General features: G+C 42.4%; 1 protein-coding gene across 7 annotated transcripts; it reads left to right on the forward strand.

Annotated features, from left to right (window-relative positions):
• The first annotated feature begins 35,131 nt into the window (after window positions 1–35,131).
• Window positions 35,132–114,069, forward strand: mafa (MAF bZIP transcription factor a). Of its 7 annotated transcripts, none has more exons than XR_011240805.1 (4): window positions 35,132–36,920; window positions 44,489–44,554; window positions 46,236–46,332; window positions 105,044–114,069. XR_011240805.1 is itself a non-coding variant. In XM_069522974.1 (3 exons), exons 1-2 carry the CDS (start codon window positions 35,953–35,955, stop codon window positions 44,514–44,516), a joined length of 996 nt encoding a protein of 331 aa, XP_069379075.1. In that variant the 5' UTR covers window positions 35,134–35,952; the 3' UTR covers window positions 44,517–44,554; window positions 55,757–57,230. The 7 variants fall into 7 exon arrangements, 2 of the variants coding, with proteins under 2 accessions (XP_069379075.1, XP_019954495.1); XR_011240806.1 differs by lacking the exon at window positions 105,044–114,069 and adding an exon at window positions 55,757–57,230; XR_011240803.1 differs by having other exon boundaries at window positions 35,133–36,920; window positions 46,232–46,332.
• The last annotated feature ends 30,110 nt before the right edge of the window (window positions 114,070–144,179 follow it).

Below are 144,179 nucleotides of genomic sequence, written 5' to 3' on the forward strand. Positions count from 1 at the left end.
ACAGATGCATATATGGTAAAATATCCAATAGAAAACTCCTTTATAAAGTTTTATCAGAGCAGAATTAAGGGGATAGTTCACTGAAAAATGAATATTCACCCATTATCTACTCACCACTATGCGATGGAGGGGTGGGTTAAGTGTTTGAGTGTCAGCCAAAGTGAGCTCTTCTTCAAACGTAATAAAACATAACATGCTTCCATAATGCTCTTGTGGTGTCATCCAACTGTCTGCAAGCCCCGACAATCATATTCGACTCAAAACGGAGTCATTTAAACCAAGTTTTAAGCCTAAAAGACCACTACAGGAAATGGCGATGCTAGCAGACATAGCCACCCTCCATAGGCATAGAGTTGAGAAGATGATGAGTGAATTTTAATTTTTTGGTGAACTATCCCTTTCAGTTCTTGCAGGAGTAAATAGCAGCTGGTTTTTACTCGCTGCAGCTCAATTACAGCAGGTCCCCTTTTACACTTTCAGAAAGACAGATGCAACCAGCATCACGACAGGCCAAGCAAACAGCCCATTTCAAACAGGCACTAGTTAAGCACAGTTGAAAATTTGGCCTTAGATTTAGTTTTTTTTTAACAAACACAAGATTTAAAGATTGTCTACAATCCTTTAGATACACAACAAATATGAAGCATCTGAATTTCTTAAGTATTTGCATCTTTGTTTCGCTGAATTTCCCATGGGTTGGCCACCTTTGTGGGATATATCAAAATAAAAAAGATTACAGATAAACAGAGACCATCTGAAGGAGACAGACAAAGAAACCTCAAACCTTAAAGGACACACATTGTTTACGTCTGCATGTACGTGTATTTTTTTGAGTATGGGAGGAGGAGGAGCTGTCAATAGCTTGTCTCATCTACAGGCGGGCCTTCCATCCGTCAGGGCTTAAGTAGTTTTCCAACAGTACATTGACCTTGAGTGCCTGGTATCGATTTCCTGTGGTGTCGCACTGAGAGGGGTCGTTACCACATGGCCCCTGCTGTGGGGTGTGATCAGGAACAGATTCCTGAAATCCCGATGCGATGGTGATGGATAGCCGGCCTCTGCGGACCATCAATCCTCACCTACCGTAACCAGGGTGACACCTGCACTGAATTTATCATCATACAAGCCACAGACATGGAGAGTACAGTGTGATGCAGTGTTACGGCATGAGATAAACTTCCACACGGGTACAAACAAACACATACACGTACATGTGTACTGTCTGACCTTAGCAGAGAGGCATATCAATGCATTACCTCCCCCAACTCATCCCTTGCGGTCCTGGTGCTATCTACAGGGGGACTTGCGATTTGAGCAAGGATAACATTTAGATTGCTGATGTGACAAGATGATGAATGAGTAGATAAGAGCGTGTCCAGATATGTTTTTTTTAAAGAACATTTAAAAGCAATCTACACTGTAGTAGCTTACAATCGGATGCACGCAGGAGAAAGTGAGTGAGGACTAAAAGGTTTAGCATTTGGAACAAAAATTAAAAAATAAAGAACATGACCTTACGTGAACTGGCCTTTGTTCTGGCTTTTAAAGCAAATAATTAAAAAAAACAGAATAAAAGCCACAATGAGAGAAAATGGATTTTCACAAGTTAAACACACTCCACCCTTTTTCGTACATATGTGAAGTCTTTTCCTATCTTTTGTGTCTTTTGTATCATATTTGTATCACATATTTTCTTTGTCCATCTTCTCACTGGGCAACAAGCACGGATATTAAGGCTATTGTCTCAGAGGGAGCAGTCTCTGGTGCTTTCCAGACCACAGCTCAGAGCTCCGGCTGCAGGCCCCATGTGGAGGAGAGGGGCTTACAAGCTTTACCCACCAGGAGAACACTCCCTCTGCACAATGCTCCTTTTCACTGAGTTCCTTCACAGGCGTCACACAAACCCACCATGAGAGTGAGCCAGAGGTTTGAGGGAGCACGCACACACACACACACACAAGCAGAAGGATTGAGCAGGCACAGTACACATACACAACTATTTCCGCAATCTCGCAACTATCTATCGCCTTATTTCATCAACTCTGACAGCAAAAGAGATGAATACAAAGCATCGCTAATAGAAAAAAGCAGCACCCTGAGCCCAAAACTTCTCGATATGCAGATGCTTAGCTCCCAACATCCTCACACTAAGACATGGATTAGGTTGCATCAAAGGATAAAGGCTCTGAACAATAGATTTTTTTTTTCTTCCATCAAAAGTAAAACTTCAAATTATTCTTGCTTTCTTATTACAATAAACTAGGAAGTAACTATAATGTATTTTATAATAGCTATATATTTAGAAATATATAACTTGTATGAATCATAATATACTTGAAACTGTTCCTTTCATCATTGCAAGCATCCAACAGTTCACCAGAGAAAACAGAGAAAATACATGTTGCTGTGATTATTGTAAAAGCCAAGTGTCTTTTTATCTGCTAATCCTCTCAGTTTTTCTTTCCATCGTTGTTCTTTAAAAAGACACTTTGAAATGTTTCCCTTTGATCCACTCCGTCTGACACTGGACCGGCTCCATCTCACCAGTGTGATTGAGAGCTGAAGAAGACAGGACTAATCTATGCACACGCAGGCTTTCAGCAAGTTCACGGTGCACCGTGCTCCAGAATGCCACGCTTTGATAAGAATGGCTTTGAGTGATTCCTTAAACTATTGATTGGCTCTGGGATGACATTCGACAGCAGGAGACAAAAAAGAGAAAGATCAAATCAGAGGATTTCCACTAATGTATAATACTTTAAAGGGAAGGTTTAAGGTTGGAGGTTTCCCTTTTGCTTCCTCATTTGAATATCACTATTTGCTTTAATTTCATCTGTTTAAATTACACAATGAAGTTTTTTTGTTTGTGTATATGCAAAAATAATTAAGCCCTAGGATAAAATTATTAAATTAAATGCAGAGGAAAAAGTGCTGAAAATATGGAGATGTGAATAAATTTGAGCTCAACACTAATGGCAAAGGAGAGCACTTAAAAATAGACCTATACTGGCATCAAGTTTGCATATTTTCCTACATATTTGTGGTTTTAGTGTGGCACAGTAAATACATAAATAAAAGCATGGGGTTGCAGTGTTTCTTCCTGTTTCCACTTGTGGTGTCCTTGTCCGTGGTCTGCTTCTGGCTGCTCTGGCTGTTGTATGAACAGCCTCCTTCAGCCAGTTATTCACTCTGTGCACCACATAATTCATCCAGGGAGGTGCAGATCACCCTCGTAAAGCAAACTAGTGACAAGACTTTACTTATTTCATCCACTCTTCCACTACTCGTCTTTCTCTCTGTCTTAATTTTTTGATGTAGAAGAGTTAGGGGTGTGATGTTCTGATTTGTAACATATAAAACCTGTAAGAAATTGACACATTTTCATTGACACCAGCAGAATAATAGCAGCAACACAGGCGATCTTCAGGACCCTAAAATCCCTACACACCCTTCTAGATACCCTGGTGCTCTCATTCTCTTTCTTTCTTTCTCCTCTCTCCACATTGACAACAGTGTAATTTGAACTGTGTTTCCCAGGGGTCTAATCGTTGACTTCCTGCTCACAGAATATGCAGCTATTGATTAGTTATCAGACCCTAACTGGGGTGCGGGCTCCCTCACCCCAAGATGTTCAAATTTATGATGAAAATGGCAGAAAATAAATGAGCTAATAATACTTGTAAATAGTTTTGGCAACTTGCCCTGCCAGCTGAAACAATGCTCTATGATTCCTATTCCTCTATGTTTAAGAGGAGCAAGCAAGAATAGAAATAGACTGCGAATAGATGATGAATGCATCAAGATCCTAGTTTAAAACTACTCGAGCAGAGGGGAACATTGGCTGGGATACACCATCTGTTTATTAGATCCATGCAAGTGCCGGGTCTCCCACTTTCTCTCTGTGCATTGTGTGCAAAAGGACTGACCTACATGTCTTAGAGCACCAGGAAGCCTGCACAGCTTTCCACACTTCTCAGCCTCCCTCAGCTCACAACTCGGCCTGGCCTCCCTGGAATACCGTGGGCGGTTCCGGCCGCAGCTCCCACTGTGCCGGAGCACTGTGCAGAGCGCGGCTGGAATGGGAATAGACAGTTAATGGGCACTTAGACGATGGTGAAAACATTTTCCCCTGGAGACGCAGCGGTTTGGAGATTTCTCAGCGGGGCAAGGCCTAGCCAGCGCCATGTCGCTCTCTTTTTCTCCAGCATGTCTACGGTCTCAATGTGTCTATGTCTATTTTTCAGCTCACTCACCCACTTTGCCTTTCTTCATTTCACTCTGATTGCCCAAGGGTTGTCATGTCTCATGTTCTGCTTATTCCAACCCAGCAATTACCTCTCCTTTATTTATTTATGGTAGAATACTGATTAACTGTTGGCATACCTGGGAGGCAAGTGGCCAGCCATAACAACAACAGACTGTATGCAACTACTGGTTCCATACTGTGGTTTGTCAACTGATGTTATACTGTTTTCTCAAACCTACAGCAGCCCTGTAAACAAACACCTCCGTTTTTCCTTAATCCATTCCATGCCGCTCCTTTCACTGGACAGGCTACGTCGGCACACATCAAAATTAGTCCGCTTTTACTTAAAGTGAGTTCAGAGTGAAGCCTCCAGCTTCAGACCCAGCAGCAGTGTCTGGTGATGGGTACTGGCAGGGCCCCAAGTCTCACGTCCAGTCCAGACATATGAGAATGCCTGTTGAGTCGGATGTCACCTCAGGATAAGCTGAAGTCAGCTGCACATTTTTCGCTTTGCTATTGACTACATTTTTACATGGCCATCTTGTTTCCATTTAACTCACACCTCATATAAGTTATGACATTTATTTACAGCAGATTTTTCCTATGTTTTCATTGTGTACGTTTTAGAAGTGTTTTCTGACTTATTTTTGTGCATTTTCTTACTCTGAAGTCATACAGGAAAAATTCTCAGACAGGTGAGGAGTTGATGAACTTAATTTCTTCTTTTAAAAGAAATGACATTTAAGGGGGCTTTCACACCTTCCTTGTTTGATCTAGATCTTTTTGGTCTTTTCAGTTCAGTCCGAACAAAAACAACCGGTGTGAACGGTTCCTCAGGCCAAAGTCTGGACATTTTAGTGTCAACCAAAAAAAAAAGAGGTGGTCTCAGTTCGGATCAAACTGAACCATGGTTCAATTCATTTGCAGCGTGAAAACATTTTTGGGTATAGCTCAGACTTTTGTGGACTCTTCCATAGTTTTTCCAGAAATGAGTTGCCCAGGCTTTTCAGGACTGACCAATCAATGTCAAGTATGGGTAAACGCAGCCCACGTAGGAGATGACGACAGGATGTATTCGTCATACACAATTCTTTAGTCCGCTCCCTAAATTGCAATGTGATACCAAAACAAACTGGATCAAATATGAAGAATGCAACAAAGACATCAATCTTAGTTCAGCCCTTTAGGTGTGAAATCAACTAAAAAAATGTTAGTCTTTTATGGGTTATTCAGGCCACTGTGTCAAAAATGACAACGTATACTATTCTGAAGGAGATTTTTTTCGTTCACTTTTTCACACTGAATTCCACTTTCTGTTTTCCCTGGAAAACCAGTTCATGCGATTTTTCAGTTGGACCAGTGCAATCAAACATTACAGGAACATACATGTGTCAAAGCCAACTAATGACACTTGACTTCTCTGACCGGTGCACTGGGTGTTTTCTGCCACAGCAGAGAATGTGCCACAGAGGGTTGTTGAAATGTAGGTGCTTATGCTCTGAGAGTGAAGGATATGTGCTTGTGGATGGAGGGAAATCTGCAATGGAAGACAGAAGTGTCCAAATGTGACCCCCTCAGCAGAACCATCCAACTCTAAAGGCTATCTAATTGACTGGCTGGTGCTCTCCTGCCTCCCTCGATCCTCCCCCGTCCCTGAGGATAGCCATCAGATGGATTGTGTGAACTTGCCCCTAATCAAGACCCATTCACCACTAATGAGAATACGCTTAATGACCAGATAATGTGTGTGTGTGTGTGTGTGTGTGTGTGTGTGTGTGTGTGTGTGTGTGTGTGTGTGTGTAGGTCAGTGTGTCACAGTAAGGTGCGGGACATATAAAGTGTGAGATGGACATGAAGTCTGGGAAAATAAATTAAACTAGAGTAAATCAAGTAACAGGCACAAAGCAGCTTTTGAAAAAGGCACAAGTGAAGTTTTGATTAATGACACGTCTGAAAAACTTAATTGTTAGCATGAACAACATTAAACAATGTGACTGAACAGAAAAAGTACAGTAGCCACAAAATGTCTTTGTTAGCTTATCTATCACATCTAGTCCGTTGATTGAAACCTTTGTTCAGCGACTGAATGGGAATAAATAAGTCAGGAGGAATGGCAAAAGTGATAAAAATTTTTATAATTGTGATCATTTAAGAATGATGCAACGTGGACATTTTTTTTTTCATTTTTTAAATATAATTTTGAAAATATGATTAGAGCTTTGATTTTAGTGCCAGGGGTGCTAGCTATTTGTAGACTCTTTGAGGTCGCTAGCAATTAGAACTTGATGAAAGAAATCAGTCACACCAGAGAAACGAAGATAGAAGTAGCTTCATGTTGCTATACTTATTATTTTGGGTGCTGGCTTGGGTCAACAAAGAGTGTTGATTTTCAAGTTTGGTAGTTTTGCTTTTGCTTTTGCTTTTACTTTTACGTCATTTTTCGAGCATGTGAGTTTTTTTTGTGGAAGAAACTGAAATGTATTAAATTTGTTGTTAGGTGTTATGAGTTGTTAGGGTATAATTAGGGCTTCTTGCTGTTTATATCAAAGTCTGTATTCATGCAGTTCAACAACTTAAAAACTTAAACCATTGTGACAGTAATTTTATTATTTTCATTCCAAACAGAAACATTGGTGGATTTTAATAGAGTTTACAAAGGGGTGGAATAATTCTTCCATAACGCATCCCTGCCACCCAAACAGAACATACCACAGCAGCCTGCTTAGTATTTGTATGTGGGGCTTTCACTTAGCTGAGTGAAAAGCTGAGTATCCACAACTTTAGTATTAGCTACAGAACAGTAATGAATTTACAGTCTCTGCTGTCAGGAAACAAGGACACTGATAATTATAATTTTGTCTGTTGAAAATTATTTTTAGAACATTGGAGAGCATCTAGCTTGGGAAAAGGTGCTGCCAAAATGGGAAAAAAAAGAGTTATGCTTGAAATATGTGTATTTTGGCTGGCAGTAGCAAGACGCATTGACCAAAGGAGAAAACATCTTTGCACAAATAATTAAGACAAATTTAAAACATCAATGATAATGAGGAATGAAAGGAAGTGTGAGGAAGAGAAGGGTTACTGGGGTGTAGGATATTACTCTCTGATCTCAGTCTGCCTCTTTATCACCCCACAATCTTTATCTCATCCCAAGAGGATCTCTTTTGACCTGTTTAAAATTGGAAACATGGAAGTCGGTCTTTTGACCAGAGCTTAAACAGACCCCCAGGAATCTCCTTCTACCACTCTTTAGTGTGTTCGGTGTCCCCATGAGAGCATAGAACTATACACCCATTAAAAAGGCCCTGGAAGGCCATTTGCTAGTCTGCGATATCATTTTAAGAGCACAGGATAGGGCTTTAAATGGGCTCTTTCTGAGCTGATTGCGTGTCATCTCTGGAGCAGATTAGACAGCAGGCAGCAGGGTCTTTGGTGAAGCAGCATGCTCCCCTCTGCCACAGGAGAGGCGACTGAGAGGAGTCATCCATCACTGCTTTTGTGAAGCCCCCTCGCAAGGGGATGAGCAGCTAATGACTGCTTTGCTGGGGCTGAGGATGGAGCACTGGGGTATATCTGGGGCCCTCTCTTAGGGTGCTGACTGAGATTTGGGGACTGGACTTGATTTTCGGCTAAATGCAGCAAATTTTGAAACAGAGGGGACCAGAAGTACATTTGTGAAAACGGGTAAGATCTAGAAGTTTTAGTGACTTGTTAGTTTCTTGGTGAGCAGTACACTGCAGGGTTAAGCAGAGAGCTGCTCCGGCTGGATTGTATTCTCTTCCTCCACACTGAGCGGGGGCCGCGGAGGGGGGAAGGGAAACAGGAGATTTATGTCCTTCTGTGACACACGCTGCTCTAGGTCTCATGTTAATGGAAAATGAGATGTTTAAGAGTCTGGCAGAGAAATACAGCTCTCTTTAAATCCTTTGCTTGTCAGCCAGTGTGACGGCATTATAACTGTAGTCCAGCATGATAATGACAGTAATATGTCACTTTTTCAGAAGAGTTTCTTTTTCTCCGCGTCCCTATGCAGTCTTCAGCTCCTTCAAATGCAGCTCACTCGACTCTGCACTGATGGCTATGTCAGGCCAAAGGCTTAGCATGAAATAATTTGATATGGCCTGAAGAAGCCCCAAACATAAAAGAGAAAGTGTGTTTTGACTGTGAGCTGCATTACTATTCAAACAGCAAGTTCATTCACAATGGACGCCCAGTTTATCAACATGTCTTCCCACTCTTGGCATGTATACTCATGTGAAATGGGCTCACAATGCTTTACCTAAGGTCTGTGGGAAATGACTCGGGTCATCATGGTGTAATCTTTTCCAAACAAGGAGGGACAATTCCATACTTTCCAGCCACCACAGTTGGCCTTTGTCCATCCAAACTGACATTCCCATAATGCCCACATGTTTCAGATGCCTCCTAATTCTATCTTTCTTCAATTCTGTGTCTGTTTACTTTCTGATGGGCTCTCGTTCTGTTCTCAGCCTTGCTGCTAGTTGTTCTGCAGGAGAGGAATGGAGACTGGAGTGGCTGCTGAAATTCACAAATAAACCTATGGTATAAGATTTACTGAGGAAGCACAGAGGTCCATCTGTCTATTATGGCACTGATTTAGCCAAAAAATACATGTAAATATACTTAGCTGCGTCACTATTCATTTTTTCAAATATATTACTTTAACTTTCTTTTTTACTGTTGTTAGCTCATATCATCAGCAAGTAATTACCTCCCCAATAGAGGTTATGTTTTCACCCTTGTACGTTTGTTTGTCAGCAAGATTACGCAAAAAATGACTGATCAGATTTTCCAGGAAACTTGGTGAAAGAACTTGGACTTGCATTTTGGGTCAGATCAAGACTTTCTTTAACATTGTGAGATAAGGCTTTGATTCACATTTTCACCAATTTCCTAGGGAATAATTCATGGATCTTGATTAAAGGCATATTTAGGGGACTAGTGTCTTTGTATGAGCAATTTGGTGCAGATCCAAATAAAAGTGTGGATCTTAAGGTGGTTTTATAAGGGGACTATTGGAACTTGGCATAGGTATACACTCTACTGAGTGTCATCCTGGTTTAGCGAAGATTTCACATGTTGAAAGAAAATATATTTGCGCAAGTTTGTGTTTAAAGTTTTACATAATACAGTATATCTGTGTAAGCCTCCATGCCCAATGTAGTTTGATTGTTTGAATCCTTAAATTTGCTTTAGATCTTAAAGGCCTATCGTTACAAAAATTACGAAAGATGAGTTACCGCAACTGTAATGGCCTCAATACTATCATCAAACTTGGCTGGAGATGGTTATCACTGCTAGACATCCCTGTTCAACACTCCATCCACAGCTCACCCTCATCAACCAACCCCTAAAACAACAATATGGCAGATAAAAGTAGTGCTGTGTAAACCACAGCAGCTTCTCTTCCTCTTGAGAACAAAACCCATGGCCACTGTTTCCCATGTCACAGTCTGCAGCAGGATTTTATCCAGGAAAGGATGAGTATTCTCTTAGCTAATCCAACTTCTGTGGTTTTGGTGGGACAAGCCTGGTTGCGTACGAAAGGATTGCCAAGGTATTGTCGTGAAAAGACCTGAAATGAACAGCAGCTGAAATGACAACATGAATACCTATTAATTCAAATTGATCATTTTCATGTTTTGTATCATAAGTGTAATTTTGTGCACAATTATCAGAGCTTTCTTTTCGGTTACTTGATCCCAGAAGTGGAAAAACAGTTGAATAATTCCCTTCAGATGGCACTTAGCAAGTGATTTGTAACAGTATAGCTTACAGATTATGCTGTTTGTACACCACAAGGCCACCTATTAAATCTCATCAAACATAACAGCCCATATCGTGTCTTCTCTGCCTGGCACTCCTCAGAGATACACACTGCCTCGTCTATCTGGTCTGGACTGGCTCCAAAATCCTCCAGTAAAAACTCTAAATTTGTGTAACACGATCTGGACCTTGAGACGCACGCCTGCCACAACAAATTGGCCTCATGTAGAGAGAGAGGGAGAAAAAGCGGGTAGGGGGAGGGCTGCAAAGCTAGTGAAGATGTAAAGCTAGCAGAGGGAGGTAATCTTAGAGCCTCATGGCCTGAAGGGGCCCTGCCCCCTGATGCTCAGCATTTGGCCCTGGCCCAAATTGTGAGGACAAACACCATGTCTTTTTCAATTAGATACACTTCTCTGTGGTGCTTCACGGTGCAGTGGTTTGGAAATGAGCAAACCAAGACTTTAACTGTTCTTTCTGTGAATTCTGAATCTGACTACGTTAATTTAGTTGTTCACATATATGGTTGTGAGTGTGGTGTTTATGACTGCTATTGTTCTGTGTTTTGGTTTCTAAAAGAACATTTTCAAGCTCAATTTAAAATGGATGAATGTGTTCTGCCAACTCATGAATTTTCAAACGGACTGCTTGAAAATCAAATATCCTCTCACATGCACAGTCTCTGCAATATTTCTATCCTCCCTGTTCCTCTGTTCTGTTTCTGCCTGGGCGCAGGTGTGGGTACAGGATGAATGTGCCCCAGCGGTGTGTAGCATGGCTGGTTGCAAATTTAATGCATATCCTTGTAAATCAGAACTTTCTCTTGTATAACGTCCAAGTCACATCCACTGCCTGTGTATAATGTTTTCATTTCCCTGACCATGTTTTGCTTGCAATGAAGGTGCAAATGAAATCACTTGTCCACCAGCCAAAAGAATTACAGCTGCATAAAGAGCCATACAGCATTGATTTTCTTTATATACTTCTGGACTGTTTTTGTTTTACTTCAGAGCTATTTGTTCAATAGTTATGGGGTGTTGATTAGCACCAGCTACCTCTTAATTTGAAATAACGGAAGGGGAATTTCTGGAGAAAAAAAAATTAAGACTCCAACACCTCAGTCAAATGTCCCAAATTGTCCCAAACATCCCATGGCGTCCCTGCACTTTCAATCTAGCCAAAGTGATGTCCACAAATCAATCAGTGCAGTTAATATTAAACTAACAGCACACTGAGACCTGTCCATCCATTCATGATTTGTTTTCTCACTACTGCATCTTTACTGTTGCATCTCTGGATGAGTCAACCAATCAGAGGATTTATGGGTGTCTTCCACCCTCGTTTATAGCAGAAATCAATGCCAGCAATAACAGTAAATGTACAACAGGCCACGTCATAGTAAGTTAAAAAGTTACAGTTCGAGCTCCACTGCAGCTTTTGTTAAATGTGGAATTTTCCTTTTACTTGGAAGCTATGAAAGTCAGTGGCCAGAACACAATTGTACCCTGTTTGGTGAAAACTGGAGGCTGTAAAGCAGCAGAGGTAGAACATGCAGGCCTGATTGATTTCAGAATTAGCAAAGAGGTGTCTTATGTCCAGAGAGACCCCCACTGTATTCAATAAGAAAGTATAAACTACCTAAACAGGCGTGGCTGGGTAACTAAGCAACCTTGTCCACCATGTTACCACAGAAAACCTGAATTGATGGGACCAATCAGAAGAAATGGAATATAATACGCTATTCATGATTACGTTTTCATAACTGTATCCTCACCTGAAATAACCACCCCTCATGTTTTAACTTTCAAATGATCCCTTTATATCAACATCCATTAATCCCATTATGTTTCTACAGAAGCCCAGAGCAGTCAAACCACACTGGACTCTGCTGAGGGCCTTTCACGTTTTTACCAGACAGCCACACTAGGTTTCATTAGTCCAAGATGGTACAAAATCCTTCACACTGAACATTTTTTTGCAACAATTATCAAGAGTTAAACTTAACACATCAAGCTGTTATAGGATTTAACTTACATGTGAGCCCATGTGAGAATACAGAAGGATTCCTGGAAGAATTTGAGGTGAGTGAGTGGGTCTGCTGATTACGTTTCTAACACGTGAGACTGGAGGAACACAAACATCTCAGTGTTGATGGGCTACAAACAAAAACACCTAATATCCTTAGCAGAATTTATGTATGCTATAAGAATGCAGGGGCCACCCCTCGCCTAAATGTTCCTGAGATTTTCCTGATATTGTGAAAGCATCTGACACAGTGAATCTCCTGCTGCTTTAATTGTTTGTGAAAGGCGAAGTTCGGAGAAGGCCCAGACCCAGTCTCACAATGCTACTTTTATTGTAACACTTTAAGTTAATATTATTAGGATTTCTTACATTTCCAGGCCATCATATCCATTGTATAATTTATGTGCAACATGGGCGAAGCCCTCATTGTCTCAGAGAGTTGGGGCAGGTCCTTGGCAAAGAAATATCAGCTCAGTCGATGCAGCAGTTACTGTCAAATTAACCCTTTCCATTTCCACTTGAAATATCTTTCTTTTGACCCTTCCGAGTAGAAGACTGACTGGATGTATGTCTCCTCTTTGTGAACACAAGGGGTTAAAACTGAGACTTCCTGTCTTGGCAGCGATCCCAGACTAAGACAGGCCTCTACATGTAGATGTGCAGACTGCAAAACATCTGTGTAGGAGTATTTTAACACACAAACACACACACATACACACAACTTTGCAATACTGAAAGTGAAAAAAACACTCCCTCTTTCTTGCCTTCTCTCATATTTCAAGATGCTAAGATAACAATGTCAGTGTGACTTATCAAGTACTATTAAATCTGATGCACAGACACTCTTCTTTCTTTCTACAAACTGCAAAGTCAAAGTAATGCTGAATTAGAGACTAGATGTGCTTCTCTAAATGTCAAGAAACTGATCAAAATGACGTAGTATTTGACAAAGTAGGAAGTCGGGTCAAATTCCTATTCGTATTTAATGTATACCTTTAAATGGTTATTTTATTGATTCTACATCCAAAAGCAGTTTTCTTTTCTCTGCCATGTCAGCATACGTCCACAATGATCAGAAAATAATCAATTTGCATAACTGCCAAGGTTAACGGCTGATCTAATCATGTGAGATAAAGTGGAGAAAAAAAATCCCTGGATCTGCCCATTAACTCTGAAATTTGATGGGTTCATTCTTGGGTCATGTCCCACCCCTCCACAAAATTTCAGTATAAAATAATCAGTTTAGTAGTTTTTGAGTTATGGCAATGCAACATAACCTCTTTGGCAGAGATAATTACATCACTTTAGTAATTGTGCAATAAAAAAGATCTTGAGTAACATTACGACTTTCCTTTAAAACAAATCCCAAGTTGCCGGACCATCACATCTTTACTGTTTAAAAGATAGGAGACTTCATGAGTCTGATTTTATTTATTTACTTTGTGCACTTTCTGAAATAACTAGTGAACAGGCTTTGTTTGGTTCTATCAAAGTCCTGGTGATGTCACAAAGCTTGTATGAAGTTCTGTCCTCACCCATATCTGCTACTGCCTAACTCAGTCCCCCAGGTCTCTTGCATCCACTATCTCACCAGCCACTAATTTTGTCGACAGATTGATTTCTTCCCCCCTCCTCTCGCACTCTTCCACTTTCTAAATGTGAACCATGTCTTGTATGGTGTATAACCGGGCCCTTTTATTTATTTAAGGCCTGTTATGCCAGACACGGGGTATGCCACCCTAGAGGTGCAGTGCCCTGAAGCAATGGAGTAAATTAAAATCACAACAGTTGAAAGTAACAGAGAAACAGCTGTTGTACATACGCCTTGCTGGAGGGAAAATGAAAACTGGAAGGGGGTCGTTCTCTGGCCTACAACGCAGTTCATGTCAGAATATCATCATGAATGGCTATGATCTTGATTATAGTTTTCTGCCTGTGAAATCTCTCATTCCACCTACGTTATACAAATGTAGTTTTTATATCTCAGACTCATTGCGTTTCCCATCTGAAGGCTATCGGTCTCCATTTGTGCCCCCAGGGGGTAGAGTACAGGCGGAATTACACCTCTGACCATGCCATTTGACTCGCTCATCTCCTGCTACAGGTGTGGTTTCTGATCTGGTTGTCTGAGGGAGTCAATTCTCTCTTTGTTCTCTTCCCCCATTATTTTGAAACTCCTCCAGGAAAGCTACGCATCGCACTGCCAGTAAAGCACCGTGTACAGATGTCACACCCCCATCCGTTGACCCAGCTCATGTCACTCACTAAGACAGAGGTAATGGGCTCAGTTAGCTACAGAAAAAACTTCCCAGAAAGTCTTTATCTTAGATCAGCATGAATAGAAAAGATACAGCACACACGCCAAAGAAGAGAAACAAGATAAACACAAAGGAAACATTAGCTGTCGAGAAGACATGAGGTGATTTATGTTTTTTGGATATAGATCTTTTTATTTCCCCTCTTTGCTACTCCCTGTAGCCTTCGAGCTACAGTGCGGTTCAGTGTTGCTCATGGGCACTTTTGAAGAAACAGTGCTGTACCATCAAAGGCAACCCAACTTCTGCTCACAAAAGGTTAGGTTATAGTTACACGACCACAGGAAGTACTGCAGAGTATATGATTTTGCATGGGCGAGAGACAACAGTGGGGTTCCCCAACATCACACAGGATGTAATATATGAACATGTGTCATCACATCCTGCCTTCCTCTTACTGCCTCACCACATGTCACTGAAGAAAATGCATACACACACTAGGCACACACACACAAAGTGATCAGAAACACATACTTTCCCACACAAAGGATGAATCGAGTTTCGCTGCCACTGTACTTCACCTACTTTCTAGGCTTTTTTCTTTGCCGTCTGTTTGCTGCTTAACCTCCTTCTGATCATCTGAAATATAATGTGTATAATGTAGACTATAACCTCTATTCAGGGATTTTCTTCATTGGCCTATATTGTAATATTAAAAAAATGATGACAGAACTTGTGAATAAAATTAAACTTTCTCTTTTAAGGACTTTGCAGGATTTGGAGAAAAAAAATGGAGCTCTTAATCCAGCAAGAGTCTGAGAGATCCGTTTTGCTTTGTGTGTATCTGACTCAATGCCCAGTGTGCAATAATGACAGAAGTAAAGCACACAGCAGTGATCAGTGGGATAAGCTCTCAGACCTTCCATACGCCCCTCTTCACTCTAATTGACGAGTGTAATTTGATGGCACTCGTAACAGAGTTAGAAAGCAATTAGCGTCAAGGCCCATCGGCACAAACAGTGCAGAGAGCCCACCTGTGGGTCACTTTTTAATTTGGTGAAGTGCTCAGTGCTTAGCACAGGACTCTGCCTTTGATATACTCAGTAGATAGTAAATCCTGTTAGCGCAAACTCTACAAACTAACCCACCGACCAATATCCATCTAATCCACTGGTTAGGAGCTCACCAAGCCGCACAACAAATTATTAGGTGTCATCTGGCCTAGGATTAAAATCCAGACTCCTTCATATAAGAAGAGGGGAGAAAAAGTAGAGATGAAAGAGAGGGGAGGGAAGGAGAGGGAAGAGGGATGAGGCAATGATGGGGGAGGGTGTTTAATTAAAGCGACTGATCCATGCTGTTTGTTGAAGGACTAATTGTCTTTCCCCCTGAGGAGGCTGTTTCCTCAAGGAGCCTCTCCAAATTACACTCCAGACGGTAAATCCTCGTTGGTGGTGAAGACTACTGCACTAACTGGAAAGAATAATTCACGAAAATAAGTTTATTTCAAAACAATAACAACACACAAGGAGATTCTCTTTGTTCCTTTTGTTCGTCTGAGATACTGTTGGTCCCCGGTGTGTGTGTTTGTTCTAATTAGGCCAACACTGTTGATCTTGTCAGATTCTGTGTTGTCCCTCCTTTTCCCCTGGGGAGTGTGTTTAACATGTAGTCCCCAGGCAGGCTACTTGACCCAGAATGACCTTTGACCTCTCATTAAACCAGCTTTGGTTTCCTTCCCTCTGCTCTTCTGGCCCAAATTTCAGACTTTCTTGCCTTTGACTGTAACCCTGCCCTTGAGCAAATCTCCACATGGCTCCACATGACACAGGGATACACAGTGCATGTCAGTCACTACAATGTGTCCTTATGTACTTGTGACATTCATAACATTTTAATATGAGTGGTCAACTATGCACATTGTCAAATCAGTCAAGGCAAAGTATATTTGCCGTTTTCAGCCATGAACCCTAGAGAATGAGAACTTAATTTTGTACAGACATTTTCGAGAGTTTGTCTTTCACATATGAAGAACACAGCAGGAGATCGTCCAAATCAGGTTCTAAAAACAAGAGGAAAATCTCCAGAGCCCTAAGGTGAAGGGGGGGCGCCGGAGTAAAGCATGCATGAGGCAGGACATGATGTACAAATTCCACTGTGGAAAGCACGTGTGTTTGTGTACAGCACATCAACACTGGTGTCGGTCCTAATCCCCAAGAGCTCTTGTACATAAATGGCACCGATTTTTCATCCTGAGATATTTGTATTCTTATGGTTTTATCAGTTCCACCTGTCATGTGAAATGTTTTCAAAGGAACCACATGTATCACTGGACATAAACCTGTTGGATTCTCACATGGGCTCACTCTGAAAGTATCCAGAGGTGTTACTAGGGGACTGGCAGGAAAAACTGCAACTGACAGACATTTATGTTCTCACATGCAGCTTTTGTCTAATCAGGTCAAATAAAGGGTCCTAGTTGACTGTTAGATTTGTTGTGAGTCCCAGGTCTGAGTATCCATACCTGAATGGATCCAGACATGCTATCAGCTCTGATCAATCCTGTACTATTACCATCACATATTATTCTAAGGTGAGACAGGTCATGTGACGTAAAGGAAAATACAAAATGTATTGTGGTTGTAAATAGTTGGTTGGACATCAAGCTTCTGCCAATGACCGATTCATCCGGTTAAACACATTTTGTCTCAGGTCTAATCACTGTCCTCAGTTCCCGTTTGCATTCTTGCATGTCTGGTTTAGGTGGGGTTTTCTACAGATCCATTTCAGATTTTTTTGAAAGTCCAACATCGCTTCTCTTTCAGTGCCTGCAACTCCTCCTTCTGTAAATTCTGATTGACACAGCAATGGTTAACTAAGCTCATCTCCCTCAGGCTGAGTAATGAAGAGGAATTATGGGAAATTAAAAGGATTTTTAAGTAATGAGAAGGGAAACTTCTTTGCCTTTAACTGAGGCAACTCAAGCACCTTTTCCTAGGTTCCAATTTGCATTCAGTCCAGGGTCAAACCCATGACTCTGCAGTAGACATGGGTTTTAATCTGCTTCAGCTCTGATCACCAGTGATGGAAACATGACACAATTTGAAACAATTTCTTCTTCTTCTTCTTCATTTTGGCACCTACTTGACTTGAAATTTAAGGTGTTGCCGCATAAATAGCGATGAACCTTTTTATAATTATTTTCTTAGGTTTTGCTTTCATTTTATGCAAATTTCAAAGCTGGTAAGACAGTGAGATAAGAGAGCTTCTCAGTTTCCGGCGTGTTATTGACGTCCAACATGACTCACTTTGGGGTAAAAAGCCACAGAAAGGCAAACTCCTCACTGGCAATGGGAAAGGAGTCTGCTGCCTATTTCAAGTGTGTTTACGCACATTAAAAAAAACCTGTGCATACCTGCTTATTTTGGTGTAAAAGACATGCCAGATGTTTGGACAGGGATTTTCAGGGTTTTTTCAGATTGGCAGACAATTACAGATTCACACAAATAAGTTTTCAACTATACCACTGAAGAATGTTTTTTCTTTCCCCTGAAAAACAATGTTGACTTAACTCACATAATCAAATAATCAATATATTGCTGAACTTTGCTTGTTTGCTTTACTAATTCGGTTATCAGTATGCTTGATTATTATCGGACTTGTTTTGTAGTTTAAAGTAAAAACTAGTTCTTGCACAATCAATTGGACAAAACTTCAAAACTTATTCCCCACTTGACACTGCAATAGTGGGGCCCTGGCATTCTATCATGTTGGCAGAGTCAGTATTAGACTTTCTAGCATACTGTATATGTCCCACAGGCATATAAGTCATGTGATGAGTCCAAGCACGGCCTCTGATTGGGTGCACAGCAAACTGTCACCAGGCAGTTCAAACCAGTCAGATTTCTCAAAACTCCACCTACACAGACAAAGGCGAACCTCTGGCCCCCGCTTAACCAAACAAAAGAGGAAAGACAGAAATGAGCGGAGAGATTCCACTGCGCCGGACAATGACACAGTGTGGATTGGACATGTGTGTGAATGTGAGTGTGCTGAAAGACAGAACACTAACAGAGAGCAGGCATGTCTGTATTAACCCTCTGTGTTGATGGTACTGCAACGTCATGCAAGTCCAGTTTTCACTATTCACACCAATAACACACCAGCTTTTCTTTTATAACAACTTGGCTTGATAGTAACTTTATACTGTAATATATTTTTACATCAGTGCTGGTAAAATGGTGAAAGGGCAGGGTTTTTTAATTGAAAAGTATTTTGCTAATGTTTTAAAATATAATAACTATAAATTAAAACTTACTCTGTACTGTTGTCCATAATGTTTTAAAAACAATATTGTCCTATTGGGCTCTATCATATACAACTGTAATGCTTTCTCGTGGATCCATTTTCCTGTCATTCTGTAGCTGGGCTTTGTCTGTGCTCTTAATGTGGACGTGTGTGTCTGCCTGGAAACCTTTCAATATACATCCAGCCTGGACTAATGCCTTTAACAGCCAGCTGCGGCCTGAATGGGCCAAATCAGGAAACACAAAGCTGTCATCAAAACATACTCTACTGGCCAGGGGTCTTAGTGATAATAAAAGGGGAGTTTCATTTATGCAGTGATTATGTTTTCATGAAGGGTGGTGATTCACTGTCATTGACAGGGTTTATTTAGAGTTTACATTCTATATTTTCTTGTAGGAGGGAGACAGTTAGAAAATCCAAAGGCAACATGTTTTCAAGTTTTGGAAGAAAGTGAGCGTTGCTGCGTCTGTGCTCCCGCTCTGCATGGAGTGAGTGGGAGCAGCAGTCACAGATGGTGAACAAATGTTCTTTTGAGGGAGCGTTGCACAAGACTTGGTTCTTGCACGGCCCAGCAGTGAGCTATAGCTTTGCTGCAGATGGTTTGAAATCAGCCACCGACAAACGTGTTGGCGGCAAACATGACATTTCCCATCAATTTGTGATGCAATGCAACTTATAGTGGGACACGTGTCTGCGTTATTGCATTTTTCTTTTTGTTTGGCCGAGCACTTGCCAAATCATTTGACTCAGTGATATGTATTGATCAATGCAGCTTAAACATTGCCCAGTTATAGTGAACTAATCAGTGGCATTCTTTCAATGTCATCTAGACTCATTTGCAGGAGCTGCTTTATTCTCTGATGACTAAAAATGTATATTAACAAATATACACCCGGTGAAATTAGTGGCTATAAGAAATGGCTGCTTGAGGCATTGTCTGATCAATACGCACTGTTTTCGCAGAAAAGGTGTAAAAACATTTCTAAAGACTTCAGTGGAACTAGCGCTATTTCCATTACATCTGGGATATTTCATCTTACACTAAATTACAAACCAGATTTTGCTCACAAAATTGCAGCGCAGGCCATTAACACATAATTATGTGGTGTGAATAATGGCCGTGTGTATGAAATACAAGCATTTGGACAGCACTGACATTTTTAGTTTTATGTGTCTTAAAGAAACAGAGAAAATGAACGTAAAATGTCTGGAAAATGTTGGGAAAGTTAGACATTGTCCAAGCACATATGTGACTGGAAGAATTGTTTTGTTTTGACAAAAACGTCCCCTGTGTCATTTAATATTTGACACATTGCCACAGACGTAGTTTATTAGATAGGACCTCTGACAAATGCTCCCATGACGAGACAGATGTGCCTGCTTCTGTTATCTCTGTTGGGACTTGGAAAACTGAAAGCAAACAAAACCAATCATGCAAATGTGATGGAGCTGTAGTCAAATCATCTTAGAGTAACTTTCTCCATTTAACAGATTTCCATTCCTTCCAATCAAGTCTTCTCTGACTGCAAATGCCCTGCGAGGACCTGACCTGTTGTCATGGCCATTACATTAATGTGAGAACATGCAATGACTGAGAATGTTTCTAATGAATGAGTTAAGATTAATAACAAGATTGGGTCCAGAGCAGAGGGGGGAGGGGACAGAGGAATGAAGTGGGTCCAAAGAGGGTTGCCCTTGTGTGCGAACAGTGATGCCCATTGTTTTTGTAAGTAGGTGTTTTGGTCTGGATCGGTGGGCCCGGTGCTGTAATTGCCGTTTGGAATGTCAAGCCTGGTTAGAGGATGTGCTCCGACTACTGGGTGTCATTGTCCATGTGAGCTCCAACACCAGAACTCTGGAGTCACGAACCACAATTTAGATTATGAGCTTTTATTAGCTAATTTAGTCTCTGTCTCCATGGGAAGTGCATCCAGCACAGAGAGTCATTTAAATGTGTAGTCTGAGTGTACGACAGCCATGTGATGTCTATCGTGAGAATTAAGCTAATTCTTAAAGTATAATGCATAGTATACTTGTGTCTAAGTATGCACCCATTTATGCATATGTGTGTGTGTACGGTCAAAATATGGAAGTGTGTGTGTGCTGAGGAGAACTTGAATATGGAGCATGAACTGGTACACCCTCACAATAAATCCAGACCTGCCACATGTGATGTAGCCTGTTCAATTTTTTAGTTTCTACTACAAAAGAGCAGCTGGCTTTAGACACACATAGTGCAGAAATAATGCTGAGAGGTTTTCTCCCAGTTAACCTCAAACGAACATTAATCGGTGGTTGGCCTCAGAGAATTCAAGTGACTTGTATCAGTATTTAACAATGGTCATGTTTTATCTATGCACACCTCTGCTCAATAGCTTCAGGTGCTTGACCCGGTTCACCGTGCTTCCCTGAGGTGTCATTACCAACTGTACAGCTCTGAGAGTTATACTCTTGGGTAGGATTGGTACACCTTTATATATAAATATATATAAGGCACCTCTGTGCTTGCAACATGCAGAAAAGTACACTAAGATGGATTCAGAATTTTGTATCCATAATACTCATTGGAGAGGGGGCTTTTCTGTTTGCTGCACCTGCAGCACAGACTATTCTTCAGAAAGAATGAAGCTCAGTGATTAATCCCATTAAATGCTGTGTTTATCTATAGTGGGAGGCCACAGCACATCAGTAGGTATTAGATGTTCAGTGTAGTCTGTTTGGGTTATTGTGTGTCAAGTTCACTCAGATCTGTGTCTGAGCCTGTGAACAGATGTTGTGGCTGCATTCAAGTTCAAGAAAGATCTTAACAATACTGACAGCCTTCTCTTTATGACTTTATGACTTCACTCTGAACTAACGTTTACATGCTCAGAGTGTGTAAATCTCAGTTCAGGGTGAAGTGAGATTGTACAGTGTGTACTTACAGCTGTGCAGGCAGGATGCAGAGGGTGTCAAGATGTTCTGAAATAATCACCACATTGACCCCAAATGAACGTCATGTATCATGTTTGCAATTATCAAGCTAGTTGTCAGACAGTAGATACAAATGCACATGTGCGATGACGATCTCTCTCTCTCTTTCTGTTTTCTCTCTCCCTCATTCACTCTCTCCCCATATCTCCCTCTGTGTCTCTTTCTCTGTCAGACAAGCCTGGAGACTCATTGTTCTCCAGGAAATGCTCTCACCATACAGACTGCAGGCTTGTATACTCTAGATTTAACCTCATAATAGTTTCACCAGCATTTAACCAACCAGCTTCCGTTTGCTTTATGTTGCAGCCTTGTTACAAATACAAAATGGACATTGACAAACGAAGGCGAGCTCGGAAGAGTTCAACACAGACAGAGAGGAAGTGAGCAGGCAACTGGACATAAAATAAGTCCATCTGTATCTTTGTTTTGACAGTTTGCATCAGGCTTACAAGAAGCTTATAGGTGGATTTGTTTGGCACTTTCTGCCTCGAGGCCTTTAGGCTTCCCGACACCGAGAAGGCCACGTGGAGGGCAACTCCTGTTGCTACCACTCGTAAAGACTGACACATGTTTACCTGCACACACGAGGAGGCACTCACTGTCTCTCTCTTCCTGTCAAGCACAAGTATACACTTAGAGAGCAGTGGGAGAACGAGATTCCCTGTAATAGTTGGTGCAGGTGTGAGGATGTCACGAAGTGGGAATTTCCAAAGGCCATGAAATATGCATGCTACAACAGCAGGGGCCAACAGCCGTGGCTTAACAACAAGTGTCCAGAGGAAGGGGCTTTTACTGGCCAAGCAGTGCACCTGCCCTGTAAATACACTCTCTCACTCCTCACTCAGCTCTTCTGCTACACTGTGTGACTCAGCCGCAAACCACCTCCACACTAACACCTCCGTTAAACAGCTACTTCTATTTTTGTCGTTCTCTTCACACGGTATTGTGGATTACTATTGTAGTGAATCTGTAGTGAAGCTTTTTTAAATCCATTTGGAGGATCATTTAGCAGTGATGGATTTATTTGTGCAGCAGATGCTTCTCTGATCTTTTTATCAGTCCTGTAAGCTGAGAATAGGCCTGAGTATCGGCTCCTGAGCTCGGCCTCATCAGTGTCTCCCCTAGTCTTTCTCATTTCATTAGGAATCACTCAGCACTTCAGAGAAACATTCAATTATACTCCAATGGTAATTAAATGTTCCTCAAATGACTTCATTTAAATCATCTTCATTTGGGCTTCTGCCGGGTTTTTAATGCCGCGTGCCGAACGCAGGGCTCACATAAACATTAAGCGCCTCACCCACTGGGAGTGTTTGAAGGGCCACGCTTGCAATCACAGTCAGATGACATTTTAACCAGCTTAGCAGTGGAACAATTGAGAAGATATTGTTATTAGGAACAGATCAAGACTGCAGGATTCAAACACACAAAGGCACTGATGATATTGTGACCAGTATTGGTTGTATAGTGACGCATGTGATGCAGGTTTTCACGTTAGAAACGGCTCTGATCAAGACAATGTCATGATCTTGCAATTCAAATGTGGTGATTGGTCTTTTTGCCTTAAGAACAAATGTGACATTCTGTCTGACTTGACATAATAGGAACAATCTGAGAGGGGACAAAATTCACCCTCTCTCATTTCTGGCGGTTCACCTGGACAGGTCACCACCACTCTATCACAGGGCCAACACAAAGATTCAAACAAGCATTTACACCCATAATTTAGAGTCATCAATCAAACTAAACCCAATCTAGATGTCTTTGGACTGTGGTTGGAAACTGGAGTACCCAGAGAAAATGTGTGTAGAACATTTTAACTCCACCCAGAAAGACTCAAGCTGAAGTGGAATTCGAACCGAGACCCTTTCCGCAGGATACTATAAGAAAGTTACATGTTGCAAACAATATTAAAACTTTCTGCTCTCTTCTTTTCCTCTGCTATTTAAAATGTGATATCGTCAGAAAATGCAATGCTACAGGTTTTGTTTTAATGCACCACTCTGAAAGTTGTAAACTCTTTTCTTGTGATGTTATGTTCAGCGTGGAACATTAGCAAAGTGGAGTCACAAAAAAAAACTTTTAATTGCCTCTATTGTGTGTTAAAAGGTCCACCTTCTACCACAATGGCCCAACCATGTACAGTCCAACATAATAAATGCAATAATTATGTGTTGGTGAAATAACTGTAAATCATTTAATGACCCTACAAGGCGAGAGTTATTTTTAAAAGGGGATTCATCAATATTCTCCAGGGGTACATGAAGAAAGGTCAGAAAATCTCTCATTAGACTATGAGCATGCGCATGCGTGTCCCGCTTTGTGAATTTGTGTAAGCACGTATTTCTGAATTGGTTTGTGTCACTGTGTTTTGTTGTGTGTCTCTGTTATTGTGGGGGTTATGTGCATGTTGACTGTGATTGGAGATATCCATGATCAGATGATCATGGGACATAGAGGGGGAGACAACATCTTGATCATTCATACACATTTATCCATTTTCCGTCAATTAGACACCATCTGTCTGCGAAATAAAAACATTTAGCAATTAAAACATTTCTGAAAATGATTCTACATGTCTTTGTTCTCTGATGAATGAGAGAAGGAATAAGACTTCAGTCTCCGTGACAGATTGTGTTTACCCCTCTTGAAATTCTTTGGCTCTTATCAAAGTGGTTTGGTGAAGCAGACAGTCATTGCTCCTGCATATCTTCACTGAGTCAATAGTCTTGTATTGGCATATTTGACAAACACTGTGTGGAACACAATGGGATGATGGTCTCATTAAGTTCAGTGTAATGACGATGTAACAGATGATGAAGGAATGAGAAAGAAACACAGATGAAGTTTGTATTAATGAGTTAAAAAGCCACAAAACAAACGATTACACCAATTTGATTGTGTGTTTATTTACATGGGGATAAGGTGATGCTTTATTTTCTGCCAATACCACCATTATCTTATCAACAATAGATACCAGAGCAAAGACATTTCAGAGGTCTTGTTTTCTTGTTTTATTTCTGCTGGACCTTTGCTCTAATCAGCCTGCAAATGCTCTGTAATTGTGAAAATTACACTTTATTGTTAGTGTCAGTTCCAGGCTACAGTAGCTCAAGGGCAAATGAGCAGCTGAGGGTGGAGGCTACAGAGCCTGTGCAGGAGGTGATGACTCGCACTGCAAGTCGTACTGGCCCTGTATAAATAAGTTAGAGGAAGCTGATGCAATACTATATGTATATACAACCTCATGTGGCCCATCTATCTATACAAACAAGTGGTACTTTGTTAAAATGATTGTTTAGCCCGTAAACATATTTAGTGATATTTGCATTGAATTGCATTTTTGCATCACATATTGTCACAGTCAGTCACCCATCCTCCCACTTCTCAGTCAGTCTCCCATCCTTCCACCTCTCAGTACTTTTCCATGGACTCCGCCTCTGCCTCATCTGCCAGCCAAGCCACACCCTCTCACAATCCAACACTGCTGCTCCTCATCACCTGCAATCAAGCCCAGTATATATTCACCAGCTCCACTCTCAGTCAGTGCCAGATTGTTCTACGCCTTCATGCCAGACTTTCCAGCGTTTATCCCCGGACTGATTCTTCGTTGCCGACCCTGCCTGTTCCTGACTATCCTGCCTCGTCCGAAACCTGGTAATCACCTCTGCCTTCCGTATCTGACCAAGTCTTCTGCCTGTTGCTGTCCGACCAAGTCGTCGGCCTGTTGCTGTCTGTATTGCCTGCCACCTGATCTGCTAAGAGCCGACAATAAAGACTGTTACCAACTGTCCATGCTTGTTGTGCTGCATTTGGGTTCCAAAACCATACCCGTTACAGTACAATCTGGCCACAAAATGGACCCAGCGCACACAGCGTCACCACAGTCACGCCTGGAGAGTGTGGAAAACATTCTTCAGCAGCATGAGGCTCTGCTCAACTCCACTGCAGCAGGAATACATCAAGCTGTTGCCACCCAGAAGCAAGCAGCTGCTAGCCAGGAGCAGGCGCTAGCTTTGTTAGCCTCACAAGTACAGCAACTCACCGCTATCCTCTCACAGATGACAACTCCAGCCCCCACTGCAGCGTCCTCCTCTGCTACACCTCCGCCAGCGTCCCCTGGGCCATTCTCTGAGCCACGGGTGGGGGCCCCGGAACGCTATGCGGGGGATCCTGAGAACTGTAATCCTTTCCTCACAAACTGTTCGATCCTGTTTGCCCTGCAGCCGCACACCTTTGCTTCTGAGGAGGCCAGGGTGGCTTTCACCATCAACCACCTCACTGGGAGGGCTCGTCTGTGGGGAACCGCCGAGTGGGAGCGTCGGACTCCAGCCTGCATCTCCTTCCAAGCCTTCGCCGCCGAGCTACGCAAGGTATTTGGGAAGGTCTCCCGGGGTCCGGATTCCACTGGGGGCCTGCTGAGTCTACACCAGGGGGTTAAGACCGTGGCCGATTACTCCATAGACTTTCGCACTCAGGCCCGTCTGAGCAGTTGGAATAATGAAGCCCAGTGTGATGCTTACCTTCTGGGTCTGGAGAGTTACATCAAGGATGAGCTGGTCTCCTATGATCTCCCCACTTCTCTGGATGGGCTCATCGAACTGACGACACGGCTGGATCGACGTATCCAGGTCCGACGTGGGGAGAGACAACGAGGACGAGTCAACCAATGCTTTCCAGACCAGCCTTGTTCTTTTCGAAAGAGGCCAACTCCCATGACTGGGCCACAGAGCGGGGAGCCTGAAGCCATGCAGGTCGGCAGAACCAGCCTCTCATCGGAGGAACGCCAGCGCCGCCGCCAGCGGAACCTCTGCCTGTACTGTGGCCAAGGCGGTCACTTCATCTCCTGTTGTCCAGTAAAAGCCCGGACTCACCAGTAGCGGGGAAAATACTGGTGAGTCCAACCTCTGAACTATTCCCCAAAAGGCGTCCTCTCTGCCATGCCCGCTTACTGCTGGCAGGGGGCACACACACCCTGTCTTTATTCATTGACTCTGGGTCAGACGTCTCCCTCATTGATGACGATCTGGCTCAACAACTCAACATCGACAGGGTTCCACTGCCCCAGCCAGCCCCTGCCAGTGCCCTGGACGGTCATGTTCTGGGGACCGTCACCCACCAGACTAGACCCGTGCGGATGCTCCTGTCCGGGAACCATTATGAGACTATCAGTTTCCACATCCTGAAGTCGCCTCACATCCCTCTCATTCTGGGGTACCCCTGGCTCCGCCGCCATAACCCCCACATCAACTGGACGACGGGGTCCATCCTAGGGTGGAGTCCCGGGTGCCATCAAGTCTGCCTGAAACAAGCCTCTGCTCCGCAGCCCCGGTCCAGTACCTTCCCATCTCCTGACCTCTCCAGGGTTCCACCAGAGTACCATGACTTCCGAGAGGTTTTCAGTAAGGCCAAGGCCACCTCTCTGCCCCCTCATCGTCCCTATGACTGTGCCATTGACCTACAGCCTGGTACCAGTCCACCTCGAGGTCGTCTGTTCTCCCTGTCTGCACCTGAAAGAAAGGCCATGGAGGCTTACATTAATGACTCCCTGGCAGCAGGCATCATTCGCCCGTCCTCGTCCCCTGCTGGTGCAGGGTTTTTCTTCATCGAGAAAAAGGACAAGACCTTGAGGCCCTGCATCGACTATCGGGGCCTGAACGACATCACGGTGAAGAACCGATACCCTCTCCCTCTCATGGCATCAGCCTTCGAGCTCCTGGAGGGGGCCTCCATCTTCACCAAACTAGACCTCCGCAATGCCTACTACCTGGTCCGCATCCGTGAGGGGGACGAGTGGAAGACGGCCTTCAACACTCCTACCGGGCATTATGAATATCTGGTCATGCCCTTTGGCCTAACCAACGCCCCTGCCGTCTTCCAGGCCCTAGTAAATGACGTGCTCCGTGACATGCTCAACAAACATGTCTTCGTCTACCTGGATGACATTCTCATCTTCTCAAGAACCAAGGAGGATCACGTCCACCATGTCCAGGCAGTCCTCCAACGACTTTTGCAGAACTCCCTCTTCGTAAAGGCTGAGAAGTGCGAGTTCCATGCCTCCTCGGTCACCTTCTTGGGGTCCGTCATCAGCCAGGGGAGCATCCAGATGGATCCCAGCAAGGTCTCTGCTGTCGCCGCCTGGCCCATCCCTGAGTCCAGGAAGCAGTTACAGAGGTTCCTGGGCTTTGCTAATTTTTACCGCCGCTTCATCCGTGGGTACAGCACGATGGCCGCCCCGCTCACGGCCCTTACCTCCTCCAAGATCCCCTTCAGTTGGTCTCCTCCTGCCGCTGCAGCCTTCAAAGCCCTCAAAGCCCGCTTCACCTCTGCCCCCATCCTTTGCATGCCAGACCCTGACAGACAATTTGTGGTGGAGGTGGATGCCTCTGACATTGGGGTAGGGGGGGTCCTCTCACAGCGGACAGCCTACGACCAGAAGCTCCATCCCTGCGCCTTCTTCTCTCGGCGACTCTCTCCAGCCGAAATGAATTATGATATTGGCAACCGCGAGCTACTAGCGGTTAAGCTGGCGCTGGAGGAATGGCGCCATTGGTTGGAGGGGGCCAAACAGCCATTCCTGGTCTGGACCGACCACAAGAACCTGGAGTACATTCGGTCGGCCAGGAGGCTAAATTCCAGACAGGCTAGGTGGTCCTTGTTCTTCACACGGTTCAACTTTACTCTCTCATACCGCCCAGGATCCCGCAATGTTAAGCCTGATGCCCTGTCTCGCCAATTCCTCAAGGAAGAAGAGGAATCAGCTTCTAGTGATAACACCATCCTTCCGTCCAATCGCCTGGTTGCTGCCCTCACCTGGGGGGTCGAGGAGAGAGTCAAGACAGCCTTGGAGAATCAACCGGGGCCCAGCACCTGCCCTCCCGACCGGCTCTTCGTCCCGACTGCTCTACGTTCCGAGGTTCTGCAGTGGGCCCACAGCACTCACCTAACCTGCCACCCTGGGATCCGTCGGACCAAGGAGGTACTGCAGCGGAGGTTCTGGTGGGCCTCTCTGGACAAGGACACACAGGAATTTGTCAAGGCTTGCCCAGTCTGCAGCCAACACAAACCCTCCCATCAGGCCCCTGCTGGTCTCCTGCAACCTCTTCCTGTGCCCCATCGCCCCTGGTCGCACATCTCTCTAGACTTTGTCACAGGTCTACCACCTTCTCAGGGCCATACCACCATCCTGACTGTGGTGGACCGGTTCAGCAAGATGGCTCACTTCATTCCCCTGCCCAAGCTCCCCTCGGCCAAGGAAACGGCTGAACTGATTCTCCAGCATGTCTTTCGCCTCCACGGCCTTCCTGTCGACGTGGTGTCTGATCGAGGACCCCAGTTCTCATCTGTGTTCTGGAGAGAATTCTGCACCCTCATTGGGGCCTCGGCTAGCCTGTCCTCCGGATTCCACCCTCAGTCGAATGGGCAAACCGAGAGGAAGAACCAGGAGTTGGAGGTGGCACTCCGCTGCATGGTCTCCAGTCGCCCCTCGTCCTGGTCACAGCAGCTGCTATGGGTGGAGTATGCCCACAACACCCTGACCAGTTCCTCTACCGGCCTTTCACCCTTCCAGTGTGCTTATGGGTACCAGCCTCCACTGTTTCCTGCCCTGGAGAAGGACACGTCCTGCCCCTCCGTCCAGAGCTTCATTCGCCAGTGTCGCCGCACCTGGGCCAGAGCCAGAACCACCCTCCTACGGTCTGTGGGTCGCTACACGAGGACCGCCAATTGTCGACGCACCAAGGCTCCCACCTACCAGGTCGGCCAAAAGGTTTGGTTATCAACCAGGGATCTTCCACTTCGGGTCGACTCTAAAAAACTGGCGCCCAAGTTTATTGGTCCCTTCAAAATCCTAAAGATCATCAACCCAGCTGCGGTTCGGCTCCAGCTCCCGCGCTCCATGAGGGTCCATCCCACATTCCACATCTCCAGAGTCAAGCCTGTTCTAGAGAGTCCACTGGTTCCCGCTACTCCTCCTCCTCCGCCTCCTCGCTTGGTTGATGGAGGTCCTGTCTACACTGTGCGACGTCTGATCCGTTCCCGACGACGTGGGAGGGGCATCCAGTATCTGGTCGACTGGGAGGGGTATGGGCCAGAAGAGAGGCAATGGGTTCCTGCTCGTCACATCCTGGGACCCAATCTCATTGCTGACTTTCATCGGCAACACCCAGACCAGCCCGCTAAGGCGGCTGTCTCGTCCAGGGTGCCTCGCCACAGTGCTCCCACTGAATCCACGCCCTCTGCTCCAGACATGGAAGACTCCCTCTCCTCTTCAGGGGATTCCTCATCCGACGATGAGGGGTTCCCCCCGCAGGCCCCCCCCACCCGCCCTGCTGAGGGTATGGACTGGTCCGGCTCGGAGGAATTCTAAGTGCACCTTCAGGCCCTCCCTCCCTCCCTTCCTCCCTGCATTCCGGCCTTTTGGGACGTCAGGAGCCGTCCCTTGATGGGGGGGCTCTGTCACAGTCAGTCACCCATCCTCCCACTTCTCAGTCAGTCTCCCATCCTTCCACCTCTCAGTACTTTTCCATGGACTCCGCCTCTGCCTCATCTGCCAGCCAAGCCACACCCTCTCACAATCCAACACTGCTGCTCCTCATCACCTGCAATCAAGCCCAGTATATATTCACCAGCTCCACTCTCAGTCAGTGCCAGATTGTTCTACGCCTTCATGCCAGACTTTCCAGCGTTTATCCCCGGACTGATTCTTCGTTGCCGACCCTGCCTGTTCCTGACTATCCTGCCTCGTCCGAAACCTGGTAATCACCTCTGCCTTCCGTATCTGACCAAGTCTTCTGCCTGTTGCTGTCCGACCAAGTCGTCGGCCTGTTGCTGTCTGTATTGCCTGCCACCTGATCTGCTAAGAGCCGACAATAAAGACTGTTACCAACTGTCCATGCTTGTTGTGCTGCATTTGGGTTCCAAAACCATACCCGTTACACATATGTCCTCAATGTAAAATAAAATACTGTCTACTTACTTCCAAAAACAACAAACGCAGTCAATGATAAAAGTAAATATATATTTTTAACGTGTCCTACTATAAAATATATCTCATGAAATTCTTACATTTATTATGATGTAAAGAAAACTTCAGCTCGTCTAGTAGAAAACTGTTTCATTGTAATGGAAGTAATTGTTTCAACAGTTAGCCGTATCATTACTCAAACAACACACACACATAGAAATGCATGCCGCACCAACACACACCAGTATAGACACACAGGTAGAGGTACACACACAATTAGAGATGAAATTGCAAGTCGTGTGAAAGCATCGTTGATGTCCAAACCCTGGAAAGCTATCCAACAATTAATATATCAATAAATTGCTTTACACATTAACTGTACACATGACAGCAAACCAATATATTATGTTCATGTGAATGTAATTATGGGTAATCTGCAAGCCGCTTCGCCAACTCTTCTACAATATTGACCAGTCCTCTTCGATTACCCCACATGTGGTGAATAGACTAGCCCACATTTATAAGCCACACAGTATTAATTAGCAACCGTGTTATTTATCTTGACAAATATTCAGCTGGAAGGAGACGGGGATCAAATACGAGAGATCCGACCTCAAAACTCTGCGTCACCCTGAAGCCACGTGACGCTGAGGCGGTCTAGGAAACATGTGTGACTCTGCTGTTCACACATTCACTGGTTTACTGCTGGTCCGTCGCCATCAACCCACAGAACTAGCTCAGAGTCATGTGCCAGAGCTCTCTGTGCACACACATAGCTCGCTATAGCTGTAGGCTCCCAAATACTTTCCACCGGTGTCAGAGAGGCCATCCAAGATCCACCTCAGACTTGAGATCTGCTCTCCTCCTGACCTTGTTTTGTCTGCTCTGTCCTCTGTCGCACCCTTCTCAGCCTCACCCTCCTTCTGACTAATGGATTAAGGTAATTATGACACGGCTGTGCCCACATTCTGCTGGTGGGGTGAAAATTGATATTCCAGCTTTGTTGTTCTCACTAAACTGTTGATGAAATTGCGTTGCCCCAGAGCGATATCAGCTCTTCACGTTCAAGTCTTCATTTTAAATTTAAAAGCTGCTCCGACAATGAGTTTTTTTGTCATGTTTTAAAGCTTTGAGACTTCATCCTTTCAGCTACATTGCCTGTGTGTTTGCAGGTGATATCAGCTTTCAGGTATTCACCAATCCTGACATGGATACAATAATAGGCTCAGGTTAGGGGCGACTTACAAAAGTGTTGGAATGCAAAGAGGCTGATTAGATGGCCTTATCAAGCCCTGTCTGGAACTGAGCAACACATACACACACACACACACACACACACACACACACACACATACATACACACACACACACACACACGCACACACACACAGACTCACTGACCTCTGCTCTTTCCATTGAATCACCTCTATTGCTCTCAAGAAAGGGGGCGTTCAGACTGATACCAGCTCTAATACTGTGAGAAGATTACTGACAGATGTTTTGAATATCTCTACACACTTAAAAGTGAAATGTCACTATAGACAAGCAGTCAGTGCAAAGTTGTGTGTGGACTTGTTGCCATGCCATTATGTTATGCGTTGTGGGTTTTTCCTTCAGCAAAGTCTGCAGAGTTGCAGACTTATGGAAACTGTTCATATATGGCCCAGAAAAATCAATCGGAGAGCCGTCAGACACTTTCCAATTTTCCAAACAGAATGACCACACTGAACTCTCACAGACTTATCAGGAGTACACGTCAGAGTGTGTACTGTTACGGGACCTGATCACACCTAAAGACAGATCTTACCTCTGCCTTCTGTAAACTGAGTATGTCAATAAATCAACCAGAGGCTGTCAAAAAAAGAGGTTTCAATCCATTTTAAAACATTTTAGACAGACCATAGATGTAAAAACAAAGTTTTTTAATAATAATATGATGCTCCACACTAACTCTTGAGGATGTTTTATGACATTTTGGATGTCTAAATTCAGTCAGTGACAGATTTGTCATTTCAAATATAACACAGTGGTTTTGATACAATGAAAATGCACTTGTATCATTTTGTAAAATCTAAGTTTTGACTGAGTAATTCTGAATTTTGCGGAGGTTAGGGCACCGAACCTTATCAGCAATTGTGACGAGAACTCCAGAATCCTACAGTGCTCAAACAACACACCTCTGTATAATGTGACTGCTTCTGTTTAACAAACCTTTCTATTTTTTTACCAATTCTAAAATAAACATGATTGGCCCTTTTAATAAGATCGCAATCTTTCACGTCACCTCATCACGTGAACTTCCTGCTTCCTGTTTCGATAGGTTCTCTTCGCTGCAGCCCATTCTCTCTCTCTCTCTCTGTCTCTCCCTCTCTCCCTTTCTTTCTCTTTATGTAGATCTCCCTCCGCTCTGCATCATCAATAACTTCAAAAGCACAAAAGCAGCTAAATTAGGTCCGCCACTTTCTTCTGTCATGACTAATGAGCTCTCCCTTCGTTTGTGTATTAGTCTCGCTCGGCTGTGGCCATACCCCAGGGGACAGGCCACTGCTGTGCCTTCCAGTGAACAGGTAAGCCCAAACAGATGATACGGCCACAAAATGGAAATAGAAACAATAGGCTTCTGTCTGAATTTGTTTCAACCACATGCAAAGTGTTGTGTTAACACACTAACAGATGCATGTAGTTATCCCTTTTACAAACATTAAGTCACTGCCAACAATATTTTTGTGTTGGGTTTAATTTAATTTAATTTTGTGTTTTTACAAGCAAAGAAAAATAATTTAAACCATTAAATTCCATATTTCACATTTGTAGCTTCATTGTGATCTGTATTCCTCAGTTAAAATTCTGAAATATAGTATTGGTCAGTGTGTCTGCGCATTTGCTTTAGCAATTGGGACACCAGACAGAGACAGACAGAAAAGACAGTGTTTCCACTCAATTTCGAAGAGGGAAAACTTAAAAGCCACAAACTGAGCTACAGTTTTTGGACAAGTGCTGAACTCCGTATGGTTATGAAAATATCTGGCTGATAGTCTGGATCGTCTTCCATCGCTCCTGGCAGCACTGATGTGACTGATTTGGTCTATCATTAAATACTGTGCATCCAGGAATCTAAAAATACACATTGTTGAAACGATGAGATCATACACTTGGAGAGAGAGTTAGAGAGAGAGAGAGGGGAGAGAGATATAGACTATCATTATAGGCTTTTGTCAAAGGAAAGAAATGGTTATTTGTCAGCAACATGTCAAGAGAAGCCACAAAAAATCATCACTCCGACTGGCCGGCATGTCCAGGCCTTATAGGATAGCTTACATCACTCTTTCCCCAAATTGCATTATAATTGAATGAGTAAACTACCATGTGTCGTCACTTAATTGCATTTTGCTACTAATGCTGGTACAATGGGGAAGTCAAAGTTAAGAGCATAAATCCCATGCTAATGTCATCCTCGTGGATGAATTCAGGTTGGGATAAAGCTGAGTGAATTAACATTACATACTTCTGGTTGAGGAATTTGATCATAGTTGTACTCACAGGCCAGATTGTTGAGACTGTGTAAGTATCAAACAAATATGTCTGTTCTGTTAATGTCAAATAAAAATAATTTTAAAAATATCACAAAGCTCTCTGTGACCCCCTTACAAATAAAATATTCTGTTGAACACATCTACTTCCTGACAGAAAACCTGCCTGATCTATATGGATAAACCCATTATGACCACTTAACTAGACAGGACACACAGTACTAAGAGAAAGCAGGAATACCCAGACTGCCTTATGTTATTGTTGTACATGGATCAATTAAAAGTAGCAGACCTCTGAACTGAGAGAAAGTGCAAAGTACGAGAGTGCTTTATACGACTCCACTGCAACGCCTGGGCCGCTGCTTATAGATAAAGTGATTTTTATGGCTGTGCAACATAATATCAGTTTGGATGGAACACTGGGTTCACTGGCATTCACTTCCACCAACATGATTTCTTCCACACAGCCAAGGTTTGACTTTCTTACGTAACCAGTGAAAGTCACAAGGAGCATTTCCCTCATAATAAAAATAACGAAAATAAGGACACACTTCATTTTATATGTTTGAGTTGCAAACAGCAGGTTTTTTCCATCCCTTTATAAGAACTTTGTATTGTTTGTGTGGAATTTGTTCTCTATCCCAGTGACTGAGGGGGGAATCCCATGCACGAGCATGACCAAAAGGTGGCAGTGTTGAGTTTTACAATGGTGCGCTAAAGCATGACAGATTTCCTCATTCCACCTGTCATATTGTTGTTCACTCGTCTTTTTGGTTACTACTGAACACAGTCAACGCATGTCACTAATGTTTCATATTGTTGTTTCAATAGAAAATACCAGCAATGTAAAAATCTGTCATTTATAAATTGAAGTGATTTTTCTAGAAAATAATCTAAATTTGATATTTTGCATTATAAAAATATTAAATTAAAAAATATTTAAAAAAATACACAATTAAGTACCAATTTAATGTTCTGATCAAAATAAGAAGTCAGGACTATGTCTTTTATATAGAAATTACAAGAAAAAGGAGGTATTTGTTTATCTATGTATCCATTTATCTATCTATCTATCTATATCCATCTATCTATCTCTTTCATTCTTTCCTTCATTCTTTCTTTCTTATATGTTTTGTTTTTTCTTTATTTTCCTCGATGCTTCACATTGGGACATCGTGTCCAGGTATCTACATCGTGCACGCTCCACTTCATTCCACTAAAATAAAAGATAACCCGGTGCATTAAATGGTCGCTGGGTTTAGGAAGTCAGGTTAGAGAGCAGCAGTCAGAGAGGCTGGCAGTCAGCTGATGGCCTCTGACAGTTGAGGAAAGTTTGGTTTCTGCAGGTTACTAATATGTTAATTAGCTCTCGCAGTGTGCGACCCTATTGGCTCTTCGTCCGAGTCAATTTCCCATTTGCAGCCTGACGTCAGGGCCGCTCCAAAGCTCTTAAACTCATCTGCTGTGTGATCCCTCTAAAAAATCGCCCCACCAGTCAGCGGCTTCCAACGTGCGCGGCTGCCTCTCCCTCTCTCTCTCTCGCCGCTTGCGCAATGTCTCCCTGAAGAAAAGCGTAAAGTGTTAAATGTTTGAAACACAAAACCGCCGAGTTTCACATGCTGAAAAAGGACTCCGCTGCTCGTGCGCGCGGCACCGCTGTGTCCGTGCGTTAGACTTCGCACAGAAAAACTCCTGCGCTCTGACGCCCGCGAATCCGCGGCTGCACCCGGGGACGAAGAAAAGCTCGTTTTTCACTCTCCAGACAAACGCGTAAAAATCAAACTGGCTCACGTTGTTCCCAACCAGCCCAGTTTGACAGCTGCTCTTCACCCCGCTTGGAGGACTGTCAGCAGCAGCAGCAAGAGGATGGCATCAGAGCTGGCAATGAGCAACTCCGACCTGCCCACCAGTCCCCTGGCCATGGAATATGTTAATGACTTCGATCTGATGAAGTTTGAAGTGAAAAAGGAGCCGGTGGAGCCCGATCGCAACATCAGCCAGTGCAGTCGCCTTATCGCCGGGGGATCCTTGTCTTCCACCCCGATGAGCACGCCTTGCAGCTCGGTGCCCCCTTCCCCAAGCTTCTCGGCGCCCAGTCCGGGCTCGGGGAGCGAGCAGAAGACACACATAGAGGATTTCTACTGGATGTCCGGTTACCAACAGCAGTTGAATCCAGAGGCGCTGGGCTTCAGCCCCGAAGACGCAGTCGAGGCGCTGATCAACAGCAGTCACCAGCTCCAGTCGTTCGATGGCTATGCCAGGAGCCAGCAGTTCGCTGGCGCTGCCGGAGCAGGAGGCACCATGGCCGGGGAAGAGATGGGGTCCGCCGCGGCGGTGGTGTCGGCGGTCATCGCTGCGGCGGCGGCTCAGAACGGAGGGCAACACCACCACCATCACCACCACCACCACCACAGTGGCGGCCACCAGGGGCCCGGCGTCCAGAGCAACGGCATTTCTGGCACAAATCACCCACACTTGCGCCCGGAGGACCGGTTCTCGGACGAGCAGCTGGTGACCATGTCGGTGCGGGAACTCAACCGGCAGCTACGGGGGGTCAGCAAGGAAGAGGTGATCAGATTGAAACAGAAGAGGAGGACCCTAAAGAACAGAGGCTACGCGCAGTCCTGCCGCTTCAAGCGGGTCCAGCAGCGGCACGTCCTGGAGGGAGAGAAGACGCAACTCATCCAGCAGGTCGAGCACCTAAAGCAGGAGATCTCCAGGCTGGTCCGGGAGAGGGACGCGTACAAAGAAAAGTATGAGAAGCTCATCAGCACCGGCTTCAGAGAAAATGGATCCAGCAGCGACAACAACCCTTCATCCCCGGAGTTTTTCATGTGAGTCTCGGCATTATCGTGAAAAAAAAAGAATATCAGTTGAGTTACTCACCCCCGCTTAAAAAGTTTTCATTATGAAACTTTTTTTTTCATTTGACCCAAAGCCCATAGACCAAGAACTAATGTGTCGACTTTTTTTATTTTATACATTTTTTTGAAAACAAGACTTTGGAAAGCTCTATTAATTTTGAAGAGGCATATTCAGAAAACTTTCATCTACTTTTTTTTTTTTTGCTGTCATACTTAGTATTTTAGCTCATAGCCTGTCTGTCAAGATGTTTTCATCGTTGTTCATTAGATTTGCGGTGTTTATGATTTCTTCAAAGTTGATCCATGAACTTTACGCAGCAGTATACGAAGTGTGCATGCAGGCGCTCGGTTCATCAACGTGTTTTTCTCCATCATCTCACTTTGAACTCAGTGTACAGATCCCTGTCTAAACTGCATCCATCGACAGAATGCTGTTTTATTTTTTTTTTAGGGGGGGTGGTCTTTTTTACCTTTTCTTTTTTTGTCTGCCAAACTTGGAGGATTGCGAGCCTGCAGCCGTATTGACGCCACCTCATCTCATGCTTGTTATTGTGTTGAGCAACAAAAGACTGTACTCATGACAAACTGTTCGTTGTTTTTTTAAGAGATGTTGTTATTGAACTGAACCTGCATGCTGGACATGTATGGTTTTTCTTTTTTTTGTTCTTTCTGTGCTTGAAGATGTCCTTTTTTGTCGGGTGACTCCAGCATGGCATTCATTCATTTATGGCCTCCTCACTTTTTTGGGACTTGCAACAAAAAAGTGACAGGACACCCCCCACCCCCCACCACACACCACACAGACACACGCACACACACGCACACAAGCACACACACACAGAGCCCTTGCAACCTATACAAGTGCATTTCAGCTGTGTTGAAGCGCACCACCATCGGCTGTCATTATACAGGCTGCAGTGAATGCGCAATATGCGTCCACTGCTGGAAGTGGATCAGCGGGGATCCTGCATGGTGCGAGTGAGGGGGAAAAGGAGGAAAGACTTCACTGATAAAGGAAAACCACCGATCCCTTTCTGTTGCTTAAAGCCTATATGTTATTTAAACATATTCCATTGTGCATTTGTCAACCGTTTTGAATCATTTTTTAAAGCGTAATTTAAGTGCAAAAGTTTTACAATCTGAGTCGCAGGAGATGGCATGTGTTACAGGTTGATGCGTAAAGGCCATTAAAGAGGAGCCGGACGCACATGAAGTATTTTTTAACATTGAGAGATTGGCTCGTCTCCATATTGTGACAGTGCGTGAACAGCGATTTTGCATGTGCTTCAAACACAAGTGATCTCCGCCACACGTATTTAAAAGAAATCAACTCTCGATGGAGAGGGTCACTCTCACAGATGAAATCCAAGTAAATCGCTTTTTCTTTTTTTGGGATTTGTGTTTCTCCAACGAACCGACACATTTGGGACTGAAATAAATTTAGAGAGAGAGAGAAAAGAAAATGTCGCCTGTATGTAGAAGTTAAGGAAACGATATTAAAGTGCACATGTCAAGGAGAGAAGAGGCATCTGTTACGACCTACAATCGTAACATTTTGATACTTTTATTATTATTATTATTATTTTTATCGGTTCAGGAGAAGGTTGTTTTGTCTTCAGCGAACTCAAAGCAATAACAATTATTATAATCGATAATGTCTGGACATTGTTAGATGGTCAGGGATTGACACCCTGCATGTATAAAAAATGAGGAGGTTTACCATCCGCCAACAAATCTTGAGAATATGTTAATTAATCTTTCATCTTATATATAGTATATATATATAAAAAATATATATATTTTGCTGTGCAAAATTATTTCACTCACTAACCATATGTGATGTTCATATGTGCTCGTTTTTTCATTTCATACAATTAAATGATATGCAATAAATGTATGTAATTGTCTTCAATAAGTTTCTCACTTTTTCTTTTCACTTGTCCTGAGATTTTGCTTTTTCATGCTTTTGTGACTGAGAGAACCCGAGCTGAGTGGAGATGACTGCACCACATTTAATCTTTATATCGCTCCTTTTCCTGACTTTTCTCACAACACTCATTTCATATTTCGCAGAACCAGAAACATGTTTTTTTATTCTTCATAAAGTTTTCCACACATTTACGCAGAACCATTACGTAAAAATAACGATTGGAAAGCAATTGCGGTTGAGACTGTTCAGTTCGACGCATGAGTGAAAACGAGTCCGGTGTCACAGATAAGTTGATGAAACCACAAGAGTCAGACGCGCAGTGGCCTACATATGAACTGTCCTGACACTGTCTCATACAAGTCTCACATTTATTTTTCTATTAAAAAATCCTCAAATGAATGAATGAATGAAAAACTATTTTCATGATCCTTAAACGTTTCGTCATTTTCACACCATCCCCATTCAAAATCATCTTTATACTCAAGTTATTGTGTGCAATGAAATATTGTCTTTGTATTTTCTATTTAACAGATTTAGATCCATGAATTCCATCCTCATGTGTGCTTGTGGTTTAACATATTACAGCTGTTAATTTATTGTCAAATGTGACCTGTGATTTGTGTGTGTGTGTGTGTGTGTGTGAGAGAGAGAGAGAGAGAGAGTCCACCCCCCTCTCTGCATGCTTGTGTGTGTGTGCATTTGTGAGTGTGTGTTTTTCCACCAATAACAGTATGGAAGGATAATTTCTCTACCTGTGCCTCTCTTCTGACTGCATGTTTTCATATTTGCACCTTCCATTTGCCTTTTTTCATATCGCTTGCTTCCTGATGTGTGTGTGTGTGTGTGTGTGTGTGTGTGTGTGTGTGTGTGTGTGTGTGTGTGTGTCTCTGTGTTTCTCAGTCACTGTGTGCTCACTGTCATTACCATGCCATCATTTGGCTTTCCCAATTTCACCTCGCTTTATCCCGTTTGTCAGTGGGCCTGGATGTTGGCCTGGAGCAGACATGCTCTCGGAGAGAGGGGTGAGGTTGGGGGTGTAGCGAGGGCACAGTCATGTCAGGCATGTGAGGGGGAGCTGGAGAAGGTGCCAATACAAGTCAGCTGCTGCGGTGAGCAGAAGAGCCTCAGCACTGCTGTGCCCGACCTTGCATCTCAGCGAGCGTTGGGACATCTCATTTTGACGTCTTTCAACATAACTTTTTCACTGCGCTGCTGCACCAACTGAGGAAAAAAGGCCACTTCTCAAAAGCAAATGAGGGAAAATTCTTTTGTAACTTCTGGGACAAGGAATACAGCCTCGTGGGCATCTTGTTTCACTGTCCCAGAACAATTTGTTTGTTGAAACAGGAAGACCAACGTGCCAAAATACACTTTGAAAAAAGGTTTCTGAGGACAGATTCTGTCTGGATTCGTCAGCTTTTTGCAACTTAGCCCCAGTTAGGGTCGTGCAAGGATGTGAGCAGAGGACATACACAAAGGCACCTTTCATAGAAAATGACCACACTGTCACTGCGTTAACAAAGCACGGAGTGATCAAGTGTTTTTACACTAACAGAAGACTTTGCAGTTTTAAATTTTACACTTGTTAAATGTACAGAAAAGCCACTTTCCGCACCATCTGCCAGTGATGATTTGCTAAATGGCCTGTCAGAAAAAAAGAGACAGTTTGAACCCAACACTTGTATCCCACTCTGTTTGGTGTGATCTCCTCTGAGGTGCATGCTGCTGCTGTGGTGGATGATTTGCCCAGAGTGAGGGGAGAAGCTGAGACAATAGGCGGGCTCGGGCTGAATTAAATGATTTTGCTGATGATTAATAGTGGTGTGGGCCACTGGCTCCTGCGATGTTGAGATGATAAATCGTGAGTGCAGCTCCATGCAGCTGTGCCAGTGTTGGGTCTTTGCATGCACACACCATGCAATTTACAGCCAAGCCGCTCTCCTTCTTCCTCAATTTATCTAATTACATCTATTTGATCTGAGCTATAGTGCTGCTCTGTTTTGATATTTCATATTAACTACAACAATGTAATAAACAACTTCAAGTGGGATAACTGTTTCCTTTTCCCCTCTTTAAAGAATACATTTCTTTACTTGCCATATTAAATGGAAGATCATTTTCTTCTTTATTTGGGAATCGGGCTGTGCTTCTCTAAAGGCAGTGCATTTGTGTGATGTGTTTTTATTTCATGTGTTTTGAGTGGAATGTGTAAAATGAAATTAGGGTTTCTGTTTAAAGCCGCCTTGTCTGACTCTTTAGCTTGTTTATTTTGATTGTTTCCTCATTGGGAGTGATCAGTTTAACTGAAAACACGCAAACCACATAGACACTAGAAGTGAAAACACACTTGCCGGCCTACACACACCAGCACAAACACAAACACACACAAACAATAAATGTTCCTGTGCAGATTTACCCTCACAGCATGACATTCCTCGCATTTCTGGCATTTATACGACTCAAATACTTAGGTCTACGAGCTAAGTGACATTTTGCAGATGTAATTTGCAAAAGATGTTTCCCCTCTTATATCTGTGGCACCGATGCGCTATGGTTACGTAAGTGATAAATCTATCGATCTTGCAATGATGCACTCATATGGAACGTTGGCCCTATGCAGGCTGACAGCATAAGACACAGCACGGCACTCACTCAAGTAGCAGTACACCAGTTGACAGAACCAAAAATAAGGGCTGGCTGGGGGCAGGAATTCGAGTTATGATGGTGCCAGAGGAAGAGATGGAGAGAATCCATTGTGTTGCTGTTTTGTGTGTGATTGTGCATCTCTTAAACTCATGAGGTCGATTGGTGGCTATGTAGAAAAAAACGTGTGCTCGAATGTGCGAGTGTGTCCGTGCATGCATGTGTGCCTCTCTTGTTGTCTTTTGAGGAAGAGGATGAGCAGAGGTCAAAAGTTACAGCGCACAAGGCTGCTCTCAAAGTCATTAGAGTAATCCCTGCCCTGGGGAGCCCATGCTCATTTCCTCTGCCCAGAGCCCACTGAATGAGATGTACATTCACATCCGACATGCTACAGCACACATTAAATTTAAGACTACTCACTGCCAATTTTTTTTTTTTTTTTTTACCCATTTCCTGTATTTCACCACTGTCTTAGAGTTACACTCGCAGCATACTTGTTTTTGTTACGCAAGTTTGTTTCTGAGGAAACTAAATCTAATTATTTTAAGGCAAAACAACTTTCAGTGTAAGTGCTTTTTTTGAGTATGTAAAAACTATAATATTAGTAGAAATGTTTACATGGATATATTTAGGTTAAAATACACAGAAAGTGTTTATGTACACAGCTCAACTTCTACCTTAAAGAGTGTAGAACGGGGCAGGCGTGGCACTTGGCCGATGCCTGGCAGCTTTAGTTTCATGCTGCCAAACATTTAGCTTTTTTTTTTTTCAGCCCACATAGCTGAAAAGAACGTGGAAACAAGGCTGGTAAAAAATAAGGCAGCATTTGTACAAGTTTAACATTCACAGCAGTGTAATGGAGATTGTCCGGTAATGTTCGTGGCGAATGGGATGATCACAGAGGGCACTTAGTTATTTTCAAAGCCACATTGTGCGAGGGTTACATTGTGGGTGTTGCAAAGACACAACAAAACAAGTCGTGAATCAAAGTGGGTGTGTTAAACTGGGTGTCAGTCCTGAGTTTACACTTTAATTATGGTTCGAAAAAAAACAGATCTATTATAGAGAAAAGTCGAAGCAGTTTAAATGTTTGTTTAATGTTTTAATGTTGTTCTATTTGCTAGTTACTTTATTTAAACAAAGAAGTCTGACAAAAACAGAACAATTACTTCAACTGCCTCACAACCATTTACGATAAACAAGTTATTTTATGATATCGTGGAAATAAAGTGTTAACAGTATAGTCAGGTGTCTCCACACAACCAGGTGGCAGCCACATCTGCAAACAGTCTGTCGAGATTCTCAGCAGGCACAGGGTCAAAAAGACTCCTCTCACTTTACAGCGTGGATCAGAAGTAGAGCACAGACACTGGCTTGTTCAGAATGAAACGGACATCAGGGATCAATTTAGATGCTTATTTTATCAGAGTGGGTTTCGCTCTTTCTATACATTCTTTTCTTTCTCTGTGGCAGAAAGTCACTGCGTGCTTCAAACAGACATTAGGCGAGCGCGTGTGGTGTCATTAGAGAGTTGTCCTTGAAAGACTGGCTGCAGGTTATGTTGGTAATGAGGTGGTCGGGACTTGCTAGGGTAATTTTATATGTCTGTAAATGGACCCAAACCATGAGCCTGTGACTTAAATAAATGCAACACCATCCTCAGCAGTCCCATTGCACACAAGGTGACAGAGATGAAGGAATGGGGATTAGTCTTTCAAAATGTTTTCACATTTCTTACAATAATAATAATCCACGAAGAACATACAGTAAAGAAGTTAAATAGTTTCCACCTTTGTAACTTTTCAAGCATTCTTTTCATTAAAAAATGAGCTGCAGCAGATACATTAAGGATTTAGTGAGAATACGAATAAATATTCATATTTTTTCTTTTTTGCATGAACCTAAGAACCCACAATGTCCTCAACCCCCAAATGTGACATGAATGAAAATTATTATTAAAGATATTTTCATACTTTTCTAACAAGTGATGTGCACGAACATGTCTGCTGTTGAGTATCTTTTATTCTGGAGCCAACTTTCTCTTTTTTTTTGACACAAACCCGCTTTTTCACTGCAGCTTTCTCATCAAAACCAACATATATCACCCTGATGAAAGCTTAAACTCTGTGATTCAGATGCTGAGACTTTTTTTCCTGCTGCAGTACTAATATCATCGTGCTGCATCACCTCTGTTTTCCTGCACGTCTATATACTCTGTGCAACTGAGTTATGTGGCATTTATTTTAAAATCCAGTGATTTAAAATTTCCTTCACTGCAGTGCACGGCCAAAGTATTTCTGAAACAGATTTTTTTCCTGTAGCGTTTTAAAGGAACCCTGCTTCCCATTTGAGCACTTTTTTTCACTTGTGTGGCAACATTTACAGGCAATATGAAAAGGTCTGTGTGGACCTGCCCAGAACAACATAAGGACTTGTGAGTGTTCTGAAGGGGGTTCTTAGGAAAATGTCCCTTATGAGGTGGTATCAGGCAAATAGTGTTTCTCTGCTCAAAAATAACAATTAATTATGTACTTCAATGAAATAAGCCGGAATAAAGGGCCGGGCACGACACTATTTTGCTTTTTCTTGAATCGGCAAACCATACGCTTAGATATTTTATTTTTTGTCTCTTGTGGGTACAATGTTTTGATGCATGGGTTCTGCCTGTGGAATCTATTTGCATGCAAATTTTTACATTTCCTTCCGCATCAAACGCTTACTATGATACATGTACTGTATTTCAGCAGACAGACAAGGTGAGAGTGAATCTCAGTCAGAATGGATCTACTTGTTTCTCTGTGATTGTTTGCGTGTGTGTGTGTGTGTGTGTGTGTGCGTCTGACAGGATGAGAGTGGCACAATAGAAGAAACAGAAAAGCAAAAAGAAGAAAGTTCCATGTGTATTTAATTTCATACTCATTTATCCATCCTGATGTGCTTTGTCTGATCTCATTTGCTCTTTTAGGTCATCGAGAAAATTCCTCCATCTGTGATTTCAAGCCCCACTCCTCTGTGCCCTTGGCTTCCTGAGGTAAAACACTTCTTACTTGATCTCTTTAAGCTTTTTTTGTTTTGTTTCTCCCTGTAATTTCTACTTCATAGCAGCGGGTGAAGTTAGATTTGTAAAACAAAGCTGTACATATAAAATCAAGTACAGTTATTATATATACAGTATGGCATTATTATTACATTACAGGCATACACAATGATATAATATTAGTCATTCATTAATTATTCATTAGAATTTCATATTTAATAGGATTTTGCCCATCTTCTATAATAGACATATAATGTACTATAGTGTCATTTCCTATTCATATGCTAAAGAGCTACACCTTCTTTATGTTGACAATATCTCTCTCCATCACGTCTCTCTCCATCTGCCATAACTTTATTGAGTGCAGTATGCATTCTGCTACCTCATTTAAATCCATGAACACACACACACAACACACACACACACACACACACGAAACACAGAAGTTTTCAGTCGTCGTGGATCAACAGCGCAACCAGCCGATTATAGCCGCCCATTCAAATGTAAATCACAAGTTCAGATTTTGTGTGAAAAAGGCAGAGAGAAAAAGAAGAGTGTCTCGGACAACGGGAGAGAGACAGAGTGAAGAATAAGCTCCTCTTCCTGAAATCAATTCACGGAGACAGAGAGGAACCACGGGCAAATGTATATTGCAAACCCAATAGTTCCTCTAATGTTTTCACTGATTGTTCCACAGCACGTTCCCCATGATGTGATTAGTCATGATACATAAGAATGAGTCGCTATTCATGACGTTCCACTGTGGCACGGTAGAATACGTGTGTGTGTGTGTGTGTGTGTGTGTGTGTGTGTGTGTGTGTGTGTTTGTGCATGCATGTATTTGTATCTAGTGTTATTTACTTGATTGTGTTTAAGTGGGGTGTGGGATCAGTGGCTGGCCTTTCTCCAACTCCACTTTACTTCCAGAGGGGAAGAAGGACAAAAGCCATCAGAGAAGACAAGGACAAATCATCTTTAGATGAAGTGTTTTAAGTGCTCTGATTCTCCTCCCACGTCATCACCGTGAATTAGGTGCCCTCTGCTTACTGCTAAGGGGTGAAGAATATAAACAATGCCAAGGAAACGGATGTTAAGCAAATGAAAGTGGAAAACCATGAGGGTGTCTATCTTAGTCATCCTCGTAAATCTCAGGTCCCTTGCCATGCCGCTTCCATATAGTGATGTCTGACGACCTGCCAGCCGAGCTCGCAGGGGTTGCGTGCGGTGTGGTCTGGTCGATCCTGCTCTTAGCGGTTTCAACCATGGCAGACGTTGTAGGCAGAGCTTTGTCTTTGTTTTATGCAAATCCATGCTTATGAGCAGGGTGAGGGGGTTGTGTGTGTGTGTTTGTGTGTTTGGTGGGGGGGCGATGAGCAGTCTGGCCACGTAGCTCCAGGAGGACAGACTGAGTGATGGAGACGGAGAGCCAGGTCTCGGCGTCCTTGCCTGGGGAAAGAGTGTCCCGTCTCTGGCCTGGACAGCCTAGACGCCACCAGGACACGGTGCTCATGTGCCTCTATCCCACCATCACAAAGAAAGAGATTACTCTCACACATGTATTTACTCTGTGAAATGTGGAGCTGGTGAGGGCATAAAGAGAGGTTAACGTTGTATGAGACTTCCAGCGTGTCTCACCTGGGACTGGTGTGTGTGTGTGTGTGTCTTGTGAAGGCAGGCACACCTCAGGGGTTCGCCACGCAAAGAGACACTGAAGTTCAGAGCCAGCCGGGAGCTGGAGCACCCAGAATATGCTGATGAAGAAAAAAGGCCAGGTGTGTTTATGTGCGCCGTAAGTGTGTGAAAGAGGCCGTGAGAAAGTAAAGAGAGTGCAAATTTTGGGGAAGCGAATGTGTGTCTATCTTTGAGTGTATGTGCGTGATCACATAAGCATAAAGTAACAGGTACAGAAGGCCACTGACCACGTGACACGTGCGCAGCTTGGTGGTTTAGGTGAGACCTGCTGAAACAGTGTCACCCATACTGTAAATAGTCGTAACCATCCAGGGTTTGTTCCTCCTCTATATCAGTGTTGTCCTTCCGTGCAGCAAATTGCATGTTTTCAAAATAGTTTTGTTCTCCCATCCTCTCTCTCCCTCTCAGAGCTGCGTGCTAACAGTAACGGTTAGTCGGAGGCTCCTCTATCACACAGAGCTCTATTTCTGGGTGCGAGGATGAGTCGTTGAGGGCAGATGAAATCGATCCAAATTGACCTGTCATGTGGAGGAGAAAATGAATGAGATAGAGGAGGGGTACAGAGGTCAGCGAGAGAAGAGGAGTGGGGCGGGGTGGCAGTGCAGAAGTACAAAAACAACCTCCTGCTCCATATGGGTCAAAAGTGGAGAGATGATTTATTCAAGACTGGGTCTTATCCCTCCTTCCCCTCCCCACCCCCGCTCCGCTCCACCTGCCTCTCGGAAAGGAGTGAGAAACTGGAGACTGCTCAGGAGGAGCGCACTATATTTAGCCCCGGTGGCCAAAGACACTGTGGTCTAACTTTAAACTTAAAATCACAGATATCCATGTACAGTGAGATGGGTACGGTTTGCGTCACTACAAGGCATCCGTCACATGGTGCCCGCCGTGTGCCGACTCAGACAGAGGGAAGCAGACTATAGCTTTTACTCTGGGTTTCTGCATCACAGAGGATTGTACAAACTTACTAGTAGCCACAGTTACCCTACATTTATTAGTACAACAAACAAATGTGTTCAAATGTGTGAGCATGATCAAAGATCTAAACAACAAAAGCAAATTCTACTCCTGATTGTGAGACTTTCAATGAAAGGAAGAAAGGCAGGCAGGAAGAAAAGGAGGAAAGAAAGAAAGAAAGGGGATTTATGGCTGCGTTTGTATTTGAAGTGGTACTAGATTTAGCTCAGTGTATTTGGGCAGAGCTCCACTTTGCTAATTATTTTCCCGTGGCAGAGTTCTCAGCGTGGCACTCCTCTCTCGCTCCGAGAAAAGAGGCTCAGCCGTAAGTGCTTAGTCAGCCCCGCTCTGGGTGTGAGATACTGTTGGGTCTCTGGTGGACTGTCAGGGAGGCGGAGCAGCGTGGGTCCAAGTCATCGGAGGGGCGAAGGCTTTCGTGAGAGGGCAGGCCTATCATCGGCCATCAGTGGAATGAAGGGAGGTAAAATCTCGGACAGTGAACAAGAGATCTGTCTTGTATACCGGCTTCAGTCCTCATCGTCTTGATAGTTTGCAGATTGTAGAAACCAGATGACACTTGTGTAACCTCCTCATTGTGGACATTATTTTTGAAGTCTAAAATGTAGCAATTAGCAAGGACACAGACTGTGTACTGTTTCTACACGGCCTTGTTTTTCTGTGCCTCGGTCAGCCACTCCAGAGGAAGCTGTCTGTTTCTCTCTTTCCCATCTATTTATACTCCAATGTCAAACTTGTCTTTCTTTCTGTCTCTTCCCCTCATTTCAGAATGACGTATGGCTCCTCCTCCTCTGTCTGCCCCGCTATCCTCAAAATGACTCTCCTCCTCCTCCTCACAAACAAACTTAGCTTCCTTCCCCTCACCTCTGTTCCCAACGTCACTTTCCCTCCCTCCCTGCCTCACCCTCCCTCAGCCCCACACTGCACCTGCTTCCCTCCCTACCGCTCTCTCTGCTCCCTCTCCAAACGTCACTTTCCCTCCCTCCGCACCTCCTCCACTCCTATTCTCCCCCTCGTTAGCTTGATGAATGGCTTCACTGCAGGGAAAGTGCTGATTTTCATCCCTCTGTCTGATTTCTGCTGGCTGTTATTAATTTCAAACACTCAGAGAAAAGCAAGTGAGTCAATAAATAAGGAAATGAACACACTTCATCCTGCCATACAGCAACTCTCACAGTCATTCACCCAGGGTGCAGGTCCTCTGCGGAGGCTGGGCCTGCATTTATACTGATAGAGTTCAGCACCGCTCTGGAATCACAACATATTTTAGTGTTTCATAAAGCAAGAGTAAAAGTCGCCTAGTGCCACTGCATCATATCAAATGTTTCCGGAGTATTTTCAGTTTCTCGCTTCACTCAGACAAACAGGACCAGTGGGAGGCAGAGCGGCACAAAGCAAATAGCTCTGAAGAGTCCTACAGCGTCCTCTCTCATCTTTCATCTTTCATCTTTCACACTCGTGCCACATTAAAGAAATGTATACAGAGGGTGACAATGGGGCGAGAGATCAGAGAAGATACAGGGTGAAAGAGAGGCAATGAGAGCGGCAGCCTAACAGAGTTATGGCTGCACGTTAAACGATGCTGTCCGCACGGCACATCTAAGTGCACATTACTTACATTCCAGGCTTAATGCATTGTGCCTGCGCGTTAACATCAAACACAAATAGCCTTTGAGACAATGCGACTCCCTCAGTGTTTTGTTGTCGGACACAAACGCTCGCACCATAAGTTGTTGTTCTCTATTTTATGTGTTTAATTAATTTGAGTTGGGATATTTAATCAATCTGTGATCACCATAATGCATGCACGGACACAGAAACTAAAGCCTGAGATATCATCGTGCTGTTTACAAAGTGTTAGGACAAACAGTCTTGTGAAGCATCCTATTAATGCACGTTTCAGACACACACACAAATACACAGAGGCTAGAAGTTATGTTAGTTGTTGTTATATTGTTTTCCATGCCACTGACAATTAAAATATATCTGCGATCATATTTATAAACTGCTTTATAGGACTGTTCCAATGAATACATTTCCAAATTGTTACTGTGAGAATTTCTGTTTAGGCGATTTCCATGTAGAGTATGACAAGTATTTTGTCCCCCACACTTGATGTTGTGTGAAAATAAAAGACATTTGACCTTTAAGTTTAAAATATATTCAAGTTTAAGTTCATGCAGAGAGGGGGTTTAATCATTTCGACCAGACTTTGGTGTTAAACTGTGTTTTAGTTCTCTATTTCAAGTATTTTGGGGCCAACTGTTATGATGTCTGACAACTTTGACAGTTAATGGATTCCCTGAGGGTCACTGAAGACTAAATATACAGCATGTGAGAATATATCGATAGGGAAAAAGACATAAACATGGTTATAGTTGTTTTAGTACTTTTACAGAAGTTTTGAAAGACATTGTGTTCAGTTACAGAGCAAATGAAATACAACCCTGCAGTAAATATCTCACTGAGTTTCTGTCATTCCTCATTTAATCTGTGAATTACAAAGATATTGTGACATCTTGTTGTAAAGACATCAAAACATATACTTAAAGGAGGAAAGGAGAGGAAGAGGAGAGGAAGAGGAGAGGAGAGGAGGGGGAGAGGAGAGCAGAGGAGAGGATAGGAAAGGACAGGAAGAGGAGGAGAGGACAGCAGCCTGTATAAGAAGTAGCTGCTGGGGTATAGTGGAGCCTGTATGTCTGCTTCATGGCTCCGTGAGCGCAGACATAACTATTGTGTTTACAAGGCTGAGTTGGTCTTACTGTTAAATTATTGGGGTGGGGGTGCGTTAAAAGAGGAGGAACAGAGGGAAGGGGTGGTGGGTGTGGGGGGTAAATATTTGTCCCTCTCTCTCTCATAGTTCTGGTTAACCAGGCTGAAGAATGCTCTTTGCGTTCTATAATTACAGAGTTTGGGTAGTGTCACCCTTGGAGAGCAAATGGACTCTCTGCGGTGACCGGGCCTTAAAGTGTGGAGGCGGAGGAACGGCACACGTCTGCACGTTACCTCAGTGCACCGGAGAGGCATGTTTTGTTAACGGCCTTGTGTCGAGAGGTTACTCTCTTAAGTGCAACACAGGCACGCCGGGCCAGATCACGCTCTGAACTCAGACCCCAGACAAAAACAGAAATCAAGAGAGACCCACATTTCGGTTTGGCTCATCCAAACTTTTTTTTTCTCCCCTCACAGACACTTGTGCAGCTCTCTGTTGAATCATATGCAAATTTTGCAATGCTATAAGTTTTGTCTTCTTTTTTGTGATTGTAAAAAAAAAGTGTGCAGTATTCATAATATAGTGTATGTGCTCACAAAGGCCGAAAATGGCGTATGCAAAAAATTTTTTTTATTTATAAACCTGTGCGCATGCACACCTGAATGCAATGTTCCCTTTATAAATCACAGTCCACCTGAAAACGTTCATATGCAAATCTGCATCATATTCCACCCTCTACACGCCCACATTCAACCATAAATAGTCAATACAAAGCAACTAATGACATTTAAATGAACATGCTGACCAATGGGCTTCTATTGTGAATCATGACATCAAGCGACGAGAAGAAGAAATGAAATTCTGAGACTGACATCGAGGTGACTGTGAGGTGGAGGTGAAGAAAGACAGATTGTTTGGTGGCCACAGCAGTGGTACCACTAATAAAAGAAAATGTAGTAACGTGCTGCTGTGGTTAATGCAGTGAGTGAGAGTGAGTCAGACAGAGAGGACAGTGCTAGAAATAAAAAAGTGGTCAGATTTAAAGGTGGCGGTAAAAAAGAATTGTTTCTCATCTTCAGAATCTTATCGTCGCCTTTACGTATTTTAATCATCCAAAACTGCAGGATTATTAAATTCAGGGACAGCTGCAATATCCCCAATCTATAAAACTGAACAGAATTATATTATTCCCAAAAGGGGTTTCAAGAAGAAAGGTAAAAATTATACAGTGTTAATCATATACCACACCGACCTGTCAGCGAATTAACCCAGAGTGGTGAGTACTTGTGTTTGTACTGGGAAGGGTCGAATCTGTCGGGGCTGTCTGTGTAATACTGAACCCAGTTCAGCACAGAGATCCAAGACCACAGCTCTATAGAATCTTTATTAGATGATGACTCATCATCATGGGCCAGGAAATGCTCAACTTCACTAAACTAAACGTTTCCTACTAATCCTTTTTTCTGCAGACTTCTCTACCAGTGCCAGTGCATCCATCACACAGCATTACGCACAAGTGTCACCACAGTATTTATGTTTACAGCAATCTGACCGACTACTTCACACATCAGTTGCATCTTAACCTTCATTCTGTGACATAATTTAAATATTAAAGTAAGTAAGCTGTCTCCCTACACACGTTCACTGCAGCAATTTTACACACACACACACTCACATTATATGAAAACCTAAGTTGTACCTGGTAATACAGGCACAGTGTTATTGAGGATTTTATATATTAATCCCATGGTTCTGTATCTGTTATTTTATGCTATGTTACCTAATTTACTTTAAGTTGTTTTATATCTTTTTCAATTGAAGGTTTATATGGAACAGTTATGTCGCATGAGCACAAATAACGCTGTTGGTTTTAATGTTAATGATGAAGTGGATCAATAATCCGGCTTCAATTCATCTCCTCACGTCTGCCTTGTCACCTACCTATCTCCAGAAAGTTTGAGCCCATTCTCCCATCGAGTTAGTTTTTATAGATCCCAACCTTTGCGTGGGAAGTGGCATAAGCACAAAATGAGGTTTGAAAGATGCGTACGCATTGGTTATAAATGAGGCCCCTGGCCATTAAAGGAGAGCGATGAGTTCACAGCTGATGGTCTCTGGTTGCGAGGAGCGGAGAGCAGTGTAGGATGACATTATCGGAAGTTGCTGGATATAGACATTTAAAAACACACACACACACGCGCACACACACGCACAGAAAGAGAATACTATGGTGCACTTTTCTCAGTATAAACTTCTGTCCGCTTGGATTACACTAATGACCCCTGACAAACCATAATAAGACACATGCATCTCTATGGATACAATCCACAACCAAAGGAATGGCTTTTTGACAGTCTGCTGCATGACACTCTTGTTAGTAAAAAACTAAACCATCACTAAGTTTTCTGTTGTGTCCTTAATCCAATAGGTCATGGTTTAAAAAAAAGCAAAGTAAGATACACACAAATGCATTGTCAATATACAACCTGGTGCGCCACAGCTGCCATTAGTGAGAGGGATGTGAAAGGAGGGTGATGGAGAGGGACAAAGCTTTCTCTCCATCCCTGTGGCTGAAGTGGAATAGTTGTGGTGACGGGTTTTGACAGCTGAGGGAGCGAGGGAGCAGGAGGGGAGTATCACTCCAAAATCCTCTGGAAACGGAGAGGAGGAGGAGTAATTTAGGACGAGCTGCCTGCTGCACACACACTCTCAGGCTGCCTGTTTTTGTTGTCTTTCTCACTTCTGGATATACACACAGAATGTGCTTTTTTTTTTTCTCACTCACACTTTGGTTAATGGATTTTTATTGTGGGAAATCTCTAGTCGCTGCATTATCATAACGATTCAGCCAATAAGTATTAATACTGACTCCTTCCCCGTATCCCCTGGGTCAAAATGAGACATTCGTCAAACACGGATGTCAAACCAGAATTAGATGCACACACAGACCAGCACACTGACACTCATTTCCTTCCCCCGTCTCTTGATAGTGTCCCTAATAGACCTCTCTCCCAGTGGCACACGGCTGTTGCAACATTCACCTACTATTGCTTTAATGAGACGTCTGTGCTGTATGTGTGTGTGTCTGGATGAGAGTGTGTGTGCGTGCGTCTGTGTGTGCCTGAGAAAGAAAGATGTTAGCGATCCTTGTGGCCCTGTTTATCTCCACCCTTGTGTTGGAGTAGAGGGAGGTCAGAGGCAGGGCTGCGTGTATCCATCTCCATTCCCACGGCTGCTGTCTCACAGGCACACTGGTCACAGGAGAATGGAAAGACTATAGATTTTTTTTCCTCCTCCTCCTTCCTACACTCACCAGAGCAGGAAGATTAGACAGAAGATGAGCACAGCCTGGCCCATTCAAAGCAGCTTTAAGCCCCAACACTGGAGGCATCTGACCCAAGCGCTCTGGTTCATGGAGCACAAGACTCACACGCACACACGCACGCACACATACATACACGCACAATTCAACTAAGACAAGATTCCTTGGTTCAGTTTTCTGGTTCAAAGCTTGGTCACATCGTGCCTGGGTGTTAAACACGCTATGAGCACAGGTACACACACATAACACTGTCAAAAGGAGATTGACAGTTGCAAGCATTTAAAAAACATTTTCCTGAGAACATGACAACACATACAACACAACAAGGAGGCAAGAGTGAGGAGGGAAGAGAGATCATGTGGAGAGGGAGAGTGAGAGACAACGAAAATGGATGAAGGCAAAGAGGAACAGGGAGATAAAATTCAAAGCTCTGCTGCTCTCACTGGCAATTAAAATAATTTCAGTATAATTTGAGTAAGGCCTGAGCCGTCTTATCAGCTTCAGATAAGTCTCCTCCTCCTTCTTCTCCTCCTTCTACTCCTCAAACAGAGCGAATGACAGACCCCCATCGGAAAACTGACACAGTGTGCACAGATAGCTGCTACAGCCTCCTCCTCTCCACTCACTTCCCTTCCCCTTTGTACAAGCAAAGATGCATACTCACACACACACACACACGCACAGACACACAGAGGAAAATGTGTGCATGCAATACTTTTGGTTTTCTGATGTCCTCTGTGTCTATTTCCTATTTCTCACCTCACCGTCAAGAGTTTTGCTTTGTATTTGAAACTATAGGGGTGGAAATTTCGATTAAAACACATTGCGAAAAAGAAAACAGAGAGGAGAGCGAGTGCACTCTCTCGGCGTGGGCGTTCCTCAAAGCAAAACTAACCAAGGACTGAAACTTAATGTTATGTTTTCTCCATTTACTGGGGTTAACTGCTCAACAAAAAAATGCACGGGTTGTCTATAGCATTCAAGGACAAGCACTGCGAAATTTTAAATGGTCTGAGTGACGGTGAAGCTTCCTGGAAATATTTTAACAACTTTTGACATGGACAGGAGTTGATCACGTCATGGTTGCGTTGCTTGGGAACAGCGGGGGCGGATAAAGCAGACTAACGGCTGTGTGAAAACTGCATCCTGACGATTTGACGTGAAACTGACTTGAGTCACTCTTGTTTGTAAATGGAAGCATCCCTTGAGAACGAAGGCCTTTGGTTAGCGAGAAGCTAAGGACATTATCGTGATGGTTTAACACAGACAGATAAACTGAGGACTTCCCTTGAGATTCATGAATCTCACTTGAGATAATTGCTCAGTTCCTTCTGTAGTAGGACTGTGGTCAAACTGTTGACACTGTTCCTGGTAACTGATGTAATGTGACAACTGACTAAAGACTTTCTGCTACGTTACATAAACAACTGTGGTCCGACATGGTCAGTGGCAGTTTGTGTGCGTGTGTGTGTGTGTGTGTGTGTGTGTGTGTGTGTGTGTGTGTGTGTGGTAGATAGGGTCATTTGTGAACCAGTGATCTGTTGCTGTGATTCACACTTGGTACCAAACTGCCAGCGACATCAGCATGTTTCCATCTGTGAAAGCGAGGGAACAAAAGAAAGAAAGAAAGAAAGAAACAGGAGAACTAAACTATTTGAATTCGATTATATTTTCTGTGCACGATGAGGTGTGATCAAGTGATAGAAAAAGTATAAGGAATAACCTGCTCCTAAGGGATGTAGATAATATTAATAAGTGTGAGTGTGTGTGTCATGTCATTTGGGATATGTGTTTGTTGTCATGGACACACAGAGAGCAATGTTACAGTGAACAGGAGGTGGGTGCAGTGGCATAAGCAGGGCACAGTGCCCTTACCATACACAATACTCTCACAACACCTACATATGGAAGGTTCAAGGGCATGCACACACACACACACACACACATACACACACACATATATATATAAACACATGCACACGCACACAGGCATTTTACCGTGAAGCAAAAAACCTTCCACAGAGGAATATTAACTGTCGATGTCATCCATTTTAAGACAAATTTCTTTGCCTCGTCAGATTGTATGTTATTTTAAGTGAGCACAGTTTCTTCACCCAGTCTGTGAACAGATACAGTACAACACAGAGTGCGTCTGGTTCCATACACTTGGCAGCATCCTGTGCACACACTGTGTGAGTGCTGTAAATAGCCAGAGTGTGTCGTGCATCTCTGCTGTGTTTGGACCTATTTTAGAGCTGACACAGGAAACAGGGCCATTCTGACAGCCACCCTGCCAGCCGGTACTGCACACAGCAGCCCCGGAACCTTCTGTCTCACACACACACACACACACACACACACATATGCACGGAGAGACTAGATTTTTCCATGTTAACAACCTACCAGTGCTTCATCCACCTCATAGACTTCCATGGATCATTTAATTTCCTTTTTAAGTCAACACGCCTTCTTTCATCTCTCTGCTCTCTTCCAGTTTTCCACAAACTCTGTCTGGAAAGACCTTTAACAAAAGACCCCATGCTGTGGCACTTGGCGGCCCCCGTGTCCTCCACGCGTCCCCCATCTTGTCTTTCATTGTTGCACATTTCAAACTTCGCAGAAAAGGGACGGCCTCACTTCTCAGCCGACTAAACCGAGTCTCGCTGCTATGCTGTGATACATATCGCTGCATAATAAGCAAAATGATACCTCTGGCAGAGTGGAGCTCAATTACCCAAGACACAGGTTTCTGCTTTCAGCTACACAAGACAGCTGGAGACCTGGCACAGTACACAAAGTTAATTTGGAGTTAATTCATGTTGAATCTTTTTGTTATTCTGGTTTGTTTCTGTATTGTATTGTCTTTTTATTTAATGTGTCCACCTGGGTTATGTAATTTAATTCAGCATTTTTGTAATTTATTTACTTGCTAAATATTTTTGAGGGAGTTAGAAATACTGAAGATCCGACCCTTTAAGTAAAAAGCTAAATGAAGCCGCATCTCAGTAATGTGACAGTGCTTGCTCATTTACAGACCGTTAGCACACACACACATACACGCCTCTTCAAAGGCTGAGCAGAGAGCCACTCACCAGCCTCTCATATTTGGGCTGGAAGATAAATTCTGCAGGCTGCTCCTGCCTTCCTATGTAATTATGTGTATGGTGATGTGCTTTTACAGCCTGCCTAACAGTCGGAAATTATCTCCCGGAAATGAAGTCCAATTAATTGTGGCACTTTGCAGGCGTGCGTGTGTGCAGAAACACTGTAATGACACTTAACGGGAAATTGGCTCCTGTTGAAATATTTAATATATAAGTTGCGAGTTCAAACAACCTTGTATGATACTGACAAGAATGGGTTGCTCTTGTTTTTTGTTTTTTTTAATACACAGACAGATACAGACACACACAAATACAGACAGAAGACACACACACACACACACACACACACACACGATCTGCCCTCATGAACAACTTGGATAAAAGGATAAAAGTGATAAAAGCCCGGCACCTTTGGACCTTTGTTGCAGATCAACTCCTCATACAGTGTTTCCTGTCAGTCTCAGGTACTAGGATGCCAGAATATGTTTGGAAAAGAAGGTAGTGAGGTAAATGTATTTTGAATCAGGTGTATGTGCGCTCACTGTTGATCTCACCTAAAACAGGGAACTCTGTAAAAGGAAACAGCAGTCTTTTAGGGTCAGTGACACACTGTTTCACACCAGAGTAGCTCTCTATTGTAGCGACGCACTGTGATGAGTCTGCACTTTTGCAGAATAGCACATTTTGTTTTTGTTCCAGGGAGTGTGAGTGTGAGTGAGTGTGAGTGAGTGTGTGTGTGTGTGTGTGTGTCCAGACATAAAACCATTCATGAATTAAAGGTTTCTTTAAAAATGTTTTATTTATTACTCGATCAATATTTTGACTCATTTTCCTATACCTATTTTGAATAAATGGACAAATTGAGATTACTGTTCCCTTGACTTCTTTTTCTTTGAATTAATTAATCAATAAACTAAAAGATAAACACTTTAAAAATGCATTTGTTCTCCAGTTTTTTCACTTAAGAAACTTCACTTACACATGAATTCAATGTTGGGACTTATACAATATGCAGTGGATTTGGCTGATTTATTTAAGGACTCCGCAGGAGCATTAATCAAAGGATTGATAACTCACTAAGTTTTCAGAGGATGTGAAGATTAAAACATACAACTGCCTGATCACATGACTAATTGTCTAATGATGAATTGCCTCTGCTCCCATAAAAAAGCCCCAAAGTGGCAAGAGTCATGTTGATATGTATTAATCTAGAATTTGTCATTTCAAATTAAATGTTGTGTCATACATCACTTTTGAAATAATGTGCAAAATGAAAATCACTGTCAAACATCTCATTCTGCTAGACAGGTTTTCTCATATATATTTGTGTGTGTGTCTGTGTGTTTACGTTCACCTTCACATGTATGCTAATTCCTTTACGTTTAGAACACTCACATGTTCATTACCTTAGGTCATTTTGTTGTGCTTGACTACACACAACAGCTCGCTGGTCTCAGTGTGTGTGTGTGTGTGTGTGTGCATGTGTCTCACGGTGTTAGGGCCTACTATAGAGCCATTCGGCTCGGCAGCACGGCATGTAAATGGCAGCGGAGTGGCGTGAGTGTCAGCCGGAACGTGTGCTTGGCAGGCAGCAGCCATGCTATTAGCGAGCGCTAACAGTTTTATTATTAGAAAATAAACGGTGCGCTGCAAAACTCTGAATGTTATTAGCAACTAACCATCTGGGTCTGACAGCTGTGTTCAGCCACCAACATGGCTGAACTGCTAACGGCTACATCCAAAATCTGCAGTGTTTATCTACGATTCTTCTCAGATTGTCTGTCAGTGTCTCGTCCTCTCTTTCTCCCCCTCGCCACCTCTCATCCTCTCTGGGTTTCTTGTGGATGTAAAGATAAGTGAGTGGATAAGAATCAAACATTAATTCCATGGCTCCACACACTAAAATCAACAAGCAGCAGAAGCTTTGATGTGTTTTTTTTTCCAACTTATGAAATGAGCATTTTGTCTTACTGTGTTTCATTTGTAATGGAAACCCCAGGCCTACTTATCTCATTTAGCTGTAAAAATAAAAAACATGAATTCAAAATATATAAATATATAAATTATTCCAAATACAAACCCACAAGAACAAAATCTGGTGCAGCCTGTGTCTGCTCTGACCGAAACCCGATCATTTACCATTGTTCAACAACAAAACAGTTTTACATACAAACAGAATACACTGTACCTCTAAAGGGTGGAAACAATAAGTCATAACACTTCCAGAAAAAAAGGCACGCTGTTTGTGTTTACTTGCATTTGACCTCTTGCATGGTAACTTCCACAATACGTTAAGCATGAGAGTGTGTCGGCACAGATTCCTTTTAGTTTTTTTCTTTGCATGTGTGTTTTTCCTCTGAGATCACAAAGCTTCGCAGGGCTTTATTTAAACAGATAACCTGCTACTAGAGGCCCCCAGCATCCCCCCAAAACCTCCTACCTCCTCCTCGTGCCTCAGCGCCTTTCATAACAAACCCCATCGAAAGGAGACACCTCCAGAAATTAACGCAGTTATTGCAGACATTGCAGAAAAAGGCAACCCTGCAGTGTTTCTCTTTCTCCAGCAGAAAACACTTTTCCTTACAGTAAAACAGGCCAACTCCTTCTAGGGGGAGCGTCTCCCGTGCTTGACCTAATCTACATGCATACTTACCTTCCTTATATTTAGGGACGTTGCTACCAGGCAGCGTGAAGGACTCTGGATGGCAAAAGAATCTATTTCACATATAGATGCACAGGACTAGCGTACAAGAATAGGATATAGAGCAGGGAAATAGTGTGTTTTCAATTTCACTGACCCTCTTTTGTATTTTTCCATGGTTATCCACTGTCTAATTCTATTTATCTGAGTGTTTCTTCACTGTCTGCTAAGCAGCTTTTTTAAAGGCAATTCTATTCTGTTAACTTTTGATTACTTTAGATGACTTTGTGTGTTTATAAAGGTTGAACATTTATATATATATATATATATATATATATATAGTGTGTGTGTGTGTGTGTGTGTGTGTGTGTGTATATACATACTCATGAATATGATTCAAAATAACGGGAGGGCTGTACAGATAGTGGCACAGTACTATCAGCCCAGTACTTGTGTGCAGGGATATCACTGAATTAAACGTACAATATGTAACATCTTGAAGCAGCGTGACATGATGGGAGTTGTTGTTCAATCTTAATTCATAATCTTCTTGGGTCCACTGGTTCTACTGTGTGTCTGTGCTTTACTGGGAGAGCCTCTGTGAGAGAAGCAAACGGTAATGAATAATCAAATCCAAAAAACGAGAGGCTAATAAAAACCCTGGAAGGATAAAACAGCCGACCGGCTAACTGCTAAGTGGCTATCAGTGTGTTTTTACCTGTAGTTTGCTAGCAGAGGTAAAGCTGATATGACGCAAATAAAAGGCGACTAATATGAAACGTCCTATTTCATTAAAGTAAGTGTGGATTTCTCTGAGTTTGAACATTGCTGGATACATTTTAGATCATGTAAGTACACAGGTCAACAAAATATATGTTTAGTTGTTTTGAGACATTTTAATGAAGAACTGTTACATACTATATATTAAATAAAGCACAAACATGAAAGAAACAAAACCATCTGTCCACTGCATCGTTAAAGGAGCGACTCTTAATCATTGTTTTTGATGCTCAGATTACAGCTTCTGTTGTCTGTTTGGGCCAAAGTGATTCATTCTTTAAATCTTCAAGAATCGTTAAAGGAGTTGTGAATCATTCTGCTTTAGTGGAGAACTTTGCTATAATTTGGAATAATTATGGGTTTGGACATCTGGATGCAAGAGAGGGAGCAATTTACAGATTTGTCTGCAAGTGAATACTGAGCAAATGAGTCACTCTGGCAGAGAAAAAAAATCTATTGGGTCTTGGACCTGCTGAAATAAGCAGCACAGCGCCAACTGTATTTTTCCTGCAGTACATGAAAAGAGCACGGCACTCAGTCGAGCACATACCTCCACCAAGGCCAAACAATCCTACACACGTCTGTTTATTTTGCACATCTAGATCCATATCGTACTAAGTTGATGAAAATATGCCTCAACATGTTAAACTGGATCCACACCAATATCTATCGGGTTCTCCCAGGCCTCATGCCTCCACCAAGTTTGGTGCAAATCCATTCAGTACTTTTTACATAATCCTGCTGACAAATAAACAAACAGACACAGGTGAAAACATAACCTCCTCAGCGGAGCTAACAAACAGCTTCTGAAACGCTATCCAACACCCTGCAAGCGAGCACATTCATTTTACTCTGCCTGAGGTTTGCAAAGGGACCATTTCTTTTTGATGGTGAATGTATTTGTGTGTGTGCGTCTGCCTGTGTGCGTGTGCTTATGCAGCTAAAAGTGCACATCTGTGTGTTAGGTGGTTAATGCACTTGACTTGAGCCTGACCACAAATCAAAGTGATGGCTGGTGAGTACCACATAAGAGAACAGAAATGAAGCAGATAAGTGTTGAGATCAAAAAGACTTTCCCCCATCCAAAAGCTCCCTGAGAGGGGAGGGAGGGCTGCAGAGCACTACTCTGTGTACGTCTCACTCAGCGGAGGCAGCACGGCGACCACTAACGAGGTGATAACACGGACAGATGATAAGTTATAAGAAAAATAAGATCAATCATGTCCGTTAACATTGCTCGTTTTAGTGTTACTCTGTGTGTCACTGTGTAAATACAGAAAATGATTTCAGTGCCTCAGTGGATATGTTATATGTGCATCTTAACTGGGATCAGACATGAAGTTGTCCACACAGCAGACGATGGGACTCTGAGGACAGATGAGGAATGATGTTGATGAGAGGTTTGTGTCACTGGGCTGGCTGGGAGCCAGAGCCTAATGCAGACTGTGGAGTGTTAGAGTTTGACAAGACTGAATGCTGTTTGTCTGACAGCCAGATTACTGCTCTGTGTCTGAATCCAGATCATATCCAGACCCCTTCTGCTTCTTTTTTTTTTTTTAATTTTTTTTTCTGGATGCAGTTTGAGTTCCCTGCTCTCCTCTCCCTGCCTTTTCCTTTTCTTGTCTATGCAAGGTGTTACAGCTGTCTTGAGTTGATGATGACAAACCGAGGCTTTCGTGTGCAGTCAGCCTGGCTTAGCTGGACAATAAATATAGAAAAGAGCAGAATCGCACTGGTTTGTTATTTTATTTTTGGACATACTCAGTTATCTGGTAAAGATTGTTGGGCAATAGCATATTTTTCATAATGAAAAGACATTTGAATTTAGAATTTCTTCAAATGTTAATGCAATATTATATTTATTGAACATTAAACACACACACACACAAAATGTGTTATTAGAAGTTGTAAGATTCCAGAGCTGAGAGTTACTCTGACTCTTCAAACCTTGTGGTAACAACCACGAGCTCCTCTAAGTCATTGACTGAGGATCTGAAAATGAAGCTAACTGATTTCTATGAGGCAGACGCTATAAAAAGGTATCACAGTGAATTTTCCACTGCCTGAGATGTCAGAAATCACCATTGGGGGAACTATGGAAGTAAAGACATGCTCTGGATGACTGAAACGAAAACTGAACGTCTGCTGGGCAGAAAAGCAAAGGCCCCCATGACTGCAGAGGAGTCGCAGGGAGGACCTGGAGTGGTGGTGCATTGTTCCACTGTGCAGCATTGGATGCTATATGGAAGAGTCATTAGAAGGAAACTTTACCAGCACCCTCATCACAAAAGTCAAAATTTGGCATATGCAAATAAAAACAACATCTGGATGAGCCAGAGTAGTTTTGGAAACAAGAGTTGTGGACAGATGAAGTTCAAATGTAGCTCTTTGGCTACAATCACAGAATGTGTTAGGTGAAAAAAAAGAGGAGCAGCCAACTGTCAAGCCTAGAAGTGGAAATATTCTGCTTCGGGGCTGTGTGGCAGCCAGGGAGTCAGGAAACAATGCTCAGATAGACAATAGATCCCACTAAATATCAGACAAGTCTGGATGCAAATCCCCTGCAGTCAGTGGAGAAAAACTGAAAAGATGCTGGCTTCTAAGACAGGACAATGATCCAAAGCAGACCTCAAAATACTTCAAGAAAGAAAAGTTAAGCTTTTGGAACAGTCCTCCCAGTTCCCTGACCTAAACATCCCTGGAAATCTGTGGGCAGATTTTAAACACAGATGTTGCTTGTGTGAAACATCCTAAAAATATCTCAGAAGTTGCAGTGATCTGCAGATAGAGTGGGTGAACATTCCTGAATCAAGAACAGAAAGACCATTAACCGCTAAAAAAAGTGTTTACAAGCTGTGATATCTGCCAGAGGGGTGATAATAAGTACTGAGTTAGAAGGGTGCCAATGCTGCTGTACATGCCACAATTACTGTATTTATCTTTAATTCTGTTTACTCCTAATCACTTCCAAAATGAACACAAGATGTCATTTGTACAGTGCTGCACAAATGTTTCCAGGTTATAAAGACAATTAAAAACTGGTGGATTCTTTGGTATAAAACTAAGGGATACTAAAGCTCATCTGATGGAGCTGTGGAATTACACAGAGTGCACAGTGCACAGTATTTACACTAACATCCCGTTGTTCAACAGACTCTTCTCCTATCAGTCTCAATCCTTCATTGCCTAATTCATCTCAGGTATAGTCAGCGTCCATACAGGAACTGTGTTTTAACCGACTCTATTCACGACAGGGTGGGAGAATCAAAGACAGCTTTACAACAGCACTTCCTCCGTACAGACAGCCAAATTGTTCTGTGGGAGAAATATGGACTTTCCTCGTCCATTGTCTCTGTGGTGCAAATTCAAACACAGAGCAACGAATGCAATGGTGTGATCCCGCATTCGAAATAAAGCTTGTATCCAGACGCCTCTCCTTTTTGTGTTTTCTCAGAATAATACGCTAAAGTTGTTGAGAGATTTCGAAGAGGATTGATTTGGTAAGTTATGTCTCTGCTGGAAGAAACGTGTGGAGTGTGTGTGTGAATGTTGAGAGTACTGCACGGAGAAGAGGTTATTACACAAATGGACCACGCGAGACAAAGACTTTGATATTATCATAATTAAAAGTGTGCAGCACCATATGGTGAAGGAGAGGAGCAGCACATAAACAATCAAATTGAAAGCCTATCAGCGCACAGAAATACACAAAATGCTCATTTTTCAGCAAAAGGAACTGACAAAGTCTCAACACACACTTCTTCATAACCTTCTCCTCTCCTCGCCCTGTATGAGTGTGTGCCTGGTCAGTGCCCTGGGCCTGCTAGGGGTCTACAGTATACTCCAGGAATAGTCCAGTCACGTGGCCGCTCTGTGGGATCTGTTCCCCTGGCAGGAAGCTGTTATATGGTTACAGTTATTTTTGTTGTCTGTCTGGGGATAGTTTTTACTGCGCTCCAGAGGATCAATAATTGTCATAAAAAGACTGCGTCACCCGGTGCCCTCTTTGAGCAGGACAGTGAGGTGGTGTGTGGAGGTTAGGGAGGTGTGTGTGTGCGTGCATGTGCAGGAGTCCGTTTTTGGCTGTATTTAGTCGTTTGGGTGTAAAAAATGTGTGAATATTTGGGTCTTTGTATGCAAATGTTTATTACACCCATCAGACATGTGTGTGTCTGTTATCAGTACATGTTAACGTCTGTTTCCATAGCAGAATGATATAGTATTTCTATTTTAGCTTATGAGACGATGTGGAAACTGTAAAATATGTGCAAGGAAAAGAGCTGCAGACGATGTGGTATATACGGATCTAAGTTTGAGGTAAAATGGCTTCACCACTGTGTTGCTGAATTGAACTCTTGCTTGCTGCACTTGTTTACATCCATGTTATAACTCCTCCTCTGCACGTAGTCATTTACCTCTTTGACCTGCTGCACTCGTCTGCTCCCCTGTCCGTCCCTTTTCCGTCTGGAAGGCCACATCCCTGTCCAAAGCGTGTCTGCCTGGTATCTGTGTTTCTCCTATAGCTTGTCTACAGTATACAGTATATGTGTCACCATAGCCCTGAAGCTGCAGTCAGCCCTGGGGACTCAGAGAGGACGTCCTATAACAGCGCAGGCAACGGAAGCTGGCTCCCAGCTAATTGGTTCCTGTGTTAACGGCACACAGAGACAGTGTCAGAGTCAGCACTTTCTCTCCCTCTTCCCTCGTTCCCTCTCCTTTTTCCCTTTCTCTATCCCTCCCTCCCTCCCTGCCAACCACAGATGCCGCAGGTTTGACATCCCTTCAGGACACATGCCTGAGCTAATATGTACATTGCTGGATGTTTGTGTGTTGACAGAGAACTCAGGTGACTTGCTGCCGCTGCCAGTTTGACAAATAAATGATTTTATATATATGTGTAGTAAAAAACTAAAATCATGTTTTTCAAATCCAGCTTATTTCTCACCCTGTGAAATCTGCACCTTACCAGTGCATTTCACTGTCTATTCTCTTATCTGTACCTGCGTCTGTCTCAACTCACAGCCACAGACTTCACTGTGGGCACAGCAGATCAAGGTCACTATGTAGCTGTGGTTATGTGGCCCCGCCCCCCAAAAAACAAACCGCCCCTCCCTCGGCTGACGGCCCCAATGACAGAGAAGGTAGACTCCAGCCCAGGTAATCACAGCTTGTAGGTGTCTGTGCTCTGAAACCATGAGTGTGAGAGTGAGTGTGAGAGTGTGTGTGTGTGTGTGTGTGTGTGTGTGTATCCCACTGAGTTGGAGTGGACCTGAAAGCTGGACCCTTTTTCCTGCACTAATCACAGAGTAGGTGTGTCACTGGCTACAGGCTGTTGCCATGTGTTTATCATCACAGGATGTCCTCTCACAAACAGGCTCAAACTTTGTTAGCCTCTCGCTAACTCACACTCACATCAAGTAGCCTATTATCCTCAACATTCTCCTGCTCACCCTGGCAGACAAGTCCTCTACAACTGTCCATGTAATCACATATGAGTTTGCATCAGTTGTCAGCCATTACTGTCCCTATACTGAACATTATTTCTTATAAAATACACAGTATGTATACAACTGATTTGTTTTGTTAAATATGCATGAATGGCATGTGAAGAGGTTTTTTTCTTTTTTTTTGACCCAGGAAGATCAAGGAGGACAATTCAATAGGCCTTTGAGGTTGTAGGCATCCTGTCACATGTATTGTTAAGCTTAGTCGACTAAAATATTTTTGTCTTGTTTTTTAGGAAAGACATGTATTCACTGTGTTACCAACAGTTAAATGAGAAGATCTCTACTGCTCTCATATCTCTCTGCTAAATATAACAAAGATTAGCTTTGCATAAAGATCGGAAACAGCTAGCATGGCTCACAGCACCTCTCCACTTAACAGGTTGTTGTGTTGTGTTCATCAAATCCAAGTTTGAAAACTTCAGGTCAGCAATAAATATTTATCCAATGTGTTCAGGTTAACCTTAACCAAATGCATTTTGTTGCTTTAAAGGTACAGTGTGTAGAATTGTGTGATATCTAGTGATGAAATTGCTGAAATTGTTGCAGCTGAACACCCCTCACCTCATCCTCTCCTTCCAAACATGAAAAAGAACCTGTGGTAGCTTCAGTTGTCATAAAAACTCAAAAGGTGTTTAGTTTGTCCAGTCTGGACTAATGTAAAAACATGGCGGCCTCCGTAGAGAGGACCCCTCGATGTAAATATAAAGTATTTATATATAAAGAATTTAAATATAAAGGGCCTTTTCTGGGGTAAAGAAAACTACAATTCATACAATTTAGATGAAACAAACTAGTGAAAACATCATGAGGATAATTCTACATTAAAGTTCTGCCAATAGTTCCCTTTCAAATAAATTTTACACACTGGACCTTTAACTTTAACGTAAAAGTGTTTTCTTGTATAAGACATTTGAAAATTAGTTAAATGAAACATTGGGAAATTAGGAAACTGGGCTGCTCTGCTTAGACAAAGTTTACATTGGGCTGCGCCCTCTCACATGAAGTGTCAACTAGACGCCTTGTGTGTCAGACCCCTGTCTCCCATCACTCTTCTTTAAAATCGCTGTGTTCTTCCTCCAGCCTGTCGACTCCAGCGCTGACCTCCTCTCTGAGGGTGGCAGCCCAGGCTTGGCCTCTCCTCTGCCCCACTGCATTAAACATTGATGGAGCTGTAAGAGAAGGCTGGAGCCTGTCTCCTACTGTGGTCTGGCCCTTGCCTATAGCTCGTCTCCTCTCTGGCTGTAACCTGTCTCCTTTCAATTTTCTCTCCCTCCTATTTTCCGCGATTTATATCTTTGCTGTTGCTGTAGTTATGTGAATGTGGTTGAATGACGGTGTCTGAAGCCAGCGCTGCTCAGTGCAAGGAGACACATCAGATCTCATGAAATGAGAGTGATAAGTGTATGTTTCTGCCTGTGGCCAGTTACACAGCAGTGAGACGCGACTTCCTAGAAATGGCTGTGTGAGTGTGTATTTGATTCCTGTATTTGCATCACTGTGGTGCATTTATGTTGTGCATTATGCCTTTTACCACAGAGCACAGCTATATGAAAGGAAGTGGTAGGAGACACAAGACGGCAATACTTTCCTTCCTTTATCTGTGTGTGTGTGTGTGTGTGTGTGTTCCAGTACTGCTGAACATTATATCGACAATTTACTGTGACTTTATTCTCCGAAAACATAGATGTCTCCCTACTCATGATACAACAATATATCAATATAATAATAAGTTTAACATAGATTCTAAACAAGTGTACACACAGTGATCAATTCCAAGAATTAATAATTATAAATTGTATTTTTTCAGTGGATGCTACAAAAATCCACAGAGCCAGCAGTGACGAGTCCAAACACTCATCCAAGAGGGATTCAGTTGCCTCGACCCCACCTCACCCATCCTTACCCCACAGAGCCCCCTCCCCCGACAGATCTGCCCCACAACCAACAAGTGGTGGAGTTCAGCAGCATACCAGACCTGATACTGAGTCCGGTTAGGACTGTAAAATGTATTTATAGAGTGCAATTTGAGCAGGTTACCGGTATTAGAAAGTGAGAGAATGAGGAGTTGTAATCTAGCATGTGTGAGAATCGATGTCTGGTATTTGTGCGTGAGAATGAACAAGTTCTTGGGGAAAGCACATCATATATGTGTGTGTGTGTGTGTGTGTGTTTATAAATGGCTGAAGCAGGATTGTGTTCATCAGAATCACGTCTAATTAAGTGGCCACAGGGCACGATGGCTCTATAGACAATGTGTTGTGCCTGGCAGACTCATGTGTTGGGTCCTGAGAAAGTAAATGCATCAGCCCCTCTGCCATTAACCCACAATACAGCCCTCAGGCAAACTTAGAGTAAGCATACTCCCTGTTCTGAACTACACAAAGTAGAGATGTGATAAATCCTGCGAGCACGGTGCAACACAAGAGCAGTACTCTTTAGAAAATGATATAATGATGTGCTGCAAACACAAAGGAGAGGAAAGGGTTATGATTGCAATACACTGTTTCCCTCAGTTGATGAACTACATTTATTATTTTTCCACCAAGAACAATCAGATATGATAAACTCATCTGAACTGGCAAAAAACTAGGCTTTAAAGATACTCATTAATTTGAGGCGCTCAGACCAGTTGCTTTCAAGAAGAGAGAATCACATGAGAATAATCCTGAGTAAAATAATCACAGCTCTGAGCAACAGCAAACGGGGATGAATAAATAAGGCTGACTAAATAAATGATCACTGATTGTTTGGCTCTAAGTGCTGTTGCCGTAGCTCAGCATCCTGATTTAGTCGAAGCCTTCAGCCATCCCTCAGCGGAGCTATGGTCTTAGCGGAAGAGAAACAGCTAAAAAGCCCCATTCTTCTTCATACCTTCAATATTCAATGAGAGCGCTAATTGCACCACGCTGAAAGAAAGAAAAAAGTGGGGGGGTGGAGAAGTGGGAAGGTGGGAGGGATCTACTGGCTAATGGTCCGTAGGGGGAAAATAAAGGAGAGAGAAAAAGGGGGGATTTAAGAAGTTAGACATATCCTCAGGAGGTTCCTTTCACTGTGCTTTTACCTGTGCGTCTCTTAGCTATAATGCTAATGCTCATTAGCCAGTCTGTGTGATATCCGCCGGTTCACGGCTACTGATAGCGACCGTCACCGGGAGCACTGTGGTGAAGCGAGTGCATCCAGTGGTTACACACACGCTGCTCTGTTGTCAGCCGGAATCCAACACCAGCCCCCTTTTTTTTTTCTTTTTTCCTCCTCCTTTCTTGTTTTACCTCAAAAGTTAGTTGAAAAGATATCTTGGAATATATTCGCTCAAGGTGCACCCATTTGTGAAGAAGAATTGGGGGATGCATATGCATTAAAAAGTCTTTGTGTCTATGAAATGCCGGCTCAGCACTTTAGCCTCCCCTCATCCTTCCACTCCAGTTCTACCTTTAATCCTAGGCTGAGTTATAATACAATAAGTCCTATAATCATTGGATCTCCTTCTCTCGACTTACCTGGGATAAATGAATACGTTTAAACAGAGAGGTGGGAAAAAAGGGGAAAAACAAAATGATGCAAACTTATATTAATCAGTATAAAAAAGAAAGAAAAAGTAAAATAGGGTTTAATTATTTTTTTCAAAGTGAATATTCTACTTATGACCACAAGGGACAGCGTGTACAGGACTGTCTGTCTCGGGTACCAGGCTGCAGTGTCTCCTTCTCCTCTCCCACCACTGTCAGCCCCTTTCACTGTCCCCCGGTATAACAGCTACTGAAATACTGCTGATTGGAAGTTTCTCTCATAAATCATGCCATCTACCAAACAAAGCAATAAAGTTGTTTGTTTGCATTATTGAGGAAAAGTATTGCCTTAGGTCAGCTTTAAGCAGCCGTGTGTGCATGCATGCTCTCTTAAAAATACATGTTCACCTGGGTGTGTGCTTTGCCAAGTAGTTTTTGCGTGGAAAAAAAGTAATTTGCTTAAGAAAAGCAGATTTTGTGGAGTTCACGTTCTCATTTTTTTTTCCATGCAGAAGTCAGTAATAGTATTTCTGATTGCTCAGCCAATCAAAATCAGCTGAATGTGGGTGTTTCATTATGAAAGCAGCGGTGAGGGTGAGAGGAGGTATATACTGGAAATATGTGTTTGGCTTCATGCCTGAGCTTGTGCATGACAGTTTGTGCCCTTTAACGTTTCAGTTTTGTTTTTAGGGATCATTTACAACTCAATAATTTTATAACAGCCTGTTCGGTGATATTTATATTGATCTCAGCGGCTGCCAAGTCCAGGCTCACAAACAGACTTTACCTGAAGTGTACTCTTTCTGGGCCTTCAGCTTTTTTTCTTTCTTTCTTTTACTTTTCATCTGCTTCTCTTTCTCTAGATTGTCTCATCCAGTTTCCTATAATGTGATTTTAGTGCACAAATAAATATTAATGATTACTACAATTGATATCATGCAAAAAAAACAAAAAAAACCAACCTCACATAACCATCTAACCCTCATAGACACAAGCACACTGTGTGGTCATTTTTCTTAATTAACTGTACATTAAATAAACATTAAATAATGAAACTAAATTAATCAAATTAAATACATTTTCTACAAGCTCCTCTGACACAAAATGTCAATAGTATATTATCCATTTAATAAACCTGGAGGGAGTCAGGACACACACACATTACCTGTGTGAGATCTTTTTCAAATGATTACTAATTAGAGAGCAACCCAACCCAGGTCTCTATCAACAGGGTCCTCTGCTCAGCTGGTCAGTCAACAGCATTCCAGCTTAAGCTTGAACCTGGTACACTCATTAAAACTAAACCCAAGTATTTGGTTTGCGGTCATGAGGCCTGCATGCGATTCATCACTGTGCGTGTGTGTGTATGTGTGTTTGATGAAAGCTTATAGCTCTGTCCCCAGTTGCTGTAACATAAACTGATCCAAGAGAGTCTGTTCTGGACTCTTGACTCTACTCTTGTGGCCTTCAAGCATGCAGCACTTCATTCTGAGAAGGATTTTTGCTTTGTGAGGCCAACACACTCCTGTCTGACTGAGGTAGTTCCTGAGGAAGACCAACATTTCTCCAGTTTCCCCCTTGGGAGAGTTAAATCGCAAAGCTTCAGGTCACAGAGACATGTTTGCGAGTAGAGGACGTGCAGTGGAGAGAGTTACATAAGATATGTAAGAAACTGAGAGACATTTGAGAAAGACATTACCCTTTTGTTGTCTGCCTGCTTTTAAAACTTTTTTTATGACCCTGTTTACTCTGCCTTCTCATCCTTTCCACTCCTACCTATCTCTCTGTCGCAGAAATGACGGATAGTAAATGGCTTCCTAGAGGGCTGCCGCAGAGTGAGGGGGTGAGAAACAACCTGCTTTTGTTATCTTAACACCCAGCGGCATGCCAGTGACAACCATCAAACATCCACACTCCACGCTTGACATAAGTAGACTCAATTGATGTGGAGGGAGCTGGGAGTGACATGGTCGGTGGAGTGAGAGTGCTGCATCCTGGGCCTGGCAGCTTTATGAGACTGTGGGGATCATAAAGACGCAGGCTTCCAGGCCGTCAGCTGCTCCCTGGGTTAGGGTTAAAAAAGCATGAGGGGGGACAGGGGCAGGATGCCTGTTTGGTCAGAGTTCATTCTTATCTGAGCAGGGTCTTCCCATTCACAGCAGAACAAGTGTAAGTGGGTTGCTTCTATAACCCACTAAGGGTTGCATATATAAATGCTGTGACTGCTGTGTGCATGAACCTGCAGCCACACACAGAAAAATAAAAATGAGACCTTTGTACCAGCACATACAAGTACTTTTTATACACACAACTGGCGGTAAATGCTGGAAGAGATGATTTCCTGCTTTTTCTCTTACCTGTGGCATGTCTCTCACTGATGGATGGGTCAGTGTTTGTTTTAGCAGCCAGGTCTTTGGATGACAGGAGGAAGCTCTGGGAGAGCTGTATCAGTGTTTGGACAGATACTACTGGGTCTGAAAGACACACACTGTCCAGAGGCCTGTTTATAGGGTGAGGCAAGGTCAAAAAAAGAAAATAATAAAACGCCCTGAAATGCTTTCTAACAATATATTCAACGCTGTGCTTAAATATACCGAAGAAATCGAGAAATGAAAAAAAACCCTACTTGATGAACCGGATTTACGGGGCCAGAACTGTTTTACTTGCTTTAAGTTATTAACACATTTTTTACATTAGTCTGTAATTTGTACATCTTATAAAGACTGTTTCCATGGTCATGCAGTAAACCCAGCCCATTTTGTTGCAAACGAACACCTTTAGGCAGAGGACTATTTTAACACAGCCTTTTTTTACTGTGTGTATCTGCCCTTGTTTGCCGAGCTTTCATCGTGATTGGAGGTGGCCCACTTGGCAGGAAGTTTAACAGTGTTTTATAGAGTATTCCTCACTGTCCCAACCTCCTCATGGCGGGGAGTAACTGTGACCAGGTTGAGAGGGAGACAGAGACACGGCGAGAGGCACAGACAGGTTTAGACACAATGGGAACACACACAGGCCTGCATGGGCATCTGTTTCCACTGAGATCCCACTGATGGAGGGAAGAGACCTCACCATCTGGAGCTCGAAGGCACCGAGTGAACATTCACAGACACTCACAGTAGCACTTACACCGTTGGTTCTCAAACCTTTTTTTTTAGCATGCCTCCCATCAGAAGCTAAAACACCCCCTGTCCATACATCATCTTTTTTATTATTCATATATAGGGAGAAAAACATTAAATAAGTTGAATATTAGCAAAATAAAGGTCACTGGCATCAGTAGACTCTTGTTTATTTTCATTTGAACTGCATTTTACTGTATATTACCTGTGGTAATCCCTCAATTTCCCACATCTGCTCTATTTGCCCTCCAGTAAGAGAACCACGGACTTAGACGCACACATTTACACACAGTTTATATGCAGGTTAAATCTTTTGTCACAAATGCAATAAGTGTTGAAAACATTTTGTTTCTCAAAAAAGCAAAGCTTGAAACTCTGTTGTCGTGACTAAATGCAACTGGCTGAGCGACACGGTGGAGGAGATGTGATTCAGTGCGAGCAGCGCTGGTGCAATCACACACTGCTGTTCTAGGCATGTGAGCAAGCGTTCCCTTTACAACCTCTGACAGTAAAGTGTGAATCATCCGTTGTTTCATCATCCTCACACTCGGACTCCCTCAGGAACACAGTATGTGGGGTTGTGACCACTTCAGCCTTGTTTTCTAGAAACATGTGAGCCAACCCAGACAAACCTTATCCTCCCTTCTTCCTGTTTTCTTTATACAGAAGAAAGTCAGGTCATAAGTGTTACATCAAACCAGCATAGATACATGTATATGTCTATATGTTTTCAGACATGACCTCCAGAGAAACTCCAGGTTTCCTTTACTCATGCACAACACAGCTGGAGATTCTCCGCTCAGTCACATTCACAACAGATTAAGATTAACAGAAACAAATCCTCTGGATTGTTTAGATGAGGGGTGGTGCAGCAGGCAGAGGCAAGACGCGACGTATTAACTCTACTGCGGAGTGTTTTTAATTTGGAAATATTTGTTTTCTTTCTTTTGTTTTGCATCTGTCGTATTAGAAACATCATCAAGGCCCCCCCCCCCACACGCTCACAGTGAATCTTGCGGAGGATCTCCTGCTGTGTTCTCACGTCGGCTCCTCCGGACTGTCAATGGATTTTATACCAGGGGGGAGACAGAGAAAGTCCGCAGACATTCAGCATGTTGTCACTTCCACATTTACATGCACATACAGCCTCTGCAAAGAAAGTCCGGAGGATCTCAGAAGTTCAGTGCATTTCTGAAAGCAGCTTAAGTTACACTTAACTGCAGACCCCTCACACATAACACACACACACACTTGTCTCTCTATAGCTGTGAGGACACTAATTGGCATAATGCATTCCCTAGCTCCTTACTCTAACCTTAACCATCACAACTAAATGCATTACCCTAACTTTAACCTAAACCTAATTCTAACCCTAACCATAAAACCAAGTCTTCAAACAAGCCTTTGAATTTGTGAGGACGAACCAAAATGACCTCAACTTAAATTGGCCCTCATAACTATAGAAAAACACGTGCACACACCACACAAAAACACCTATAGGCCCCCTCCAGGACAGGGGATGAAGAGCGAGGGTGGGGTTCCAGAGTGAATCTGTGGTAAAACATGGTCACAATGAGGTTAACAAATGTACATGTTGTGCAGTCATGTGCACCTGCAGGAGCAAATCTACATCCGTGGGGGGCCAAGAAAGAAGAGAGAGATGAGGGTAATGAAGTTTCTGCTGCCACAGATAATGCATCATATCTCTGCACCTCAAAAGTCACCAAAAATGGGAAACTGCAGCCTCTGCTGCTGTGCAAACAAAAACACTAACAAACTCCAAACATCTAAAATGCCCGCTGACATGTTCCGCTGAGCGAGCTTACATAATGAATGTTGGTTTTCAGCAAACTGTCTTGACAATGAATTAACTGGATTTATTGCGATGCTACATAGTGACCCAGGCTTTCGGCTGTTAGAGACAAAACACTAATGCATCCAGTTATGTAGGTGTGCTGCCTTTGTAGTCCTGTGCTTTTGTGTGTTGTGGGAAGGTGTTTTATTTACAGTTATATTGTTTGACATTTCTAAAAATGTATTATTTGTGAAACGGGTGTATTGAATTGCCTCGGAGGTGCTGTGTTCAGGCCCATAAACAAATGTTGATACATGAGAATTGGGATGGAGTGTAGTATCTGTGGGCTGAATGTTGCAGGCGGTTTTGGCACCATGACGCTCATAAGAGAACCATTCCCACTGCCTATGTGCACAAATGAAAGTAAAACGTTTAATTCATCCAAGCAGTGAATGCAGCTATAAGTCAGCCTCAGGAGGAATACATGTACAGGTCTGTGTGAGATTAGGGGGATGCACCATTGTGTGTAAATACAAGAGGAAGTGAGAAGAAAGCAATAGTGAAGGCTGTGGCCAAGTGGCTGCAAAAAGAGAAGAGAATAATCCCTAAATATATTACAAAAATAATGTGTGTCTACAGGATTTGCTTTACTGTTTCTTCAACTCTCAGATTACAGCAGATGGTCAATATAGACTACAGTCTGCTACAGCTGGATCTGTCACAAGTGCAGAGAAAAGGGAATCTGTGATCACCCCGATCAGATGTGTATTCATATCCAGTTTTTATTTAAAGGACTATCACGATCGCTTAATGTGAGTCTAGAACGTCCCCTTGACTGTCTAATTTCTTGTCTTACAGTTGTGTTTGTTTTCCTCTGTAATGCGATTGTCCGATATGAGATGCACCTTCCCAGCACTGCGGAAAGAATGGTATCTATTTCTGATCCTTCCTGCCATGGCCTAGAGCAGGCATCCATATCTTACAATAACCCCATCGCACTTCTCTCTCTCTAGACCCGTATCTCTGTCAGCCTCACAGAAGTCAAATGCTTCTTCCTGTTTGGTTTTGTCCGACCAGTACTAGCTCTCTCTCTCTCTCTCTTACCTACGTCAACTTTAACCAGACTTAACTGAAACCGGTGCTATAAGTCTGGTCCGCCCGAGTCACAGGAAGTTGTGCACTGAACTCGTGGCCTCAGACATGATTACGAAAACAGGTACAAAAAAAAGAGAGCGAGAAGTGAAAACACACTGAGAGGGAAGATGTAATATAGTTTAAGTGGAGGAGGCCTGTAAGTAACTCAAGTGTGTAATAGTGAGAAGGGTGATTGTCAGAAGGGAGAAGTGCTCAGAGACGGAAAGAGAAAAAAAAATCAAAGACGATTATGAAGTTGAAACAAACAGATAAATAAAGAGAAGTGATATGAGAAGACAAATTGACTGTTGTTTCTCGAGGCTATATATAATTTATGTTGCACTGTATTGGTTTGTATGTACTGCATTGTAGCTCTCTTTCCATTTAGATTAAACAAGCATCTTAAGGTTTCGATTGCTGCTGGAGTCTATCTGCGGTACAGCCATCATCTTTCATTCACGCTTTCGGAGACGTTTTCTATTTGACAGTCTCCTCCATGCTCCTCCGTTTCTGGTGGTGTACTCTAAACCACTACACTCCCACACCCAGCGCTGCAGCCCAGCAGCTGAAAGGTGAGATGACAAGTAAAAAATTTAAAAAGACAGCCTCCCTTTGGCTTAGTTACAAGAGTAGTCACACACAGCTAGTAGGCGCTAAGTCTCACGCTGAGTGCGAGGACAGCAGACGTGAGCTCCGGCAAAGCTCCGTCTCCTGAGTTATGACGCCGCCTGTCCGTTCTGCTGTTACAGATCCAAAGTCGAACTCACTGACAAAATATGTGTTGGGAATGTTTGATGAGTAAATGAATAATGTTGGCGAAAGAAAAGCGGGGGAGGCAGAGGAGTGGCGATAACTTGTGTGTGTGCATCTCTGTGGGAGTGCATCAGGGAGAGAAGTTGAGATATGAAAAGAGGAAGAGGCTGGAGGAATGAAGGAGGGACAGACGGCACGGAGGACCACTGTGTGTCTAGGAGAGTGAGCATTGCACCGTCTAATAGAAACACGCAGCAGCCCATTATGGAGAGGTGTTTGAGAATAAATCATCTAACGGGCCCCTTTTCAAAGCATTACCCTGTCAAACCTAATCTAACCTACCTCTGTCTGCTCCCCTCTCCTCTCCCACCCCATCCACCACTCCTCTCCTCCCTCGCTATGTGAGCAAAGCCATTTGCTGCCTCAGGCAAGGGCTGGGAACATAAGAGCAAAGTCACAGCAAAGCCATAGACTCGAGTCACCACCACAGCGTCTCCTCTCAAACTGTGCTTTGCCTCTCATGGAACAGGCCCACATTGTGAACTGAATTGTATCAATGTGTTTGGTCACACATCTATATTTTTAGGCCTCAAAAATCACAATGTGCTCATTTTCCAAGAACACAGTGCTTGGAAAATGATTTTGTTTCCAAATTCATCGCAAATTTTAGAATAAGAATGTCGGAGCTTTGAGAAAACAGAAAGGATAAAGAATAGTTAATTGTCTTTAATGTGACCACTGCTGCAGCAAACATGGATGAGAACCGCCTTCCTCATGTCTCCTCTTTGTCTGTCACATAGTGTGGTTTTCACCACAAGACACATCCCCTATCCTTCTGGGAACCATAAGGCCAACCTCTATGACAGCACAGCTAAGCAACAAATAGACTAGTGCACAGACTGTGGCCGCGACAAAGGAGTTTTGGCAAAACACGTCAACTGATTGTATCTCTAATGCTCCTTAAGGAAGGACTTCAGTAGTAGTTGGATTCTATGCTTGCTTCATTAAAACTGTATTAAATTTGAGAGGTATAAATTATATATATATATATACCTGCATAAAATCAAATAACCTGCAGAATTAACATCATAATGACTCTGCAAAGCTCCTGATACATGAGAACTGTTTCGCACAGGTTTGCACTTCCGTTCTCACTTAAGGACAAGCCCCATTGATTGGTTTGATATGGGGCAATAAGCCTTGTGTGTTTTTCCATGGCTCCCTCCAGTGCTGAAGCAGGCTGATGTTCCGCGCTGTGATGTGTGGACACATCGGGCCCGGCTGACTGACAGCCCTGGATAAGGGATAGTGTGTCTGCCCTCAGTGCCAGCACAGCTAGAAGTGATAAACACCGGCAACATGATCCAGAGACAAGAGACGCCTCTGCCTCTGACAGAGTTCAAACTTAATGCACTTCTATTCTTCTTCGCCAAGTCCAGATTTGCTTAGCTCAACCCTGCAGAGCTTGACGTGGACTGGCCCGGTGGAGGTCAGAGGAGGCTACTCCAGCAATTTTTTCTTTTTGCCCAGTTGTGATTGGTTCTGCTCTTCGCCACATGCATAGACCATCATAATTTCAATCTGTCTGTCTGCGTCTGGTTTAACGCCGGGCCTTTCAGTATCCATTATTCCAAGAGATTCTCCTATTCAACATTCCTATTGCACCAATAGGACCTAAGCATTCTCTCTGGTCTGGAATATTTATGGAAAGTTTATTTTATCTGTTTCTTTTTTTTATTGCTACTCGTGCTGAATAGCCCCCCATAGAGTCCCTGGTCCCTGCCCTTGCAGTAATGGCAATGTAAACATGGGAAAGTAATTTGAATTCTAACAAAGTGGAGATTAGCTGGTGACAGTTTGTGGCATGGGCGATTATTTCTAAAATAATCCTGTTTTGATATGCATCTGCGTCCCGGCAGGAATTTTCAATTTGTTTTTCCATTGCCGCATGTAAACAAGCTCTAGTGTCTCCTTATCGTGGCGTCACACGGACAAGGAAAGCGCGTATGACCCCCCCTCCCCTTCTCCGCTTCCCTCCCTCCTCCATCTCACCACATAACCCGTCTCCTCCACCCTGCATGTGGTTAGTCCCTGTGCAGCCGCGCTTGTCTGGGTTTCAACAAGTCTCTTTATCGAGAGCAGGTAGGGGGTTTTATGTGTGCACCTGCAAGTCATTTGCAAACATGAAGTCCTCAAAACGCACCTCCTGAATATGTTCTGCTTGAGGGGTTCTGCCCATTCCCTGTCTGAATAGGCAAATATGCAGCATGGCAAAATGGCCCCCTGTCTGCCAAAGGAGCCATCCGACCTACAGGCCTGGGGCAAGTGATAAATGTTTACACTTTTGATTGTCAACTAGGAGTTATGGAAAGAATTGACTATTTATTTGAATTACTAGCTTAAAAAAAATCCACTTTAATTTAAAGTTACAAACTTCATCTGAAATATTACTGAAAAACGCAGTGTTAAGAAGATTTATTGTTGTGTGTGTGATTTGGCTCCGTTCAAGACATTAAGGGGCTATTCATTCAGTTCACATGGTTCCTGTGGAAATGCTAGAGCCACAGAAAGTCCTGAGCAGCAAAGTATTAGCTGTTTACTTACCCTTCTTTCATGTGCATAGAAAGTCAGGGGGCTATTTATCTCTCACTGATTGATTGCTCCTGCCTGAAGCTAATCAGCATGTAGCTCGTTGTGTCTTAATGTTTATGGGGATTATGGGAGGATAAACATGGTAATCCCCAATGTTGTGCAGGACTTCCAATTATCACGCTCCTTCACCAAAAATAAGGTCACCATAGATTTAACCTATTAATGCAATATAAGCCAGCCAACATCCCTCTGCTGTTCATTTCTCTAAAGTTGAATCCGTCTTTACACCCAGACCCGAACCCGCCGAAAACCACTACAGCGGGTTGTGACTGGAGCTGACCAGCTAGGTTAGGCTGTGGTCGCCGCCGTGACGGACGCAGGCTTCCTTACAGATAGAGATAACAGGCAGAGGTGAATGTCTAGTCTATGCTGACAGTCTGGATCAATTAGGGATGGATCACTTACATGCAGCAATCGTTACAACCCCACCCCGGTGCTCAGGTGGAGCCATGGAGTGACTCACAGCTGCACAAAGAGGTGATGATCCTGACTGAATCATGTCTTTACCAAGAGGCAGCTTAAACTGGGGGTTTTTTTGTATGCACACTTCTTTGTCCTAGATTGCATTTGGGGCAGTTTATGATTTAAGAGTCGAGTAGAAAACCTTTGTCAGAAATATCCTGCAATCTCTTATTGACACAGACTGCATGATTGATAAACCTCCTTTCACGCCATTAAGGGCGTGCGAGAAGAGTGGATGCAGAGTGGCCTGGCTCTCACTGCTAGCCACCCCCATATCCTCCCTCATTAATCTACTCTAATACATTCACTGCATAGAGCTGCTTTCCCAAGGAAGAGCAAGCAGGCCTTAAATTACAATACAGAGGAGTGGAATCATTACTACCTTTAATGTTCCCAATCTAATTGAGGCATTAATTTAAGTAGAGTCTCCAGCGAGGATTATTCATAACTGCTTTTTAATTTAGAATGGTGATCAGCAGAAATATTCCCCCGGATCAGACACAAAGTCCCTCCTCTGGTTTCCCCTTTTACGATTTTTCAAAGCCCCTCGACATTTAGTGTGAAGCAGGGGGATAAACACAGAAGAAGAGAGCAGTCGCTATTGTTTTAAAGAATAAACACAAACTCTTTTCATGTAATGCTACAGATCATGTTTTCTGTATGTGAGCTGCACACAACGAGAAAAATATCATATTTTATTCTATCAAGGGTCCTGGATTCAAGCACTAACCTCCGCTGAACTACACACACCTTACAAATAAGGAATAAGCTTCAAATACTTGAGGCCTTGGAAGGCACCGTGTAGCTTTAATTTATTACAGGATGTAACTCGTCAACCCATGTGTACCAATAAGCTGCTGAAGGTAAAGCATAAACAGACGACTGGAACACGACTGCATTGTTCTGCCTGAGTGAACACAATTCTGTACTGATGCACAATGAGTCCGGGGACTTTGGGGCCTCAGCAGGTCTCAGGCCCAGGGGAGTTTTTAATAATACCACCATATCTGTCTGTGCTTGTGCAGCATAAATCAAACACAGCCATAGTTGTTTAAAGGATAATGTTGTGATTTGATGTGATAACAAATTTGAGTTGCAGAGTTTCCTGATCTTTTTAGGTTTAAAGTCACAAACAGAAACAACTGAAATAAATATTTTAGGTCATTAATGCCTTTGGAGTCAGTAAAAAAAAAATGAAAATGTTCTTTATTTTTGGAACCCTGTAGTATTACTTCTAGTTGTGGAGTTTCCACAGGCCCTCTATTCCCCTTTGAAATCACTTACTTAAAGAGTGAGGGTACCGCGGGGGGATTATTAGTGAGGGAACTCCATATTGAACAACAGCAGCCAAATTTGGCCAAAGGGGAGAAATCAGCAGCCCACAAGACGCAGGCATCTGATTGTCGGGACTCTCTAAAACACACAACCAAACAAGAACACTTAAGAGATAAGCACGTGCCGAATAACGAAACAAGCGTGTACGCACACACACGTGTGCACATAACCCAAGGGACTCGAGTCACACTGATACCGCCGCGGTCCCCCTGTGGCACTAGAACCAGGGATGGCATGCCATCTGGAGCTGGGAGGAGGATTTGTTAGAGGGGTGTTGAAACCAAGTGGTACATGCTTCGACCGTGCGGCTGACCATCTGGCTTGGCATACTGTGTATCGGTAACTTTGAGCAGTCCTGCAACAGAGAGGAGGGGAGATGGATGGATGGAGACAGAGGGGGGAGATTGCTGTAGGGTTAAAAGCAGCCAGAGCTCAGTGGCACCGATTTGATAGATGTACTGTATTCTGTATAGTGCTCTCCCTCTGTCTGACTCTGTGTCTGTCTCTCCGTCTTTCTCCCTCCTTCTATCTTTGTCTGTTTGCTGTGTTGGGGAAGGAAACTGGTCTAATTTAAAACTGACACATACTTGCACAATTATTTTTCACTACCATTTTAAACTGTGTGGGGGGTGTATTCAGTGTCAGGATGGTGAGTTATGGGACAACTGGGAGATTTTTGTGTCAATCATCCAATTATTTTATTGATGAATCATTGATCTGGCTTCAGATAGTTTCTCTGTCTGACCTGCACTGTAAAACCTCAAAAAATATCACTTTTACCACTCAAGACAGAAGCAAATATTGACATTTTCAGAGGCTGGAAGCATTTACATTTGCGTCTAAAAATGTATTAATTGTTCGCAATGTAGCCCATTAAATTTATATTGCCTGACTTAACCATACTCATTTAACTGTGTTGTATTAGGTCAAAATTTCAAACAATAATAGAGTAAGAGAGATGACGAGGGGTGGAGCTGATGTTTGTGGGGTGGATCTGCTGAGGAACTTGACCCCCGAACTGTGGGACGACTCCCAACAGCAAACAAACACACTTGAAGTCTGTGAAGCTCAAAGTTCTGTGATTCTTTTCTAACCTCTTAGACTGAGCGAGAGACCCACCGAGAGAGAATAAGAGTATAAAGGAGGGAATAAGCAAAAGGGAGATAAAGAGAGAAAAAGAGGATTTATCTTATGCGCCTGTGTGCAGTCTGACTCATGTCCGCATTAAGTCAAGTGAGGTATCCACTTCCCCTTAATATTTCATGGTTTCCTTCAAAGAGGCCCTGCCATCTGTGCTAAAGTCTCTGTGTGGGTTCAGTGCAAGAATTCAGACTTCCTACCTGGTATCCTGAGCTTGTATAGAGTTACCTCCCTCTCCTTTACTCATCACCTTCATCATACACTTTATCGTATCTCTCCAGAACCCATGAGCAAAAACCCACCAAAACACGGTCAGCGGATGAGTGACCCGGCGTATATTCCGCTGGGTTAGATGAGGAGAAATAAGAGTAGAGGGCTCGTTCAGCACATTAACAAATTCCGGTCAAATTGGCATCGAGCACGGCGACAAGCAGAATTCAGAATTCTCCATTTCTTACAGCTTGAGCAAAGGAACGTGGTGTTTGCACGGGAAAGTCCACCCTCTCTCTGCATGCATGATGAAGAGAAAAAAAACAAGAATTAATATTTTAAAAATATATACGTGAATGTGTAAATATGTTGGTGCCCAATCACAGATCACTCAGAGGACTTTGAGGGGTTCTGAGAAATGGATGGAATCTGGTATCACTTTAACTTCAAAGCCAGGAGAGGATATAGAGTTCCTAAATACATCATGAATATTGCAAGATTGTAAAGTCACTCTTTCTGATCTGAAAGAGAAACTTTTGAAGAGCTCCAGCCCGCCTCCTCCGGCCCCCACAACTTACAGTAGCCGAGCGGATGGGCAGTCCATTAACTATTTAAATGCACACAGAGATGTGAGAAGTAGTGGCCAGCATTTTAATGAAAAACAGAGAGTGGATTGGCTCCTGACGGGACCGCTCTGTTTCTGATTACCATTACCACAGCTCAGAGTTAGATTTATAGGCCTGGATCTGATTAAAGTTACATTAATATTTTCTTTTCTTCTTTTTTGAGTCGGTGTATATGCATGCTCTTTTCTCCTCGACCGAAGTGCGGAGCAGAATATTCACGACCGCTCCATTTTTATGTCACAGAGTCAAGACAGTGACAAAGTGCAGCTAAATCCAAATAGGTCTATGTCAAAGCCCAGTGTCATCCATCCGTCCTATTTCCCCTGAGGGGGTTGTCACCTATCCAGCCTCCACCGGTCCTATCTTGGGCTCCGTGCTAATAAGGAACACCCTGTATTTAAGCTGGGTGAGGCTCAGTCATGGATCTTGGTTCAAGGCTATGGGAGCCCACATGGAGACACGCTGCCTGTTTGAGATGAGAGATGGGGGCTAGAATATATCACTCCTTCAATCATTAAGTGTTGCCATCTATAATTAGGAAGGACACTGTGTAGCTGCATAACTCTACACTGCTAAATCAGTCATAGCTTTCTGTATCTTCATATCACACATGTTAAATCTGAAACATAAGGTCTGTTTGGATATAGTTCACTGGTATTTTATTTCATTCGTCTATTATTTAAGAAGTGTGATGTCCATCCACATAACCAGCTACATGAGACTCAATCTTTACTCTTTTCTGTGATTGTAGTTCAATGCCCTCTGTCCCCTGACATCATCCGAGTAACAGCCCCAGTGGAGCTGCAAACTGGAGCCGTCCATCATGACGCAGTGCAAAGCTGTATTAAAAAGAGGAGTTTGTACATTTCGAGCATGGCTTGAGTTGACTTTTATTTTGAAAAGCGCTTTTATCTATCACGTCTCTGATGTGTTGTTCTGTTGTTGATACTAAGTGTCGTTGATACGTTGTCATTGTGTACATTACCGTTAGGGTTAGATATCACAAGGGAAGTGCTGGAGGTTATCACTGAAAGTGTTTGAGCATTTTCTTCTCTGCATAGAACCCGCTGCACTTCTATTTGCTTTATTTTCTGTTTCTGAACATTTCTGCGGAGACTTTTTGGTTGCTAAGTTAAGTTATTCAAAAACGTTTGGAGTGTTAGTGCGGCAACATTTTTTTGTTTTATTTAGTTGCATTTTCATGCATGACTCAGATATTCGGGGAGACGCTTCTTAGACGTTTGTGTGGGACGCAAGGATGTAGCGTAGCTTGTCAAGTTTCACCTCAATGAACATGAGATGACTCTGCACTGATGACTGCGTCGTTAATGACGCACTGATGGGAAATTAAGTATTGTCTTTTATGTTTTAAGAACACAACAACATCTATAAGCAGAGGCCTGTTCTCGCCTTCAAAAGTGTCTGGCTCAGTATTTTCACCCGAGACATTGCAACAACAGCCACTGCAGGTCCCTCTGGCAGGGTGCTAAGTGGCTGAGAGGACAGGGGGTCTATACACATGCCTCTGTAGAAACACCTGCATCTTTGCACTGCCCTCACTTCACATACAAGCTCTCCCTGGCACAGTCAATAAACTGTTTGTTTTAAGTGTCTCTCTCACTTTCATTCACTCTGTGTACCCCTTGCTTTGCTCTCTGTGCCCATGATATGAAACACCTCCCTCTCTCTCTCTCTCTCACTGCTCTTCTGAAGCAGAGCTCAATCTTGCGCTGCAGCGCAACAGGAAGCCGTTTAGAGTGTGGTCCCCACCATTGTTCCAGTCTGTTTCTCTCCAAAAGCTTTTATCGCTCCTAAGCGCTCTGCCACAGGAGAAACAAAGATAGTTTGCTGTTGCTAAAATTGCACCCTGGAGGTTTGCACACTTAACATGTGGAACATGAAATAAATTAACAGCGACGAGATGCAAACTTGGATGACGGTGGGTCTTCCTGTGAGTGATGACAGCAGGGTCATACACCGTGGCAGGGACACTGCAGTTTCCTTTTTGCTATCTCACAGCTCTCACTCCGGCTTTCCTGTTGCTCTCTAACTTCTTCTCTTCCTTGGAAAGAACTGTGCCTTTGTTTTACAGATACTGGGGGCATATAGATGCTTTTTATAGGTAACATAATCTCTGAATAAATATATTAATGAAAGGCTTGACTTAGTGACGTCCTACTACAAAACATTTGACAAAACCTCTGAAACAATGCTGGGCTGTGCAAACTTTTAACATTTTGTACTGAGAAAATGTGATTAACATTAAAAACAGGTTCCATAAATTTGAGTCATTAAGTTCTAGACTCATGTAAAAGCTACCAACAGTGGTAACAACATGTAATTTAATGTCAGCCACTAATCAGTGTGGTAAATGTTTTTTAGTGATTGTGTTTTGTAAGCAACTTTTAAGGAAATGTGGGGTTTACTGGCCAGTGCGCAAGTAAACATGTAATTTAAATGTTGTATTTGATCAAAAGAAAGACAGAGAGAAAGTGAAAAAGAATAACACGTGTCAATGTCTTGGATAAACAGCAATTAACACACATTATGTAGATTATATGAGCATTTGTCTATATCAATATCAGTCCATTTAAGGAGTAAAATTGTTCAAACAAATATTTATATAATTATTTATCAATATTCAAATAATGTAAAATCATTATTTTTAAAAACTATAATTTAAATATTCATATTTATGTGTGTCATTGAAAAATCTTAGAATATTTGAATGAAAACCAAACAAGCACTGTGCATTTGTTTGTGTATGCAATTAACATACAGAAAAATACACACAGACACTTATTGTCAGATGTGTGTGATCGCCCCTTAACCTGTCTTCTCGTGTCTCAAGTCTATTCCTTGACCCTTGCTAGGATAAGCTGCTTTTGGATAATCAATGGACATAAGTTAAAGTTAATTGCCATGTCACAATGTCACAGACACCACAGACTTGCCGTTGAGGACCACTGTATGTGTGTGTATGGGGGGGACAGTTGTAAGAGGATTACAAAGAGCAGATGTCTGTGTGTTTAGTTTTGGCTTTGGCCCAGACAGGTTCAGGTCAGACCGAGTTGGCAAGTTCCAAGAAAAGACAGAATTTATGTCCCTGAAAACTGCGTGTCTCTCTCTCTCTCTCTCTTCTCTCTCTCTCTCACTCTCTCTCCCTCACTTGTTCTGTGAGAAGCCACGGAGCTCCCAGTCGCTGATAGTTACAGTAATGAAAACCATATCACAACAGCAAGAGCATGTAGTACAGCATTATGTTATCGTGAAGGGTTAGGAAAATCACCCCATAATTTCAAGACAGTGGAACACGAACAAGCAAGATTATTTGTTTTATTTTTTTGGATAACATTATACTATAAGTTTTATGTAAATAATTTAAAATGCTACGTGAATTATTCATCAAGAGTGGCTATAAAGCCAAGGCAGCGCTCACTATGGCCGTATTCCATGTTTTAATGTTCTTTACTGTAGTGACTAAATGTGTTTATTGTAGAAGACATCACTGCATTGGTTTGTTGATGCCTGGCTAAATGCACAATGTGAATGTGTACAGACTTCTGCAGGCAGATAAGGGCTCATTGGTGTTGCCACTATGTCTGCACGCTGTGGCAGCAGTGTGCAGCTGCTCATGCTGCACGAAAACGGTTTTAGATTTGAACTTGTTCAGTCGTAGGCAGTGGAGGATTTCTGTGTGCAGATGAAGCACCTCCTCGGGCTTCTGGGGAATAGCAAGATTGATCTGTGCCTGCTCACACAGCAGCATGTAGGCCTGTGGCAGAGACATTTTACATGGAAACAGTGGAAGTTGGGAGGCCACACAGGATTTTACAGATGTGCTCCCCATTTAAACCCCAGAACCTCCAGCCGTCGCATCTTAAACATCTATCATACAGCCCTCCTGTCCTCTCCTCCTCTGTGATGAGGGAGGAAACGCAAGACAAACGTGAGCTCAGATACCACAAAGGAATTGAGACTCGAGCTACTGCACTGGGCCTGAACCTGAGGCTGGAGGCATCAGACTGTGGAGATTTTTTGTCGCTCTGTCACCGTCTCTTTTCTCTGTGACTTATGTCCCCTCAGGCGTCAGGGGGACTCCATTACTCCTGTGTGTGTTGTGAGAATGTCAGGACCTCCCCATGTGGAGAGCATGTGTCTCAGATTGATGAGCAGAGGTGTAACCATGACCTGGCTGACTGTCATTCTCACCACATCCACAGATTTACACGGAACAGGCGTGGGTGCATTATGGGAGAGGGGTGTGAACTCCCTGGATACAAGTTGTAAAAGGGGGAAGGGTGAGATAACCGATTAATGGGCGCAAGGTTCCTGAAATTTCTTTAAAGTTGAACCTTGTCTTAAAATGTGTTCCAAAGGTGAGGGCGAGATAATACAACTAAAAGGTGTCTGCATTTCCACTGTGGTCTAGACCAGGAGTGATTAGGCAAATTAACCCACTAACAAAAGAACAACCTACTGCCGCAGGGGTTGACCGGTGACTCAGCAATGAATCAAATCCATTTTACTGGTCCATCAGTCTGAACTGCTTCTAATGCTGTGGTGCGACTAATATTTTGTTCACTCAACTTGCAGGGCATTTTAAAGTCAGTAGGGATCACAATTCCCACAGCAAAAACACTCAGGAGAGTCGAGACTTCGTCATCGGTACAACCACTGTAGTTTTTCTTCTGCGGCTCCATAATAAACTGTTTACATATCAACAGGTTTTTTTTTTTAAAGATGGTTAAATGAAAAGCTGGAATACGTACTACCCCACCCGCAAGCAGGGACTTTTTTTTTAGGGATAAAAACCTTTCCCCAGAACTTAATTTCGACCGTGTTCCCTATACGGTGGAAGTTACAGGGGAAAGTTCCTGTGGTAGAAACAGGGCTTAAGTGATATCAGATTACACATACTGACAACATCAAGAAAATACAATTGAACATAAATATAATTTGGAGTCACGATGCAAGGGACTCAAGTCTCAAAGGTGTTAAATTAACAAACCAGTCAACACAATTTATTATTGTGGTTTATCACACCCGTCTTGTTTTTAATTTTGTTGTTTATTTATGACTTTGTGTTGGATCCAGATAGATTTAGATTCTTTGTACAGATTATTACAGATGTTCAACAGCACAATCACATGTGCATGAGTGCTTAAATGTGTGTTTTGATGCACTGCCTGAGTAAACCATGTAAATCTACCTCCTCTGGTTAAGATAACCTTTACACTTCCTCAGTGCCTGCACTCATGCAGTTGTCAGTTCATTGGGTTGAGCAGGGTAGTGTCTTTTATTTCCTCCAGAGAAGCAGTGCAGGGCCCAGAGCAGAGGGCTGGGGCTTAGTAATCACTGTCCTGTCTCTGCCTCTGCATTTCTCTGTCTGTGTTTTCTGTTTGAATTGGAGCTGACAGCCTCTCAGTGGAGGAAGGGCTTTGAACCTGAGGGCTTCTCTCACTACCAGAGGCTAATCGCTACTTCAGAACAGGGGACTGCCCCTAAACAAACATTTACTGCTGTAAAGACAGGGTCGGCCCCTAACGATGTGGGTCAGCACGGCTTTTTACAGCAAGGCCTTTATGGAGACAGATGCCAGAGATGGACAAATAGCAGGACATTAGCTGTCAGCAGCACCAGCACAAGCCAGATCTGGCTGCACTTTAATAGCTGTTTGTTGGTGGAGAGGAAGAGGCTCATAAAAAAGGAGACTCTTATCTTCTGCGGACCCTGTGTGTTTGTGTCACAGCCAACACTGACCAAAATGAAACACAACCAGACCAGACCAGTCCAGAGATAGACTCTGCACAATCTGGTAATTGCAGTGCATCTCCATGGGTAATGGCGTCTAGCTGTCTTTATGGAGCAGGCCACTGTAAATGATTTGTCAACACAGTAAATGCCTCTTCATACCAGGAGAGTGTAATGTAAAGCTGTGATTTTTCTGACGCCATAATGATTTCATCCAATGAGGTTTTATTTGGTGACAGCGCTGAGGGTCTTTCTCTGCCTGAGGAGCTACGCTCTCCCACTCCACATGCTCATACCTTTAACGACTTCTTAAATGTCACAGAATGTCAGGCGGAGGAATAAAAGCAGAGGACCTCCTCCAGCTTGCCAGTGATCCTCACTAGTTTTTACCATGCTACTGTGCTGCCGGGCAGGACATATGCACTCAGGTGTGGCCCAGATTTCACCGGATGGTGACATGATTTAATGCACTCGCTACTAAAGAGCCAAGTGAGAAGAGCTCCTTGTCAGTGGAAGAACACTGATTGAGCACAGCAAGCCTTTACAAATGTATCCTTTGTGCACAACTCTTACAAGAAAATCATCCATCACATGCATTTCCATACAATATATAACACTTCAGATCATAAAACATTCTCTGTAGAGGGCCAACCAGCTCCCTCGCAAACACTTTTCTTTATTTCAGATACATTTAAAATCAGCGTAAGTTGACTGTGTATTCCCTGGGGAACAGACTACTGCTGTGATGAAATAAGCATCAACTCTGCTCAATTTTCCATTGAGCTAACCAGGCAGCTCATCTCCATTAGTGTTAGTGTAACCAGCTCCGCTCTGGATCTCTTTAGCTGTGATCTCGCCAGCAGCCAGCTGGGTGTTATGAGTGTGTGTGTGCCTGCACACGCTTGTGTGATTTTGTGAGAGCTCAGTAGTCTGAGCCCTACAGCTGTGAGAGATCTGAGTGTAAGGCCACGATGGGGCTCCGTTAAGCTCAACAGCGTGAGCCTGTATCAATTACGCTGCAACAGCGATATGGACACAGCGTGCGGTCTTCAAAGACAAAGACTTATGACCGCCCAGCGTCTCCTCAGCTCCTCTGGCCACAGAGTCAGCTGGATGTAACCTTCAGACAACACATACTAACTAGGGAGGAGTAAGACACAGCATGGAATATTTTTCTTTATTCTCTGATTTTGCATTTACTACTTGGAAAGGAAAATTATGTCATGATTATAGCCTGTAAATACAAAATAAAAGCATCGTATGATTTATGACGTTTGATTCACACCAATGAACACTCTAACAATGTGTGACTTATTTTTCAATTTCGCTGCAAACGATTTTATTATACATCACATTAAGTCTCTTTGTGGATCAACTTTTGAAGTTTTTCCAATTAATTCATTTGAATTTCAATTAAATTGAAGACAGAGAGCAAGAGAGAGTTCCCTCTGAGGACAATGTCATGCCCTGTGACCTGCCTCACCTCTGGGTAAGAAACCTCTGTGGTGCAGCGCTCCTTTGAACATCATATGGATCTCGTTCCCGGGCAGGAGACTTGTGGTATAGATGTATAGATGAGCCATAATCCATGTAGGTCTTTCTCTACTTCCATCCTCCTTTCCAATACCTTTGTGTCTTTATACCCCTACATTCAATATACAACTCCAAAGGCAAGGTGATGCCTTTGAGAAAGTTTGAGAGAAACTGTCATGCATAGAGTGTCTGGTATTTTCCTCCACTCCTGGTTAAAGAAATGACTGCCATATCAGCCAGTCAGCCGTGGACTGTAGGTGTGTGTGTGTGTGTGTGTGTGTGTGTGTGTGTGTGTGTGTGTGTGTGTGTGTGTGTGTGTGTGTCTCCAGCTTGGTAATGAATGAAGGTAAATGGCAGGGTATGAAGCACTTCCTATCGTAATTTCACACTTGTCAGCTCTTGTGAGGAAACTTCACCTTTACACAAGGATAGCAGAACAGGCCAGGCCACGGAAAACAGACAGAGAATATGTCTTCGTGTTGTGGGATAAATTCTATATGCAAAGAATTTCCCTTGCAAATATTATCCCATTCCCAGTTGCACTAAAAGAGAGCAGAATTTATACCACAATACCAAATGGCATTTTAAACAACCTGCATTCTTAGTTGCTAATTATTGAAATGCATTTTAATAAATACACAATGTACAAAAATAGATAAATTAAATATAATATGGTTCTAGTAGTGTGTGGGTTTTAAATACCTGATACATATTTCTTATCCAGCTTATTTCCAGATGTGTTTGATTTTTTAAAAATCCTTACAGCACTTATGAGGCAGGTCCTTACACAGGTTTTGGGGATACAATCAATTCTACCTACCAGAGGGATACATCTAATATTCTCCAACCTAATGTCTCCTTTTTTATGAAGACAAAAATAGTTTATTTTTTCAGTATATGATAAAGAAACACCTGTTGAGCATAATATACAGGGTTAAAAAAAGCTTTATGAATTGTTTTATGAGTTGTTGTATTGTTTAACATACACCACATAAACATTTATCCTCAGAATAAAGCTTAGCTGCAATCTGTTCAGAACCTCATATTAAGATTTCTTATTTTCACAAACACACTTACATTAAATTGCTGCTTTTCAGAGACACACGACACATCTGAATGTGTCTCTAGATGCAAATATGCTTTCTGTTAAAACAAATCAAGGTTTGATAAGTGAACACAGAATGAAAAATGAAAAAATACAGTCTTATACTTCATGCGTACATATAATAAAAATGAAATGTAGTATTACGATCAAAAAAAGAAAATGCTAAAATATGAACACACGTTTAGTTGTGCCCGTTCAACTTGCAGGTTGTGATTTAGAGAGCATGAAAGTAGCACTGCAAACATTTGTGTGTGTGTGTGTGTGTGTGTGTGTGAGCGCGAGAGAGACTGAGCAAGGAAAAGGAAGGGGTGAGTAGAGGGAGGATATGAGAGCCTTCTCAGGGGACCTTAAACAAACTGACTAAAGTGGTCCTGTTTTCTGATCAGGCACAGAGAGGAGAACACTTAGCACTGCTGGAGACACTCTAAACAGCCACTGAGGAATTAGCCTGTTACTGGGAAACTTCACAGCTCTCGCACTGGGCCGTGTCCCCGACTAAGTAATACAGAAAATAGAACAGGCAATAAACGCCAACAAACAAATGCACACATTCGCACACCCATCTGTCCCTAACCCGAACTCACTCTCTCTCTCTCACACACACACACACACACACACACACACACACACACACACACACACACACACAGGTGCATAAGGACATGCTATGTGTATGCCAATAAGTGCAGTGTTCACCGTAGCCGTCTGAAACAGGCAAGGAAAAACACGTAAACACCCACACAACACAAGATACCATATGCGCCGCGGACCCTCTGTGGAAAAGCGGTAGATAATGAATGGGCCCCTCACACACTCCAGAGAAGTGTCGCAAGTGACTCGAGACAAGGAAAAATATGTTTTCACTGAGGAAAAGCAATGACCTTATTCCTTCTCTGTGTTCGTACACAGTATCCTTTTGCCTGCATCGCCAGGTTTTGGCAAAATAAAGATGAGCTTAAATTTAGGCCCCATGATGTCAACACAAACACAGGATAGAAAGTTCATTTTTAATTAGGTGTCCCCCCTTTTCTAAAGTTCATTTCAATTAGTCCCACCTCGGCCCCACTTTCAGGTCTCAGTGATTTGTCAATGCCTCAACATCTATGTAGCGCAGTGTGGTCACAATGCAGCATGTTAATGTGTGTGTGTATGTTTTTGCATGAGTGTTTGTGTTTATGTTTTGTGTGTGACCTCGACAAAAAGGGACTCCTGTGCCCTTGACATTTCCTTCTTGTTTTTATGATGAATTGCAGGAATATTTACTAGTTCATAGGAGAGATGCACAGATCGCTGCTTTGTTCCCGAACACAAACAAAGAATGCAGAGACATCCATAAAAATAACTGCTCTGGAACTTTCACTGTCTCTCCTAATTGTAAAAGTACAAATGTTTTTTTATATATTAGTTCATTTACTCCATCAACGTGTGTTTTGATGCTGAATTGACTCTGAAGTATAGAATTGTGTATTTTCTTAGGCAGTATTCCCTTTTGAAATTAATCATTTTAAAATCTAGCATGTCGTCCTATTGTAGGGTTTTTTACTCTGTTTCCTGTGTATATCTCTTACTTGTAACAAACACATTTCTGTTGCCTTTTGAGGGACAATTAAACAATCTGACTGTTTTATTCCCAAAGATGCTTTTTAATTGAAGTTGATTTAACTCTTTATAGAGTCAGCTGCCTTTATCAAAATTCAGCATTTAGGGCAAAAAGTGATGAGAAACCTGCAGACAAATCATTCTGCATGGTTTTATGTAGGTGCTGAGGTTCAATGGCCTATATGTCCTATGTAGGAAGGTGTACTATGTCTGCTCTGTCTATTCCATGACACCCTCACATAAGCCGATCAATCAGCTGTAATGAAACCCATCAGGTCACCTTTGAAATTTATCATTTTTTTTGTGCACGTAAAATGAAACGCCCCATGATGGTATGGAAGCTAAATTTAGAGTACCTATATGCTAACATGTCTCGACCCCTCCTTCCTTCAAAAAGAGGGGGAAAGGTTTATGAATTATGCTGAGTGCATAGAGGCAGGTAATATCAAAAGCTTGATCTTGGACGTTTCACTTTGTCTCCTTCTCTTGTTTCCCAGCCAGTGTTTGTCGCTTTATATCTAAAATGTGTACTTGCACATTCGTTTCCTGTTGACGCACAGAATCAGAAACTTTTTAATGTAAATGTGAAATTTTTTGTCGCTCATCAGCAAATTAAAAAAAAAGAAGAGCAATCAGCTGACTGTCTGACTTATCTCTTTCACCCTGTGGTGTGTTTCTCTCTGTATGTTTCTGTCGCTGGTTTGAGGTGCTTAGCATCTCTTGTTTGCACACAATCCTTCTGTGATTATTGCCCGCTTCAGGCTTCAGACTTCATGCGCTATGATGCGTCTTTTCATGAAGCAGCCTCATTTGCATAGATTTTGCCAAGAACCTCTCAAGTCTTAAGGAGTGTGCTTTAGGAGGAGTTTAAAGATGAGCAATCAGGACGACAGATCGCCTTGTTTGTGTTTAAGGCAGTATCAGCATCAGCTGAGGCACACACGGCAAATTGGCTCTTTAAGTCAGAAGGTACACAAAAAACTTATGAATTTGTTTTGATGCAGAGACGGTGGGGGAGGGGGGTACCTACACTTAAGTGGATTTTCCACAACAGTTAGGGCTTTTTTTTTTGAGGAGTCAAGCCAAACCTGGCAACGTCCGACTGTACGGTTCATTTTCTGCAGATGGCACACAAAAAGCCCTTATTCAAGCATTTGCTAAGAAATAAGCTTTTCTTATGTGTTCGTTAATTTGTTTATTTATTTCTTTATTTTGTTGTCATTTTTTTTCTGCTGAACACAGCTGCTTGGGCCCCACCATGCAGAAAGCCTCAATATGGCTCTGTCTGTAAATCGGAGTCCGGGGGCCACAAGACAGAAAAAAGGGGAGAACCACCCGGCGAAATTTAGCGCACGATGGCTCCCAGCGGGCATCATTTGGGGACCAGAGAGATTTCCCCCCCCCCCCGCTTCTCTCTTTCCTTTTTCCTGCACTGTGAGCAGGTTGCAAGGCTCAACCCTAACATTGCTGCTGACACAACCACTCAGGGACGGCTGTAACAGCTCTCTTAGCATGGCACCTGTTATTGAGCCGTCAGAGGGAGCGAGAGTGAGAGAATGAACAAGAGCGTTGGAGAGGGAGCAAGAACAAGGGAGGGAGAAGGAGGTAGGTGTGAAGGCTGGAAAGAGTGAAACTCAATTGTAATTTCAGGGCTGTCACAGTTGTGAGAGCTGGTAATTCTGCTGCCGTGTCGGTGAGCGGACGCACTTGAATGCTCCTCCCTGCTGAGACTGATCCCGTCCCTCATAGTCCAGACTACTTTCTTCTATACATGCATCTCTAATCAGAATAAACAAAGTGATAATAAATAGATTCACGTCAGACTACTTTGTAACCACACAGTGGAGTGTGATTGTATTGTATAGTGGAAACTCTCCTGCTGCTTCTGTTTTGTTTTTTACATACATAGTCTCTTTTTTTCCATTTTAATGCAACATAAATTAATCCTGTGTCCCTTTTATGCCAGTGCTTTTCTTTTGTCTTCTGCTGAATACAATTGACTTTTGGATTCATCAAAGTAAAAATCATAACAAAGAGTTTCAACTTCTACCAAAACAAATGACCTTTGTCATCACGTCTGTTCGTGGTAGAAAAAAGTATGTGAGGACAAAAGCAAGACAAACACTAGGTCTGCTTCATTTCTCTCTAAGCCAATCGTCAGAGGTGCACGGCAAGTAGATGTCCATTCAAGCAGAGCAGTTGCATTCCACTGCAGAGCAATCAAAATGGATTAAAGCCACCACGCTCCAGCTGCCTCCACGCAAATCAGATATGCCCGTGATGATGATAATCAATCCGTAATAAAATAACACAACATAAATCTGATAGTGTTGTTCCAACAGTTTTAATAACATAGATTTAAATATTGCCATGTGCACTGGAGTGATTCATTGACGAAAAAGTGCTATCAAGCTTATATGCACCCCCCATTTCTGGTGGCCCGCCAATAATACCATTAACTGCATTGTTCAAACTCATTATGTGATGAGAAACACAATAATAATCGCAGGACTACAAACGCACAATTTCTCCAATTGAGCTAATCACTTTTGCTCGCATTATTAGTCTCTCTTCCTCTCTCTCTCTCTCTCTCTCTCCTGATCTCTTGCTCACTTTGTCATAAATCCTGCGAGAGGCTGTTGTATAAATCCCTCGTGCTGAATTAGTATTGTAATTTCGGGGATCCACGCATGCTTTGCCAGCACAGACCTTGGAGTTATTAATCTGGGGGACAGGTGCCATAGAAACAATATGCTGAGCGGTTGGCCTGGATACCGGGCCGACCCCACCCATGCCAAAGCCCTCAGTGCATTCAATTAGAATAACAAGGTATGGATTGAAGCCCAGTGGTAGTGAACATTAAAAAAAAACTCTGTAAAGGCTGAAGATGTGTAATGTGTAATGTGCTGATCTTTTATGTTTCATTAAAACAAGTTAAGTTTAAATGTAGTTGCGAAAGATCTGACTACTTCATTTTTTAATGGAACATAAATTTAATAAAATTAACCTTAACACAAACATAAAGTTATTGAAGAATGTCCACGTTGCCTCTTTTGACACTCCTCCTCTGAGCCAAGTTGTGTTTGGAGTGCCACAAAGCGTGATACTGAGAGGGTTACCTCCTCTCTGATAGAAAAGCTGTTACGCCTCACATATGGCCGACTGACAAACATGACAGATGAAACACTTTGTTTGCTTTTGTTTAAGCACCGGCTCTTCTCCTAATACAAGCCTTTTAAGTGATCAAAAAGGCCCGGCGATATTTGATGTTGTCTGCAGAGAGAGAGGGGGGAGGCAGAGGAAGTGTCATCCAGTGATATACAGCTCCAGTCCTCTGTCACACAGCGCAGTGTCTGCTGGGAAATAATCTGACATCTTGCGCTCGACACATCTAAGCGATGAGGAGAGAAGGAGGGAGGGAGGGAAGGGGAAGAAAAAAGGAGGAGGGGGGGAGTCGAAGGCAAAGAGTGATGGGACAAAGAGAAGAGGGAGAAGAGAGAGGCTGAGCGAAGTGGGAGTGTAAGCGGGAGAGTGAAAGGAGAGAGAGAGAGAGGACACAATCAATTCAGCGGCCCCATCTCCATCATGTCATCGCCTGTCAGCATAGATTTAAGAATAAAGCTTTTGAGAGACTTTCCAGAGCTACAAACTGATCGATTCCCCGGCAACGTTGGCCCAGATGTCACTGACACGCATCGCACGGCCGCTCAAAACGCAGCTGATGCCTTTGTGACCACATCGCGGGAAACTCCCAGAGACCCCTGCCCTAAGTTCGTGGTGGGACATGGTGAAATAACACGACTTTTCAAATGCAGTGTTCATGGGGTTAGATGTTAACGCTGTGCCCACAACTTGGATAGGGAGGGAAAAACTGGAGATGCTGTTGGGTGAGACCATTAGAGAACACAGAGAGGCAAAGATGAAGAGAGAGTGACGGAGTGAATGAATCGAGTCATTAAGCATGTGTTTGTGTGAGCTCGACTCCCATATGACAGAGCGGGGTGGCAGAACGCTTCTGCTGCCGATCTCCGTAAACAGACAAACAGATTGGCTCGTTTGCTTCTCTCCTCTGGGCAGCGTTTCTTCCCAGCTTTCTTGGGAATGCTTAGGACTTTCCTCCCTGGGTCTCGGGAGAGGCTGCTGCCTGCACCGTATTTCAATTTGTAGCCTGGCTTCTTTTAATTAATCTACACCACTGTCAAATGTCAAACTCATTTAGAAAGCACATCTCAACCATTTAGTCCGTAAGTAGCTGTAATTCAAGATTTAACTGATTTAATGAAGTATTTGACAGATTGAAATGTTCTAAATAATTCAGAAAATGTTTTAGTCAAAGAACTGCATGCATGTAGGTCGCAGCTAAAACAGTTGCTCTCTTATCACCAATTTTCATCAATGGATGAAGCTATTTTCTGTTCCCCAGGGGACGGATACATAAACCTGTCACAAACTATAGATCCCTGTGAGGAGAAAGAATTGTTGTCTAAGTCTTAAATGTCATAAAGTGAGCATGAACTATACTACAGACACTAGACATACCACTTTCCTTCTTTGTGATATGTTGTCATATGTACAAAAAAAGGTCAATTTCTCCATATTCATCTTTATTCTACTCGATAATTTAAAAAAGTGTATTTTTATTATATTGCCGACTCCAAATATTTTCAAAAACCATCAGGTCATTTATATCCTCAGACTGGTCAACGTGTTAACGTGTATTTGTGGCAGATAGCCGAACCAGTCCTCTCAGGTCTGACCAATAACCTTTTCCCATCATTGGCTGCTGTCAAATAGCAAGTGGAATTTCAAAAAGTTATTCAATTGAATTATTGATAATGAATTATTATGTGCTTGAAGGACAGAATGCTTGTATGTGCCAGCTTTTTCCTCAGAGTGAGGAAGCTGTATGTAGAAACAGCATTGAGATTTATGATCATGTTTGAGCCTGATGTTGTTGTTCATTACCTTTCTGTTTTATTTGACTTAGTCTGTGAGTCAATGAAAATATTTTTTTAACATAAGTGATAATGATTTAAACACATTTTAGCTGCTTTAGGTTTTTTAAAGAATATATAGTGACAAAAATATTTGAAAGTCTTGGCCTTGCAATGATAATGAAGGGCAAAATGATGTGTTAAAAGTAATATCTAGGTAGAGTGGAACAAATTCTTCTCTGACCAGAAAGAGAAAACCACACTGATTCCATTTCGGCAGCACAGAGGGGAAAATCTACCTCTCCGTTTAAAATCTTACGAAAATGTGCAAGAAAAAAAAGAGACTTTACAGTTTCTAAGATGAAACTGAGATAAAACTGATGCTTCTTCCTGTCACTGTAAATCTCTCTCGCACACAAGCATTATTTTTACCCAACTGCCTTTACTTCCGATTCTTCAACCCTCTCGCTCTCGCTCGTCTTTTGGTTTCACTGTGGAGGGCAATCGTTACGTGAGTGATGGTACCCATCAGTGTAGTGCATGTGTTGTAAAACTGTCAGCTACTGACAGATTGACAGACGTGGTCAGCCCTTCGATCACAACCGCAGAGACGAGAGTCATACAGAGCTAAAGACATGCGCTGAGAGAGAGAGAGAGAGAGAGAGAGAGAGAGAGAGAGAGAGAGAATGAGAGGAAACAGGTGCATTTGTAATGTTTTACTTTTTTTCTGTGGGCACTGATCAGATCTCGCACTAAACTAAAACCATAAAAAACAAACACGGCTGCTTCTCAAACGAGGGAGCACAGAAAGACAAAAAGAAAGACAGATATATTGAGAAGTAGTGTTCCTGTGTAATTTCCAACAGCTGTTGATTCAAAGGGAAAAACTTTATTCGGTCCAGATGGTCTCAGTCAGTGGCAGAATGAGAGAGCTGACTTCATTGGCTCCAGCCATGTGTTTTTCCTCCTGATAGAAATTAAAACGGTCGTTCGTTTGTCACTGCTCACTACACAGCTTAAAATGTAGCAATGAAACGTTCCTTGGCGATAATGCACCATAATTACTCAAACGCCTGTTCTTTATCTGCAGCAGAGGGAGGACAGAAGGAACATTTTCTTCAGATGAGATTTTAAACCCAGAGAGTTTGCTCAACCCACAGTAAAAGATGAAGCACCAAGTCAAAATTAGAGAGCCACGAGCCTCTCATCCTCCCAGAAAAAATCTCAATCCATGTGACAATAGAGTAGAGTTTGATGTTGCCTTGTATTTCTACTTCTAATCAGCAGTTAACCTGCTGTATTAACATGGTGTGTGAAGTGTCAGAGATAAAAGTATTTATTTTAGCAGTCTAAATCATGTCCTCAGCAGCTCCTCCACAGGGCACTGTTACAGGATCGTGACAGGGAACGAGAGTGGACGTCTCTCAACCAGCAAACATCTCGCACCTCACAAACGAGGTGAAAAACCCTGCAGAGGTGTCGTGAGGTTAACACTAGCCTCCGACTGCCAGTTATATATAAATTCAGACACGTATCGGAAATAAAGGTAAAGTGTCTCGGCAGTCACAGTTACGGAGATGAAAGACCGGGTACGCGACAGAGGCTGAGTCACTGCGGAACCTAACTGACATGGAACAGAAAATATATCTACAAGCTGGTGGGTTTTTTTTTCTCTGTGCTGCACATCCAAAGTCACACACAAGAGGTACGGGTCTGTGTGATTGACACGTAGATGTGACACGTGCTTGCTTGACTCAGAGATTCACTACAACATCCTCGTCCCTGCAGCACCACATTAACTGTGAACTGCTCAGTGAATCATGAGAGGACATGTTGTGTTTGATGGCGACTGGCCTACGCTCGGCCGCTGCATGAGGCCAGTCATGATGCTTTGTGGGAAATTTCACAGGCGCTTGCTTCATGTGCTCTGTGTCATTTTAGTATTTTTTGTTTGAACACTGTGTTTTTGCCAAAACTTGTTCACCCTCTGTGTGTTTAAACACTGGCAGGTGATTCATTGAGCTTTTTGTGATGCCTGCTGAAACTGTCAGCTGTTAAATGTTCCCACACAGTTTTCTTCTTGTCTACACTTCTGTTTACTCTCTGCATGACTTGAAGATCATATAATCATATCAATGTCTGCTTTATAATTAACAGCAGAATTATTTGTAGAAAATAAATGTGTTTTCATAATTCTCACGATTATATAACTGAAACTATTGACAAAAAATTCCATTCGAATGAAAAATACAGTAGATCAAAACCCTTGAAGATTTTCTGCTAAAAACTGTAACCAGTACACATTAAACATTACAATTAATCAGCATTCTTGCAGTATGAGGTCTGAGACAGCAGCACAATGAAACAAAGAAAAATGTCAATGTTCTCTAACTTGAAGAAACAGACACAATTTGACACAACAGATTCATCTTCATATTCCCTGTATACGGTTTTTAACTGCACTGAAAGGTAGGAGAGGAATGTTTTAAGCGAATGATTTTCTCACACAATGCATTTATCATAACTTTAAATGTGATTAAATCTCTTTTGTGTTACAAAGCTGTGTAGAAGGAACTTGAACTGGGGGAACTGCTTCTCAGTTTGCGCTTAACCCAAAAAAAATCACAAAAAACAACCACAGAGAAGACGAAACGTGAAAACAGCAGCAGATTGTGAAACACTAAATGAGCATTGTGCCGCTCTCATTATGGCTCAGTCTATACACATAGCATCTGATTGGGTAATCTGTGTCTCTACTATGGTCTTTTAAACAGTACATTTGCTGACAATCCGATCATGTCCTACTTCACAAGTCCTCTCTGTGTTAAGTGTCTGTATTAGGATTAAACTCTTCAGAAAAACAAATTATCCACAGAGAGAAGAAACGAGTTTCTCTTAAACTCGCTGCATATAATAACAGGGAGATTCCCCAGCAGCGGTAGAGGTGGACCTATTAAGTCATTTATGATTAGTGCTAGTTATCTCTACTAATCTGAGATGTTTTTGGGTTGCGTGCTTCACTGTGAGGTGGAAAAAGGCACTGTGACCTTATGAATGATGACTAACACAGAGTCAGTCAGACGAGTAGCAGTACAACACTCTCTGCTCTGCCAGTCAAACTTGATTTGACCTCATGGACAACAGAACTGAACACGAGGACATAACATCACAACACACACAATGTGCATTTAGGGATCTGTGTATTTACTGAACTACAGCGATCGTGGTGATGCAGAAAGAGAAAAAAATCCTCCGCTTATAGAGACCAGTGTTTTGTTCACTCCGAGAGAAAGAAGTTCAGACACAGATTGTATTATTCACTTTGCTTCAGTTTTCTTTTACTTCCTTACATGCTACCAGATAATGGAAATAATAGCAGTAATTGCTGCATGCAAAGCTGTCTAAAGTATTTTTTTTTTTTAAATAATTGTGTGCTACATTGTGGTGTGTGTGTGTGTGTGTGTGTGTGTGTGTGAGAGAGAGAGAGAGAGAGAGAGAGAGAGAGAGAGAGAGAGAGAGAGAGATTCAGTGAGACAAATAGAATAGACGAGATGAATGTTATCTCCAGATGTACTACGAGCATTTGCATCTCAGGAAGTATGCCAGCCAATACGGGACAGTCCCAAGGCTGAGGGCCTTGGTGTTTTTATGCCCTATTTCATGAACATGCACACGGTGTAGTAGAATTAATGTAAAATCAGTATGAGACATGGAATGTGATGTTTTAAAAATGCATTGTCTCAATTCTGTTAATGTAGATAAACATAAACATTGCTCACACACTCCTGAGTAAAGTCCAGTCTCAAAGCTTCACATTTCTTATTATTATTTTTATTTTTCCACAGTGCTACTTGACGTTATCCATTTTCCTCTTCCAGTAACATTGCATTAGATTTCCAATATTCATGGTGTGTTTTTCCATCTTTCACAGATCAAGACTTCATGGGCTTTTTAGATGAAAAATTATCAATACAAGATGAAGCATCAGCAAAAAAGGGGTGACACATTGCCAACATGCTCTTGTTCCCGGTGCCAGCATCAATAATTCAGCCACTAGCTCATAACTTTATTTTCAATGCATAATTGAGGCCGACCAATGTTTTCTGTAGCCAGTTATATGTAGAGTGATTTTTAAACAATGAGAGAAGCCTTCCATTAAGCATTTAACATCTTCTCTTTTCCACAACGTGATGGAAAGTGTGAGGTTTTGGGGCCCGTGTCTTTCTCTTTGTGATTTGTGCTCAGTTGTGTGAGAGGTGGGGGTGCTTTTGTAGCTACTGTAAACATGAAAGTCTTAAGATGTTAACTGTGGGAAAGATGTGGTGAGTAAATGACAATGTGTAAACTCCACATTAAAACAGTGTGGTTTGTAAAGGAAGGGGTACCTGCACTCATCATCTGATTTGTGTTTATGTGCGCAGTGCGTGTGCTGGGCGATTTACAGGTTGTCAAATTGATTTTTATTATGCTAATATTGTAAGTATCTCAGTTGCCTGTATGTTTAAATATAAATCTTATTTTCAGAACACTACTTTCAGGGACCCTCCTCCATCCAGTGACTCATTATATGACTAGAATTCTCATTTGTTTTGTACTACTGCTTAATAAATATTGATTTACTATTTTAATTACATGTTAATCTCAAAACACATAGGTGCCAGGGTTATGACTCTCTCAAGTCACTCTGCAAATTTCCTGTTTGCAAATATTTATTGAGGATGGCATCCTGAGAGGGCTATAAAAGTGAATAACAATCATTAAACAGAGACTAGCTGTCTACAATATCTGCACAAGTGTCAATATCAGCAGCAGAGCTTGACCCGACCACTAATCAATTACATGTACTGTTTTTATATTATCTCCAAAGACTGTGATTATCCAGGCACACACACAAAATGTAATAGTTAAACAAAAATGTAAAAAACGATGCTTTGTTGAGTTAAAAGACACTGACACAGCAAATCAGTGTTGCATGTTCTAAAGCCATATTCAATGTGTAATAAATAGCAATAAATAATTAATCACAAACCCTTATACAATATAACACATAATTTATAGCTATTTAACCTTCCAGCTGTTTTTCTCTATTTAGTGTCCTGAAAAATAATTCCTGGTTTTTCTTGTATTCTTGAAAAATGCTGCAGTTATTGAAGCTGTTTTACGAATCATTAAGGCAAAAAAAGCTAATAAAAAAATAAATGGAAGACGCCTGACAGAGGATAAGACTTACTGTGGGTCAGTTTTAAATGAAATTATGTTTTAATACAAATTATTATTTCTGCCTGATGTGATGACAAATGTTTCAGTGGATGTATGAACCACCTGAGACTTTCTGGTGATATATAAATCAGTCTCACTCATTTTTATGAATTTATTTAATTAACTTTTATTTTATCTTTAACTAATTCAATATTGTTCATATTAAAAGGGACAAAAAAAAAACATTACAGACTCTAACATTGTGAATTTTTTTATTTAAATGGACAGTATTATTGCAGTACTATTGTACTCTGTATATACAAACAGTAAAAAAATAACTTTTTTACCTAATACTATAGGCAAATCAGCCTGCCTGTATGCATTCCTCCCCCTCCTCTCTTTCAGTCTCGTTTTCCCTTTCTCTTGCTTTTTCACTCTCATTTCTTTAATCGCAGACTGAGAATGCATTAGGATGATTAGGAAGGTAAAAAATAAAGGCAAATAATGTTGTGGCTTTTCAGAGAAAAGCTGTAAATGAGGAGCAGTATACAACCTCATTTTAATCTCATCTGGCCCAAACAAAATGGACAGCGTGTAAAATATTTGCTTTAGATAAGAGGGTGAAGGAGTGTGTGTTTGGGGATAATCCCTGCAGTATGTAGTGTTTGCATGGTTTGTTCCTGAGATCAAGGTTGCTGGTTTAATTGAGCTTGTACTGGACCCAGAGCCGAGAGAGCAAGGCAGAAGAGCATCGACAAACTATGAAATGGTTCCAATATGGCCAATCGATGGGGCTTTGTGAGCAGCTCCCTTGGGGCTTTGATTTTCCTCTCAAACAACAATCCAGGATCTCCGCTCTTCAAAGGCAAACTCCATCTTTGCTGTTATTGTTGTTGTTGCTTTCTCTGCATTTGAGTGATGTCACCGAGGTCGATTTTATCCATGTCCATAAAGGCTCTCCCACACTTGAATCACCCGGGAGACGTCCTCTGTTGGTCTGTGCAATGGTTACAACAACCAATAAAGGTCAATCTCCCATGGTAATGGCCAATTGGGTTTGTTCCCATTATTGGCCCTCTGAGCTGTGGTCAACAGATGGAGAGCTGGCACCACTGACACGAGTTACACTCCAACCTTAAGGAGGCTCAGCTCTGTTTCCAAGTGCTGTTGTGCGACTCTACACTCTCTCTCTCTCTCTCTGTTTGTGTTGGCCCATACATCACTCTATCATGTGCAGCTCCTGTATACGGGGCCCTGTCACAGTGGCATCACAGGAGCGTTGCTAGTCAGGGCTAACCGTCTAACCATTTCATCTAATTGTCTCATTAATGATTCACCGGTGTTAGGCTGCTCTAGCACTTCGCTGTGGGGAGCAAATCGTTCTGATTGGTTTGCCTCTGTCAATTATTGATGAGGCAGTGATCTGAAGTGCTAACACCTGGCTTTGGAGGTCCAAACGGCCCTACATTCCCATCACACACTCTGTTATCACACACCCTGGGACCACATTCAGTGTAGAGGGGGCTTAAGTCTTGACTGTTGCTGTTCTCTGACATTGGGTGTAGCATGCCCCAGGGCAACGGCTGTGATCTCAGTAGAATATTAACTCATAGAACATGGCTCACCGCTGCGCATGAGATGGACAAAACTGAGACATATCGCTCCTGGTGATTTGTGCCCCGAGTAGTGGAAAGAAGACACAATGTCACACGGAGAGGGAGCCGCTGATACTGCTGTGCATGTGTGTGTGTGAGATGAGACCACAGATAACGGTAATATCTCAAATAAATGTTTATTTGTCTTTAGTAACAGTAGGAATGCAAATTATAGTCTTGACTGCATCTTTTTTACGCTGTGGAAAAACTCTTCCCACGTCTTCCACGTGATTCTCAGCCAAGGGTATGTGTTTCCCTGTGGGATACTTCCACAGTTACCAGGCAATATGTGGTCAATGTAAGTTAGCTTATATGATGAATGCATTTATAATATATGCTCTAGCATTTAAAAACCACAACCTTCACTCAGGAGCAACAAAATTTACTTAAAAGAATTAATGTGTGACATTTATCATGAGAATTATCAATATCGACTGATGGACATTTTTAATTTGATGTCATTTTTGGCCAACTTGTCTATATTTGTTTTGTTTATGTTGTTTATATTGGGTGCAGGGTAGGAATCTTTATAGATGGGTCATGTAGCTAGAGTATAGTTGTATTCTACTTTATCTGGACTTGTGTTTAATGTGCCACCCATGAACTGCTGCCTCTGGCTACATGACTCAGTCATACTCGTGAAGCTGCTGAGGCCTCTTACCGAACTTTGCGTACTTCGGGATACAAAAGCAGAACAAAGAGCAGTATTTCTGCGTTTTAACAGAGTAAAGCGTGAACACATTGATTAATGCAAAGGGATGTAGACATGGAGGAGACTCACCCGCACTGTTAGTGAATTTGCTCGTCTTTCTTTGGCCTTAATTGAAAATGATTAAAGAGTCACCCCCCATGCTGACGCCACTGTCACTCTGAATCTCAGCCAAGTGGGCTTGCCGCATACACTCACAGGGTGGTCACTCTGCCTTTGTTTTCAAACTGGAAACAGTGACAGCAGAGCTCTCCCCACCCCCCAAATACTGTGACTCACTGTGTGTCACCATAAACCCTGTACGGACAGACAGAGTGTACACAAGGCGCCTACATGGCTCACAATGTGTTCACTCACTAACTTATAGTGCACGTTATGTGTGTTTGTGTGTGTGCATGGATGCAATGCGCATAAGTGTGTGAGAAAGTTGTGGTCTGATTTAAAAGTTTAATTACTTTTTTTTCTCTTTTCTTGTCCGACCCCTCCTCTCTCCTCTTCCCCTCCATCATTCTCTTTCTGTCAACAGATAACCTACCGGCTGAGCAGTGATGACACCGAGGCGGCTGACCAATCGCAAGAAGGCACCTACAAAGCACAACCTTAGAAAATGACTTCACGGAAGAACAAAAGACAAGACGCGCTCAAATCCCTCGAAATCCCTACAGCGAAATTCTTGAAAGCCTCTTACTACTCCTGTTTCCCTACTTGATATTTTACATCCAGCTTTTTTCTACAAAACACACTCAAAAAAAAAGAAAAAGAAAGAAGACTCATACTAATGACATGGTTGACAACGCCAGACATTGGAGGAACTATTTTCTCTTGGTGGGAAGATCACTGATGCATGCTTCTGTAAATAGATCATGATAAAAACCCTATTCTTATTCCTAATACAGGAAGTATACCAAGTTGCTCTCACCAACTTCACAAACCTTCATGACTGTGGATAGAGTACTCGAGGTTCCATTTTTTTCCCCATATGAAGTCAGTATTCTTCTTACCTCCTCAGAGACCATGCAATTATCATTTCCCTCATCATTTCTCTACTCGTTGGAGTTAGTTGGACTGTAAAAATTATACTTCCCCTTCGTCTTATTCTCTTTACACAACAGCCTAGTCTTCCTCTCCAATATCCACACAAGTACATGTAAATAGAGATGAATGACGACAACAGCATGGAACAGACCATAGTGTATATGTACCACTCCCCTCATCGATCACAAATCTCAGTATGTGGATATTTCAGACAACCTTTTTAAAGCGTTTAAAATATTGAACTTGTTTTTCTGATAGTTAAAGACATACTCCCAGGTATCTGGACATTTTCCTGTGTATATGAATAGATGCATAAAGGCAGTAGCTATAGCTAATGTGGTTACTTGACTACCTTGCAAGAATAATAAGGCAGCAATTCTTCTGGTATCATCACTCAACGGTCAAAGTGAAGAGGAAAAGCAGGATATTCACCTGAGCTATGTGTCCACCTTGGCCTTTCTAAATGTTTTTTTAACATTTAAATTTTTATAGTATTGTAATTTATTGTTTTCTCTCAGAAGCTGTCTACTTATTTTTCTGACTGCAATAACTCCCTTCCCCCTCCACATACAGTTTTTGGGTCGGAACTGCTAAAGCCGTCAGTCTGAGAGGACACCTTTTTTTCTTTGCATGGTTTGAAATGGTGCTCCAACAATGAGCCTGCACATCGAAGAAAAGGAACTCATCACTGATTGCAATGTAGACACGAGGACTCTGCCCTCTTATGGATCTCCTATGGATTTTCAAGAAGAAACAAATGGACAGACAGATAATATGCCAAGCCAATGAACAGACAACCTCAAAGGTTACCACCCTCACTAGTGAAGACAGAACAAACCTTTGCATGGAGAACTTGGAAAATGCTAGCTCGTTGAACACCTCACCTCCATCACCGTGCATCCTCTACCTCTCAAGTGTGTATTGTGCAACAAGAAATCCAAAGTCCCCGCTACTGTTTGCACAGCAGTGGGGACAGACAGAGGAGGGAGTCGCTCAGAGCTGAATTGCACTGATGGACACACACGGCAATGGGGAAGACAAAACAATTACTCACTTTGACTAACACACACAAACCTACGTACGAGTGCATGCATACAGATGCACAATCATACACAGCGCCACTCGAATATATTGCTGTATATATGTACAGTGTATCCACTATGTATAGTCCCAGATGCTGTACTTTGCATGTTGACTTGTAGATGGACTAGACCATTACTCATAGAAGAGATTGAGCAGGTAGGCCGAGTCAGTGGATTGACTCTCTAAACCAATGCAAGCTCTTTGTCAGCTTCACATCCCTTCACTTAGCTTTCAGAAAATGTATGCTAACATGACTGAAATAGTTTTAGCGCTCCCGATCCTCTTGTGCAAGGTCCTTGTCAGCCAAACGGTGATGCTGATGGGTTTTAAACTCTTTGAAGGGACATATATCCTGCCTCTGATGACAGACAGAACCCAGCCATAGTGAGCGTGGGTAGGAGAAGAGAAGATGGAAGGCAAACTGGGGCGCTCCAATTAAGTGGCAGCACACAAAGTGGCATGGGGCATCCTGCCAGCAACTGTCTATTCATCCTATGTCAAAGGGATTTGCACATCTCAATGAGTCCACGAGCTGAGAGAAGTCTGAGAGCAGAGCAGAGGAGAGCAGAGAAATGAAAGCGATGCTCAAGGGAGAGGATCGAAGAGAAAAAATGTGTGGATATTTACCAAAAATTTTAAATTGTACTGGACTCACGTTCAAGTATTTTCTCTGTCCACATACAGAATCTTCTTTTTTCTTGGAGAGTTCAATAACCCCTCGACCTCAGATGGTTACACCATCATGCAGATCTCTAGACTGTCAAGACCTCACGAGCTGTCAGAGGTTAATGTTGAGTTAATGAGCCTGGCTCTCAGCTCAACCAGATGTTCAGCCTTGTGGTTAAATACCTGTTACCCTTCTCTAGCGCCTGCCCACTACAGCTGAACTCTTCCTGGACACAGCTTCATGAAGAGCTTCACCAAGTAACAAATGATGATGTGCAAGCAACTTCAAAGTCTGTAAAACAAGTTTCTTTTTGACTTAAGACAATTAAAATGCATTGAAATCTACCAGCATACCCAAATTACCAAGGAGAAAGTCACTTTATGAGAATGCATGTGAGTACATACTCCGTATTTCACTTTCTGCAGCTGATTTACATGAAGAAAAATCTCCTTAAATAACATTCTGTCAGAGCACATTGAATCATAAGAGTATTTACAGTCAACATGTAAACAAACTCGAAATCAAGACTTATGACTTAGAGGTGATTAGTTAAAGCAGATTTAAAATACAGGAGGGATGAAGATGTCACCCAAACATGAGAAAATTGTATGTTGTAGGAAACAAGACACTGAGCAAGAGCTGATCTTCTCTGAGCCTGAGGCTTTTCACTTTCTCAGAAGTGAAACAAAGCTCAAATTCTGTGCAGCTGCAGGCGATTTGTGACAGGTTGGTTTGTTTTTATATGGTTTTGCATGTTAGTGCTCTGTTTCTTTGCCCTGATAGTCAGGCAGCCAGTGCATCGGCAATGACCCTGACCAATGTTAGGACACACATGTACACATGCACAGAGGTTCATATACAAAATGTGTGAAAGTGGATCAAAACACAGAGGCACATCCCTTCTCTTATTTAACACACACACACACACACACACACACACACACACACACACACACACACACACACCATGCTAATCTAAACAGCAAGGCTGTATGTAAACAGATTGTCGACATAATGGGATTGTTCAGTGTGCAAACAATAAGCTGTTAGCGTAATCACAGGTCAAAGATATATTACCCAGAGGGCCACGCTGTAGGTATATTAACATGATGGATATGTGAGAGAGGGGAGGGGGCAGGGGATATGAAGTATATAGAGCTCTACCGATTCAGATTTACCCCCTATCGGGCCCCCGTCCGCTGCGATTCTCTCCTCTGCCTCCCTTGTATTGGCCCCATTTAATCAGCCTTTGTCCTTCCCCCATTCGCCCACGTCTTACTTACCCTCAGTTCCTCCATTTTTATTTGTTTTCATTACCATTTCTCACCTCTAATACCTCAGTCCTGTCTTCCCTCCATCCTTCTCCCATTTTCCTCTTGTTCTAGATAGATATAATTTATTTCAGCAAAGTCTGAGCAACTTAGTTAGAGATAGACAGCATTTTTTGGCATTAACTTTGTTGTATTTCTACGAACAATGTGATGAATAGAACAACTACACAGTTAATTCTATGCTATACCTGAACATGCTGAAAACAACCAAGCACATCTCCCTGCGTATCAGCACACAAGTGCTATGTCAGTCAGGATAAATCCTGTGCAGCTTACTCCATTGCACATACAGCTTATTAACTTATCTCTGCTTTATTTGATTACCATCTAGCCCAATCGCTCAACTGGTTAATAAGTCCATGTCGTCCTGACTAAACACTCCATTAGTGTCATCACTGGTGAGCTCGTGTGTGTACTGCATACGTCTGTGGACCAGTGGAGCGGATACACTTTGGGCCTGAGCGACAGAGTAAACACAGGAGCAGAACACTGGGAAGAAAAACAACCTGTAAGACAGAGAAAAGGTACAGAGGTGGCCCGTCTATTGATGACAGCAATAGTCAGGAACTTCTGCCTATTTGGCTTCAGGTGTCATTTAAGGCTTCTGTATGAACATCCCATATGTGATGAAATACAGTGGAGCTGCCACTTGGAAGTCAAAAATTTGAACAATCAGTCAAAGACTCTCAATGTCCAGTATATTTCTGAGGATATTAAGTTCCCAGAAGTGGCTGCAGAGTGAGCGCTCCTCATTTTTTCATTCCACTACATCAAGTCATCCTGTCTGCTTTGGGATCTGAATACAGAGTGAGTGAGCAACTTCATACAGTCTCAGAACTTTGTTTGACATCTAGCAAAAAAATGTTGTTACACATTTCCTAAGTTTTATTGGCATAGTTAGTGTGCATTACCTCAGAGTGAGAACTTGGCTTGTTTGCTATATTACATGAACATAGCTGTCACCCCGAACATCCCACCAAACCCTGTTCAAAAATCTTGCAGCTTAAAGGAACAAATTGTTGACTGTTAGGATTTATAAACTAAATCTAATTTGATTAAGAAAAATCTCAGTCTGGTTTGGGCCTGCAATATAGTTTTGGAGGCAAACCAAAAAGTTCCACAAAGATACACAAAATGGTTCAGGCAAACGGTTACTAAATTTCAACATGGGAGGCCCAAGGGTATTGTAGTATTCAGGACAGACCACCATGTCAAACTGAATGAAAACACTTAAGGGTAGAATGTACAAACTTGTGGCCATTACATAAACCTTTAGGATCATAACATCATCCTGTGTTCTATGTTAAGTAATGTTACTGATATTAAAAGAAAAACTTATGGACGAAGTAGCTTCTCTGACTTACACACATACATTATCTGTCCCCCCCTCTCCCTCACACACACACACACACACTGACACACAAACACACTCTGTTCCTCTGTGTCTCTGTGAAGAGTGGGGTGTCACGATTAACAGTGACCTCAAGCCAGACATGGTTGGGGTAGTGGGAGTGGGGCCAAAGGTGAAAGGATTACAGTGTGTCAACCATGTCAACTGCTCTGCTGTAATCCTGACCTCCAGGCCAACCCCAGACTCTGGAAACATGACTCACACGTCTCAGCTCAACATGTTATAAGAATACCACCGTATTACTCAAAGAAACACACACTCGTTTGTCCATTTTCAATAAAAGGGGATTTTTAAAAATGCTTGAAAAAAAGCCTAGGAAGTTGTATTGGATTTTGCTCAGGGGATACATTGGATGAGGGTTGATCTAATAGCCAGACAGCAGCAAAGATAGGGCAGACCTCCTTATGTCACACAGCTAATGACAGGGATGAATAATAGAGCCTTTAAAGCCCTTACTCCCACCTCATTCTGGCCTGCACATAAGCTAAAGCACCGGGTGAGCAGCGAGCCATCATGCCCCTCGCCGAGATGAGATGGGCTTCCAAGAAGATTTGGTGGGGATGGAGGGAATCGGATTAACCCAAATGCCTCAATTGGAATAAATGCTCTGGGCTGACCCCAGTGTAATACCATTGATAAATGCTGTAAACCAAATCTTTAGCATCTGATTAGGTAGCGGAGGATAACACATCCTTTTTAGCATCAACATTATCTGCGGTGAGATAGCGCGGAACATTACGCAAGGCTTTGTACGTGAGTGTATGGAAACACGTACATGCTGAGTTTGTCATGAGAAGTCCTGGACTTTTACAAATAGCCAAGTTGCTCTTATAGAAATAAATAAATGGGGGAATAATAAATCGCCAGAAGCTGCGGACAGGTGGCATTTCAGCCTGCACCATTTAGCTGTGCAGTCTGGTTCCTGACAGCTTGATTTAGTCTCCTGCACCTGAGCCAGAAAGGAGAGAAAATTAACGGCAGGAAAAACAGCTTAACTAGATTCCAATTTACCTGCTTTGAAACATAATGAAGTTATTCTGCAGGATGGACTTTTTGGTACCTGTAGTAAGACCATTGAGATCAAGCAAATGTTGTCAAACCCATTCACAAGGAGAGGCATGGCACAGCCAGAGAGGTAGCACAACTCTGCCATTTGAGCCTGGTTGTGTTCAGGGGAGACATTAGGGCTTTGTGTTTAGGGTGTAAAATAGAGATTAAAGTGGCTCAAGGGGAGATGCCAGGATGTGTGCTGTTCTCCCTGCTGTGAACAGGGTGTAATCCTTCAGTTTCAGAGAAGTGAAAAGTTTGTAGAGTCCAGAAAGTTACGCATACATCCCTTCTGGGCCCCCGACAGAGCAGAGAGTGGGAAACAGCAGGGGATAACCATATGTTATCAAAGTGTTCTTCAAAGCTCCCGTCTTTAGTCCACTAAATTATACAGTATCATCACATACTGTATACCTGACAAAAATAGAAGAAACATAATTATGCAGCTCAATGTACAAACACACAGAAAAAACATTTCTTAAAAAGTATGATTTCAGAAAAGTGTTGCCTTTGAAAAATGGAGGGGCATTTTTGTTTTCTTGCAATTTCTTAACAGTGGTAATGTCCTGATAGTGTGGGTCAGCTCATGATTTTGTATTTACATGCTTTTAAAATACTGCTGCTGCTGGACAATTACAAATTTATGGTTCCTATCAAAATGAGCCCCTTCTGTTTCAAGAGGTTAATTTGTGCTCGCCCCTCATTTCAATTGTACTGCAGTAAATGTCCACATTATTTCCCACATGGGCCTGGACGAGGGGTTTGATTATCCAAAGGTAGGCCACGGTTGACTCTGTTATTGTCAGAGGGGTCGTAAGCTGCAGTAACGGCTTCTAGGGTCTTATTGCTATGGCGATCAGCCCCTTGCCACTTGGCCTGCATGACCCCAGTCAAAGATAAGCTTTATAGGAAAGCACATTAACATGCTCTGGCAGTCACCTCCCTCCTTTATCAAAGGCAATTCTATGAAATCAAGTGTTTATGGAGCCCCAGTGAGGGTATAGAGCTGCTGATTGCCTACATTAGAGGTTGAGTGTAAATGAGCTGGAGGTGGACAATGGACCTGGAGTCGTGGGGAGAGCTGAGGATGTGATACTGAACGTTATTCTCACTAAATGAGCAATATTTTTTAATGACTGCAACACCCCATGAGCAGGTTAGTGGCCCCAGCATTACAAATACAGTCTAAATATATCCATGTCTTCCACTCTTTCTACAATAACTGACACTACCATAAGAAACATTTAATATGCTTCTAGATGATGTAACATGAGTTATTAATTATGTTGCCGTAGACTGTAAGTAACAGAACCTTCCTTTATTGTTGTGCTACACTGGTTCTATTTTACAAAACTGTCAAATGGCTGTCTTTTTTATTTTCTTGCACATCTGTTACATTTATACAGACATTTTCCTGTGGCTAGGAACACAAAACTACAGAGGTGTCAGTGGTGTGTGTCTGCTTACAGCCTGATCACTGCTGAAAGATCCTTTCAGTGCGTCTACAATGATGGATGGTGATAGCCCTGTGTCTTTGTACACATCAGGGGGCTCTACTGTTGTCACTGGACAGATAGAGGGAGCGAGAAAGAGAAAGATGTAGCCGCAGCTTAATGTCCTTCTCTGGTGCTGTGCATGCTCTTTCCTATTTGCTTTTCCCTTCACGGCACGGTTAACATCGTAAATTAACCTTTTCAAGTCCCCCGTGCTCAGAGACTGGTGCGCAGTATAGACAAAGGAGAAAAAATAGATCTGTGTTATGCAATGCGGTAGCACCGTTTAGTGATGTAGCCTGTTACAGAATCGAGCTCTTCCTTCTTCTTCAGTGATAGAGAATAAAAAATTAACACACTTTCCTCAGACGAGCAAACATGTTATTTTTTGTGCATGTCCTGTGTACTCTGCATATCAGTGTGAGGCTGCTTTTTGTTCTCCATCCTAGAAATGTAAATGAAACACATGAAAGAAAACATATTGTAGATCCCTCTGTTCTTAGTTCACGTCTGTAAATAGGATGTAAATACCAAACAGCTATGCATGCTAATATACAAGCAATTTGTTCAGGTACTTTTGTAATCCAGACTTCTCATATGGCATGTAATGATGAAAAAAAGCAAACATGGAAAAACATAATAAATTGTGAACACAAATATGGTTTGTAAACAACTTCAAAACTGGAAAATATATGTCTTTGCTCTTAATGTTTTCTTACTGACGACTAATGCATTGGCCTGCCATTTACTACAGTGCTCTGCTCATGTTACTTTTTTATGTTTCATAAGATAGGGCCGAGGCAAAAAGGACCATAAATCACTGGTTTGTGGAAGAGCCGGGTGGGGGGAATAAGAAGATGAGGGGAAGGATGGCCGTCTGACCATGTCGTTTTTCCATTGCCGCTACACATTCACATGCACACACTTAATTGATGACATATCCTTAATGTCTAACACAGACAATAAAATCCCATGGCAAAAACCGTTAAGCTTAAAAGCAGTAGAAACTGGCCTGCCATTTGAGTTATCTCACCAAAAAAGAAGAATCACCAGCTTTAAAGTGTGCTGTTATTTTAAAATAGCACATATTTGTTTCTGATAAGTGAATGCAAAACCATTAAATAAACTACCAAGCTGGAACAAGTGATTTTGACTCATTCCAAATTCTCCAAATCATGAGGCAACGGAGAGATTTTTGAAAACTTTGACAGATTTTGTTTGCTCGTTTGTAATATATTTCCAGTGAAAAACGATTACCTATATGCCAAATTTGCCTCTGCCCTAGCAAACTCCAATGTGACAATTTATGAAGACAGAGATGGATGAAGTACGGTGAAAATCTTTCTGGTTTCTAAGAGTGTTTATTTTCAACCATGTTTAGAACCATGTTAAATCCCAAGGCGCTCATGGTAGATGGAAGTGTCTAATTTTTAACCTGTGCTAAAGATATTTTAAATTTAATAAATACTTATTGTAACAAGAAAACATGTTGTGTCGTGTTGTGAACTTTCCACTTTGCTTTTGCATGTTGGCTTGAAGGGTAACGTTAACGAAGACAGAGAGACAAAGAGAAAGTAAAGAGATTTTAGTTATAAAGGCTCTTTAATTTGTGTCCGGGTAAACTACTCACTCCACTCATTATATCCAAGATGAAATACAAAAGAGACCACAGGCTTACACATAATGACCTTTGACCCCTGGCTCTCAGCCGTGTAGTAACAGCAACACTGTATAGTTATTAGTTATTATTGTTCTAATTTGGCCAGATACGAACAGGGAATTTTGTGAATGCAACGAAAAGTACAGCTAATAGTTGTTTGTGAAGGTTATCTGACTCATTCTGGGACTAATTATAAGCCACTCACACCCAAGCAGAAAGAGGCAAGACACGGCTGTTTGTGTTTTGTACGTTTCAACAAATTGTTTACAAGAGGACACATTCAATTAGTTATTTCATTAACGCCTTCTGTGGAATCAATTGACAATGCCGATAACAAAGCCACATCAATTTGTGAGCCGACTCCAGCACATTTCTCTAAATGATTGAAGAGCGCTGCTGTTTTCGGTCCCTGTGAGTTCTCGCTTGCTCTGGCTTTATAACAGAAATCCATATAATGCTATGTATTATTATGTATACCATGAGAATCTTTTCAGATTTTACTTGAATCACTGGTTGTGGCCAGAAATCCTGCATGTAGGCTGTGGCTCCTATAGGGAGTGAAGTTCTGTCTTTCTCTTTGCTCTGCCCTTCCCCTTGAGTGATATCCAGCAAAGAAGGAGAGAAGCATTCTCTTCCTCTCTGTCAGTCCCTGCTCTCCCCTCCTCTGGCATAGATAAACAATGCCAGTGACAGTCTCTCATCACTCAAGAGGCTGAATCTCTGGCCCTGACCCGATAACATCAAGTGTGTGTGTGTCACCTGTCAAGTGGCTTCTGTCACACTTCAGTGGGAACTCAAAACATGACTCTCAGTGTGTGTTTATGTGTGTGTGAATATGAAGTCGATTGGGGGATGGTAGTGTCGGTTTAAGAGTGCCCGTTGGCATGCAAGCATAGGCCTCTCTAGGCATGAGTGGAGCGGAGAGTGGTGAAGGGGGGATGGTGCTTGTGAAGGTATGCCAGGAAACAGAGAAAAAAGGAGGGGGAGGCGTAACGACCCAAATGAGAAGGACTTGTGCAGACACTGTGAAACTATCTCATTTTGTAGGCTCCGCTACTCTCATTCTCATGTTCAGAACGGGCAGGGTGATCTGGGAACGCAATTATTTTCACCTATAAAAGGCAACATATGCCAAGATCATAAAAGTTCTTATTGGACAGTAATTTATTAAAGCAAGTCATAGAAATGGAGAGAGGTGGGGCACGAGCTATAACATGAAGGTGTCGTTCTGCTTCTCATTAAGGGTCCGAGTGTCAGTGAACTTCAATACCCCAGGTGCCCGACAGAAGAGGGATACATGAGCTAAACAGTACATTCTTTATAAGATCCTGGGGAATGGGAACATTTACTGCAGCCACATCATGTCCAACATCCATTCTCAATCCATCTCACTGTAAAGCTGCTTTCAGGCATTGTCCTATAATTTTCCGGAAGGGCTGTATGTGAGAACGTAAATATCAGTTGCTCTGGACATTTTGCAGAACATTTCCTGCGATCCACCTTGTTATATGCCGGCAAAATGTCTATGTCAAAGCATTGCCCTACACATAGAAGAGATTGACAAAGTTGTAGATTTGTAAATTTAATTACATTTGAGAGCTTTTGGCGGTACGGGCAGATGTGCTATAAACTAACGTGCACAGAAGAATCTATGCATCATATTCTACCTGCTGCATGCTCTACCAGGACAACATTCCTCACCCAAATGTTTTCAGAAATATTCCTGTTGTTGTCAGCGTGTCTGGCCCAAACAATCTCCTGCTGTGTTCTTCATATGTGGAAGACAAAGTTAGAGGCAAAGCTCATGTCTGAAAACAGCTTGGTTTGCCTCAAATGCAAGTGTTTTTTTTTTTCTATTTTTCAAAATCTTCTATTGGTCCATCACACAGATATTCAAAGATAGGTATCTACTGGAGAGCTTAGAGACTAACAATCATCTGGATCCTCCAAGCGAGTCACAGCTGCTACTAAGCAGTGCTGGCATCCTCTTAAATGGATGAGTGATCTGAGACCAAGTGTTTGTTCCCATATTGTAAATGTTTAAATCATTGTTGAGCTGTGAATGAGCAATAATAAACCATCATTGTGATCCTCACAATACTGAATGATGCGGATTATCCAACGGGGAGCAGATTGTATTGAGGAACTTATCAGCATCTTCTCATTATCTAATACACCAAGTGCAGAGGGAGATGATTACGTCTGTGGCACATTTTACCCAGAACAATGGAGGCGCGTGTACCTCTGTTCATTTGTTGCACAAAATAAACGAGGCGGATATATGCTATTGTTTGAGGTTATTGTAATGGTAAAATACAGTTTTTGTTAATGTAAATGATTGTAAATGACTCTTCTTTCAGACAAGAGCGGGTTTTTTTGTATCCTTTACTGACATAAATACCATCACAAATGATGCCGGACAAAACAAAAGCACAACAGAGAGAAACGGGCAATTGTGACAGAGGCAGGGAGGGTTTGTGTTGGCCCATTGTGTAATGTCTGGCAACGTGCTCGCATGTTTGTTGTGGTTTTTCACACTGAAAACAATCCCAGTCAACACACATTCACACACACACAAAATAATGTTAAAGGCCTGTAGAGTTGCATGATTCAAAGTTGTATACAGATGTAGTATTTTCTTTCTTATATCTTTCTTTAATCCTTGTTAATTAGATATTAGATAATCATCAACAAACTTGTATCAATTTATCAACATATCTATAGAATATTGTAGATGATGGACAATTATTTAAACACCAGAAATGCACTAAGTAAATCTCCGCCTAGGCCCAGGAGTCTCCAGATGAAACTTAAATTCACTACATCCAGATTTTTATTTGCATCTGCAACAAATTGTTCACACTCATAAATATCAGTCCCCTTAACATGATAGATTTTGTCCATCAAGATGCATCAGTTACTTCTAGGCAAATCAGCAAAAATGTCAGTGACCGTCCGATCTCACATCATTAAAGAAGGTGATAAAAGATTCCTGAGCCACCCTTTTGTCTGGATCTATGTCGAATTAAGCTGCGTCTTTGTTTTGTGAAAATAGTTTTTAGTAGTTTTTGCGAAATCCTGCTGAAAAAGAAACAAGCAAAGAAGTTAGTAGAGCGCATACCTCCACAAAGGCCCAATCGTCCCCTTCAATCAAGCTGCACCACTTTGCACACACTAATAGAAATCAGTCACCTTAATATGCCTGATTTTTTCATCTACATCCATGAATTATTTTCTGGGAAATCAGCGAAAATATCAAAATCTTAAAGAAAGTGATAACAAAAATAGATTCTTCCCTGATCCATCCTGCATCCTTCTACTAAGTTTTGTGGTAGTCCGTCTCGCATCATCTTGCCTACAAACAAACCAACCAACAACCAAATGGACAGGGGTGAAAACATAACCTTCTTGATAGATATGACAAATCAACTTAATAGTGGCCGAGCTCTTACTATTAGCACCAGCAGATTGCACAAGAACCCCCAAGAGTTGGGTGAAATCATGTGTAGATGCCAGCAGTTTGTGCCATCATGAACCATGAAATCTGGAAATATCGCATGTGTATTTGCATATTTTGGTTGCTGCTATAACTCTATATTTTCCCATAACCTCTGTGTTCTGTTCAATCATGTATTGATTTAAACTTGGTCAAGGTTGCACAGGCCAGTTGGTCAGCCTGTCGAACATGTCCACATCATGTCTGCCCGACTGTCCAGAGAACACAGAGAACATTAATCCCTTGTTTGCTTTGGAATCAATGGCTTATTGATCACAGACTAATTACGTAATCATACCAATATTACTATCAGATGGAAGTTATTTCTATATACTCCTTTGTTATATAAATAAAAGAGTAGTTAACATTGTGGAGGAGCTCTCATTCTACTGTAAACAAAGAGAGTTATTGATCCCACTCTCCTCCTGCCTCCGTCTTTCTGGCTGAGACACAGGTAATATGCAGATTTGTAAAACAGACCAAATGAAGGGTGCCATTTGAAGTCCAGCAGTGAACTTCATTAGTCACAGGCATGCACTCTCGAACATACGGACACACGTGCAGCACTCACATTCATATGTGGACACACACATTCACACGTGCATACAGCCCCTCGGACATGTCTCATTAAATTCAGGTGAGCAGATTAATTAAAATGATATTTAAATCCCTGAGGACTGTAATCTGCACGACTGTGGTGTATGTCACATCCACTCACACAAGCACGTGCACGCACACACACACACACACACACACACACACACACACACACACACGAGTATGCTAACAAACAATGCATATAAATGGATGGTGTTGGCAAGACGTTTAATTTGCAGGTAAGCAGAACGTCATGTGACCTGTGAGCATAAACAAGGACATCTTCAATTCTGACCACATTTCCATGGTATCGTCTTTGCAAAAAAAAAAATTCCAATGCACAAATACAATTAATCAAGCTTTCCATCATTTACTTTTACTATTTGTCTGATTGCTATTGGAAGTATGGGTCTTAATTGTAAATACCTTTTTAGTGCAAAGCCTTCAAGGTTTTTTGTTAATTTGACCTTGTGTGTCCCTCCTCAAACCACCATCCACTCAGCCTGTTCATCCACAACACTGACCTCAACAGCAGCTGTAATTGATGGAGCAGAGGTACGCTTTGTTAGCCTCTTGTAAATTCCGTAATAATATCACTGATTGCTCGGCAGGCGTACTCTGAACGGTTCTGCTATTTCATGTTGAGGATCGATATAAAATGTGAGTGTGATGGTGCAGAATGAAAATAACAGATTCATAACATCAATGTGTCGATGCCTAAATTAAATGTTACCAAATAAGTTTCCAAAATGAATGAGTGCATCTAGCATTGGCAGGTGAGTCGTGTGTATTCATATCAAAACTAATAATACAAATGAATAAATAAGAGTTCCTGAAAGGTGACTCAGCCACATGAGATGGGTGATGTCAGCATAGTAGTGTCTATATTCTAGTTCTCATGGGATGTTCACATGTGTGATATCAGAAGAATGGCACAGCATACTAAACACAGAGAACAGGGGGGGGTGTTATGTAGGAGGAGTGTTTCACATATGCTCACCTACTTTCCCACCAAATGAATCAAGATAAGAAGGAAACTGAAACTTGAAAGCTAGTTTGGTACGTGCCTAATATCAAAAGGGAAATGATGACAGGAAGCCTCAGGTAGGCTGTTCATAAAATGATTATTTGTCTCGCTCTTTTGTTTCTGTCCCTGCATTTTCACTCACATTATATATTGTATTTTGTACCTTCAAAGTGAATTATTTTGAGTAGGCTACATTCACATGACTACATTTTGGTTGACACACCGGCTGTCCACACTACACCATGGTTTAAGAGCAACTCGAATAGAGAGGTTTGGAAATCACATTGACATTGAACACGGGGGGCTGCGATTTAGTCTGGACGGACAGTGACTGAAATTTTCTGCAAAAATGACATAGACACTCACAACCACTTGCTGATTGGGTCAAGACGTAGCCTTCGCTGATTCGTTGGGCTCCTATCACGTGACCCCTCCAGTAAGAAAACAACCAGCATTCGTCTCTACCAGTGAAAAACGCAACATTCACAAATCACTTCTAAGCCTTGCTGACCCTGATGTCCCTAATTATACTATAATGCTACTATTGCTTACATGCATAGGACAGAAGCTATTATTAAAGCAATCTGCGTCATGGCACTTCCTGTTTACATGCGCATGCACAGTGTACATGAGCGGTCACGTGGTGTGCATTTTCAGGCGTGTTAATATAGATGGGGATTATAACTGATAAGAAGCCAAAGTGCCCATGTGGACAGATATGCCACAGTCTTTATTCATAGCTCAGAGACATTTTTGGAGTGGACACAGAGAAAGAATGATATGAAATGAAAAGAAGCCATTAACTGCCATGCTGAGGGCCCTCTCCTGACCTTCACCTAGTGGAGAGGCAAATTACATTAGTGAATGACATGTCATTCATCTGGGCTGTACTTGGAGAATCATTTAGCTAATTTAATGATTAATAAGTTTAACACCTCTTAATAATTTCATTTGGCCCTGTGATTGAAATCCTGGCGAGCTGGGCAGAGCGCAGTGGGAGGCAGATGAGGATGTCTGGGATGGAGACTGTCTGTCTGGGACTGAGCAGAAAGGGAGTAAGAGAGAGAGAGGTGGAGAGAGAGAGGAAAGAAAAAAAAGAGAGAGAGAGAATCTCCCCGAGGACTACAGATCAGTCTATTACCACCATGACCTTTTCCCTCCACTGGATATGCCATTAGAGAGGAAATCTGAAAGTAAAGCCTTGATTAACACAGTTATCCAACATGTTGAAAGAAAAATGGAAAAGAAAAAATATGTTCCTTCATTAGGAAAATGTTCTGCATTATTAATGTTAGAGAAGCCGGGCTAAGTGGACCTCAGAGCATTACGGATTCTTGGTTTAACCAGGGGTGATCACTGTAGAGATTCACAAAGTCCAATGTGATTCTACAACAGTGTGACAGAAGGATTTGCTCAAATCCATCAGACTAATGATTCTGCAATGATTCAACCTTAACTCTTAGTGAAAAAAAAAAGGAAAACCTTGACATTTAGTGGTGTCTTTTTTTTTTCTTTTTCAACAGCTTCTGTGGAGTTATGACCTTTCCTGGTCATGTCAAAGAAAATTAAAATACACGAGAAAAAGCTGAGAATCTTTATTTCACCTGTAAAACAAATGAGGTGCTCAGAGCGTTCCATGTTCACGTTCATTTTTCTCACAAATTTGTTTCCGTTCTCAACACACATACGAAGTGCAGTGCAACAGCGTAAGCAACCATCTCAGTTCTTATGATCTCGTAGCTCTCCCACAGAGCATCAGTAATTTCACTCAGTTTGGTGATAATGCTCTCCACTGAAACTCATGACAATGTTCTGGTGCTGAAACCAAGCGAATGATCCTGGCTTGTGGTGAGAGCCAGATCTGATCACGGCACACTGAAAGATACCTCGTAGGTGGAGTACGTGTTTTTTCACACACATGCATTTATTTTGCATGCTCATATACGTCACATCTCCGCGTTTCTTGGTTCTCACAGAATCGACCGACAGCAGAACACAGGTCACAAACTGAAAACAAATGATTGCGCTGGAGCCTGCATGCCTGAGGGTAGCAGCCACTCAATAGACTTGTTAGATCTTAGAAATCCTGCATCCTGATGGAGAAGCTATTAAAAGGCACCTTGCTCGCTTTGCTTTTCAGATCGGATCACAGGAAACGCACTCATAGGAGGCGCTGATGTGCAACAGGGGAAAGAATCATGTTCACCATAGCATTAAATTCAGATTAGATTTAAATGGGACTTTGCCCCCTCTCACCTTGGTGTGCACATCTCATGATACGGCCATTTGCTGTGGTCCATGTCAACTGACTAAACAACCTCCTCCATCCCATTGAATAACACAGTGACCTTGTTCCCTCTCTGCTCATGACCAGAGACTTCACCTCATCACCATCTCACTCCTCGTGACCTGATGGCACACAAGGTCATGACACATCCTCCCATGGTCCTCTCCATCTCCTCAGAGAAGAAAGCACTGTGGTGTTTGTGTGAACGTGGAGTCGGACACAGAAAGACCTCCAGACAACCTTGGAGAGCCTGTTCCAATCTATACAGCCAGCAGGTGATGCTTATCTATAGTATGGCAGGAAGGAGTCCTCTCTAATTGTGTGAAGCCTCACATTGTCATGGTGGACAAAGAGAGCCTATTACGTTCATGATATAAGGTCCAGGTGTACCAAACCAATGTGACATGTTAGAGCATTGTGGCATCAGTGGTGTGTGTTTGTGTGTTTAAGAAATATTTGCCATATGAATTTGTCTTCATATTTCTCCACCTATACCACAATTGTGTTTTTCATGGTCAAAAATGCGATTTACTCTAAATTCCATCAAACTCAACTAAACCCAACAAAGAGCCATTAGTGTAAAACGTGGATCATATTTTTCCTTTTTGTAAAAACACTTTTCACGTCCCACAGAATTCCTGGTCTGCAAATTTAGTCTTGTCTTCAAAACAAACTGGTGTGCCTGAAACATGTAGAGGTCTGTGGAGGGACACGCCAAGAGGAAATGGCTGATCCCTGATGATTTTGGTTGGACACTGACACACATCGTGTGTGTGCCTAAAAGCATTGGTGAAAGTCTAACCTGTTCAAAAGCTACTTAGGAAAATAAACACAGCTTCCATTCCAAATAAATGTCTGTTTGAAATCAACTGTCGGGCCAACATCTCTGGCTTTGGTTATTACTGAGAGAAAGAATGGGATACATTTTGTAAATGGACTTTTTCGTTGAAGTGGGAGCTCGGGGGGATTCTCACTCTTGAGGGTGGTTCAGATGAAAGGTTACGCACTGCCTGTTTGTCAGGGCAGAACACCAACAGCCACAAACCTCTGGCAACAGCACCGTTTCTCAACAGGGTGCACCTGGAGAACACTGAGGCCAGTGTTTGGACCAGAGAAGTCTGCAGCTTTGCTTTCAACACCCTCTCTCCCCCTTTTTATCTGAGGCTGAAGCAAAGGCTGAAAAACATCAGCACAAAGTCCCTAAACTGTGCATTCACATACCTACAGACAAATTAAGATACAGAATGATGAACAGCCATGCAAAGATGGACCCAGCCAACATGAATGCACACATGGGCAAACACACACATACTCCTGCTGATTTGTATTGATCGCCGTTTAATTAAGGTAATTATTGCTTCTTTCCAACACAGCCTTGTTGTCGTGAGGGGAAGGTAGTTAATAAGTATTTCATTTATTATTCTATCAGCAGCTTTTCCTCTTTTGATTGGTGTTTACTGGCGATACTCAATTTGGTGTGGCTGCCCTGGGTGTTTTTTTAGTAACTCGTTTCTGTTTTAATTGCCTGCTTCCACCTGTAGAGAGGAGTGGAGAGGTTTTCCCCTCTCACTGACAAACACAGTAGGCTTTGAGATGTCAGCCGCTCTCTTTAACGGGCCAATGACAGTTTCCTCCTGTCATAACTCTGACTTCCTGTACAAACATAACCTCATTAAAACTGCCACCCTGGTCTGTGGGCGGGCCTCCTGGTCCTCCCCTCCAATTAAGAGCAGTAAGGGCTGTCGCACTGACAACTCCCTCTTTGAGTTAAAAATCCAAGCACTCTAGGGGCTCACGCCATGTGTCAAAACATAATTATGATCTCACCCATGCCTCTGTCCAAAAGAGAGGAGAGAGGAAGAGAGGGGAAGAGTAAGGCAGAGTGAATGAGGGGAGGTGGGAGGGGGGGCAGTCTCAGGGTCGTTGAACGGAGGCAGTGGAGGGAATAATGAACTGAGAGGGATAATGAGAATATTTGACCATAGTGCGTTATCACCCCTCCTCCGTTCGGCCTGTGTCTTCTAAATAAAGTGTAATATTTATTCTGTGGACATCTGGACGGGGCAAGGGCATGTTCATCACATGTCTGTTGATGCTGGTTCCTAAGTTCAGAGGTCGGGAAGCCACAGCCTGACCGTGTTAAGGATTTCTGGTGATGACAGAGAGTCATCTCTGTCATCTTATTCACCCCGTTATCCTTTTACACTAACAACTCAAAACACTCTTACACACAGGGCGATGTACACACATCTATGCGGACGCTCTCTGCAATCAACCCAGCTCCCTCTAAACTGTTATCGCAGTGTGAAACGTGAGACATTATTTTGCATGTCAGTTCCTCCAGCTGATACGAGTTACCCCTGTTTTATCCCAGAGGACAGTCGGCAGAGATGCAGAGGGTGAAGGGAGGGGAGGATGTGAGAGGGAGGTCACACAAGACTCTGACACTAAAGGCCACCCCCTGTCTGCAAGGCACAGCGTCACAGCAAGGCCTCGGTGACCCGGTAACAGGACACTGCAGGGGCAAACACACTCCAAGCTGTGCACACTGTCACAGCTGCCAGTCAGCAAATTATTACGATACCCACAAATCATGATACTTATGTACTCTGCGATGTGAGCCACACACTGATAAAGCCTCTATAATGAATCCTCCATTTCAGCAAATTAACAATGTGATGGCGGGAGCTGTAATCTACTGAGATTCTTTTTGGCTGTGAGTGCACAAGAGGATTTCTCTTGTTTCATTGTGCTTTTTTTGAACGGCCCCTCCCCCGGTTTTGTCCTTTCCCTCACTCGTCCTGTATGAAGGTGGTGAGTCGGGGCAGCAGAGAGACAGAAACAGACAGGTGTTCAGGTGTGTGATGTTTGACATGCTCACGCAGCACGCGTTCATCACAGGGAGGAGACGTGTTTGACAGCATCAACTCCCTGACCATGATTACATTATCTCACATGTGCTGCTGAAGGTCAGGGGAGAGCCCCAGCTAGTGAGCGAAAAAGCAAACACATTATATCACATGACCATCTTATTTAGAATGATGTTCTGTGGTTTTGGAAAAAAGATCAAATGTGACATTTGCTTCTACAAATCATTTGGTCAGCTAATATATACTGTGGGCCTGTCCGTGCTTTCGTCCGTACTCTGTATTAACATGTCTTTATGTGTGATACCATCAGTAATGGACAGCTACAAGTACTTCAGATCACACTTGGCATTAGAGTGTGTCTCCAGTGACCACTTGTGTTTGGACTTCCTCACTCAGTATGCAAATAAACACAAACGTCAATTCCGTTTGCAAAGACCATTTCTGAACGTTTTTTTTTCAACACCATAAATGAACACGAAGCAGAGTGGGTCTATTCCTCAGTGTGTTCCAAACCAAACCCCCCAAGGTGTTTGATGCAGCAGTGATATGATGTCGCCAGGAGGAATTCACTTTATTGAACAATATGCTCAAATGTGGCTGAGATCATCTCAGAATCGGATCAGATCTCAATGTGTCCTTAAAGCTTCTTAGCTGCGTTCACACTTGTTCACTGTCCTTAGAGCTGTATACTTATGTATACTTACCCAAGATGCAATTTAATGTCAGGTATGAACAGGGCCTGTGATACAACTATTGCTGATGGTAAGTCCTATTGTTACCAACAGTAACACACATGAAAATTGATATTAGGTATTTATTGGGAAGGGAGTTTCTCTCTGGACACATCTTGAATCTTTAAGCATCATCATATTTACCGCATTCAGCCAGCTTTTATCTTTTCTACACCAACGTGTTTTTCACTACATATACACACAGTCATACCTTAAATGGCAGCTGGCTTCTTGTAGTGTATACTTTATAGGCTGTACACTGTTTGAACAGCAAAGACCGATTTTCTTTCTAATGCTGTTTCCAGGTCACATGTGAATGTAACTTGCAACCCAATCTGATCTTCAAGGCAATTTGTGACAGGATACACAGAGTTAAGTGTATGTGTACATTAGGAAACGATACAGGTAAAGGAACCAAAATCTGAGGTCTCACTTAGAACAAAGAAATTAATGAGGGGGGGGGGGGGGAATCATACAAAACCTAATTTGTAAAAAATCCCTGAATGTCACCTTGGGAGGAACCTGACAGAGAAGGATTGTGCTCACAGCGTGGGCTAAGCAAGCAAAGGCTGCAGAGATCAGGCAAACAATGCTTAAATATTATCAAATTGGCGCATGAATGAAATCCAGAGAGTAAACCATATGAGATATGAGACCAGATTCGGAATAGGACAAAAAAAAAAAAGATTCAGGACAGACGATTAAATATAAAAGAGACCGTTTAAGGTCAGCTTCAGAGATAAAAGATAATCTATGTGTTCAGTCTCATAGTGAAATGCCAGTCAGAGGTAAATTGCATAATACAGTAGCTCCTTCATCTCCTGGGTATTAACACAGTCCAACTTGGCTGGAAACAGGAGACGACGATTAAATATGAAATATTTGTCTGGATTCATGAATTATACAAAGCTTGGAACAACAATATAGTTATTTACTCATTTTGGTTTTTCTTCAGTTTTTTTGGTTGAATATCAACAAACCGAGCAAAGCAAAACAATAAACATTAGCTGAATAGAGATGTCAGTTACAGTGGCTACAGAGCCATTATGTGGCATTCCCCCTGGGGTGGCGGTGCGACTGGAGAGGAGGGGAGGGGGGCACTGGGATAAATGGGCCCAGTGTTTGTAATGGAGAGGAGTGTGGCTGCCAGCCAGGGATTTGAGTTAGCAGGCCTTGTCCTGGAGAGGAACACTTCACACTTTGCCAACTGGGGCTGCCCGTGCAGGGAATGGTATGGGGTCTTTTCTCCTCGTCCCTGTGAGTGTGTATGTGTGCGTATCGTTGTGCGAGAGAGCGTGCTTGTGCACTCGTGTGTTTAAGGGAGATGATTAAGGAGAGTCCTCTGGTGCACACTACCCGGCCCTCCTCCCTCATATAGGCTGACAAAAAAAAGTGCTGCTCTGGCCTGTTCACAGCATTTCCAGCTTGAGCTGCGGGGTAGCCATGGCGAACTTGTGTTGAAATGCCACAGAGTGGGAGCAGTTACATCTCTATTGAAAAGGTCTTCACTGGACATTAAACAATCGATTTTAACCATTTGTTTTCTGAAACGGGCAAACCAGTTGGATTCTACCTTTACGCAAACACACACGCACACACACACATACACACAAAAACATGCAAAAAACACAAACACACACACTAATTGCTGTAAGTGAGTGAGTGTTTGGAGCGAGTGGACAGGTCTGGCTGAGTGGACGGTTTCACGCGTTCATGCACTGCTGCTCCAGCAGCATAATGAGGTGTGACGCATCAGACTAAGTGGCTAATGGGGTGTGAAGTCATTAGAACACTGCCTGTATCCCTCTAGCCCTCCCTGTCTCTACCTCGATCTCTCAATGCAACTCTATCTCATTTGTTTTCACTTTCACCACCCTACCCTTCCATCCATTAATTTTTTTTTGCCTTTTGCACGCTCTTTATTTTTTTTTTTTCTTGCAATGCCATGGCAATCGGTGTTTTATCTTTAATTCATCATTAGCTGTAGCATATTTCTTTTCTTTGTTAGTAAATTTACTTGCATGTTATCAGACCTTTTGTGTTTTATTTGTCCCACCTGCTCTGAAGCCCAATGCAGCTCTTTTATCCTGCAAATAAAATATCCATGGGATGCAACTATAAAACTGTTCAACATGTTTGTTTCAAGGCAGCTCAGTATAACAATCAAGCTCTAAAAAAACAGGTAGCTCTAAAAAAGTAAAACTAAAAAAACTGCAATAAATACGCAGAGTAAGTTGTAGATTAAAAATACAACCCCCCACAAAAACAGACACATGAACATTTGAGCATGCATGAGCAAATGGTGGTGCACAAGAAAAAAGAAAAACAGAGAGGGGCAGACGGCCATCTGTTCCCTGGGATCAGACATAGTTTTAAACAGCTTTAAGAATAGAGAACAGATTGAAGACAGTGAAACTAAATATCTTTGTCCTGCTGTCATTTTCGTATCGTGGCCCCCGCTATTCCTTGGCTCTCTCTTGCCCACTAGAGCGATGACATAGTCATCACTATGTGACCTTTGACCTGCAGCAACAAACCAACACGCAAAGAAAAACATAAGGAAACATATGGCCTTCATTTTAAAATAAAGCTTCTTTTAAATCAGTTCTATATCATGTTTGACTTTAAATAAATATTTGATTAAGTCAATGTGAATTGAACTTTATGAGGTGAAGGATAAACAGTAAAAATACTCTGCATTCAGTTTGTAGTTGTGCAGTTGTTAACACTACAAAGGAAATGTGACTAGCAACATGACACTGTTGAGTCAAGAACATGCAGACGTGCACACACACACACACACACACACAAACACATGGACACACACATGACTCTGCCTGAAAAAGGTCAGACAGGTCAACTGAAGATGTAAAAAGAGCATAGAGACAAACAATGACCAATACTGTCAAGGAAACTAATCTGCTAGTTAACTTCTCTCAATCTCCACTGTACTGTGAGTATAAATCAGGAGAGCAGATTTTGTAGGTGTATGAACGCAGGACCTCAGTGTGTTCTGTTTTCTTCTATCTCTGCTCTGTGTGCCCGTGTGTGAGAGGACACCTGCAGCTGTGGTAACAACCCCCTGCTTAATTTCATTAACCTCTATACACAACAGTGCATGTACTGATCCTCCCAGCAGATTACAAGCAGCGAATCCTCCCACACATTTACTGAAAGTTACAGCTGCTTACAGAACACATTCCTATTTTCCCAGATTTCGGGTGTAGCTTTAGCAAGAACCTTCATTGCTTAAGCGTTTTGGCACTTGCCCAACACACATAGCAGTACTCGGTAAAGACTACAGCCGGTAAAGAAAAAGTCTAACCCAAGAGTATAAAGCCTTTGTAGGCTTGAGTCATCTGACAGTGGTTTCAGTTCTGACCCGGCCCTACCGCACGTCTTCCCCCATTTTCTCTCCCAATTCCACGCTGTCCACTGTCCTCAATAAAATAATGGTACAGTTTTGGTGTAGCACCAAATATGAACATGTTTAACACTGAATCACAGCTTTAAGGAAAGAAATGTCAACAGACAAGTGGTTGTAGAAACTTTTTCCATCAATGTTTCATGAAAGACATATGTCTTTGTATGTGTAAACTGAGTGTGATGAAAGAATAAATGTGACTTGACAAATGCACAAAAGTGGCCTACAACTACTGAAAAACCAACTTCTCACACTGGTTTAGCTTTTGTAAGCATTTTGTGTTTTTGTGTGTGTGTGTGTGTCTAAGCCCGACAGTGTGAGTGAGGACAGAGAGAAGTCTCAGAACTCAGTGAAACATCATATTCCCTCGACAAAGGCAGACACTGTCCCCAGGCACTGATCCAGGTTAACTTTCACATTCTATCATATAACAGTGAGGTCAGGGGCTGTGATAGGAGAATCTGATTCCACACAAGCCCAGTGGTGATAGCCCTTCCCATGAAGTGTGTCTCCACCCACCAGGGAGAGGGAGATAACACTGACAGGCCGGGGGCTCTCACAGGCCGGGGGCATCAACAGTTTAAAGCTGCACACTTCTCACAACTCCCATCAGACCTCATCAGAATCCCAGGCTTGGTTTCTTTAAAGGACCACACCAGTGGTTTTGCATGTCATAGTCCATTTATCACAATTCACATTTACTTCACACACATCATTGTAAATCAGTTTCCCAAAGTACTCCCCTGTGTTCTGAAGATGGAAAGGAATTTCTATTTGATTATACTCTTCACTTGCTTTCGTTTAATTTATGTATATTCAAAAGAAAGAGTTGGCAGACATCCTTGATCAGTGTATTTCACAACAGGTCTGCTTTTGTTTTAGCAAACATTACATTTTAAATTCTAAACATCCCAACAGTAACACCGTTAAAACTTCCCATCACAATATCCTAGAGAACAAAGGGAATGGCTTTAAATGTCTTTCTGACCAGTAAAAAGTCCAAAAGCCACAAAAAGTTAAATTTGCATTTACTAGTGCTACAAAAACTACTACTACAAATACTACTACAAGAAGAGGCAGGTTTAGAACGGCCATTCTAAACCTGCCTCTTTTTGTAGTAGTATTTGTAGTAGTAGACTGTTTTTGTAACACGTTGTTTGCTTGGCATGTGGTAATGCTTGTTGTAGATTTATTTCTGGAACTGTAAAGGTCACACTGCAGAAACTGATCCACGGCAAGGAAAGACTGGCTGCTGGACTCAGAACCACAAAGCTGTGTCACTGCTGCTTCACAAAGAGCTGTTCATCTGCTAATTCAAAGTTCAGTGAAGATCCAACACGTTGTCATGAAAGACAACATCCCTTACATTGATGGTTACTTAAAGTATGTTAGGACTGAGCATATTAAGTGTCTAAATCACCCAGAGGTGTAAGACCAAGAACAGCAGATGTTCTAGTTATCAAACTAGTTCCAAATAAATTCTGCTTCAACTGTTGCCTCTATACAATGAAACACTATTTTTACACTAACTACTTCCTTAAGTGGTTTTCTATCTACCAAACACACTGCAGCATGTTTTTTCAACTTGTCAGTTGATTCTAATGGAAATACTCAAAACATATTTATACTTGATCACATAACAGGAAACATGAATCAGATCAGATGAAAGTGAATTAGAAAAACAAATCGTCTTTCAAAACACTGCTATCATTTATTAAATCTACAGATGTGTTCGTCTCTCTTGCAAAGAACAAACAGTTGTTTAAAAAGATTTTGAGCTTTGCCTCTGCACATTATTCTTGCTCAGCGATTATATCAACCATCTATTTTTCAACACCACAGCTGTTGTATTCCTATGAGCCTGCTATGTTGGGGTGTATCTCTGTCTAGAAATTATTCACTTACATAAGCACAAAACTGCTTTTCCTAACAAAATAAACTAAACCAATTACATTTCCAGCCCAGTGCACCGCCTACTATCAAGGGCACAAAACATGTCCTCAAGCAGTGCACATAAGGTTTCACAGGGAAAGAATAAAAACCAATGTAAATGGTAAGTGCATGGATATTTGAATCCAGGTTTCAGACTTGCACCCATTTTATGTCAGTCTGACGACAATCTTGCATTTTGTCCTAAAGTCTGACCAAGCACCCAAGTCATTTTTAAAATAAAAGTCACAACAGTCATTTCATTAATTGTGACCTAGAAACATTTCCATTCCACAAGTCTGAACTGAATGCCAGAGCAACCGACGTAAAACATCAAGAGAGAAAATCATACTTATTCTGACCTTTACCACGTAAAAATCTATTACTTCAATTTCCATCTCTCGTGCACAAAATAAAAACTGTAAAACACTATGAAAGATTTTTTTTCTGTTAATTCAGATCTAAAACTGGGAGAGTGACATGTGACAGGTATCTTGTAAGATTTAGAAAAGTTAAGTGTCAGCGTCTGGAAAACAACATTTAGTGCCATATGGAAAAAAAATTACATATACTACGAGGCAAATCATATTAAATCTTCTACAGCTTAGCTTTTCTACAACTATGCATGATGACAAAGTATAATCTTGAAATGTGAAGCTGTTCTCGAGAATAAATAAGAAAATATGGTGGAAAAATAAAGTAAATGGCAGGTGAGTTTTGTTTTATTCTTTTGTCTTACTGGATGGAGTGAAATTGTGAACTTTGAATGTTGGCCTTTTAACAAGAGAGACAGGGTTAAAACATCATAACACATACAGACACCCTCGTGGATGAGGTGGTGCGATTAGTAAAGGGTGGGATTACTTGGTGTGGAAAAAAATAAGGATTTCAGTGCTGATACTGACTCCACTGGCCTTAGCCTGTGTTGGTAGTGTGTGGTCATCTGTGAACAGCCACTGCTGTGAAGCAGGTGTGTAACCATATGCACGTGGCTGTAGCAGTGGGGACAGGAAACCAGGGCCTCATTTAACTGGTGCTAAGCCAAGAAAACAGCAGTTCATAGGCTGCACCATCAGGGGACAGGTTCTTAACAGGCATGAGGCAACCAAGCAAAAATATTACTCAATACCTCAGCAATAGCAATTCAGTAGTAACAATAACAATCAGTAACCATATGAGCATGTCCACAATTGTGACAAAGATTTTAACATTTATCAGACACACTCACTCCTTAGCGCCACATTACTTTAGCTCTAACTACAGGCACACAGCAGTGATGGTGAATGATTCGCTCTCGCAGTTCCATTACACCGATGGTTCCCCTTTCTATTACATGTCATTCTGTGACGTTCATGGTCATAGCAGGCGGAGTGAAATTCATGACAGCCTTAGTGTCGTCCATATGTCAGAAGGAAGCTCTACGGCCTCGCCACAGCAGAGGGGTCAATCTCTCAACCCTAATGGCTGCTTGGGTCATGTGACTGCAGAGTGCTCTGGAACACTCGTTACAGCAGATAGGAGCAGGAAATGATTATCAGGAGGTCAATTTATGCAAGGGAGAGGTAGAATGACAGAGTGAGAGGTCAGAGCTCGTCCATATCTCTGGGCATTAAAGATTGACATGCAGAATCTGAGAGGGACCGCTCACACACAGACACACACACGTCTCCATTTAAATATCTGACAGACGATGAAAGTGCAGCCATTAAAATGTCCACCGAGTGCTTCAGCAATGAAATGGGGGAGATAAAAGAATTCCCCTGGGTAATCAACGGGGCTATGAATTAGCCGTGAGTTTTAGATGGGGGGGTTAAAGGATTGGGTGCGTGTTTAACTCATTTGTCGTTCATTCCTTCTGAAAACATCAGTCCAGAGATGATGTTATGAGCAACTTTATGCTCTCAAACTTACAGTTAAAGGAGAAGACATCGGCACATGATGGCACATTAAAGCAGGAACTTGTTTTGTTTTTCACTTCTACTATGGCTTTACACTTATGGCTAAACACACTCTGGCAGAAAACTCAATTCGTTAGATAAAGGGAAGGTTACAATTCCCTTCTAGTCTTTTCTTGTTGATTTGTCGAATTTCGAGTTTTGTTTTTTTTAAAGTCAATACTATTTTATACTATTCATATATATATTTGTTGGCTGACGTTTTCAAGTCTCAGTGACGTATTTTATAGACAGTCATTGCTCTTGTGAAAGGTTTCATGTAAAATTGATTGTCAACATATCATTTTCACTGGATAAAACCCCAAATCTGTAGAAGAGAGCTGCTGTATACGTGGTGCATAGTAACAATAGGCTCAATTTCATCAAAAACAATTGAAAATAATCAGAATATTACAAATAATAAGGAATGAAATTTGAATAGAGGAAGATTGACAGCCATATTCGGGTGAAGCAGCAGCTGGACTAGTTTGTTCATTTTCTTTCCATAAACCTAAACTAGAATGCCCAGCTGACAAACTTAAGTCAACTACACAATTGTTCACCAAACATTTCCAGCTTTGTTTTGTGACTTATTTTTTATTTGTTTTCCTTTATAGACACTTCAGGTGAGGACAAAATTAAAATAATATTCACAACCTTAGACTTGACTTGTCTGTGACAATGTTTATTCATAAATTCTGACACTGGCCTGTAAAAAACAAACAAACCCTAAGGTTATCTAGGCAAGCAGCTTTGTACGGTTATATATGTTTGTTTGTTGGGCGACCTCTAGCTGTCTCATTATTAGACAGGGAGAAAACAGGAAATGCTGTGACACAGTAAATAAAGCGACTGTGGGCTTTGCAAGTGACTAAACAAGTCAGACTACAGATATGACGCCTTCATCTGGCCTCAGTACAGTACAAGTTCACCTGGAGTTCACTGAAAAGGGCATGAACTACATATCAAGACATCTCCCAGTGAAAAAGGACATCTGGGGTATTTTGCTGCAGTTAATAGCACCAGCAATGAAAACTCAATGGATGGATGAAACTTTTTGCTACATCAGTCACATATCTGATAAAGTTTTGTTCATCTCATCTCAGACATTTCACTTCACAAATGTTTTACATATGAAGTTGTATAGAAGTCTCTGCTTAAGTTACAATACCATTGGTAACTCAAGGCTAATGACAGAGTCAATTCCATCAATGAGAAATGATCCTGTCGTGTTGGGTTGGTAAAAGACCCACACTGGTTAGAATAGGAATTTTTCTATTGTGAGAACTGGAGGGAGGAAATGAAGGGAGGATGAATATACAGCAGAACTGGTCAAACTGAAGGTCTTTTTAGTGAGGCCTTATCATTTCTTTACACCATCTTTCTGTGGTAATGTATAGAGAAAGCTATACTACCATCAGATAAAACTGGCAGCAAGGCAATTTAAACCTGACGTGATATCATTCAGTTGCCTAAGAATGTGAACATTGTGTGGCCTGAGCAGACGTCCTTTCATGAACATTTTGCATGCAAAGTCATAAGGCTTAGTTCTATCAGAGGTAGAAAGAGAAAACAAAATGTCTTCCTGCTGTTTACTATGGGATGAGATTAAAATTTGACTGGAATAAACAGCAGACGTGCTTCAAATGTATCAGCTTATGCAGTTTGGCTGAATGTGAAGGTATTGCATACAGTGGCTGCATGAAACAGGTCATTGTAGGGGCATTTTCCACAGCCTACGCAACTGTTATTCAATACAGCCATATAAATCTCTTTTAAGGGCTACGGGCTGCGAGGCTCTTAACAGTTATAAATAGAGATATAATTTAATTTACCAAAGTGACAGAAAATGAATGCTATTCCATGTAGTAATTGACAAAGATGCATGATAACCACCCAGTGGGAAAAATAGGTCACTTACAAGCTACAGTCGTTGGTACTGTAGATTACACTTTATGTATTTGCAAGGAAACCAAGCTTTTAAAAGGCCAATAAAAATGTTAGCAATGCTTCATTGGAGGTCCTCGTGCCACAGAGGGTGGTCTCTCCATTTATCAGAAGTAGTAGCTGCAGTGTTGTGGAAAAAAGGGAATATTTGACTCTCGTAAACTTGAGCCCCTTTTCCACTGGTCAGAAAACCAATAACATCCGGGGTTTGTAATGTGAATAGATAAAATGGCCATTCATTCCCAGGTCAAAGGACTCTGTCGACAGGGTTTTTATCGGCTCCGGTCGGCAGTGATAGAAACATGACACCTGAGTGAACGCACTCATTTCTTATCTTTATTTTGGCAGTAAAGATGCTGACCCTACACCTTTTTCCAGTGCCATGTTATGTCGAGCATTGAACTTCTGTGCATTTCCATGTAAACAGCCATGAATGTTTGTGGACGTTGAACATGAGTCACTGGTAAAAAAGGAAAAAACCTAAAAAAAATTTTTAAAAAACAGTAAGGCAAACTCCTCTATTGGCATTGGGAAAGGAGTAAAGCGCCAATTTTTTCGCATGTTTACCCGAGTTTTAAAAAACCTATGTATTTTCGCATAAAAGAGGTAATAAAAACTCACATACACAATACTTTCGTATTATGTACTCTGTATTTAAAGATCAACAGCATAAAAATAATACTAATGGTAAACATATATGGCATTAAAACACACTGATAAGGAACACATGTGCACTTTCAGTAGCCTTTTCACAAACTGGCAGTTAAGGTGTTAAAGCTGGAGCTTGTCTCTGGGGTGGGCTGGACTGATGCTGGCTGTGGAGGATGACTGAGGTGAAGGGGTTAGGAGCGGAGCGAGCACAGCTACAAGGGCCTCTGTCCCAGGCCAGGCTGTGAGCTGCAGCCCTGTGCTGATAAGACTGTAATAGTCCTCCTTAGAGGACCCAGGGCTCCGCTCCCCTTATTAGTCATTTATCACACCTGGCAGCTTCACTGAACCATAATTACTCTTCCCTTATCCCCCCACACTGTCATGTCCATGGGAGCGAGTGGGGCGAAGGGGGAGGGAGAGGAATGGCTGTGAGAATCAGAGCTCAGAGAGAGAGTGGACTGAGAGAAGGACAGAGGAGTTAGAGGAAGGAGAAAAGTGCGAGTGAAGAACAATCATAAAAGGACACAGTGTAAACCAGACACATGAACAGTATGAAGTACACACAGCAGTGTACCAGACTAACAAACACGTTTTTAAACTTGACAAGGCATGAATAAGTTGGTGTAACCTTTCTTAACAAACGAAATGCAAAGGTTTGGGCATAAACTCAGATCTTAGTTGACTTTTATACTGAGGTCCAACATGCAAGCCGCAAATGTCAGAAACAGAAAATCCCATCAACTTCTGATTTACAGGAGTTCTGCATATGTCCTCTGTCTGAGTTCAACACATATTCAGTGAAGACTGTGACAATTTTTTTTGTATAAGCCTATGTAACCAACTAACCACCCATAACCATATCCGATCAATGGACTACAGCCAGTCAGAGGAGCAGTCGGAGCAGGGTTTGGGGAAATGCAGCTACTAGTCTGCTGCTAGTTACCATCAGGTTAATTAAAAGTGATGTGTTTTCAACAAAAAGGAAGCAAACCTCTCAAAAAGAGAACCGACAAAGGAAAAGAAGGACAAAGCATCCGCCATGTTCTGTAAAGAATAGAGCTTTGGAGATGATGCAGTTTTACGGGGCTGGTTATGGGTCGTATTCTGGCTTTTTAACTCAAGAGGTTTTGCCATTACCCTCACAGTCCCCATACCTACACATCAACGAGAATCTATGGAGAGATCAAGTGTATGGTCCATGATTCTCACAGTACTAGAGGCCGTTTTCCAGAACAATGGGAAATGACTCAGACAAGAACAGAAAAACTCTTGGCTGCTACAAAAAAGTTTACAAGCATTGATACTTGCCAGGGGTTGTTATGAGGTACCGACTGTGCAGGGCTCTTTCCCTGTTTAGTTATTTTAAAACCATAAAAAGAAAAATCCTTTTATGCTTTTTGGAAATCATATTTTACCTGTTAGCTAGTCACTGTACAGAATTTAGACCTGAGTTGCCCAAATGTATTTTCATTCAACTGTGTACATGTAACAATGCAAAGGAATCAATCTCACATATACACCACTTGTAAACAGTCCAGTCTACAAATGAGAAGCAGTTGTCTGGACAACACTCTTAGACATTTAAGTGACAAACATTTACATCTAATTAAAATGCATATAACACTAGAGAGTATTTTTTATGTCCAAAAGATTTTTAATAAAGTATTTACAATATGTATTTGCCAGCAGGCAAGTGGTTGCAAATGATTACTCATAGACAAAATGTATTTTTAATACACAACAACACTGATGCAATTAATTTCTATAGAAAGGTTTGCATGGAGTTGTGGTGTAAGACCATTTTAATTAGGGTGCTGGATTAAAGTGTGATGGAAATCTATTACAGAAATCAAAAGTGACACCTCATGTCTCTGTATTGGCAGTGGAGAGCTCTCCTCCTTGTGCCAAATGCGGTTAAACTTCGCACAACCTCTCCTCCTCTGTCTGTTGTAAAAACAATGCTAAGCTTGTCAAAACCGCTCGCCGCTCTAACATTACTTTCACGACTAAGTTACAGGGACATTTTCTCTGCAAAGGTTCAACATCGTCGCCACGTGCCTGGCTGTCACGAACGCGCCCTCCTTGACACTATAAGCAGATACAGATGTGAGCCACATGTTTTCAATCCCAAGTTGAGGTTTGACTACCACACCCCCAAACCACCTAACCGTTAACAGTTGGAATCAGGTCTCACACTTCAGTCACTAGTGTTTCATTAGTGAGAGGTTTTTAACCTTTTACAAGAAAAACAAACATGCAGATGTGTAGTCATTCTGTGCTCCTGAACTGTGTTTTGTTGTTTAAAGCAATGAACTCTGGAAATTGTTATTGTAATCACTGCAAAAACAATGTCCAAGATCCAGTCCTTATGCAAGAACACAACTTCCAGACATCAACTCCAGAAAATGTCAGGAAAGCAGCAGGAGATTGTCTGGGTCTGACACGTCCACAACAACAGGTAGAATTCAGGAACATTCAGGTGAGAAGTAGCAGTTGTAGAGGACAGGACGTACAGTATCAATTCCACTGTTTGCGGCACATCAACACAGATGTCATCCATTATGGCCTAAAGTTCTTGAATATCTTGAACATTTTCTATGTGTAGGCCAATAGCTTCTCTTTTTGCTCCAGAGATATTTGTATTCTTTCAGTTTCACGTCCATTGCGTGTTAGAATTTTAAATATGCCCACTTGCTTGTGAATTGTCACACAGCCCAAACGCAAACTTTCAGCACAATGTCTAGAGCGCAGTAAGCCATCAATAAAGTCTTCTGGAATAAAAAGAAAAGAGCAGGGGTCTGTGGCTCTTGCAGGACTGCATTCAAGACCACAAATAATTTCATTCAGGCAATATGGAAAGGATTCTGTGGCGTACCTGTTTGTCACCACCTGACCTTTCTCTGTGCATACCTCGCCCAAGCTAGGGAGGCTTACACCACTGAAGCAGAGGCAATGTGCAGAAGTTGGTGAGTGATTGACAGAAAAGTGTTACTGGCCAATCTCAGGCAGTGTGCATTCATGTGTTTTGAGGGAGTTAGCTTCTATGAAAGGGCCGATGGGTGAGGATGGGATGTATTGGTTGCATTAGTGTAGCCTAGCCCAAGCTAGCTTTTCCAGAATTACCAAACCTAGCTTTAAGTTTAAACCTGACTTGAATAGAGTCCTTACACTTACACTGCCTGAAAGTCATAATGTGAACACATGTATCCTGTACAAAGCATCAATGTCAACGTTTTTTTGATTGTTCAAAAAGTTGAGGTATACTCAAAACACGAAGCACAGGGATTCATATGAATGTGGAGACACAACTCAACTGTCAAGGAGGAACAGTCTGAACACAAAGACCCCCTGAATGCTCTTTCCAAAACTAGGCCTGGCTCGTAAGAATCCTGCCAACAGTTGTGTCGTCCTTCACAGATGGGGACCACACCAGGGCTCAAACTGCGAAGTCCAGATGTGTGAAAAGAGAAAGAACAGAGGGAATACAACGGGAGGGAGGGTAGAGAAAGTGGGAAGAGAAATGGGACTGCATGAATTTTGCTGTCATTAAAAAAAACCAACAGATGTGCGAGTCCCAAAGGGAAGACATCTGGGTTTTCTCCCTCACACACACGCACACAGTTTTCATCAACTACGCAAGGTGAGAAAATGGAGAACGCTCTTGGCTTTTTAAGATCCGTATTGCTGCCTTCCTCCATTTTAACAGGCGTTTTATGGAGCAGCTTCTTTAATAGCCACTCACTTATAAAACAAAGCTGTAATGACATGCAAATGACTCACAGGGAAACACTGTAAAGAGGACGTGATGTATGGGCCGTCTGCGCACCACAAACACACACACACACACACACAAAAACAAAACAGCCTCTCTTTTTTGTCTCTTTGTCCCCATTTTTCCTCCTATAATTACCGATATAAATGAAATACATTACCTTATGTTTGATTCTGTGAAGGAGATAACAATGTTGCTTGATCTTACCATAATCACTGTGACAATATCATTTCTCACAAAACTTGGATTTCACTTTGAAAAACTGCAAATGCGGTTGATTGGAGAGTCAACCCATGAATCTGGATGATAGAGACATTCAGACAATGCACAAGCTAATCCATAAATGCATTCAGCAGCAGTAAATTAGAGACATGTGAACACTCTTGTGTAGTTAGTAGAGAAGCTTAGCATGAGAGAAAAGAGAAAGTAGATCTTTGCACCAGATTTGACGCTATAGAGTAACAGCTGCAAATGAACCTGACAAGTAGAGGAAGAGCAGTTTCCTCTTGTGTAGCATAGAGCTGTTTATTATAAAAAGGTCATTAAAAGGTCAGTGTGACCCACCAGATCCCACATTCTTAAGCAAGGTGTTGGACCGCGAGTCGTATCTCTCCGTCTTGATTTGCACAGGTGGTGCTGCTTTCAGAGCACAAATAAATCTGAATTAAGGTGGTCAGAATTTTACTGCAATGACTGAAAATCTCAGGATTACACATTTTACAGTTTTCTGCAGGTCAGAGGTTACAGCGTTTTTAAGTGACTATCACGTGTTCTTGTTTTCCATTTATACTCCTCAGTACGTAGAGTTAAGTACTCTGCACTATTCAGATGCAAACATGCCTGAAACAGTCTAATCAAAATGAGCAAGTTTTAACTTTCACAAAATCTTAGTTCACAGGCAAATACACAGATTGTGTGTGTGTGTCTGTGTGTGTGTTCAGTTGCCAGCTCTTCTGTTAAACACCACCCTAGATTAGGGCCTAAATGGGACAGATGATAGGTAGGCCAGTGGTGGCTTTATTGGACACATAGGAGCAGTAGCCTGCTCATCATTATGATAAAGAGGTTATCTGATGGTGAAGCCGTTTTTCAGTGTGGTGATAGGGAGCCAACTGTCTCTGTGAGCTCAGAAACAGGATGTCATTACTAGGAATGGCCTGTTTGAAGGGTTGTTCAAGGTGAACTGGGTTCTTCTTGAACATACATAACAAATCTGAACTCACATTTATTTCAATATTTGCAAGGGGTTTCTTTGTGCCCTGGATCACATCATATTTTCCATGACAATGGATCTTTAACTGAATTTCTCAGGAAGCCAAGTGCATTCAAAAAAGTTGCACATACCTGTGTTGTATGCAGACAAAATCCCCCACTAATGTAAACAAACCAACATATCCCACCTTCCTTTTACTTGTCCTCTTACCGACTTCCCTCACTTCATCTTCCCTCCTCTGGGTTGGTTCGATCTCAAAAGAGAAGGTGTGTGTGTGTGAGTGTGTGTGTGTGTGTGTGTGAGTGTGTGTGTTGCTCTCAAGCTGCCAGAGCATCTGCATCCTGACTCCAATTAGGAGAACAAACCACAGGGAGGCAGACCCACCATCAGGAGTTCAAAGGTCAGCTGACAGGATGGAAAGAAAAAAGGCAGCGAGGCAGACAGCGAGTACAGTAGATACGGCGGCAGAGAAAGCCGTCTCTCTGCAGTAAAACTGAAATGATCTGTCACATTCTCTCTCTCTCTCACGCTCTTGCTTTCACTCCGTAGGTCCCTGTCACCTCTTCAGTCCGTTTCCTCTTCCCTCCCCTCTTCCTCGGTTTTGTTCTATTTATGACTTCCTCTGAAATCTCGGCGTCTCTTGCACACTTATGTGGGCCATAAATCAGCCATTGAAAAGGACAGTGGACAGGAGGGGAGAGATGGAAAATCGGAGGGAGGCCTTCGCCGTCGTCTGAGCAACCGTTTAAAGGCCCACCTGAGAGCTTTAAAACTGAAACCTGCTGGAAATATTAGCCAGCACAGGCAGACAGGAGGTCCAGCAGCACGCAGCATTAGCAGGCGGTGTTGTGACAAGCCGTCAGTGTCAGCTCTGCTTCGTGACATTACCAGATGCACAAGTGTGTTATTAATTCTTCTCAGGGGTGATTTACATGCTATCTATTTCATATTACAAGAGCCCTATCTAAAAAAAATTCTGCTGTGCGGTGTTGTGGCAGTGAGCTGCGAGCTTGGCCAGAGCAGTTCCACGGATGCATGCCAGGAACTTGTATGGGACTCTAGGGTGATTAATTTTTGAAGTGTGTTATAAAGAGCTATGAGATCCATAAACAGGAGAGTACACAACTGTCAATCCACGGAAAGCACTGGTCACAACAAGCTTACAAAGCTCTAGCTCTAAGAATCAACAGTGTATTTAACATGTTGTTTAGGTTTTGGCAGAACCTGAATGGGATTCTACTTAATCTAAGTTTATAAAATGAATCTGTTTTATCAGTTTGTATTTACTTATTGGTGGGGTTTGAGTTTTTAACATTGACTGTAATCTTGATCTTTCTGATCAACCTTTTCTCTGATTTGCATCCAACTCCCCGCTGACACGTCAGGGTCCACCAGGATCTCCTTTAAAACAACACAGTGCTGCTTCAAACAATACTACGCTAATCTCAGGAAACCCTTAAAAGAAAGAGAGAGGGGGGCACTGTTGTTTCATTAATATGCCCCTGAGAGTACAGTGGCAGTAGCAGAAGAATGAGAGGGGGGGGTTATCAGCCCTCATCTGTGAGGAAAGCTCTCCCCCTCTCCTCCCCTCATCTCTCACTAGACTGTGCGTCCATCAGGCCTCATTACTCTAATGGTAGTGGCAGTGATTAAGGCTTCCTGGCTGCAGACCCCTTTGTTTGTTCGCTTGTGTTTCCCCTCCATGAAGACAGCCTTCAGGATGCCTGTGCACGCAGCCCCCCCCTTCTGCGGGGGTGCAGTGCTGGCAGAACCTCTTGGACCTCAGAGTTATCGCGTTGGGGGGTTGGGACAGGTTATCACATCTGAAGAGGAGAAAACCAGGAACTACTCGTGTCCTGCACATACACTGATATGGCTAGTGAGGGTATTTAACTGCAACAATGCATGACTCTGTGTGTCTCCCCTCCAGCAACCCATGTGGCTGCACACTGTAAGTATTTGCAACACACTAAACCAAAGTCAGAAAGATAAATTGACCAACAATAATGTGAATGAAAAAAAACCCCTAAATAACAGGTAAGTCCTCTATAGTTTTAGTGCATAGACTTTGACTCCATGTCAAGTTCTTCTGTAAACAACTTGCAAAACTCTTCTTGAATTTAAACATGAAATAGTGTCCCAGTCGAAAGTGTTGCAACAGGAACCAGTAACCGTCTGACCCCCATCGCCATCCACTACATAAGAGGACAGTGTAGACATTCATTGTTCTTTGTACGACATTACTAAAGCAATCGTGTCTCTGGTCACAGTCAAGTGTGCAGTGATGTGAGGCACTGTGGCTGGCCTTCTTCAGTTTCACTCAATTCAGCCTTCTTTCTCACTGCTTCATTCATAATGGATGGCTCTTTGGGTTGCTGTCACCAAGAGTCTATCAAGGACTGAAAATACGGCTGTGGATCTCTGAGACAGCAGCAGTCACTTACAGACATAAAATCCACTTGATGTCATGTTCATTATGACGGAAGATCAAGTTAAAGGAAAAAGAAAAAATTAATGGTGAGCCTGATGATCAAAAACATGAAATCACAAATCTGCAAACTAAATTAGAACAAAGGTTTGGTATGATTCTATGGTTGTAACGTTGACTGCAACTGAAACATGTAAAACAACAAAAAGACAACAACATGAACAACAATCAATGGCAGCAGATAGGAAAATCAAAGCACCCAGACATCAGGTGCAGTCTTGCTCGATAAGAGAACCAAAATGTAACCTTCTCTTCAAAATGCTCATTGTTGCGTGCACTCACACCTCCGGAGGGCCATCAGCTGCCAGACGCTCAAACTTCGAAAAATGATGACCATGCAGAACGACGGTCGTCGTGGGAGACCATCAAAAAACAACACGTAAACAGGAAGCAAGTAAACAAGCACAATGCGTACACGGCGACCATGTGTCAACAAAGAGCGGTATCTGTTTGTCCCACATCTGGGCAGCACGCAGCAGAGCTGAGGACCTGTGCACAGCTGTTCTCCCTGGGCTGTCAGTGGGCTTCACCAGGCTGGGCCTGTCCCAAAGGCCTGTGCTGGGAGGCCTGCACACAGTCTGACATCTGGACTACACAGGAGGGAGGGATCATTCCTGAATTCATAGATTTTTTTTAATCCTACTGCCTCTCTTTTCTCTCTGTAACTCACACTCTCTCTCCTTTCTTTCTCTTTCCACAGAGGGGTCCTCAAGTCACAGTCACTTGGGAAAGGATGATGAACATCTCTACACTTGAGCCAGATGACTCTTTAGCGGCAGGACTGTCCCCCCTTTTCCCTTCATCTTCCTCACTTTCTCCCATTTTTTTCCTCCTCAGTTCACTTCTCTGTTACACCAGGCTGGCAGGGCTGCAGAGGGAGGGACCTGAGGGACACTTTACATGTGCCTGTCTGAGAGGAGAGTCGCAGTGAGCGGTGACACATCACAACAACCTTCAGGTCATTAATCAGTCCCGGGTGTCACCCCATGTTAATTTCCAGAATGAAAAAACATCATCCACTCATCCAGACTCAACACTCCGATATAGGTTTTTGCACGCCTCCTTTATGGAATATTCTTTCTTATTATATTAAATTGAGATCATCTTTCAATTGTACTTAAGAGCTTCATGATAATAATAGTGTGGTTTCTATCTGTGGAGGTAAAGTAGTGATTCATAATATTCAGAACTTTGTCCTTTACTGACCTCTTTGTAAAGGTGCACAGTCCTCCTCCTACATCTTGGCTTCATCTAATGAGCTCAGCATCACTGGCTACACTGACTTTGTTTTCAGTCTTATAAGAGACAGAACTTATGCTTAAGCCTCTGAAATGCTTTAAAGAGCTGCCATAACCTTCTGTTATTCTTCTAGTTCTTTGTTCTTGTCTTTTGCTTGATAAGGCATGCCAGCCGCCAAGGTCATGGAGACAGGAGAGAGGAGAAGAAGGGGGGGCTGGGGGTATTTCTCTGGTGTAAATGAATAGTTCTATCTCTCTCTAGATGAAGAGGAAGAACCTCATCAAAATGTTGTCTTTTCCCTTCACAAAACGAGACCACATTCAAGTCAGA

The sequence above is a fragment of the Paralichthys olivaceus genome, chromosome 1 (genome assembly GCF_024713975.1).
Source record: "Paralichthys olivaceus isolate ysfri-2021 chromosome 1, ASM2471397v2, whole genome shotgun sequence".
NCBI lineage: Eukaryota > Metazoa > Chordata > Actinopteri > Pleuronectiformes > Paralichthyidae > Paralichthys > Paralichthys olivaceus.

Coding starts and splice junctions, on each gene's coding strand:
- mafa (XM_069522974.1), top strand. CDS start 35,953: ATGGCATCAGAGCTGGCAATGAGCAACTCCGACCTGCCCACCAGTCCC. Junction 36,921..44,488: donor TCATCCCCGGAGTTTTTCAT/GTGAGTCTCGGC, acceptor TTGCTCTTTTAG/GTCATCGAGAAAATTCCTCC.